Below are 103539 nucleotides of genomic sequence, written 5' to 3'. Positions count from 1 at the left end.
TGTGCAGTTTTGGTCATCGAATTACAGGAAGGATATTAATAAGGTTGAAAGAGTGCAGAGAAGGTTTACAAGGACGTTGCGGGGACTTGAGAAACTGAATTACAGAGAAAGGTTGAAAAGGTTAGGAATTTATTCCCTGGAGCGTAGAAGAATGAGGGGAGATTTGATAGAAGTATATAAAATTATGATGGGTATAGATAGAGTGAATGAAAGCAGACTTTTTCCACTGAGGTTAGGGGAGAAAAAAAACCCAGAAGACATGGGTTAAGGGTGAAGGGGGAAATGTTTAAAGGGAACATTGGGCGGGGGCTTCTTCACACAAAGAGTGATGGGGGTGTGGAATGAGCTGCCAGATGAAGTGGTTAATGCGGGCTAACTTTTAACATTTAAGAAAAACTTGGACAGGTACATGGAGGACAGGTGTATGGAGGGATATGGGCCAGATGCAGGTCAGTGGGACTAGGCAGAAAAATGGTTCGGCACAGCCAAGAAGGGCCAGAAGGCCTGTTTTTGTGCTGTAATGTTCTATGGTTCTATGACTTCTTAACCACACAGACAACCTGCGCAGCAGCTTTGACTGTCCTATGGACACAGACACCAAGATCCCTCTGATCCTCCACACTACCAAGAGTCTTAACATTAATATTATATTCTGCTATTATATTTGACCTACCAAAATTAATCACCTCATACTTAGCAAACACGAGGAAATCTGCAAATGCTGGAAATTCAAACAACACACACAAAATGCTGATGGAACACAGCAGGCCAGGCAGCACCTACAAGGAGAAGCACTGTCTGTCGACGTTTCGGGCTGAGACCCTTCATCAGGACTAACTGAAAAGAAAGATACTAAAAGATTTGAAAGTAGTGGGGGGAGGGGGAAATGCGAAATGATAGGAGAAGACTGGAGTGGGTGGGATGAACCTAAGAGCTGGAAAGGTGATTGGCGAAAGTGGTACAGAGCTGGAGAAGGGAAAGGATCATGGGACGGGAGGCCTTGGGAGAAAGAAAGGGGGAGGGGGGAAGCACAAGATGGAGATGGAGAACAGGCAGAGTTATGGGCAGAGAGACAGAAAAAAAAACAACTAAATATGTCAGGGATGGGGTAAGAAGGGGAGGAGGGGCATTAACAGAAGTTAGAGAAGTCAGTGTTCAAGCCATCAGGTTGGAGGCTACCCAGCCGGTACATAAGGAATTGTTCCTCCAACCTGAGTGTGGATTCATCCCTCATACTCATACTCACCTCATACTTATCTGGGTTGAATGCCATCTGCAACTTCTCAGCCCAGTTTTGCATCCTATCACTGTCCCGCTGTAACCTCCGACAGCCCTCCACACTATCCACAACACCCCAACCTTTGTGTCATCAGCAAATTCACTAACCTATCCCTCCACTTCCTCATACAGGTCATTGATAAACATCATGAAGAAAAGCGACTCCAGAACAGATCCCTGAGGCACACCACTGGTGACCTACCTCCATGCAGAATATGACCTGTCTACAACTACTCTTTGTCTTCTGTGGGAAAGCCAATTTTGGATCTACAAAGCAAGGGCCCCTTGGATCCCATGTCTCCTTACTTTCTTAATAAGCCTTGAACAGGGTACTTTATCAAATACCTTGCTGAAATTCATATACACTATATCTACTGCTCTACCATCATCAATGTGTTTAGTTACATCCTCAAAAAATTCAATCAGGCTCATAAGGCATGACCTACCTTTGATAATGCCATGCTGACTATTCCTAATCATATCATACCTCTCCAAATAATCATAAATACTGCCTCTCAGAATCTTTTCCATCAACTTACCAACCACTGAATAAGACTCACTGGTATAATTTCCTGCTCACTGGTATAATTTCCTGGGCTACCTCTACTCCCTTTCTTGAAAAAAGGAACAACATCTGCAACCCTCCAATCCACTGGAATCCCTCCCACCCCATTAATTTTGGAAACATCATTGCCAGAGGCTCAGCAATTTCATCCCTCATCTCCCACAGTAGCCTGGGCTTTATCTCGTCCAGTCCTAGTGACTTATCCAACTTGATGCTTTCCAAAAGCTCTAGTGCATCCACTTTCTTAATGTCTACATGCTCAAGCTTTTCAGTCTGCTGTAAGTCAACCCAACAATAGCCAAGGTCCTGAAGCAAAGTATTCATTAAGTACCTCTGCTATCTCCTCTGGTTCCATGCACACTTTTCCACTGTTACGCTTGATTGGTCCTAGTCTCTCATGTCTTATCCTCTTGCTCTTCACATACTTGTAGAATGCCTTGCAGTTTTCCTTAATCCTGTTTGCCAAGGTCTTCTCATGGCTCCTTCTAGCTCTCCTAATTTCATTCTTGACCTCCTTCTTGAGAGCCTTATAATTTTCTAGATCTCTATCATTACCTAGTTTTTTGAACCTTTCATAAGCTTTTCTTTTCTTCTTGACTAGATTATCAACCACGGTTCCTGTACCCTATCATCCTTTCCATGTCTCATTGGAATGTAACTATGCAGAACACCACACAAATATCCCCTGAACATTTGCCACATTTCTGCCGTACATTACCCTGAGAACATCTGTTCCCAATTTATGCTTCCAAGTTCCTGCCCGATAGCTTCATATTTCCCCTTACTCCAATTATACACTTTCCTAACTTGTCTGTTCCTATCCCTCTCCAATACTATGGTAAAGTGAGAGAATTATGATCACTATCTACAAAATGCTCTCCCACTGAGAGACCTGATACCTGAACAGGTTCATTTCGCAATACCAGATCAAGTATAGCTTCTCCTCTTTTGGGCTTATCTACATATTGTGTCAGGAATCCTTCCTGAACACACCTAACAAACTCCACCCATTTAAACTCCTCACTCTAGGGAGATGCCATCAATATTTGGGAAATTAAAATCTCCCACCACAACAACCCTGTTATTAGTACACCTTTCCAGAATCTGTCTCCCCATCTGCTCTTCGATGTCCATTACTATTGGGTGGTCTATAAAAAACACCCAGTAGAGTTATTGACCACTTCCTGTTTCTAACTTCCACGCACTCAGTACATAATCCCTCCATGACTTCTTCTTTTTCTGCAGCCGTGACACTATCTCTGATCAGTAGTGCCTCACCCCACCTCTTTTGCTTCCCTCTCTCTCCTTTCTGAAATATCTAAGGCCTGGCACTCTTATCCCTCTCAACCACATTCTCCCCATAACTTTTGACATCCTGACTAATCAAGAACCTGTCAAACTCTGCTTTAAATTTGTTACTACATGGCACTTTGAAAAATAGAGGGCTATGTGCTACGGAAATTCTAGGAAGTTTCTAGAGTAGGTTACATTGTGGGCCAAAGAGCCTATAGTGTGCTGCATTTTTTTAAGTTCTATGTTAAATATAACCGTTGACAGCCTCAACAGCCATTTGTGGCAATACATTCCACAGATTCTCCAACCTCCGGCTAAGGAAATTCCTCCTCCTTGTCTCTGTTCTAAAGGGACATCCTGGTAGTCGAAGGCTGTGGTCTCCAGTTTTCAACTCTCCCAGTATAGGAAACATCCTGTCCACATGCAATCTGTCTAGGCCTTTCAATATTCGATAGGTTTCAATGAGATCCCCTCTCATTTTCCTACACTCCAGTGAGTACAGACCCAGAGCCATTAAATGCTCCTCATGCATGAACTCTTTCATTCCCAGAGTCATTTTTGTGAGCTCTCTCTGAACTCCAGCAATGGCCTCTCTTCAATGCCAGTCCATCTTTTCTTAAATAAGGGGCCCAAAACTGCACACAATATGTCAAAAGTAGGCTGAGCAATGACTTATGAAGTCTCAGCATCACATCCTTGCTCTTATATTCCAGTCCTCTCAAAACGAGTGCTAGGTTTGCACTTGCTTCATTACCACCAACTCACTTGCAAGGTAACCTTTATGGCAGGGGTTCCCAACCTGGGATCCATGGACCCCTCGGTTAATGGTAGGGGTTCAAGGCATAAAAACCATTGGGAATCCCACAAAAGGACTCCCAAGTCCCATTGTACCTCTGATTTCTGAATTTCCTCCCATTTTAGAAAATAGTCTAAGCCTTTATTCCTTCTACCAATGTGTAATACCATGAATTTACCAACACTATATTCCATCTGTTACTTCTTTGGCCTTTCTCCTAATCTGTCTAAGTCTTTTGTAGACTCCCTGCTTAACATTCACTTATCTTCATATCATACGCTAACTTGGCCACAAAGACATCAATTCTATCATCCAAATCATTGACATATACTGTAACGTGAAAAGAAACGGACCCAACTCCGACCCCTGCGGAACACCACCAGTCACCAACAACCAGCCAGAAATGACTCCCTTTATTTGCATTCTTTGCCTCCTGTCAGTTAGCCAAACTTCTACCAGCTTCTGCTCAAGTTAGCCAGCTCATCCTCTACTGTAATGTGAACCGTTACCAAGACCTCCACATGACATCTCCTTCATTTTGATGTCTTGAAGTCCTCCATGGTAAAATCAAAATATTAATGGAGGACCTCCCCCATTTTCTGCAGCCCCATATATAAAATGTCCACATTGGTCATTGATGGACCCTCTACTCTCTCTAGTTACTATTTTTCCCTTAATATCATATCTCTTTGGATCCTCCTTAATGGTCACTGCCAAAGCTATCTCAGGTCCCTCTTTACCCTCCTGACTCTACTTGAGTACACTTTTGCATTCCCTCTCCCCCTCCCCCCCCCCCCCCCCCACTCAAGGGATTCATTTGATCCCAGCTGTCTGTACTGGACTCATGTTGCCTCCTCCTTGTTAGACTCATAAAAAGTACAGAAACAGGCCCCGTGGCCTATCTTGTTTATGTGGAACCATTTACAGTGTCTACTCCCATCAACCTGCACCGGACCATAGCCCTCCATACTCCCACCATCCACGTACTTATCCAAACTTCTCTAAAACATTGGAATCGAGTTTGCATACATCAATTGCGCTGGCACTCTCATGGCCCTCTGAGTAAAGGAGTTTCCTCTCATGTTCCCCTTAAACTTTTCACCTTTCACCTTTAACCCATGATCTCTAGTTGTAGTTCCCCCCCCCCCCGCCCCCAACCTCAGGAAAAAGAAACCTGTTTGCATTTACTCTATCTATATCCCTCATCATTTTGTATACCTCTATCAAATCTCCACTCAATCTTCTATGTTCCAAGAAATAAAGTCCTAACCTATTCAATGGGCGGTGGGGGGGGGGGGCTATATGGTAGGGAAATTCTAGGGAGTTTCTAGAGTAGGCCATATGGTCAGCACAACATTGTGAGCCGAAATATGCTGCAGATTTCTATGTATCAACCTTATAACTCAGGTCCTCCAGTCCCTGCAACATCCTTGTAAATTTTCTATGTACTCTATCAACCTTATTTACATCTTTTCTGTAGGTAGGTGACCAAAACTGCACATGATACTCTTAATTAGACCCCTCCAACATTTCATACAGCGTCAACACAACATCCCATCTCCTATACTCAGCACTTTGATTTATGAAGGCCAATGTGCCAAAAGCTTTCTTGATGACCCTCTCTACCTGTACCAATTATAGATGTGTATTCCCAGATCCCTTTGCTCTACCACACTCCTCAGTGTCCTACTGTTCACTGTGTAGGACCTACCGAAACGCAACACATCACACTTGCCTGCATTAAATTCCATTTGTCATATTTCCAGCTGGTCCAGACCCTGCTGCAAGCTTTAATAGTCTTCCTCTCCGTCTATTGCACCCCAATCTTGGTGTTATCTGCAAATTTGCTGATCCAGTTAAGCACATTATTATCCAGATCTTTGGCAAACAACAATGGACCCAGCATGGATCTCTGCGCACTCCACTAATCACAGGCCTGCAGTCAGAAAGGCAACTATCTTCTATCACTCTGGCTTCTGCCACTAAGCCAATGTCTAAGTTCAAAGTACATTATCAAATAGTGTATAAATTATACAACCTTGAGATTCATCTTCTTACAGGCAGCCATAAAACAAGAAACCCAAAAGAACCCATTACAAAAGACTATCAAATACCCAGTGTGCAGAGCAAAGAAGAAAGCACAAATCGTATAAACAATAAAAGCAAGCAACAACATTCGGAACGAAAGTGAGTTTGTAGGCACAAAGCCCAGAGGAGCCAGAGCAGGCCAGAGTTTCAGCCTCAGAGTCACACAGAGTGGAGTAATTGTCACGGAGGAGTAAGCACCAGCACAACTCTTGCCTTCAGTTCCAACACCTGCTGTGTTCAGTGCATCCAGCCCAGTGCTTAAATTGTCCAAACAATGGGTCATTCTTCGCACTAGGACCTGATTTATTATCTTGTCTTGAAAGCCAAGTGATTGAACCTTCCTGACCAATCTCCCATTTGAAACCCTGTCAAATGCCTTAAGACCATAAGACATAGGGGCAAAATTAGGCCATTCAGCCCATCAAGCATACTCTGCCATTCCATCATGGCTGATCCCGGATCCCACTTAACCATATACACCTGCCTTCTTGCCATATACTTTGATGCCCTTACCAATTTGATGACCTATTGTTGAGCCTCTAGCGATGATCTTTGCATCATCAATGAGGACCAATGGTTCTAGAGGATTAGAGGTTTGCAGATATTTCCCTTATTCAAGAAAGGGAGAAGAGATAGCTCAGTAGATTATAGACCAGTGAGTCTTACTTCAGGGGTTGGTAAGTTGATGAAGAAGATCCTGTGAAGCAAGATTTATGAACATTTGGAATGGCATAATATAATTAGGAATAGTCAACATGACTTTGTTAAAGGCAGGCCGTGCTTTATGAGCCTGATTGAATATTTTGAGGATGTGACGAAACACATTGATGATGGTAGAGCAGTAGGTATAGTGTATATGGATTTCAGCAAGGCATTTGACATGATAACCCTTGCAATGCATGTATGGGGTAAGCAGGCATGCAGTCCAAAGGGAAATTGCTTTGTGGATCCAGAACTGGCTTGCCCAAAGAAGGCAAAGAGTGGTTGTAGATGGGTCATATTCCGCAGGGAGGTCAGTCACCAGTGGTGTGCTTCAGGGATCTGTTCTGGGTGGGTCTCCTACTCCATGATTTTTATAAATGACTTAGGTAGTTCTAAGGTAAGGATATGTTGGGCACAGCTTTGTGGGCCGAAGGGCCTGTATTGTGCTGTAGGTTTTCTATGTTTCTATTATTCAAGAAAGGGAGTAGAGATAGCCCAGGAAATTATAGACCAGTGAGTCTTACTTCAGTGGTTGGTAAATTGATGGAGAAGATCCTGAGAGGCAGGATTAATGAACATTTGGAGAGGCATACAGTAATATGATTAGGAATAGTCAGCATGGCTTTGTGAAAGGCAGGTCACCCTGACTGAATTTTTTGAGGATCTGACTAAACATATCGAAGACGGTAGAGCAGTAGGTGTAGTATCTATGAATTTCAGCAAGGCATTTGACAAGATACCGCATGCAATGCTTATGGAGAAAGTAAGGAGGCATGGGGTCCAAGGGGAAATTACTTTGTGAATCCAGAACTGGCTTGCCCAAAGAAGGCAATGAGTGTTTGTAGATGGTTCATATTCTGCAGGGAGGTCGGTCACCAATGGTGTGCCTAAGGGATCTGTTCTAGGACTCCTATTCTGTGATTTTTATAAATGACCTGGATGAGGAAATGGAGGGATGGGTTAGTAAATTCGCTGACGACACAAAGGTTGGAGGTGTTGTGGATAGTATGGAGGGGTGTCAGAGGTTACAACAGGACATTGATAGGATGCAAAGCTGGGCTGAGAAGAGACAGATGGAGTTCAACCCAGATAAGTGTGAGGTGGTTCATTTTTTTTTTAGGTCAAATGTGATGGCAGAATATAGTATTAATGGTAAGACTCTTGTCAGTGTGGAGGATCAGAGGGATCTTGGGGTCTGAGTCCATAGGACACTCAAAGCTACTGCGCAGGTTGACACTGTGATTAAGAAGGCATATGGTGCATTGGCCTTCATCAATTGTGGGATTGGGTTTAGGAGCCAAGAGATAATGTTGCAGCTATGTAGGACCCTGGTCAGACCCCACTTGGAGTACTGTGCTCAGTTCTGGTCGCCTCACTACAGAAAGGATGTGGAAGCCACAGAAAGAGTGCAGAGGAGATTTACAAGGATGCTGCCTGGATTGCGGAGTATGCCTTATGAGAATAGGTTGAATGAACTCGAACTTTTTTCCTTGGAGCGACGGAGGATAAGAGGTGACCTGATAGAGGTGTACAAGATATGAGAGGCATCGATTGTGTGGATAGTCAGCTTTCTCCCAGGCAGGAAATGGCTAGCATGAGTGGGCACAGTTTTAAGGTGATTTGAAGTAGGTACAGAGGAGATATCGGGGGGAAGTCTTTTACGCAGAGAGTGGTGAGTGCATTGAATGAGCTGCCAGCAATGGTGGTGGAGGCAAATATGGCAGGGTCATTTGAGAAATTCCTGGACAGGTATATGGAGCTCAGAAAAATAGAGGGCTATGGATAAGCCTAGGTAATTTCTCATGTAAGGACATGTTCGGCACAGCTTTGTGGGCTGAAGGGCCTGTATTGTGCTGTAGGTTTTCTATGATTCTATCATTACTAATGCCTCCACAATCTCTTCAGCCACCTCTTTCAGAACCCTGGGCATACACCATTGTCCAGGTGACTTATCTACCTTCAGACATTTCAGTTTCACAAGAATCTACTCCCTAGTAATGGTAATTTCACACAATTCATGACCGCTGACACCTGGAACTTCCACTATACTGCTAGTGTCTTTCACAGTGAAGTCTGATGCAAAATACTTATTGAATTCATCTGCCATTTCGCTGTCCCCCCATTATTACCTCTCCAGCATTGTTTTCCAGTGGTCAAATATACAATCTCACAATTGCTGCTTTGTCATCATCCTAGCCAGTGATCTTTTCCAAACACTTTTGGCCATTTCCTCACTCATGCCTCTGTAATTCCCTTTACTCCACTGTAATACTGATACAGCTGACTTTAGCTTCTCCTTCTTGGAGTTTGCAGTGAATTGGATCATATTAGTTTGCTTTCTCCTTGAGGTTCTTTGACCTTAAGCTCTCTAATCAATTCCATTTCACATTTCATTGCACAACACCCAATGCAGAACAGCTGATCCCCTAGTGGTCTAAAAAGTCATCTTGTAGGCACTTTGGAAATTTCCCCTCCTGGAACCCAACACCAACTTGATTTTCACAATGTACCTGCATATTGAAATCCCGCATAACTATTGCAATATTGCCCTTTTGCCCTGCATTTTCCATCTCCCATTGTAAATTAACCATATAACAATTACAGCACGGAAACAGGCCATCTCAGCCCTTCTAGTCCATGCTGAGTGCTTACTCTCACCTACCTGCACTCATCCCATAACTGTCCACTCCTTTCCTGTCCATATACCTATCCAATTTTACTTTAAATGACAATATTGAACCTGCCACTTCTACTGGAAGCTCATTCCACACAGCTACCACTCTCTGAGTTAAGAAGTTCCCCTCATGTTACCCTTAAACTTTTGCCCCCTAACTCTCAACTCATGTCCTCTTGTTTGAATCTCCCCCACTCTCAATGGAAAAAGCCTATCCACGTCAACTCTATCTATCCTCCTCAAAATTTTAAGTACCTCTATCAAGTCCCCCCTCAACCTTCTACACTCCAAAGAATAAGGACCTAACTTGTTCAATCTTTCCCTGTAACTTAGGTGCTGAAACTCAGGTAACATTCTAGTAAATCTTCTCTGTACTCTCTCTATTTTGTTGACATCTTTCCTATAATTCGGTGACCAGAACTGTACATGATACTCCAAATTCAGCCTTACCAATGCCTTGTACAATTTTAACATTACATCCCAACTCCTATACTCAATGCTCTGATAGATAAAGGCCAACATACCAAAAGCTTTCTTCACCACCCTATCCACATGAGATTCCACCTTCAGGGAACTATGCACCATTATTCCTAGATCAATCTGTTCTACTGCATTCTTCAATGCCCTACCATTTACCACTTATGTCCTATTTTGATTAGGCCTATCAAAATGTAGCACCTCACACTTATAAGCATTGAACTTCATTTGCCATCTTTCAGCCCATTCTTCTAACTGGCCTAAATCTCTCTGCAAGCTTTGAAAACCTACTTCATTATCCACAACACCACCTATATTAGTATCATCTGCAACTTGTGGGCCACATACTTACTATGGTTTGGGGGTCTGTATATAACTCCCATTAGGACCTGTCTACCCTTACAAATTATTAGCTCTATCCATGACTCAACACCTTCCAACCCTATGTCATCTCTTTCTAATGATTTTTTTTACCAACAGAACCATGCCACCGCCCCCCCCCACCTTCCTTCTGTCCTTTCGATACAATTTGTATCCTTTGACGTTAAGATCCCAGCTATAACCTTCCTTCAGCCATGATTCAGTGATGCCTGCAACATCATACATGCCAATCTGTAACTGTGTTACAAGTTCATCAACTGTGTTCTGTACACGGTGCATATTTAAATTTAACACCTTTAGTCCTGCATTCACCCTTTCTGTTTTTGTCCACCTTTTACATTGCAACTCATCCTGTTGACTGCAAGTCTGTAAACTAACTACTTCATCTTCTGCACTCTCACTCCAGTTCCCACTCCCCTACCAAGTTACTTGAAACCCACATGAACAACTCTAGCCAAACTGCCCACAAGGATATTAGACCTCTCAGGCTCAGGTGTAATCCTTCCCTTTTGTACAGGTCATACCTTCCCCAGAAAGGATCCCAATGATCCATAAATCTGAACCCCTGGTCCTTGCAACAGTTCCTCAGCCACACATTTGCCTGCTAAATCTTCTTATTGTTACCCTCACTGGCATGTGGCAAAGGCAACAATCCAGAGATGACTTCCATGGAGGTCCTGTTTCTCAGTTTTCTACCTAGCTCCCTATTTATTATCATTGGTGCTAATACGTACGAAGACTTCTGGCTTCTCATTCTCACCCTTGAGAATGTCATGAACACAGTCCAAGATATCTTGGATCCTGGCACCAGGGAGCCAACATACCATCCAGGTGTCTCTATCGCGCCCACAGAGCCTTGACTCTGTTCCTTTGACTATGGAATCTTGTATCATCTCTCTGCTCTTCTGAATCACAACACCAGACTTAGTGCCAGAGACCTGGTTGGAAGTTGATGTTCATGCCATTATGTTGGAGTCAAATAAGGTAGAGTATGATGTGTTGCTTCTCCAACTTGTGCCTGGCCTCATCATGGCAGTAGATGCATTGGTAATCATTTTCCAATGTTCCTTAGATTCAGGATCAGTTCCTGAAGATTGGAGAGTGGCTAATGTTATCCCACTTTTCAGGAAGGGAGGGAAGGAGAAAACGGAGAACTATCGCCCTGTTAGCCTAACGTTAGTCGTAGGGAAGATGCTTGATTCCATTATTAAGGACGAAATAGTGGCACATCTTGATGGCAGAAATAGGATTAGGCCGAGCCAGCATGGATTTACCAAGGGCAAATCATGCTTGACTAATCTGTTGGAGTTTTTTGAGGGTGTAACAAGGATGTTAGACGAGGGTAAGCCAGTGGATGTTGTGTACCTAGATTTTCAGAAGGCATTCGATAACGTGCCACATAGGTGATTGGTGAGTAAAATCAGAGCTCATGGCATTGGGGGCAGGGTTTCAACATGGATAGAAAACTGGTTGGCAGATAGAAAGCAAAGGGTAGCAGTGAATGGGTGTTTCTTGGACTGGCTGGAGGTGACTAGTGGGGTACCACAGGGCTCTGTATTGGGACCACAGCTCTTTACGATTTATGTCAACGATTTAGATGAGGGCATTGAAAACTATATCAGCAAGTTTGCTGATGATACTAAACTGGGTGGCAGTGTGACATGTGAAGAGGACGTTAGGAGAATACAGGGAGACTTGGATAGGCTGGGTGAGTGGGCAGATACTTGGCAGATGTCATTCAATGTGAATAAACGTGAAGTTATCCACTTTGGAAGCAGGAACAAGAGGGCAGAGTATTGTCTGAACGGTGTAGAGTTAGGTAAGGGAGAAATGCAAAGAGACCTAGGAGTCCTAGTTCACCAGTCAATGAAGGTGAATGAGCAAGTGCAACAGGCAGTGAAGAGGGCAAATGGAATGTTGGCCTTTGTTACAAGGGGAATTGAGTACAAGAGCAAGGATGTCCTTTTGCATTTGTACAGGGCCCTGGTGAGACCACACCTGGAATATTGTGTACAGTTTTGGTCTCCAGGTTTAAGGAAGGACATTCTGCCAATTGAGGAAGTGCAGCATAGATTCACTAGGTTGATTCCTGGGATGGCAGGGCTGTCTTACGCAGAGAGATTGGAGAGATTGGGCTTGTACACGCTGGAATTGAGGAGATTGAGAGGGGATCTGATTGAAACGTTTAAGATAATTAAAGGATTTGATAGGATTGAGGCAGGAAATATGTTCCAGATGTTGGGAGAGTCCAGTACCAGAGGGCATGGATTGAGAATAAGAGGTCAGTTATTTAAAACAGAGTTGAGGAAGAGCTTCTTCTCTCAGAGAGTTGTGGAGGTGTGGAATGCACTGCCTCGGAAGACGGTGGAGGCCAATTCTCTGGATGCTTTCAAGAAGGAGCTAGATAGATATCTGATGGATAGGGGAATCAAGGGATATGGGGACAGGGCAGGGACTGGGTATTGATAGTGAATGATCAGCCATGATCTCAGAATGGCGGTGCAGACTCGAGGGGCCGAATGGTCTACTTCTGCACCTATTGTCTATTGTCTATTGCCATAGATGGATATGTCAGGATGAGAATAGGAAGTTAAATTGGAATGGGTTACTGTCAAGAGATCCTGGCTGTTGCAGCAGACGGAGCAAAGGTATTTGATGGTGATGCTCCCCCGTCTGCACCAGGTCTCAGCAATGTAGAGGAGGTTGCGCTGGGAGCCCCAGATACGATAAATGACACTGACAAACTTTCAGATGAAGAATTGCTTCACCTGGAAGCACTGTTTAGTTTCCCTCCATAGATGCTGCCTGACCTGCTAAGTTCCTCCAGTATTTTGTGTGTCTTACTGTTTCCAGCACTTGCTAACTCTCATTTGCAAATCAAACACCAGGACACCTAAATTCCTCTCCCTCTCCAAGGTACACAAATTACGGGGAGTTCAGATAGGGTGAATGCAAGTAGACTTTTTCCACTGAGGTTGGATGGGACAAGAACTAGAGGCCATGGGTGAAAGATGAAATGCTTAATAGAACATAGAATAGTACAGCACATTACAGGCCCTTCGGCCACAATCTTGTGCCGACCCTCAAACGCTGCCTCCCATATAACCCCCCACCTTAAATTCTTCCATATACCTGTCTAGTAGTCTCTTAAACTTCACTAGTGTATTTGCCTCCACCACAGACGCAGGCAGTGCATTCCACACACCAACCACTCTCTGAGTGAAAAACCTTCCTCTAGTATCCCCCTTGAACTTCCCTCCCCTTACCTTAATGCCATGTCCTCTTGTACTGAGCAGTGGTGCCCTGGGGAAGAGGCACTGGCTGTCCACTCTGTCTATTCCTCTTAATATCTTGTTCACCTCTATCATGTCTCCTCTCATCCTCCTTCTCTCCAAAGAGTAAAGCCCTAGCACCCTTAATCTCTGATCATAATCCATACTCTCTAAACCAGGCAGCATCCTGGTAAATCTCTTCTGTACCCTTTCCAATGCTTCCACATCCTTCCTATAGTGAGGCGACCAGAACTGGATACAGTACTCCAAGTGTGGCCTAACTAGAGTTTTATAGAGCTGCATCATTACATCGCGACTCTTAAACTCTATCCCTAGACTTATGAAAGCTAACACTCCACAAGCTTTTTTAACTACCCTATCTACCTGTGAGGCAACTTTCAGGGATCTGTGGACACGTACCTCCAGATCCCTGTGCTCCTCCACACTACCAAGTATCCTGCCATTTATTTTGTACTCTGCCTTGGAGTTTGTCCTTCCAAAGTGTACCACCTCACACTTCTCTGGGTTGAACTCCATCTGCCACTTCTCAGCCCACTTCTGCATCCTATCAGTGTCTCTCTGCAATCTCCGACAATCCTCTACACTATCTACAACACCACAAACCTTTGTGTTGTCTGCAAACTTGCCAACCCACCCTTCTACCCCAACATCCAGGTTGTTAATAAAAATCACAAAAAGTAGAGGTCCCAGAACAGATCCTTGTGGGACACCACTAGTCACAACCCTCCAATCTGAATGTACTCCCTCCACCACGACCCTCTGCCTTCTGCAGGCAAGCCAATTCTGAATCCACCTGGCCAAACTTCCCTGGATCCCATGTCTTCTGACTTTCTGAATAAGCCTACCATGTGGAACCTTGTCAAATGCCTTACTAAAATCCATGTAATCACATCCAAAGCACTACCCTCATCTATGTGCCTGGTCACCTCCTCAAAGACCTCTATCAGGCTTGTTAGGCATGATCTGCCCTTCACAAAGCCATGCTGACTGTCCCTGATCCTCTAAATGCCCATAGATGCTATCTCTAAGAATCTTTTCCAACAGCTTTCCCACCACAGACGTAAGGCTCACTGGTCTATAATTACCCAGACTATCCCTACTACCTTTTTTGAACAAGGGGACAACACTCACCTCTCTCCAATCCTCTGGTATCATTCCTGTGAACAACGAGGACATCAAAGATCCTAGCCAGAGGCTCAGCAATCTCTTCCCTCGCCTCGTGGAGCAGCCTGGGGAATATTCCATCAGGCCCCGGGGACTTATCTGTCCTAATGTATTTTAACAACTCCAACACCTCCTCTCCCTTAATATCAACATGCTCCAGAACATCAACCTCACTCATATTGTCCACACCATCATCAAGTTCCTTCTAATTGGTGAATACCGAAGAGAAGTATTCATTGAGGACCTCGCTCACTTCCAAAGCCTCCAGGCACATCTTCCCACTTTCATCTCTAATCAGTCCTACCTTCACTCCTGTCATCCTTTTGTTCTTACATAATTGAAGAATGTCGGGGTTTTCCTTTACCCTACTCGCCAAGGCCTTCTCATGCCTTCTTGCTCTTCTCAGCCCCTTCTTAAGCTCCTTTCTTGCTACCTATATTCCTCAATAGACCCGTCTGATCCTTGCTTCCTAAACCTCATGTATGCTGCCTTCTTCAACCTGACCAGATTTTCCACCTCACTTGTCACCCATGGTTCCTTCACCCTACCATTCTTTATATTCCTCACCGGGACAAATTTATCCCTAACATCCTGCAAGAAATCCTTAAATTTTGACCACATGTCCATGGAACCTGAGAAGGCACCTCTTCACAAAGAGGGTGGTGCAAATGTAGGGAATTAGTGGAGATTGGTTCGATTTCAACATTTAAGAGCAATTTGGATAAGTACATGGATGGAAAGGGTATGGAGGGTTATTGTTTGGGTTTAGGACTAAGCAGAATAGCAGTTTGGACCAGACTCGATGGGCCAAAAAGCCTGTTTCTGTGCTGCAGTGTTTATGACTCTCACAGCTGTGCACTGTCTCCATAAATACACTATTATATACACTTCCCACCTTGGTTGGCCAACTTTACACTTTGCTAATTACACTCCACGTGCCAGGTATCTTTCCACTCATTTAACCAATCTCCATCTCTTTGTAGCCTCCCTGTGCCTTCTTCACCTACTTCGTGTCTTCAGAAAATTCCGCCAGCACATCTTCGGCCAAACGGAGTCAAGGCTTCAGCACAAATCTCTGTGCACAAGACTCCAATTTTGAGCTTGTTTCCCGCATCACTCCACACATCATGCACTTTTATTTCTCTTTCAGCTTCAGCTTTATCTTTCTGCCTGATCACCTCAACCTACGATCCATTCTGGTCTTTCATCCATGATTGTATTGAATGATTCGACATTTATAACTTTCAGTTCAGAAAACTCCATAACTTGAAGGCAGAGCAGGGTTAGGGCAGTTAAGAAGGCATATAGTGTTGGCCTTCATTATTCGATAGACTGAACTCAAGAGCTGCGAGGTAATGTTGCAGCTCTATATAGCCCTGGTTAGACCTCATTGAACATCAATGATCAGAGATTAAGGGAGCTAGGGCTTTGCTCTCTGGAGAGAAGGATGAAAGGAGACATGATAGAGGTATACAAGATATTAAGAGGAATAGAAAGAGTGGACAGCCAGCGTCTCTTACCCAGGGCACCACTGCTCAATACAAGAGGACATGGCTTTAATGTAAGGGATAGAAAGTTCAAGGGGGATATTAGAGGAAGGTTTTTTTACGCAGAGAGTGGTTGATGCGTGGAATGCACTGCCTGAGTCAGTGGTGGAGGCAGATACACTAGTGAAATTTAAGAGACTACTAGACAGGTATATGGAGGAATTTAAGGTGGAGCATTATATGGAAGGCAGTGTTTAAGGGTTGGCGCAACATTGTGGGCTGAAGGGCCTGTACTGTGTTGTAGTGTTCTATGTTCTAAGATCAAGTTCAAGTCTAATTATCATTCAACCATATATCATGTTCAATTCTGGTCACCTCATCATAGGTAGGATGTAGAAGCCTGAGAGAGGGCACTGTGGAGATTTACCACAGTACTACCTGGATTAGTAAGCATGTCTTAGGAGGATAGGTTAAGTGAGCTCTTCAGGGAGGGGGGGGGGGTGAGAGGTGTCACAAGATGGTGAGACATAGATCAAATTGTACAAGGCATTGGTAAGGCCAAATTTGGGGTATTGTGTACAGTTCTGGTCACTGAATTATAGAAAAGATGTCAACAAAATAGAGAGAGTACAGAGGAGATTTACTAGAATGTTACCTGAGTTTCTGAGTTACTGTTAAGTTACAGAGAAAGGTTAAACAAGTTACATCTTTATTCCTTGGAGCATAGAAGATTGAGGGGGGACTTGATAGAGATATTTAAAATTATGAGGGGGATAGATAGAGTTGACGTGGATAGGCTTTTTCCATTGAGAGTAGGGGAGATTCAAACAAGAGGACATGAGTTGAGAGTTAGGGAGCAAAAGTTTAGGGGTAACACAAGGGGAAACTTCTTTACTCAGAGAGTGGTAGCTGTGTGGAACGAGCTTCCAGTAGAAGTGGTAGAGGCAGTTTCATTTAAAGTAAATTTAAATGTTCATTTAAAGTAAAATTGGATAGGTATATGGACAGGAAAGGAATGGACAGTTATGATCTGAGTGCAGGTCAGTGGGACTAGGTGAGAGTAAGCGTTCGGCACAGACTAGAAGGGCCGAGATGGTCTGTTTCTGTGCTGTCATTGTTATATGGTTAGATGGACAGCCAGAGACACTTCCCTAGAATGGAAATGGCCGATACAAGGGAAAATAGCTTTAAAGTGTTGGGAAGAAAGTATGTGGGGGATTCAGGGGTAGCTTTTTTTTTTACACAGTGGTGGGTGTTGTGGAATATCCTGCCAGGGGTGGTGTAGAGGCAGATGCATTAGGGACACTTGAATCTCAAAGATGTAAGAAAAATGGAGAGCTACAGGGGAAGAAAGGGCTAGATTGATTCTGAAGTAAGTTAAAGTGTTGGCAGAACATTGTTGGCCTGTACTGGTCTATGTCCTGAAATCTACAACCCTCTAGGGAACTCCTGATGTCAGTCTTACTGTTAATCCCTTATCTCTAGTCTAACTGATCTGCAGCTCCCTCAAAAGAGGAAATGTGTGCTCTGATTTCCTCCAAACCCTCTAGGAGTAATTGGCCACTGAAAATGACCTTAGTGTAGTTTTAATGTGAGAAAAAATATGCTAGAGAAGATAAATAATGGACTTATCCTGAGAGCTGAATTTAATAAACCAACTTGCTTCCTTCTACTTTGTAAGGAAATAAACAGTGCTTCTAAGATATGTGGGAAGTCTCTGAAGACCAAGCAATGTCTCTAGAAGATGCTGTGAATAGAACCTTTCTACCAGTGAATCCAGCTGAGGTCTCCATACAATCGAACACCCCACCACTCACTCCGGTCTTACTGGGCTGAAGCTCATTGGGTCCCACTGGGCTGAAACTAATGGCATGCAGCTGAGCAGAGGCTCACTGGTCCCACTGGTCTGACGCTCATTGGGACACACTGGGCTGAAGCTCATTGGATCCAATGGGGCTGAAGATAATGGGGTCCCAATGGGCTGACGCTCACTGGGTCAGAAAACATAGAAAACCTACAGCACAATACAGGCCCTTTGACCCACAAAGCTGTGCTAAACATATCCTTGTGCTAAACTTGAGAAACTACCTCTATTTTTCTGAGCTCCATATACGTGTCCAGGAGTCTCTTAAAAGACCCTATCGTATCCGAATAGGAATAGAATGAGGTGGACGATAAATGTGTGGCTGAGGGATTGGAGCAGGGAGCAGGGATTCAGATTTCTGGATCATTGGGACCTCTTTTGGGGCAGATGTGACCTGTGCAAAAAGGATGGGCTGCACTTGAATCCCAGGGGGACCAATATCCTGGCAGGGAGGTTTCCTAAGGGTACTGGGGAGAGTTTAAACTAGAATTGTTAAGGGGTGGGAACCGAACTGAAGAGAGTGGGGAAGAGGAGGTTGGCTCACAAATAGAGAAAGCTTGGAGACAGTACGAGAGGGAGGATAGGCAGGTGATAGAGAAGGGACGTGCTCAGACCGAAGGTTTGAGATGCGTCTATTGAAACTCAAGGAGTGTTGTGAACAAAGCGGATGAGCTTAAAGCATGGATCAGTGCTTGGAGATATGGCCATTACAGAGACTTGGATGGCTCAGGGTCAGGAATGGTTACTTCAAGTGCCGGATTTTAGATGTTTCAGAAAGGATAGGGAGGGAGGCAAAAGAGGTGGGGGCATGACACTTGATCAGAGATAGTGTCACGGCTGCAGAAAAGGTGGACGTCATGTAGGGATTGTCTACGGAATCTCTGTGGGTGGAGGTTAGGAACAGGAAGGGGTCAATAACTTTAATGGGTGTTTTTAATAGGCCGCCCAATAGTAAAAGGGATGTTGAGGAGCAAATAGGGAAACAGATCCTGGAAAGGTGTAATAATAAGAGTTGTCGTGATGGGAGATTTTAATTTCCCAAATATCGATTGGCATCTCCCTAGAGCAAGAGGTTTAGATAGGGTGGCGTTTGTTAGGTGTGTGCAAGAAGGTTTCTTGACACAGTATGTAGATTAGCCTACAAGAGGAGAAGCTGTATTTGATTTGGTATTGGGAAATGAACCTGGTCGGATGTCAGATCTCTCAGTGGGAGAGCATTTTGGAGATAGTGTCATAATTCTGTCTCCTTCACAATAGCATTGGATAGAGATAGGAACAGACAAGTTAGAAAAGTGTTTAATTGGAGTAAGGGGAATTATGAGGCTATCACGCAGGAAAATTGAAGTTTAAATTGAAAACAGACGTTCACAGGGAAAAGTACGGAAGAAATGTGGCAAATGTTCACGGAATATCTGTGTGGAGTTCTGCATAGGTATCTTCTAATGAGACAGGGAAGTTATGGTAGGGTACAGGAACTATAGTGTACAAAGGCTGTAATAAATCTAGTCAAGAAGAAAAGCTTACAAAAGGTTCAGAGAGCTAGGTCATGTTAAGAGATCTAGAAGATTATAAGGCTAATAGGAAGGAGCTTAAGAAGGAAATTAGGAGAGCCAGAAGGGACCATGAGAAGGCCTTGGCAGGCAGGATTAAGGAAAACTCCAAGGCATTCTTCAAGTATGTGAAGAGCAAGAGGATAAGACGTGAAAGAATAGAACCTATCATGTGTGACAATGGGATAGTGTGTATGGAACTGGAGGAAATAGCAGAGGTACTTAGTGAATACTTTACTTCAATATTCACTATGGAAAAGGATCTTGGTGATTGTAGTGATGATTTGCAACAGACTGAAAAGATTGAGCATGTAGATATTAAGAAAGAGGATGTGCTGGAGCATTTGGAAAGAATCAAGTTGGATAAGTCGCTGGGACCAGATGAGATATACCCCAGGCTACTGTGGGAGGCAAGGGAGGAGATTGCTGAGCCTCTGGTGATGATCTTTCAATCATCAATGGGGACGGGAGAGGTTCTGGAGGATTGGAGGGTTGCGAATGTAGTTCCTTTATTCAAGAAAGGAAGAAGAGATTCCACAGGAAATTATAGACCAGTGAGTCTTACTTCAGTAGTTGGTAAGTTAATGGAGAAGATCCTGAGAGGCAGGAGTTATGAACATTTGGAGAGGTGTAATGTGATTAGAAGTAGTCAGCATGGCTTTGTCAAGGGCCTTATGGGCCTGAAAACATAGAAAACCTACAGCACAACACAGACGAAGTTGAGCCAAACATGTCCCTACCTTAAAAATTACTAGGCTTACCTATAGCACTCTATTTTTCTAAGCTCCATGTACCTATCCAAAAGTTTCTTAAAAGACCCTGTTGTATCCGCCTCCACCACCGTTGCCGGCAGCCCATTCCACACACTCACCACTGTCTGCATAAAAACTTTACCCCTGACATGTCCTCTGTACCTTCTTCCAAGCACCTTAAAACTATTTCCTCTCATGATAAGCCCTGGGAAAAAGCCTCTGACTATCCATGTGGTCAATGCCTCTCATCATCTTATGCACCTCTATCAGGTCACCTCTCATCCTCCGTCACTCCAAGGAATAAAGTCCGAGTTCACACAACCTGTTCTCATAAGGCATGCTCTCAATCCAGGCAACATCCTTGTAAATCTCCTCTGCATCCTTTCTATGCCTTCCACATCCTTCCTGCAGTGAGGCAACCAGAACTGAGCACAGTATTCCAAGTGGGGTCTGACCAGGGTCCTATGTGGTTGCAACATTACCTCTCAGCACCTAAATTCAATTCCATGATTGATGAAGGCCAATACACCATACGCTTTCTTAACCACAGAGTAAACTTGCGCAGCTGTTTTGAGTGTCCTAAGGACTCAGACCCCAAGATCCCTCTGATCCTCCACACTGCCAACAGTCTTACCATTAATACTATATTCCACCATCATATTTGACCTACCAAAATGAACCACCTCACACCTATCTGGGTTTAACTCCATCTGACAATTCTCAGCCCATTTTTGCATCATATCAATATCCCACTGTATCCTCTGACAGCCCTCCACACTATCTACAACACTTCCAACCTTTGTGTCATCAGCAAACTTATTTAACCCATCCCTGCACTTCCTCATCAAGGTCATTTATAAAAATCACTAAGAGTAAGAGTCCCAGAACAGATCCCTGAGGCACTCCACGTGTGACAGACCTCCATGCAGAATATGACCCATCTACAACCACTCTTTGTCTTCTGTGGGCAAGCCAGTTCTGGATCCACAAAGCGATGTCCCCTTGAATCCCATGCCTCCTATTTTGTCAATAAGGCTTGCATGGGATACCTTGTCAAATACTTTGCTGAAATCCATATACACTACTTCTACTGCTCTACCTTCATCAATGTGTTTAGTCGCATCCTCAAAAATTCAATCAGGCTCGTAAGGCACAACCTGCCCTTGACAAAGCTACTCAAAGCTTACTTTCTCAATAAGCCTTGCATGGGGTACCTTAGCAAATTCCTTGCTGAAATCCATATACACATCATCTACTACTCTACTTTCATCACTGTATTTAGTCACGCTCACTTGGCTGAAGCTCATTGGGTCTCACTGCCTGAAGCTGATGGGTGTCCTAATGAGCTGTAACTAATGGGGTCCCACTGAGTTGAGGTTCACTGGGCTGAAGCTCATTGGGTCTCACTGGCAGCATTTCAATAGGTCCCACCAGACTGAAGCTCATTGGGTTTGTGCTGAAGTTCACTGGGTTTCTTCAGGACCCACTGGGCTGAAGCAAATGGGGTTCCACTGAGCTGAGGCTCATTGGGTCGCATTGGGCTGCATCTCACTAGGTCCCACTGTTACGAAACTCATTGGGATCCACTGGATTTCACTGGGCTAAAGTTCATTGGGTCCCATTGGATTGTAGATAATTAGGTCACACTGGGCTGAAGCCCACTGGTTCTGCTGGGTCTCACTGGGCTCATTGGGTTCTACTGGGTTTCACCGGACTGAAACTCATTGGGTCCCACTGGGCTGAAGATCATTGGGTCCCACTCGGATTAAGCTCATTGGGTCCTACTGGACTGAAGCTCACTGGATCCTGCTGGACTGACACTCATTGGTTCCGCTGGACTGAATTAATTGGGTTCCGCAAGGCTGAAGCTCACTGAGTCCCACTGGCTAAAGTTCATTAGGTCCCACTGCACTGAAGCTCATTGGGTTCCCTTGTGTTTCACTGGGCTGAAGGTCTCTGGGTCATCTCATTGGGTCCCACTGTGCCGAATCTCTCAGGGTCTCATTGGCTCTCACTGGGCTGAAGCTCATTCATTTCCACAGGACTTAAAGACATTGGGTCCCAAATGGTACCACTGGACTGGAGCTTATTGGGTTCCACTGAGTCTCACTGTGAAGTCCAATTGGTCCCACTGGGCTGAAACTCACTGGGTCCCACAGGAGCTCTGGACTGAAGCTCACTGGGTTCCAGAGTCCCACTGTGAAGTTCAATGGGCTGAAGCTCATTGGGTCCCACAGGACTGAAGCTCACTGAGTTCCATTATGTCACGCAGGACTGACACTCATTGGGTCCTGCTGGACTGACATTTATTGGGTCCTGCTTGATTTAAACTAATTGTCCCAATGGGTTGAAGCTCATTGGGTTCCATTGGGTCCCACTGGACTGAAGATCATTGGGCCTCGCTGGGCCAAAGCTCATTGAGTCCCACTGTATGTCACTGTGCCAAAGCTCATTGGGTCCCACTGTATCTCACTGTACCGAAGCTCATTGAGTCCCACTGTATGTCACTGTGCCAAAGTACACTGGGTCCCACTGTATGTCACTGGGCTGAAGCTCATTGGGTTACATTGTGTCTCACTGGATTGAAGCTCACTGGGTACCACTCGGCTGAAGGTCATTAAGTGTCACTAAGCCAAGGCTCATTGGGTCCCATAGTATTTTTTTTGGAATGGCAAGTGTAATTTAATTCAGATAACTGCAAAGTGTTATATTTTGAAATGACAAAAAAAAGTTGGCATTCAAAATTGAATGGAATGGCAGTGGGTGCTCTTGTGGAAGAGGGGCCTTGGAGTACAGGTGTATAGTTCCTTTAAAATGGAGCCATGGGAAAACAGGGCAGTGAAGAAGTTTTTTTGACTTGCTGGCCTTCACCAGTCAGGCCTTGAATATAGAAGGTTGTAAGGTTATACTGCGATTGTACACGATTGTAAACTAACAAACATGTCTGTGACCCAATGAGCTGCAGGCTTTCGCTGTACATCCTGCACACTTGTATTATTTTGTTCAGTTTCGGTCCCACTGTTACAGAAGGAATGTGATTAAACTGAAAATGGAAGTACAAGGGTGTTGTTTGTCCTCCAAGGGACTGAACTATAGGGAAAGGTTGGGAAAGCTGAGCATTTGTACCTCGGCATGGTGGAGACTGAGGAGAGATCTCATGGAGGTACATAAAATCAGGAGGGGTATAGTATAGATCCTCGAGGGAGCCTTGATCATAAGCAGGCTGAAACTCCTGAAGACAGGTGGCAGATCAACTGATGATCCCACTGACGATAGCACAGGACAGTTAACATCTTAGTCCACGTGTATTTTCAATTCTTAGCATGAGCAGTTTTGGGGAATTTAAAACTACAGGGAGAGGGTTTGAAGGAAAGAGGTGAAAGATTTAATACGAACCTGAAGGGAATTGATTTATTTTTTTAAAAATACACACACAGAGCGAGTGTTAGATGTATGGAACCAGCTGCTAGAAGAAGTGGCAGGCACATTAGATGCAGTTACAAAGTACGTGGCCAGATCTATGGATGGCAAGAATTGAGAGCAAGGTAGACCAAGGAGACATGCCGCTACTTACCAAGTTAAGAGCTCATGGTATTACAGGAAAGTTACTAACATGGTTAGAGCATTGGCTGATTGACAGAAGCAGCAAGTAGGAATAAAAGGATCCTTTTCTGCTTGGCTGCCAGTGACTAGTGGTGTTCTGCAGGGGACCACTTCTTTTTATGCTGTACATAAATGATTTAGATGATGGAATAGATGGTTTAGCTGCCAAAATTGCAGATGATGAGAAGATTGGTGGAGTGGCAAGTAATGCTGAAGAAATGGGTAGGATGCAGGTTTGGAAAATGGTCAAGAAAGTGGCAAATGAAATACAATGAAGTACGCGTGCAGCAGCCACTCCAGGATGAATATCTGTGATCTGTCAAGTAGGATGCCGTGTACAATCCTGATTTGATGGAGACGGATGTGAGAAGCATGGAGGAACATCTGGTGAAACCTCTGAAATGCCTGTTTCGCTGCCGCTGCTACTGTGCAATTGGAAAATTTCCGGAGGGAAGGCCCCGAGTCCTTGGCTTTGCCTGTTGCTTGGCAGCCAGGGTCGAGGCACACAGCGGAGATGGTGCTCGGTGTCAGAGGGCTGGTCGGAGGCTCGAAATCTTCGGACAGACTCAGAGTTGGCTGTGGTCAGGTGCTTCCAGGGTGCTGCATCGGCAAGTTTGCGGCGCTGGAGGTTCAGGGCAGGAAGAGGTTTTCTTCCTTGTACTGTCTGCATGAGATGATGGGCTATCGGGGACTTTGAGACTTTTTTTTACCGTGCCCATGGTCTGCTCTTTATCAAATTACGGTATTGCTTTGCACTGTTGTAACTATATGTTATAATTATGTGGTTTTTGTCAGTTAGTCTTGGTCTGTCTTATGTTTCTGTGGTATCATACTGGAGGAACATTGTATCATTTCTTAATGCATGACAATAAATGAGGACTGAGTGTCCTCATAATCTAATCTAATCTAAACAATGTTGGAAAATGCATGGTCATATATTTTGGTGGTAGAAATAAATATATAGACTATTTTCCAAACAGGGAGAAAATCCAAGAATCTAGGATGCAAAGGGATTTGGGAGTCCTTGTGCAGAACAGCCTAAAGGTTAACTTGCAGGTAGAGTTGGTAGTGAGGAAGGCAAATGCTATGTTAGCATTCATTTCAAGAGGTCAAGAATACAAGAGTAGGGATGTGATGGTGAGGCTTTATAAGGCATTGGTGAGGTCTCACCTTGACTACTGTGAACAGTTTTGGGCTACTTATCTAAGAAAAGAAATGCTGGCATTAGAGAGGGTCTAGAGGAGGTTCACAAGGATGATTACAGGAATGAAAGGCTTACAAATGAGGGACACTTGATAGCTCTGGGTCTGTACTCATTGGAATTTAGAAGGATGGGGGGGATCTCTTTGAAAGCTTTCGAATGATGAGGGGTGGGGGAGTCTTGGACAAGAGGGCACAGCATCAGGATAGAGGTGTATACATTTAAAACAGAGATGTGGAAAAATTTCTTTAGCCAGTGAATGGTGAATTTGTGGAATTTATTACCACAGGCAGCTGTGGAGACTAGGTCGTTAGGTGTATTTAAGGCAGAGCTTCATAGGTCGTTAATTTGACACAGCATCAAAGGTTATGGGGAGAAGGCCAGGAAGTGGGCCTGAGGAGGGGGAGAAAAAGGATCAGCCATGATTGAATGGCAGAGCAGACTCAATGGGTCAAATGGCCTATATCTGCTCCTATGTCTTATGGTCTTAAGTTCTAAAAAATGAGATTACCTTGAATATACTTATTGGGTGGCATGGACACATATGGGCTGAAGGGCCGTTTCCATTTTGTACAGCTGTATGAAATCTGTAACTGATTTTAACAGGTTTTTCAGATTTTCAGGCCACTTGCAGTTTCAGTGCATATCAATGTTTACATAAAATGACAGCCCCTTTTGCACATTTGAAAGAGCTGCTCCTGTTTGGAATTTGCCTCAGAGCCACCCTGTTGATCTTTGGACAGCCAGGTTTGTGAAGGGACGTTCTGGTCAGTTTGCTCCTGGACCTGAACAAAATGTCCAGTCATCCCAATCTTGCCCCTCATTCAAGGTTACTTCCTTGCCTAGGTGCCACTGGAGAAAGTTATTAACTCCATAACTTGTGGTTGTCACGTGGTGCTGAAGAGGAATTCAGACAGAGAAGAAATAGCTTTTTAAGTTTTAACTTTGTTGCATTTGTTAAAGTTATTTAAAGGAGGAATTCCAGCTCCTCATACTTTTTGCCATTAGTAGGTTACATACTGGGGGACGTAGAATGGACAGGGTAAAGGGGACAGAAGGTGGGTGTAAGTGAATACAGTCTGTTCTGTGAACACTGCAATTCCACCTATATTAGAGTCAGATCAGTGGCTGCTGATGATCCAATACAACTCAGGACTTGCATGGAATTTCTCAACTTATTTGCAGATTTATGTGTCAGAATTCTAATGGCTCTATCAATGAATCCAAAATCTAGGACTGATTTAATGAGATTGAGAGAAATATACAGAAATGATTAGGGAGGGATTAACTGATGGACAGATGCACAAAATCAGAGGAAATGTAGTTACTGGTATCTGGAATTCACTGCCTGAGGAGCTATTGTGAATAGAAGGTCCTTGTGCATAGTGTGAAACATATCCCTGCACAATCTCACAAACATTTCATTTTACACAAGGAGTGTTGACAAGCCCACAACATGGCTGTTCATTTCAGTCCAGTTCTACTAGGATCATGTTAACTGAAGCAGCATCTTCGTGAGGGAGAAGATTACAAAAGTCCAGGAAACAGGTGCTGCAAAAGGACAATTGTGAGCACAATGATCAGTCCGCACAGCAGCATCACCACCCAGACAGGGAACAGTTCTGTAAAACAAATCATTATTGTTATCGGCCATCATTACAGTACATTGCAATAAACTCCCCACAACCATCACTCCTGAGCCCCACTACAGGAATGCGGAGCCAACATGGGGCAGAGTGTGAGATGGCTGTCGGGCTGAGACAATAAGACTCAGCATCATGCTTTAACTGATGTGGTGTTGTTAGGTAAACCATTACATGCTGGGAAGTATGCACATCTGAGACAGAAGAACAGCCTGGTCTTCCTCAGTGTCTAATTCTGACTAAACCAGCTTTCTACATTAACATATGAGTTATAAACTTGGAGAAGAAAGCAGTAATCAAACAGCTTGTGCTGAGCACAGATTAGAGAAATCCATAAATCTGGGACTTACGCCTGCTGGGAACCAGATGCAATTTACATCGGCTGTCTACAGCCACACTCAACAATGCAGCCTCACTCTCTCCAGTCATCTCCCTGGCTTGACGGACATCAGGTAGGAAGGCCAAGTCAGTCACCACAATCCCATGTGTTTCTCTCATGTAGTAAACTTGCTGTGTTCAGCAAAACAAAAAGGAACAGAGTAATTCCAATTTAATTTTCTCTTTACTTCATCAAAACACCATCAGTCTCTCCCATCTCCTCTCCACCAGTTCAAAATTTCCCAGGTAGCTCATCTCTCCTGCTTGATATTACTTTTTCCAGCATCCTCCCGAACTTCACAATCTTTCTAATGCACTTTGTCTAATTTTAAAACCTCCTTCAGCCGAAGCCAACTGATCACCACAATGCTACCTAGACTAGAGGATGTAAGACATGGGCAGAATTCGGCCATTCAGCCCATCAAGTCTGCTCTGCTATTTCATTTTGGCTGATTTATTATCCCTCTCAACCCCATTTTCTTGCATTCTCCCCATAACCCTTGAATCCCTCACCATTGTGTGCAGTTTTGGGCTCCTTATTTTAGAAAGGATGAGCAGGAATGAATCATACCATATGATTACCATATGGTTACCATATGAGGAACGTCTGGCAGTTCTTGGGCTGTATTTCCTGGAGTTTAGGAAAATGAAACATTCAGGAAATATTCTGAACATTAAAAGGCCTGAACAGATTAGATATGGGAAAGTTGTTTCCCATGCTAGGGGATTCTAGAACAAAAGGGCATGACTTCAGGATTGAAGGACGTCCATTTAGAAAAGAGATGCGGAGAAATTACTTTAGTCAGACAGGTAAATCTGTGGAATTTGTTGTCATGAGCAGCTATGGAGGCCAAGTCATTGGGTGTATTTAAGGCAGAGATAGATAGGTTCTTGATTAGCCAGGGCATCAAAGGGTATGGGGAGAAGGCAGGGGAGTGGGATTGACTGGAAGAATTGGATCAACCCATGATTCAATGGCGGAGCAGACTTGATGGGCTGAATTGCCTACTTCTGCTCCTATATCTTGTGGTCAATCAAGAACCTATCAACCTCCGCTTTGAGGTATAATGAGGGGTGGACAAACTCAAGTTATTTTCTCTGGAGCAGTGGAGACTGAGAGGAGATCTGAAGAGTTTACAAGATTATGATAAGTATAGACAGCGAAGACAAACTGTATCTTTTTCCTGGGGTAGAATTATCAAGTACTGTAGAGCACACATTTAAAGTGAAATGGAGTAGTTTAAAGGAGATGTGTTAGGCAAGTTTTGTTGTTTACACAGAGTGTGGTAGGTGCCTGGAAGGTGCTGCGGGGGAGTGGTGTGGGAAGGTACAATAGTGGTGTTTAAGAAGCTGTTCAATAGACACATGAATATACAGGGCATAGAGGAAGATGGATCATGTGTAGTTTCATTTGAACTTGTTCTGGCACAAATGACATTGAGGGTAACCTTACAGCTGTATATAAAGTAAATTGTGACATGAGAGTGGTGCGGACAGCCCAATGCAACTGTAGTTGTGAACTTCCCATGATTCAGGACACTTACAAGGACAGGTTGTAGGACCTGAGTCACCCCAACCACTATCTATTCCAGCTGCTACCATCTGGGAAATGATCCCACAGCATAAAAACCAGGACCAACAGCCTCCAGGACAGTTTCTTCCACCAGGCCATCAGACTGATTAACTCACACTGATTTGAGTGTACTCTATATTAGATTGACTATTCTATTTATTATAAATTACTATGTTTGCTCATTTAGATGGAGACATAACGTAAAGATCCTCATGTATGTGAGGATGTAAGCAGTAGTCACTTCAATTCAATTCAATGTGGGCTGAAGGACCTCTTCCTGTTCTGTATTGTTCTATGTTCTATGAGGTGGTGGAGAAGGGGCTTTTCCCTTTCTGATGAGTGAGGATATAACAGCAGTGCTTAGAGAGGATTTTTTGGGGGGTTGTTCAGTGAGGACATATGGACAGAAGAAAGAGTTAATCACTGATGGGTCTGTACTACAATAATCAGTGGGAATTAAAGGAACAGTGATGGAGGGAGACTGTAGAGAGCTGGAAGCAGAATAAGGTAGTGAGTGGAAGATTTTAACTTAACTTCCCTAATATGGATTGCGCATCATGCAAAGGGTTTGGATGGGGTGGAACTTGTTAAATGTACCCAAAAAGTCATCCTTAATCAGGAAGATGGGCTGAAAACCACAACACCTGGCACAGATATTGTGTACAGCTTTAGTTATAGGAAAGATGTGATCAAACTGGAATGAGTGCAAAGAAGATTTACGAGAACGTTGCCGGGACTCGAGAACATGAGCTATAAGGAGAGGTTAGGTAAGCAAATAATTTATTCTTTGGAAAGATGACCTTATAGAGGCGTATAAAATCATGAAGGGCGGAGAAGGGCAGCTTCAGAAAACAAAGGCATCCCTTGAAGACCATGTTAGGGATCTAGAGCAGCAGCTGGATGATCTTTATGGCATTGTAGCCATTAGTGAAACTTGGCTACAGGAGGGGCAGGACTGGCAGCTTAATGTTCCAGGTTTCCAGTGTTTCAGACGTGATAGAGGCAGAGGGATGAAGGGTGGGGTGGGGTGGTGGTAGCATTGCTAGTCAAGGAAAATGTTACAGCAGTGCTCAGGCAGGACAGATTAGAGGGCTTGTCTACAGAGGCCATATGGGTGGAGCTGAGAAACAGGAAAGGTATTACCACATTAATGGGGTTGCATTATAGACCACCCAATAGTCAGCGAGAATTGGAGGAGCAAATCTGCAGAGAGATAGCAGACAACTTCAGGAAACATAAAGTTGTGATAGTAGGGGATTTTAATTTTCCACATATTGATTGGGACTCCCATACTGTTAAAGGTCTAGTTGGGTTAGAGTTTGTAAAATGTGTCCAGGAAAGTTTTCTAAATCAATATATAGAGGTACTGACGAGAGAGGATGCAATATTAGATCTCTTATTAGGAAATGAGTTGGGACAGGTGACAGAAGTATGTGTAGGGGAACACTTTGGTTCCAGTGATCACAACAACATTAGTTTCAACTTGATCATGGTTAAAGATAGATCTGGTCTTCGGGTTGAGGTTCTAAACTGGAAAAAGGCCAAATTTGAAGAAATGAGAAAGGATCTAAAAACCATGGATTGGGACAGGTTGTTCTCTGGCAAGGATGGCTTTGGTAAGTGGGAGGCCTTCAAAGGAGAAATTTTGAGAGTGCAGAATTTGTATATACGTTCCTGTCAGAATTAAAGGCAAAGTGAATAAGGATAAGGAACCTTGGTTCTCTAGGGATATTGGAACTCTGATAAAGAAGAAGAGAGAGATGTATGTCATGTATAGGAAACAGGGAGCAAAAAAGGTACTTGAGGAGTATAAAAAATGCAAAAAAATACTTAAGAAAGAAATCAGGAGGGCTAAAAGAAGACATGAGGTAGCTTTGGCAATCAAGGTGAAGGATAATCCAAAGAGCTTCTACAGGTATATTAAGAGCAAAAGGATAGTAAAGGATAAAATTGGTCCTCTTGAAGATCAGAGTGGTCGGCTATGTATGGAATCAAAAGAAATGGGGCAGATCTTAAATTTTTTTTTTGCATCTGTATTTACTAAGAAAACTGGCATGGAGTCAATGGAAATAAGGCAAACAAGTAGTGAGGTCATGGAACCTATACAGATTGAAGAGGAGGAGGTGCTTGCTATCTTGAGGAAAATCAGAGTAGATAAATCACCCAGGACCTACAGGGTATTCCCTCAGACCTTGAAGGAGACTAGTTTTGAAATTGCAGGGGCCCTGGCAGATATATTTAAAATGTCGGTATCTATGGGTGAGGTGCCAGAGGATTGGAGGATAGTTCATGTTGTTCCGTTGTTTAAAAAAGGCTCTAAAAGTAATCCCAAAAATTACAGGCCAAAAAGTTTGACGTTGGTAGTAGGTAAATTATTGGAAGGAGTACTAAAGGATAGGATCTACAAGAATTTAGATAGACAGGGACTTATTAGGGAGAGTCAACATGGCTTTGTGCATGGTAGGTCATGTTTAACAAATCTATTAGAGTTTTTCGAGGAAGTTACAAGGAAAGTGGATGAAGGGAAGGCAGTGGATGTTGTCTACATGGACTTCAGTAAGGCGTTTGACAAGGTCTCACATGTGAGGTTAGTTCGGAAGATTCAGTCGCTAGGTATACGTGGTGAGGTAGTAAACTGGATTAGACTTTGGCTCAATGGGAGAAGTCAGAGAGTGGCAGTGGAGGATTGCTTCTCTGAGTGGAGGCCTGTGACTAGTGGTGTGCCACAGGGATCAGCGCTGGGTCCATTGTTATTTGTCATCTATATCAGTGATAATGTGGTAAATTGTTGATTTGCAGATGATACAAAGATTGGAGGTGTAGTGGACAGTGCGGAAGGTTTTCAAAGCTTGCAGAAGGATTTGGACTAGCTGGAAAAATGGGCTCAGAAGTGGCAGATGGAGTTTAATACAGACAAGTGTGAGGTATTGCACTTTGGAAGGAAAAACCAAGGTAGAACATACAAGGTAAATGGTAGGGCACTGAGGAGTGCAGTAGAACAGAGGGATCTAGGAATACAGATACAAAACTCCCTAAAAGTGGCGTCACAGGTAGATAGGGTAGTAAAGAGAGCTTTTGGTACATTGGCCTTTATAAATCAAAGTACTGAGTATAAGAGTTAGAATGTTATGGTGAGGTTGTATACGGCATTGGTGAGGCCGAATTTGGAGTACTGTGTTCAGTTTTGGTCACCAAATTACAGGAAGGATATTAATAAGGTTGAAAGAGTGCAGAGTTGCTTTAGCAAGGAGAGCAATCTTGCTTAAATGGAAGGCGTCAACTCCTCCTAAACATCTTCAATGGCTACATGATATTATGTCTTATTTAAATTTAGAGAAGATCTGCTGCTCAGTCTTAAATTCGAAACAATCTTTTTATGATATCTGGGGACCTTTCCTAAATTACTTTTCCAATTTATAAAGTTTAACAGTGCACAGACTTTTATGTATATTTCTATCTTCTCTTTATAAGCGAATATGTTTTTTTCTGGTTATCCATGATCACCCATCAGCTTTTTTCTTTGGTAGTTGGTAGGGGGGTTGACTTTTTTTTTACATAAAAAATTTCTTTTAACCTTCTTATAACCTACCTTTAAATTTTTGGTTACAGATTGGTATACCTTTATGTGATATGCTATAACATTTTGATCAATTTTATTACAATATATGAATGTACACAATTTATTTTGAGATGTATCTTTGTGTTGCACTCTGTAAATCTTGTTTTTTCTTCTGAATAAAAATACTGTAAAAAGAAAGAAAGAGTGCAGAGAAGGTTTACAAGGATGTTGGACTTGGGAAACTGAGTTACCGAGAAAGGTTGAACAGGTTAGGACTTTATTCCCTGGAGCGTAGAAGAATGAGGGGAGACTTGATAGAGGTATATAAAATTATGATGGGTATAGATAGAGTGAATGCAAGCAGACTTTTTCCACTGAGGCTAGGGAAGAAAAAAACCAGAGGACATGGGTTAAGGGTGAAGGGGGAAAAGTTTAAAGGGAAAACTGGGGCGGGGGCTTCTTCACACAGAGAGTGGTGGGAGTGTTGAATGAGCTGCCAGATGAAGTGGTAAATGTAGGTTCACTTCTAACATTTAAGAAAAACTTGGACAGGTACATGGATGGGAGGTGTATGGAGGGATATGGGCCAGGTGCAGGTCAGTGGGACTAGGCAGAAAAATGGCTCAGCACAGCCAAGAAGGGCCAGAAGGCCTGTTTTTGTGCTGTAATGTTCTATGGTTCTACTTGTATGGGAGAGTGAGGAGTTAATTGGTCAGTTACAGGGAAGTAGTCACACCAAAGTTGCAGGAGGTGAGTAGCTGGGTGACTGTCGAGAGAAATGGAAATGTGAATTGGCCATTAGCGCAAGGCACCCCTGTGGCCATTCCCCTCAATAGGAAATCTCTAGATCTTACTAAAGTCTCTGGTCATGCATCCATATAAAAAAACACTGAACAAGAATGGTGTTCATGGAAAGACACCACTGAGGAAACTACAGTAATGCTTTCCAAAAAAACACTGCTGCACATCTCAAGTTTGCAGAAGACAACCAGGATGTTCTAAATCACTTCTAGGACAATGTTCCATGGCCTGATGAAGCAAACCTTCATCCCAACTGTGAAGCATAGTGGAAGGAACATCATGGTTTGGGGCTGCTTTGCTGCCTCAGGGCCTGGAAAGCTTGTAATTATTGAGGGAACAATTAATTCAAAATTGTATCAATGCATTTTACAAGAGGATATTAGGGTAGCAGTCCATTACCTGGAGCTTAATAGAAGATGGATAATGCATTAAGATAATTATCTCAAAAACAACAGTAAATCTACAACAGAATGGTTTAAAAAGAAGAAAATTCATGGTTTGGAGTGGCTGAGTCAAAGTCCTGATTATAATCGTATAGAAATGTTGTGGAAGGACCTGAAGCAAGCAGTTCATGCAAGGAAGCCCAACAATTCCCAGAGTTAAAGCAGTTTTGTAAGGAGGAACGGCCTAAAATTCCTTCAAGCCAATGGGCAGGACTGATCAACAGTTACCAGAAACATTTGGTTGAAGTTATTTCTGTACAAGAGGGTCACGCCAGTTACTGAAAGCAGAGGTTCACATAACCTTTCCAACAAATACATGTAGTAGAAAACCTACAGCACGATACAGGCCCTTTGGCCCACAAAGTTGTGCTGAATATTAGATCATTTTTCTAAATAAATAAATGAACAAGTATAATGTTTTTTGTGTTATTTATTTAACTGGGTTCCCTTTATCTAGTTTTAGGACATGTGAAGATCTGATCACCTTTTTGGTTATATTTATGCAGAAAATGAGAAAATTCTACAGGGTTCATAGACTTTCTAGCACCACTGTATGCTGTAGATCAATGATTTAGATGATAGATATATGGCTTTGTTGCCAAGTTTGAAGATGATACAAAGATTGATGGAGGGGAAAGTAACATTGAAGAAACAGTAGGACGCAGAAGGACTTAGGACGGATTAGAAGAATGGGCAAGAAAGTGGCAAATGAAATACAATGTTGGAAAATGCATGGTCATGCACTTTGGTAGTAGAAGTAAATGTGCAAACTATTTTCCAAACGGAGAAAATCCAAAAATCAAAAAATTTGCGATGCAAAGCAACTTGGGAGTCCTTGCACAGAACACCTGAAGGTTAACTTGCAGGTAGAGTCGGTGGTGAGGAAGGCAGACACAATGTTAGCATTCATTTCAAAAGGTCGAGAATACAAGAGCAGGGATGTGATGCTGAGACTTTATAAAACACTGGTGATGCCTCACCTTGAGTACTGTGAACAGTTTTGGGCTCCCCATCTTAGAAGAGTCGTGCTGGCATTGGGGGGTGTCCAGAGGAGGTTCACAAGGACGTTTCCAGGAATGAAAGGATTTCATATGAGGAACATTTGATGGCTCTGGGGCTGTATTTGCTGGAATTTAGGATGGCGGGGCGGGATTTCATTGAAACCTTCTAAATGTTGGCCTAGTGGAATTTGTTGCCACGTGCAGCTGTGGAGGCCAGATCCTTGGGTGTATTTAAGACAGAGATTGATAGGTTCCTGATTGGACATGGCATCAAAGGTTACAGGGAGAAGGCCGTGAAATAGGATTGAGGAAGAAAACAAAAGGATCAGCCATGATTGAATGACAGAGCAGACTTATTAGGCTAAATGGCTTAATTCTGCTCCTATGTCTTATGGAAACCTTCCTGAACATACCTAACAAATTCCACCCCATAAGGGGCCCAAACTTGCTCACAATAGGGGGAGCAATATCCTTGCTGGTAGGTGATTTTGCAGGAAAATGTACTATGGAATAAAAACACAAAATGCTGGCAGAACTCAGCAGGCCAGACAGCATCTATGGGAGGAAGTAGTGAAGACGTTTCGGGCTGAAAACCTTCATCAGGAGGGTATTATGGACAATGTACTATGGACATGTGGTCGATGTTTAGGGATATCTTGCAGGATGTTAGGGATAAATTTGTACCGGTGAGGAAGATAAAGAATGGTAGGGTGAGGGAACCATGGGTGACAAGTGAAGTGGAAAATCTAGTCAGGTGGAAGAAGGCAGAGTACACGAGGTTTAGAAAGCAAGGATCAGATTAGTCTATTGAGGAATATAGGGTAGCAAGAAAGGAGCTTAAGAAGGGGCTGAGAAGATTAAGAAGGGGGCATGAAAAGGCCTTGGCGAGTAGGGTAAAGGAAAACCCCAAGGCATTCTTCAATTATGTGAAGAACAAAAGGATGACAGGAGTGAAGGTAGGACTGATTAGAGATAAAAGTGGGAAGATGTGCCTGGAGGCTGTGGAAGTGAGCAAGGTCTTCAATGAATACTTCTCTTCGGTATTCACCACTAAGAGGGAACTTGATGATGGTGTGGACAATATGAGTGAGGCTGATGTTCTGGAGCATGTTAATATTAAGGGAGAAGAGGTGTTGGAGTTGTTAAAATACATTAGGACAGATAAGTCCCTGGGGCCTGACGGAATATTCCCCAGGCTGCTCCACGAGGTGAAGGAAGAGATTGCTGAGCCTCTGGCTAGGATCTTTATGTCCTTGTTGTCCACAGGAATGGTACCGGAGGATTGGAGGGAGGCGAATGTTGTCCCCTTGTTCAAAAAAGGTAGTAGGGATAGTCCGGGTAATTATAGACCAGTGAGCCTTACGTCTGTGGTGGGAAAGCTGTTGGAAAAGATTCTTAGAGATAGGATCGATGAGCGTTTAGGGAATCATGGTCTGATCAGGGACAGTCAGCATGGCTTTGTGAAGGGCAGATCGTGCCTAACAAGCCTGATAGAGGTCTTTGAGGAGCTGACCAGGCACATAGATGAGGGTAGTGCAGTGGATGTGATCTACTTGGATTTTAGTAAGGCATTTGACAAGGTTCCACATGGTAGGCTTATTCAGAAAGTCAGAAGGCATGGGATCCAGGGAAGTTTGGCCAGGTGGATTCAGAATTGGCTTGCCTGCAGAAGGCAGAGGGTCGTGGTGTCCCACAAGGATCTGTTCTGGAACCTGTACTTTTTGTGATTTTTATTAACAACCTGGATGTGGGGGTAGAAGGGTGGGTTGGCAAGTTTGCAGACAACACAAAGGTTGGTGGTGTTGTAGATAGTGTAGAGGATTGTCGAAGATTGCAGAGTGACATTGATAGGATGCAGAAGTGGGCTGAGAAGTGGCAGATGGAGTTCAACCCGGAGAAGTGTGAGGTGGTACACTTTGGAAAGACATACTCCAAGGCAGAGTACAAAGTAAATGGCAGGATACTTGGGAGTGTGGAGGAGCAGAGATCTGGAGGTACATGTCCACAGATCCCTGAAAGTTGCCTCACTGGTAGATAGGGTAGTTAAAAAAGCTTGTGGGGTGTTAGCTTTCATAAGTCGAGGGATAGAGTTTAAGAGTCGCGATGTAATGACGCAGCTGTATAAAACTCTAGTTAGGCCACACTTGGAGTACTGTGTCCAGTTCTGGTCGCCTCAGTATAGGAAGGATGTGGAAGCATTGGGAAGGGTACAGAGATTTACCAGGATGCTGCCTGGTTTAGAGAGTATGGATTATGATCAGAGATTAAGGGAGCTAGGGCTTTACTCTCTGGAGAGAAGGAGGATGAAAGGAGACATGATAGAGGTGTACAAGATATTAAGAGGAATAGACAGAGTAGACAACCAATGCCTCTTCCCCAGGGCACCATTGCTCAGTACAAGAGGACATGGCTTTAAGGTAAGGGGAGGGAAGTTCAAGGGGGATATTAGAGGAAGGTTTTTCACCCAGAGAGTGGTTGATGCGTGGAATGCACTGCCTGAGTCTGTGGTGGAGGCAGATACACTAGTGAAGTTTAAGAGTCTACTTGACAGGTATATGGAGGAATTTAAGGAGGGGGGTTATATGGGAGGCGGGGTTTGAGGGTCAGCACAACTTTGTGGGCCGAAGGGCCTGTAATATGCTGTACTATTCTATGTTCTATAATACTTCAAGTGAGGCTTCAGCAGTGTCTCAATGTTATACTCTGCTTTTATATTCTAGTCCTCTTGAAATGAATGCTAATAATGCATTTGCCTACCTTACCACAGTATTTTCTCCCCATTTAGAAAATAATCAACCCTTTCATTTCTTCTGCCAAAGTGCATGACCAAACACTCCCCCACACTGTATTCCTTCTGCCTCTTCTTTGCCCATTCTCCTCATCTGTCTAATTCCTTCTGGAGTATCTATGTGTCCTCAAGACTACAAGCTCTTCTACCTATCTTCATATTGCCTGCAAACTTTGCAACAAAGTAATATCATCAAAATCATTGACATATAACCTAAAAGTGGTTCCTTAAAGTGGCTATAGCCAGGGATGGTAATGGTGACAAGCTCCCTTTACCAATGTTCCCAAATGTATGTGCCTCAAATAGCCTCTGACAACCAAGTTCAGCTCCTGGTCTTCATGTGTGACTTAGCTACTAAGCCTGGTGGAACCGTTTCTACAGACCCTTGTGAAGCACCACTAATCACCAGCAACCAACCAGAAGAGGCTCCATTTCTTCCCACTCTTTTCCCCCAGCCAATCAGTCACTGCTTTATCCATGCTACAATCTTTCCCTAATACTATGGGCTTGTAGCTTGTTAAGCAGTCTCATGTGTGGCACCTTGTCAAAAGCCTTCTAAAAATCCAAGTACACATATCAACCAATTCTCCTTTGTCTATCCTGCTTGTTATTTCTTCAGGGAATTACAACAGATTTGTCAGCCACAATTTTCCCTTGAGAAACCATGATGCTTATCGCCTATTTTATCATGAATCTTGAAACTACGTCCTTAGCAATCAACTCCAACCACTTAACAACCATTGAGGTCAGACTAACTGGTCTATAGTTTTTTTTTTCTGCCTCGTTCTCTTCTTGGAGAGTGGAGTGACGTTTGCAATTTCCAGTCTTCAGGAGCCATTTCAGAATCTAGTGATCATTGAAAGTCATTATTAAATGCCTCCACGTTTTCTTCAGCCACCTCTTTCAGAACTCTGTGGTGTACACCATCTGGTCCAGATGATTTATCTATCTTCAGACCTTTCAGTTTCCCAATAACCTTCTCTCTAGTTATGGTAACTTCTACACTTTATGACCCCTGACACCTGGAGCTTCCACTGTTAGTGTTAGTGTCTAAGATACTGTTAATGTTTTCCACCATGAAGACTGATGCAAACTTCTTATTCAATATGTCTGCCATTTCCTTGCCCCACGTACAACCTCTGCAGCATCATTATTTTTCAGTGGTTCAATATCCATTCTCACCTCTCTTTTACACTTTATGTAGCTGAAGAAACTTTTGGTATCCAATATTATTGGCTAGCTTACTTTCATATTCCGCATTTACCTTCTTAGTGACTTCTTAGTTGCCTTCTGTTGGTTTTTAAAAGCTCCCCAATCCCCTAACTCCCCTCTAATTTTGCTTTATTACACGCCTTCTCTTTGACTTTTACGTTGGCTTTGACTTTCATTGTTAGCCATGGTTGTGTCATCTTGCCTTTAGAATATGTCTTCATGTTTGGGATTTGTGTATCCTATGCATTCCAAAGTAATTGCAAAGCCATTGCTGCTCTGTTGTCATCCTTGCCAGTATTCTTTCCAACCAATTCTGCCAACTCCTCTCTCATGTCACTCTAATTTCCTTTTCTCCACCGTAATACAGGTACATCTGACTTTAGTTTCTCCAGAAAGGAAGTATATGTGAGAGGCCGGTGTTCTATGCTCAGTGTCAGATGTGGGAAGCCCTGGAGTCTCCCAGCCACCCATACCTGCACCCGGTGTGTTGAGCTACAGCTCGACATTAGGGAACTGCAGCTGAAGCTTGATGACCTTTGTCTGGTCAGGGAGAGCGAGGAGGTGATAGAAAGGAGTTATAGGCAGGTGGTCACACCGGGGCCACGGGAGACAGACAAATGGGTAACAGTCAGGAGAGGGAAGGGCTCGAGTCAGGTACTAGAGAGTACCCCTGTGGCTGTCCCCCAGTACAATAAGTACTCCAGTTTTAGAGTACTGGGCAGCCTACTTGGGGAAAGCAGCCGTTCCTCTGGCACAGAGTCCGGCCCTGTGGCTCAGAAGGGTAGGGAAAGGAATAGAAAGGCAGTAGTGATAGGGGGCTCAATGGTTAGGGGTTCAGACAGGTGATTCTGTGGACGCAGAAAAGAATCTCGGATGGTAGTTTGCCTCCCAGGTGTCAGGGTCCGGGATGTTTCAGATCGCGTCCAAGATATCCTGCAGTGGGAGGAAGAACAGCCAGAGGTCATGGTACATATTGGTACCAATGACATAGGTAGGAAAAGAGAAGAGGTCCTGAAAACAGATGACAGGGAGTTAAGGAAGTTGAGAAGTAGTACTGCAAAGGTAGTAATCTCGGGATTACTGCCTGTGCCATGTGACAGTGAGTATAGGAATAGAATGAGGTAGAGGAATAGAATGAGATGGAGGATAAATGCATGGCTGAGGGATTGGAGCAGGGAGCAGGGATTCAGATTTCTGGATCATTGGGACCACTTTTGGGGCAGATGTGACCTGTGCAAAAAGGATGGGTTGCACTTGAATCCCGGGGAGACCAATGTCCTGGTGGGGAGGTTTGCTAAGGCTACTGGGGAGAGTTTAAACTAGAATTGTTAAGGGGTGGGAACTGAGCTGAAGAGAGTGGGGAAGAGTAGGTTGGCTCACAAATAGAGAAAGCTTGGAGAGAGTGCGAGAGGGAGGATAGCAGGTGATAGAGAAGAGACGCGCTCAGACCGAAGGTTTGAGATGCATCTATTGAGATGCAGGGAGCGTTGTGAACAAAGCGGATGAGCTTAAAGCTGGATCAGAGCTTGGAGATATGATGTGGTGGCCATTACAGAGACTTGGATGGCTCACGGACAGGAATAGTTACTTCAACTGCCAAGTTTTAAATGTTTCAGGAAGGACAGGGAGGGAGGACTAGCCAGCACGGACTAGAAGGGCCGAGATGGCCTGTTTCCGTGCTGTAATTGTTATATGGTTATATGGAGGCAAAAGAGGTGGGGGCATGGCATAGGACCTATCAAGTGTGACAGTCAGAAAGTATTATGGAACCGGAGGAAATAGTAGAGGTACTTAATGAATACTTTACTTCAGTATTCATTTACTAGGATGTTACCTGGGTTTCAGCAATTAAGTTACAGAGAAAGGTTGAACAAGTTAGGTCTCTATTCATTGGAGCGTAGAAGGTTGAGGGGGGATTTGATCGAGGTATTTAAAATTTTGAGAGGGATAGATAGAGTTGACGTGAACAGGCTGTTTCCATTGAGAGTAGGGGAGATTCAAACTAGAGGACATGATTTGAGAGTTAGGGGGCAGAAGTTTAAGGGAAACACGAGGGGGTATTTCTTTACTCAAAGAGTGATAGCTGTGTGGAATGAGCTTCCTGTAGAAGTAGTAGAGGCCAGTTCAGTTGTGTCATTTAAGGTAAAATTGGATAGGTATATGGACAGGAAAGGAGTGGAGGGTTATGGGCTGAATGCGGGTAGGTGGGACTAGGTGAGATTAAGGGTTCGGCATGGACTAGGAGGGCCAAGATGGCCTGTTTCCGTGCTGTGATTGTTATATGGTTATATGGTTATTCACAATGGAAAAGGATCTTGGTGATTGTAGTGATGACTTCCAGCGGACTGAAAAGCTTGAGCATGTAGATATTATGAAAGAGGATGTGCTGGAGCTTTTGGAAAGCATCGTTGGATAAGTCACCGGGACCAGACGATATGTACCCAGGCTACTGTGGGAGGAGACTGCTGAGCCTCTGGCGATGATCTTTGCATCATCAGTGGGGACAGGAGAGGTCCAGGAGGACTGGAGGGTTGCGGATGTTGTTCTCTTATTCAACAAAGGGAACAGAGATAGCCCCAGAAATTATAGACCAGTGAGTCTTACTTCAGTGGTTGGTAAGTTGATGAGGAAAATCCTGACAGGCAGGACTTATGAGCACTTAGAGAGGTATAATATGATTAGGAACAGTCAGCATGGCTTTGTCTAGGGCAGGTCATGCCTTACGAGCCTGATTGAATTTTTTGAGGATGTGACTCAACATTTTGATGATGGAAGAGCAGTAGATATAGTATATATGGATTTCAGCAAGGCACTTGATGCTTACTGACAAAGTAAGGAGGCATGGGATCCAAGGGGAACATTGCTTTGCAGATCCAGAACCAGCTTGCCTACAGAAGGCAAAGAGTGGTTGTAGATGGGTCATAGTCAGTCACCAGTGAAGTGCATCAGGGATCAGTTCTGGGACCCTTACTCTTCATGATTTTTATAAATGACCTGGATGAGGAAGTGGAGGGATGGGTTAGTAAATTCGCTGATGACACAAAGGTTGGAGGTGTTGTGGATAGTGTGGAGGGCTGTCAGAGGTTACAGCGGGACATTGATAGGATGCAAAACTGGGCTGAGAAGTGGCAGATGGAGTTCAACCCAGATAAGTGTGAGGTGGTTCATTTTGGTACTTAAATATGATGGCAGATTATAGTATTACTGGTAAGACTGTTGGCAGTGTGAAGGATCAGAGGGACCTTGGGGTCCAAGTCCATAGGGCGCTCAAAGCAGCTGCGCAGATTGACTGTGTTTATAAAGGTGTATGGTGTATTGGCCTTCATCAATCGTGGAATTGAATTTAGGAGCCGAGAGGTAATGTTGCAGCTAAATAGGATACTGGTCAGACCCCACTTGGAGTACTGTGCTCAGTTCTGGTTACCTCACTACAGGATGTGGAAGCCATAGAAGGGGTGCAGAGGAGATTTACAAGGATGTTGCCTGGATTGGGGAGTGAACTCGGCCTTTTCTTCCTGGAGTGACAGAGGATGGGAGATGACCTGATAGAGGTGTATAAGATGATGAGAGGCATTGATCTTGTGGATAGTCAGAGGTTTTTTCCCAGGGCTGAAATAGTTGCCACAAGAGCACACAGGTTTAAGGTGCTGGGGAGTATGTACAGAGGAGATGTCAGGGTAAGTTTTTTTTATGCAGAGTGGTGAGTGTGTGGAATGGGCTGCCGGCAGCAGTGGTGGAGGTGGATACAATAGGGTCTTTTAAGTGGCTTTTAGATAGGTACATGGAACTTAGTAAATTAGAGAGCTATAGGTAAGTCTAGTAATTTCTAAGGTAGGGGCATGTTTGGCACAACTGTGAGCCGAAGGGCCTGTTTTGTGCTGTAGGTTTTCTATGTTTCTAACACCCGATCTAGAATAGCTGATTCCCTAGTGGGTTCAACCATAGGCATCTCATAGGTATTCTAGAAATTCGCTCTCTTGGAATCCAGCACCAACCTGATCTTCCCAATCTACCTGCATATTGAGATTCCCACAACTATTTTAACATTGCCCTTCAATTTCTTGTGGAAGCATTTATCCTTATTCTTTCCACCGTTCCTGGTGGAAGCAAGTCCCACAGCATTCTGTCAGAAGGACAGTAACAAAACAAAGTCTAAAACAAAAGTGACAAGTATAGGCAAAAAAAAGAAGGCTGTTTGATTACCTGGAGAGAGAAGGCAATGTAGATAGCTACAGAGCCAGTCACAGTCCCAAGTCCTATAAATGTTCCCAAATCACTGGAAAAAAAAGAGAGCATCTTACAAACAGCATGAGAGAGAGAGCATTAAACACAAAGTACACTGCAGATGCTGTGGTCAAAGCAACACATACAACACACTGGAGGAACTTAGCAGGTCGGGCAGCATCCGTGGAAATGAGCAGTCAATGTTTCGGGCCGAGACCCTTCGTCAGGACTGAAGAGGGAGGGGGCAGGAGCCCTATAAAGAAGGTGGAGGGGAAGGTGGGAAGGAGAAGGGTGGTAGGTGCCAGGTGAAAAACCAGTAAGAGCAAAGATGAAGGGGTGGGGGAGCGGAAGCAGGGAGGGGATAGGCAGGAAAGGTGAAGAAGGAATGTAAGGGGAAAGCACTATGGGTAGTAGAAGAAGGCAGAATCATGAGAGAGGTAATAGGCAGCTGGAGGAGGAGGCAGAGTGAAACTAGGATGGGGGAAGGGAGGGGAAGGGAATTACCAGAAGTTGGAGAATTCAATGTTTATGCCAAGGGGCTGGAGACTACCCAGAGGGTATATGAGGTGTTGCCCCTCCAACCTGAGTTGGCCTCATCATGGCAGTACAGGAGGTCATGTATGGACATATTCAAATGGGAATGTGAAGGAGAGTTGAAATGGGTGGCAACCGAGAGATCCTGTCTGTTGTGGCGGATGAAGCGGTCCCCCAATCTGTGTTAGGTCTCACCGATGTAGATATATCTCCCACCTGGCACTTATCCCTGCAAGCGTAGGTACTACACCTCCTCTCTTACCACCATTCAGGGCCCCAAACAGTCCTTCCAGGTGAGGCAACACTTCACTTGTGAGTCTGTTGGGGTCATCTATTGCATCCAGTGCTCCCGGTGTGGCCTCCTCTATGTCGTTAACACCCGTTTTTCACCTGGCACCTACCACCCTTCTCCTTCCCACCCTCCCTCCACCTTCTTTATAGGGCCCCTGCACCTCCCTCTTCAGTCCTACCGAAGGGTCTCAGCCTGAAACGTTGACTGCTCGTTTCCACAGATGCTGCCCAACCTGCTGAGTTCCTCCAGCGTGTTGTACATGTTGATGAGAGAGAGTATGACCAGAATGCTGTCACATTGAACAATGAATGGAAAATAACCTGTCCAACCTTTTTCTTCACAAATGCATTGACTTCCTCTGGGTCAATATACATTGCGATACAGGCTCCACAGATTTGGAATTTCATTGTAGAATGTGCCCCGTGCACTTTTCTCCGAACAGGGCAAAGGCAACAAAAATATTAACTAAGCAACACATACAAAATGCCAGAGGAACTCAGCAGGCCAGGCAGCATCTATGGTAAAAAGTACAGTCGATGTTTCAGGCCCTTTTCCATAAAGGCTGCCTGGCCTGCTGAATTCCACCAGCATTTTGTTTGTGTTGCTTGGATTTCCAACATTTTCTCTTGTTTTTAAGATTATTACCTACTACTGAGGTGCAAGTCCTACAAACACACTCACTGGGGTGTGGATTCCCCAGACACCGATCTTTATTGAGGAATTGGTTTTAGACATACAGTACTGTGCAAAAGTCTTAGGCACATATACAGTGGCGTGAAAAAGTTTGGGCACCACTAGTAAAAATTTCTGTTACTGTGAATAGTTAAGTGAGTAAAAGATAACCTGATTTCTAAAAGGCATAAAGTTAAAGATGACACATTTCTTTAATATTTTAAGCAAGATTACTTTTTTTATTTCCATCTTTTATAGTTTCAAAATAACAAAAAAAAGGCAAAGGGCCCGAGGCAAAAGTTTGGGCACCCTGCATAGTCAGTACTTAGTAACAGCTCCTTTGGCAAGTATCACAGCTTGTAAACGCTTTCTGTAGCCAGCTAAGTCTTTCAATTCTTGTTGGGGGATTTTTGCCTATTCTTCCTTGCAAAAGGCTTCTAGTTCTGTGAGATTCTTGGGCCGTCCTATATGCACTGCTCTTCTGAGGTCTATCCACAGATTTTTGATGATGCTTAGGTCAGGGGACTGTGAAGGCCATGCCAAAACCTTCAGCTTGCGCCTCTTGAGGTAGTCCATTGTGGATTTTGAGGTGTGTTTAGGATCATTATCCTGTTGTAGAAGCCATCCTCTTTTCATCTTCAGCTCTTTTACAGATGGTGTGATGTTTGCTTCCAGAATTTGCTGGTATTTAATTGAATTCATTCTTCCCTCTACCAATGAACTGTCCTCTGTGCCACTGGCTGCAACACAAGCCTAAAGCATGATCGGTCCACCCCCCTGCTTAACAGTTGGAGAGATGTTCTTCTCATGAAATTCTGCACCCTTTTTTCTCCAAACATACCTTTGCTCATTGCAGCCAAAAAGTTCTATTTTAACTTCATCAGTACACAGGACTTGCTTCCAAAATGCATCAGGCTTGTTTAGATGTTCTTTGCAAACCTCTGACACTGAATTTTGTGGTGAGGACGCAGGAAAGGTTTTCTTCTAATGACTCTTCAGCAAAGGTCATATTTGTGCAGGTGTTGCTGCACAGTAGATAAGGAGAAAGTAATGTCTGATGTGGCAGTATTTCAGTGGAGTGAGGGAAATTACAGTGGTGTGAGAGAGGAGTAATCCAAAGTAAATTGGAAGGAGCTGCTGGCAGGGATGTCAGCAGAGCTGCAATGGTGTGTGTTTCTGGGAAAAAATAAGGAAACTGCAGGACATATGTATTCCAAAAATGAAGAAATACTCAAAAGGTAAAATAGTACTACCATGGCTGACAAGGGAAGTCAAAGCTATTGTAAAAGCAAAAGAATGGGCATACAACAAAGCAAAAATTTGTGGGAAGATAGAGGATTGAGAAGTTTTTAAAAACCTACAGAGATCAACAAAAACAACCATTAAAAGGGAAAAGATGAAATATAAAAGCAAGCTAGCAAATAATATCAAAGTGGATTGTAAAAGCTTTTTCAAGTATGTAAAATATAAAAGACAGATGAGAGTGGATATAGGACCTCTAGAAAATGAGACAGAAGAAATAATAATGGGGGACAAGGAGATCGCAAATTAACTAAATGAGTATTTTGCATCAGTCTTCACTGCGGAAGATACTAACACATTATTGATATGGTATTGTCGTGTGTGAAGGAAAAGAAGTGGGTGCAGTTAATGCTACAAGACAGAAGGTGCCCAAAGAGCTAAAAGACCTAAAGGTACATAAGTCACCTGGACTAGATGAACAGCACCCTAGGGTTCTGAAAGATGTAGCATTGGAGATCGTGGTGGCATTAGAAATGATCTTTCAAAATTCTTTGGACTCTGGCACTGTGCTTGAGGACTGGAAAATTGCAAATGTCACTCCACTCTTTAATAAAGGAGGAAGGCAGCAGAAAGGAAATTATAGACCAGTTAGCCTGACCTCAGTGGTTGGGAAGATGTTAGAGTCAATTGTTAAAGATGAGGTGATGGAGTCCTTGGTGACACAAGACAAGATAGTACAAAGTCAGCATGATTTCCTTCAGGGAAAATCCTGCCTGATGAACCTGTTGGAATTCTTTGAGGAGATTACAAGTAGGATAGATAAAGGGAATACAGTGGGTATTGTATACTTGGACTTCCAGAAGGCCATTGACAAGGTGTCACAAGGCTGCTTACTAAGTTAAGAGCCCATTGTATTACAGGAAAGTTACTAACATGGTTAGAACATTGGCTGATTGGTAGGAGGCAGCAAGTGGGAATAAAAGGATCCTCTTCTGATTGGCTGCCAGTGACTAGTGGTGTTCCACAGGGACCACTTCTTTTCATTCTGTATATAAATGATTTAGCTGATGGCTTTGTTGCCAAGTTTGCAGATGTTACGAAGATTGGTGGTAGGGCAGGTGGTGTTGAGGAAAAAGGTAAGCTGCAGAAGGACATGGACAGATTTAGAGAATGGGCAAGAAAGTGGCAAATGAGATATACTGTTGGAAAATGCATGGTCATGCACTTTGGTAGTAGAAATAAATGTACGGACTATTTTCCAAACAGGAAGAAAAATCAAAAAAAATCAGAGTTGCAAAGGGACTTGAGAGTCCTTGTGCAGAACACCTTAAAGGTTAATGAACTCAGCAGGTCGGGCAGCATCCGTTGACTGCTCATTTCAACAGATGCTGCCTGATCTGCTGAGTTCATCCAGTTTGTTTGTACTTGTTGATTTAACCACAGCATCTGCAATGTACTTTGTGTTTATCTTAAAGGTTAACTTGCAGATTGAGTAGGTGGTGAGGAAGGCAAGTGCCATGTTAGCATTCATTTCAAGAGGTCTAGAATACAAGAGCAAGGATGTGATGCTAAGGCTTTATAAGGCACTGGTGAGGCCTCACCTTGAGTATTGTGAACAGTTTTGGGCCCCTCATTTAGAAAAGATATGCTGGCATTGTAGAGGGTCCAGAGGAGGTTCACAAGGATGATTCCAGGAATGAAAAGGTTATCATATGAGGAACGTTGAATGACTCTGGCTCTGTACTCACTGGAATTCTGAAAGATGAGGTGGGATCTCATTGAAACCTTTTGAATGTTGAAAGGCCTAGACAGAGTAGATGTGGAAAGGATGTTTTCCATGGTGGGAGAGTCTAGGACAAGAGGGCACAGCCTCAGGATAGAGGTGTGCCCTTTCAAAACAGAGATGCAGAGAAATTTCTTTAGCCAAAGGGTAGTGAATTTTGTGGAATTTGTTGCCACATGCAGCTGTGGAGGCCAAGTCACTGGGTGTATTTAAGGCAGAGATTGATAGGTTCTTGATTGGACGTGGCATCAAAGGTTACGGGGAGAAGGGTGCGAACTGGGGTTGAGGAGGAGAAGCAAAAACGATCAACTATGATTGATGGCGGAGCAGTCTCGATGGGCCTAAGTCTTGCTCCCATGTCTTATGGTTTATTGGTATTATGACAAGAAGAGTGACATCAGCTCTGACCTCAGGCACACCGTTAGTCACAAGCCTCCAGTTCAAGAAGCAACGTTCCCCCATTACCCTCTGCTTCCTAGCATGAAGCCAATTGTGTAATCAATTACAAACACGAGGAAATCTGCAGATGCTGGAAATTCAAGCAACACACACAAAATCCTGGTGGAACACAGCAGGCCAGGCAGCATCTATAAGGAGAAGCACTGTTGACGTTTCGGGCCAAAACCCTTCATCAGGACTAACTGAAAGGAAAGATAGTAAGAGATTTGAAAGTAGCAGGGGGAGGGAAAAATGCAAAATGATAGAGACCGGAGGGGGTGGGGTGAAGCTGAGAGCTGGAAAGGTGATTGGCAAAAGGGATGCAGAGCTGGAGAAGGGAAAGGATAATTGGATGGGAGGCCTAGGGAGAAAGAAAGGGGTAGGGGAGCACCAGAGGGAGATGGAGAACAGGCAAGGGCAGAAAGAGAGAAAAAAAAGTAGGGGGAAAAAAAACTAAATATATCAGGGATGGGGTAAGAAGGGGAGGAGGGGCATTAACGGAAGTTAAAGAAGTCAATGTTCATGCCATCAGGTTGGAGGCTACCCAGCCGATATATAAGGTGTTGTTCCTCCAACCTGAGTGTGGCTTCATCTTGACAGTAGAGGAAACCATGGATAGACATATCAGAATGGGAATGGGACATGGAATTGAAATGTGTGGCCACTGGGAGATCCTGTTTTCTCTGGCGGACAGGGCGTAGGTGTTCAGTGAAATGGTCTCCTTGTCTGCGTCGGGTCTCACCAATACATAAAAGGCCACACCGGGAGCACCAGACGCAGTATACCACACCAGCCGACTCACAGGTGAAGTGTCGCCTCACCTGGAAGGACTGTCTGGGGCCCTGAATGGTGGTGAGGGACGAAGTGTAAGGGCAGGTGTAGCACTTGTTCGGCTTACAAGGATAAGTGCCAGGAGGGAGATCGGTGGGAAGGGATGGGGGGATGAATGGACAAGGGAGTCGTGTAGGGAGCGATCCCTGTAGAAAGCAGAAAGGGAGGGGGGAGGGAAAGATGTGCTTGGTAGTGGGATCCCGTTGGAGGTGGCTTTTTTTTGGGGAGATCCCCAGAGTTGATAAGGTTGGTGATGGTATAGAAGACAGTGGCCTGGTGCTCCTTAGTGGGGTCATGATCAAGGGTTAAATAAGAGGAGGTATCTGAGAGTTGTCGCTGTGCCTCGGCTAGGTAGAGGTCAGTACGCCAGACTATAACAGCTCCCCCCTTATCTTCCTTTCTTTCTTTCTTTTTTTTGGGAGATCCCCGGAGTTGATAAGGTTGGTGATGGTATAGGAGACAGTGGTCTGGTACTCCTTAGTGGGGTAAGGAATTACTGTGTATTCAATTAGCCAGCTTTCCCTGGATCCCATGCAACCTAACCATCCAGAGCAGCCTAACACATGGATTATGTTTACCAACCTGCCCTCATCGGCTTTCTTTGTCACTTCATCAAGGAACTCAATTAAGATTGAAAATCATGATTTCCCACACACAAAGCCATGCTGACTATCCCGAAGAAACCTGTCTTTTCAGATGTATTGTATGTCTACGGTTGCATGCAAAAGTTTGGGCACCCCTGCTCAAAATTTCTGTTACTGTGAATAGCTAAGCGAGTAAAAGATGACCTGATTTCCAAAAGGCATAAAGTTAAAGACACATTTCTTTAATATTTTAAGCAAGATTACTTTTTTCCCATCTTTTACAGTTTCAAAATAACAAAAAAGGAAAAGGGCCCAAAGCAAAAGTTTGGGCACCCTGCATGGTCAGTACTTAGTATGATGAGCAAACCAGGCTGAGATGGGGTCCAGAGTTGACCCCCCTGTGAACTATCCTGCTAATGAGAGAGAGAAGAAAAGCAGGGAGGCATCCTGCTGCAGATGAGAGAGACAGAGAGACATGATTTAATATTATGTCTTTGGCTGATTGTTTACCTTTGCTCCAAGACACTCTCAAGGCCTGCTTATAAGATTCTTGCAGAGTCACCAAGGCGGAGCCAGCTGGACGGACGGTCTGATGGACAGCCGGTGCCCCGAAAGGAGAGAGAAAAGGCAGGTCTGCGAAGAGACAAGCAGACACACTGCGGGACACTGAAAGAGCGTTGTGCACCCACGTGAAGGTGAGGGTTTGGAGGATTAATTCGGGGGAATCAATAAGAGGCTCAGAGTGTATGAAGGTGCAAGTGGTGGAGGCTTGTTTGTGTGTCCACTCTGGCCTGGGTGATAGGGCTACCACTGAAGAACGGTCGAGCCTGGCATGGTCACAGTTGGTGACTGCAACAGGAAGACAATGGGAAGATCGACGGCAACAGCATCACCTCTCTCTCTGTCTCTCTCCAACGGTACACCAGCAACTACCTCGACCTGAAGTGAACTGAAAATGAACTCTTCACCATCGTAAGACTATCCATTTACCCCTAGACTTTGAAAGAGCTTGGTTTTGATTCCTATTTCCGCACTTCTGTATATATCATTGCTAACCTGTTTCATATAGATTTGCAGTTTATAGTACTGTATTGCTTAGCTTACTAATAAACACTATTAGTTACAGTAATACCAGATTTCAACGTGTATTCCATTTCTGCTGGTTCGGTAACCCGGTCACGGGGTACGTGACCCCCCCTTTGGCAAGTATCACAGCTTGTAAATGCTTCCTGCAGCCAGTTAAGAGTCTTTCAGTTCTTGTTTGGGGGAGCTTTACCTATTCTTCCTTGCAAAAGGCTTCTAGTTCTGTGAGATTCTTGGGCCGTCCTGCGTGAACTGCTCTTTCGAGGTCTATCCACAGATTTTCGATGATGGTTAGGTCAGGGGACTGTGACAATAGACAATTGGTGCAGAAGTAGACCATTCGGCCCTTCGAGCCTGCACTGCCATTCTTAGATCGTGGCTGATCATCTACTATCAATACCTGGTTCCTGCCTTGTCCCCATATCCCTTGATTCCCCATCCATAAGATACCTATCTAGCTCCTTCTTGAAAGCATCCAGAGAATTGGCCTCCACTGCCTTCCGAGGCAGTGCATTCTAGACCCCCACAACTCTCTGGGAGAAGAAGTTTTTCCTTAACTCTTTCCTAAATGACCTACCCCTTATTCTCAAACCATGCCCTCTGGTACTGGACTCTCCCAGCATCTGGAACATATTTCCTGCCTCTATTTTGTCCAATCCCTTAATAATCTTATATGTTGCAATCAGATCCCCTCTCAATCTCCTTAATTCCAGAGTGTACAAGCCCAGTCTCTCTAACCTCTCTGCGTAAAACAGTCCAGACATCCCAGGAATTAACCTTGTGAATCTACACTGCACTTCCCCTACAGCCAGGATGTCCTTCCTTAACCCTGGAGACCAAAACTGTACACAATACTCCAGGTGTGGTCTCACCAGGGCCCTGTACAAATGCAAAAGGATTTCCTTGCTCTTGTTCTCAATTCCCTTTGTAATAAAGGCCAACATTCCATTAGCCTTCTTCACTGCCTGTTGCACTTGCTCATTCACCTTCAGTGACTGATGAACAAAGACTCCTAGATCTCTTTGTATTTCTCCCTTACCTAACTCAACACCGCTCAGATAATAATCTGTCTTCCTGTTCTTACTCCCAAAGTGGATAACCTCACACTTATTCACATTAAACATCACCTGCCAAGTATCTGCCCACTCACCCAGCCTATCCAAGTCACCCTGAATTCTCCTAACATCCTCATTACGTCACACTGCCACCCAGTTTAGTATCATCAGCAAACTTACTGATGTTATTCTCAATGCCTTCATCTAAATCGTTGATGTAAATCGTAAACAGCTGTGGTCCCAATACCAAACCCTGTGGCACCCCACTAGTCACCACCTGCCATTCCAAGAAACATGTGAGGGCCATGGCAAAACCTTCAGCTTGCGCCTCTTGAGGTTGTCCATTCTGGATTGTGAGGTGTGTTTAGGATCATTATCCTGTTGTAGAAGCCATCCTCTTTTCATCTTCAGCTTTTTTACAGATGGTGTGATGTTTGCTGGTATTTAATTGAATTCATTCTTCCCTCTACCAGTGAAATGTTCACTGTGCCACTGGCTGCAACACAAGCCCAAAGCATGATCAATCCACTCCTATGCTTAACAGTTGGAGAGGTGTTCTTTTCATGAAATTCTGCACCCTTTTTCCTCCAAACATACCTTTGATCATTGCGGCCAAGAAGTTCTATTTTAACTTCATCAGTCCACAGGACTTGTTTCCAAAATGCATTAGGCTTGTTTAGAGGTTCCTTTGCAAACATCTGATGCTGAATTTTGTGGTGAGGACACAGGAAAGAGTGATGGGAGATTTTAATTTCTCCAGTATTGTGATCACTAGTTCCTAAAGGTTCTTTCCTTTTTTTCACTCTACAATTGTACAAAAAAAATACACTAATCTTGCTTAAAATGTTGAAAAGAGTGTTTCATCTTTAATTTTATGACTTTTGGAGATCAGTTCATCTTCTACTCATGTAACTATTCACAGTAATTTTGACCAGAGCTGCCCAAACATTTGCATGCCACTATATATATAGCTAGGGTGCCCAAGACTTTTGCACAATACTACAGTAATTGTATGTATTGCACTGTACAGCAACAAAAAACACATTTCATGACATGTGAGTGATGATAAACCTGATTCTGATATAGGTCTCTATTGTAGAATGAGTGTGGAAAGGGGGCAGGGAGAGGGGAATCATAGCTGGGAAAAGGGGAAGGGGGAGAGACATTTTATAATAATCAATAAACCAATAGTTTAGAATCAAATTATCTTAACTAGTATCTCAGAGCAACATGTGTCTGCACCCTCACCAATCCCCGCCCCAGGCACTCCAACCTTTGCATCACCATTCCAAGCATATTCTGCTCCTGCCAGATTTGTGTATATATATATATACACATACATACACACACACACATATATATATATATATATATACACACACACACACACACACACACTCTCTAACTATACAGTATAAATGTATCTAAGAGGTCTGCACAGTACTGTAGGTTCACACCACCACTTGCTGAGCCCAATGCCATTGATAGCAACATTCACTGGGGCAGATGCCAACTGTTACTGGGATATTGTTCTAAACACAGACTATAGGAGGTGAAAGATTCTAACACTGCCTCTCACTGAAATACAAAGGGTGACATGGGAGTGTAGTGGTTAGCGCAAAGCTTTACAGTGCCTGTGACCCAGGTTCAATTCCTATCTCTGTCTGTAAGGAGTTTGTACGTTCTCCCCGAGACCACCCAGATGGGTTTCCTCTGGGTGCTCCAGTTTCCTCCGACTTTGCAAAGATGTACAGGTTAGTATGTTAATAGGTCATGAGTATATTTGGGCTCATTGGGTCAGAAGGGCCTGCTATTGTGCTATATCTCAAAATAATATAAATAAATAAACACAAATGACCAAGAAAACCATTTCTCAGTGACATCCAGGTCCACGCATACTGGGGAGTCTGTTTTTAATCACAGAGGAAGTGAATTCCTCAGACACAGACTCTCATAGGCGCCAATCCTGCTGGGGTATGGAGTTTAGTAGGCACAAACACATAGTAATTTGGTGGGAATTTTTATTCATTTTTTGGACTGTTGTATATCATTGACAAAGCTTCACACTAAACATCATTAAAAGGACACTGAAAGCCAATGTCAAAGACTTACATCAGAATACAGGGTTACAGATGCCAGCCCTCACTGAGAATACTTCCTCAATGATTCACACTGGGGTACCATTCCAGGCACCAGTAATCAGCTGGGTGCAGTTCTGAAGACAATGACATTCATAGAATCATAGAAACATATGGCAGTGAAATGGGTTCACACCTTGGCCAATCACCAGTTGTGATGCTTACCTACTCTAAACCTACCCACTTCCTGTCAGAGCTGCTTTCAGTTGGTGTCTTATATAACTACTAAGGTTCCTTAAGGTAATTATAGCTGGGGGTGGATGGTAATGGGGACAAGCTCCCACTACCTATTAATGCTCCCAATGGCATGCACTTCAAATAGCGATTGACAACTAAGTCCAGCTCCTGGCCCTCACGTGTGGCTTAGCTACAAAGCCCAGCGGAAACATTTTTATTGACAGGAGAATGGTCAAAGGTGGGTTCCTGGTGCCTTAAAACCAGCTGCTTCGGGCAGATGGGGCTTGTCAGCCATGGTTGGCAGCTCATCTCGGAGAAGGAAAACTGATCTCAAGCCTCTACTACCTTGTGGTCATATCCACCTGTGGGGAAGACGTCAGGAGTAAACCCCAAGCTGGAATCCCTAGACAGTCCTACATTGAATTCAATGACAATTCCTAAAATGCTGCTGGTACCAAACTGTACTTGTCTCTGCCATTCCTTTAGGTCAGGGGTGTCAAACTCAAATACTCAGTGGGCCAAAATTAAAAAATCGGTACAAGTCGAGGGCCGGACTGGTTCAGCGTTTATTGCAAAGCTTATTGAAATGAATTTATTACACATATTAACCTGGAACTAACAAAGCTTAGGTTATTGCCTACAAAAACAACATTGACCATTAAATAAATAGAAAATCAGTTGCATTTATTTCTTATGGCTTTATCTGCAGCTTTTCCGGAGTAATTTCTAATGAAAACATTTTTCCACAGGCCAACACTCTGTGATTCACACTAGTCTAAGCCAGATACTTGGCATCTCATCTTGGATGCAAGTTCATCAATGTTTGGAGTCAGGCTCTGAGCTGAGGAAATCCTCAGAATTGAGTGAAGGTGTTCATCAGAAAGACGACTCCTGTGTGATGTTTTGTTTATCTTCATCAAAGAGAACAGTTGTTCACACAGATATGTGCTGCCAAACATACAGAGCATTTGAGCAGCTTGGGTACACAGCTGGGGCATTGCGTTGGGAATGAAACGTAGAAACTGTGCAGCACCCACCGAGTCATACTTTGCCTTGAGTGTGTCACTACATTGGAGTTCAATCAGCTCCATTTGTATGTTGGTTGGTGCGCTTTCCACGTTAGCTGCAAATGGATTACTGAGCAGTTCAAACCTGCTTTTTTGGGCTTCAAAGTCGGCAAATCGCCGTGTGAAGTCGGCACCAAGTATGCTAGTTTTTCAGCAAACTTTGCACGTGGGAACACTGCAGTAGAAACCTGCTCTTTCATAGTTTGGCAACACGGAAAATGGCTCAAGTTTTCTTGCTGCATCTGCGTCTCCCACAAGCGTAGCTTGGTTTTAAAAGCCCTCACTGCAGCGTACATGTCTGTGATCACACGACACCGCCCCTGAAGCTGCAGGTTGAGCGCATTGAGATGGCTCGTGATGTCACACAGAAACGCCATTTCACAAAGCAACTTTTTATCCCGGAGCTCTGTTGTGTCTTTCCCTTTGCTTTCCATGAACTGACAGATCTCCTCACGCAACTCGAAACATCTTTTCAGCACTTTTCCTTGGCTTAACCATCGCACCTCTGTGTGATAGGGCAAACCATTATATTCTGAACCCAACTCCTCCAGAAACGACTTGAACTTGCGGTGATTTAAACCTTTGGCTCTTATGAAGTTATGAAGCTCGTGTTATGGTGCTCATTATATGTTCCATTTTCAAGGCTTTGCCACACAACGATTCCTGGTGTATGATGCAGTGATAAGCTGTCAGCTCACCTGCGCCGTTTTCCTCCCGCATCTTCTCCCGGATCCTGCCAACCAATCCACTCTTTTGACCTCACATCACAGGCTTCTGTTTCTTGTCCAGATGCTTGTATTTGTCATGGTGTTTCGTTTCATAGTGTTGTTTTACGTTATATTCTTTAATTATAGCTGCACCGTCTCCGCACACAAGACAAACAGGTTTGCCCTTTATATCTGCGAACATATACTCTGCCTCCCACCTGCCTTGAAAACCCGTTTTCAAAGTCCACCTTTCGTTCAGCCGTTTTTGGGGTGAGGGAGCTGAAAGTTGACCACACGTGACTAGTACCATAAGGATGCTGATGAGAGAGTAAGGCAAGCGCGAGCAATGCACTGGCAGTGCATTGTGGGATTTGTAGTATTAGTGGTGCATGCAATATACCGGCGAGCCAGCTCTAATAGAAAAAAAATTTATTCATTAATGATATTCAGGAAATAAACCAGGGAAACCGAATAAACACTAAAAACCCTGAAAACCTGGTACCTGAATAAACTCAGCATTAGCCATATCATACACCATAGGCGCTTCGATTACTGGGGCCAGCTTTAATAGTAATTAGATATTAACTCGCGGGCCAAAGATAATTCCACTGCGGGCCAGATTTGGCCCATGGGCCTTGAGTTTGACATATATGCTTTAGGTTCATCAGATGCGTGGAGATGGGGAGCTTGCTACATGGGCAACAGCTTGCTCTCCATATCTTACTGCCCAGGCTTGCATATCTGGATAGCAGTGATGCAATATTCATTGGTCAACTCTGACCGACAGAAGCCTTCACTATGGAATTGCTGAAAATCAAGGCCAGCTACTGAACTCAAAATAAACCACCATTCCCGAAGAAAGGTATACCTGACTGTCATTGCAGAGATCACCTCATTGCCACAGGGCCGAGTGAGAAGCGGCAGGAAATTATTCCCATCCCACTTGCTGATGTAGCACTGAAGGGGTTTCCGCTCTCGCTTATGTGGGATCTGCACAGTGTAGAGACGGAGAGCTTCCTGATTATCCTCAACCTTCCCAAACCTGCAAAACAATGACCCAGTGAGTAGCAATAAAGATGTGAGAGAGACATAGAAAAACAGCAAGAGAAAAGGGAATATATCAAAGAGCTACTAATGTTCTGCTATTCAGTCTTGTGCGTCATTCCAGTCAGATTCTCTTGGAGCTGGAGCTCGAGTGAAGAGCATGGAAACAGGCCCGTCAGCCCACTCATCAGTGCTTTCCTCAGTCAGCCACATGTGTCTGCATTTAGCCTATATCTCTCTAAACCCTTGGCAGAACTGTGGAGTGGAAGACTTGAAGACAGCTCTTTCCATATACCCAGCACCACCACACGCCCCCTCCCCCCAACTCTGGGTGAAAGAGTTGGCCTTGGCAGCTCTTTCCATGTAACCCACCCTCTACACTGGATGAGAGTTGCCCTTCACCTTGCCACTTCTCCACAGAACTCTGCATCCTATCTGTCTCCCGTTGTAACCATATAACCATGTATAACCATATAACAATCACAGCACGGAAACAGGCCATCTTGGCCCTCCTAGTCCATGCCGAACCCTTAATCTCACCTAGTCCCACCTACCCGCACTCAGCCCATAACCCTCCACTCCTTTCCTGTCCATATACCTATCCAATTTTACTTTAAATGACACAACTGAACTGGCCTCTACTACTTCTACAGGAAGCTCATTCCACACAGCTATCACTCTTTGAGTAAAGAAATACCCCCTCGTGTTTCCCTTAAACTTCTGCCCCCTTACTCTCAAATCATGTCCTCTAGTTTGAATCTCCCCTACTCTCAATGGAAACAGCCTGTTCACATCAACTCTATCTATCCCTCTCAAAATTTTAAATACCTCGATCAAATCCCCCCTCAACCTTCTACGCTCCAATGAATAGAGACCTAACTTGTTCAACCTTTCTCTGTAACTTAATTGCTGAAACCCAGGTAACATCCTAGTAAATCGTCTCTGCACTCTCTCTAATTTATTGATATCTTTCCTATAATTCGGTGACCAGAACTGCACACAATATTCCAAATTTGGCCTTACCAATGCCTTGTATAACTTTAGCATTACATCCCAACTTCTGTACTCAATGCTTTGATTTATAAAGGCCAGCGTTCCAAAAGCCCTCTTCACCACCCTATCTACATGAGACTCCACTTTCAGGGAACTATGCAGTTATTCCTAGATCTCTCTGTTACTCTGCATTCCTCAATGCCCTACCATTTACTCTGTATGTTCTATTTGGATTATTCCTGCCAAAATGTAGAACCTCACACTTCTCAGCATTAAACTCCATCTGCCAACGTTCAGCCCATTCTGCTAAACGGCATAAATCTCCCTGCAAGCTTTGAAAATCCACCTCATTATCCACTACACCTCCTACCTTAGTATCATCAGCATACTTACTAATCCAATTTACCACCCCATCATCCAGATCATTTATGTATATTACAAACAACATTAGGCCCAAAACAGATTAAAAAATTCAATAAGGTTTGTCAAACGTGACCTTCCACGCACAAATCCATGCTGGCTACTTCTAATCAGATCCCGTCTATCCAGATAATTATAAATACTATCTCTAAGAATACTTTCCATTAATTTACCCACCACTGATGTCAAACTGACAGGTCTATAATTGCTAGGCTTCCTTCTAGAACCCTTTTTAAACAATGGAACCACATGAGCAATACGCCAATCCTCCGGCACAATCCCCGTTTCTAATGACATCTGAAAGATCTCCATCAGAGCTCCTGCTATTTCTACACAAACTTCCCTCAAGGTCCTGGGGAATATCCTGTCAGGACCCGGAGATTTATCCACTTTTAAATTTCTTAAAAGCGCCAGTACCTCCACCTCTTTAATTGTCATAGGTTCCATAACTTCCTTACTTGTTTCCCACACCTTAGACAATTCAATATCCTTCTCCTTAGTGAATACCGAAGTGAAGAAATCATTCAAAATCTCTCCCATCTCCTTCGGTTCCACACATAGCTGACCACCACTCTGATTCTCTAAGGGGCCAATTTTATCCCTCACTATCCTCTTGCTTTTAATATAACTGTAGAAACCTTTCGGATTTACTTTCACCTTATTTGCCAAACCAACCTCGTATCTTCTTTTAGCTTTTCTAATCTCTTTCTTAAGATTCCTTTTACATTCTTTATATTCCTCGAGCAATTCCTTTACTCCATGCTGCCTATATCTATTGTAGACATCCCTCTTTTTCTGAACCAAATTTCTAATATCCCTTGAAAACCATGGTGCTCTCAAATCTTTAACCTTTCCTTTCATCCTAACAGGAACATAAAGATTCTGTACCCTCATAATTTCACCCTTAAATGACCTCCATTTCTCTATTACATCCTTCCCATAAAACAACTTGACCCAATCCACTCTCTCTAAATCCCTTCGCATCCCCTCAAAGTTAGCCTTTCTCCAATCAAAAATCTCAACTCTAGGTCCAGTCCTGTCCTTCTCCATAATTATATTGAAGCTAATGCTATTGTGATCACTGGATCTGTCAGCTGACCTATCGCATTCCCTAACAGGAGATCCAACACTGCCCCATCTCTAGTCGGTACTTCTATGTATTGTTGCAAAAAACTATCCTGCACACATTTCACAAACTCTAAACCATCCAGCCCTTTTACAGAATGAGCTTCCCAGTCTACGTGTGGAAAATTAAAATCTCCCAGAATCACCACCTTGTGTTTACTACAAATATCTGCTATCTCCTTACACATTTGCTCTTCCAACTCACGCGCCCCATTAGGTGGCCTATAATACACTCCTATCAGTGTTACTGCACCTTTCCCATTCTTCAATTCCACCCAAATGGCCTCCCTAGAGGAGCCCTCTAATCTATACTTCCAAAGCACCGCCATAAGATTTTCTCGGACAAGCAATGCAACACCTCCTCCTCTGGCCCCTCCTACTCTATCACACCTGAAGCAACTAAATCCAGGAATATTTAGTTGCCAATCACACCCTTCCTGCAACCATGTTTCACTAATAGCTACAACATCATAATTCCAGGTATCAATCTACGCTTTAAGCTCATCCACCTTTCTTACAATGCTCCTAGCATTAAAATAGATACATTTAAGATACTCTCCATCTCCTCCTCTCTTTCCATCCCTAACAATGCATTCAAATTTATTATCTTTTTCTTTCTTCTCCCCTACATCTTCGGGCTGAGCGCATCCCTTCTCCATCACCTGCCTTTCCTCCCTCACACACTGTCTATTTACTTGCTCCACTGGTGAACTAACCTCCTCTCCCATAGTCTCCTCAAATAGTCTCCCGCCCCCCAATCTTACTAGTGTAAATTCCGCCCTGTAGCCCTAGCAAACCTCCCTGCTAGGATATTGGTCCCCCCACGATTCAAGTGTAACCCGTCCTTCTTGAACAGGTCACTCCTGCCCCAGAAGAGGTCCCAATGATCCAGAAACTTGAATCCCTGCCCCCTGCTCCAATCCCACAGCCACACATTCATCCTCCACCTAATTCTATTCCTACTCTCACTGTCGCGTGGCACAGGCAGTAATCCCGAGATTACTACCTTTGCGGTCCTTCTTCTTAACTGCCTTCCTAACTCCCTATACTCACGTTTCAGGACCTCTTCCCCTTTCCTTCCTATGTCATTGGTACCTACATGTACCACGACCTCTGGCTCTTCACCCTCCCACTTCAGGATATCTTGGACGCGATCAGAAACGTCCCAAACCCTGGCACCAGGGAGGCAAATTACCATCCGGGACTCCCAGTCACCTCCACAGAAACGCCTGTCTGAGCCCCTGACTATTGAGTCCCCTATTACTATGGACCTCTTTCTTCTAACCCTACCCTTCTGAGCTACAGGGCCATCCTCTGTGCCGGAGGCTCGGCCACTGTCACTCCCACCAGGTAGGCTGTCCCCCCCAACAGTACTCAAGCATGAGTACTTATTGTCAAGGGGTACAGCCACTGGGGTACTCTCTAGTACCTGCCTCTTCCCCTTCCTGACTGTAACCCACCTATCTGCCTCCCTTGGTCCCGGAGTGACCACCTGCCTGTAACTCCTCTCTATCACCTCCTCACTCTCCCTGACCAGGCGAAGGTCATCGAGCTGCAGCTCCAGTTCCCTAACTCGGTCCCTCAGGAGCTGCAGTTCGGCGCACCTGGCGCAGATGTGGACGTCCGGGAGGCTCAGAGACCCCAGGATCTCCCACATCCGACACCGAGAACAACAAGCTGCCCTCACACTCATACCTCCCAAATAACTGAAAATACAAGAACTAAAAGATAAGCCTACTGTGCCCTCTTCCGCCTAAGCCCTCTGAGCCCAAGCCCTACACTCTGCGCCCGGCTCACTCCGCTGCCCGCAAACAAAGCTGCCCGCTTCTTACGGCGGCATTCTTTATATATCTTCCCTCCTTCCCGGGCCTCCTTCACGTGCCTGCGCAGTCCCACCTCTCAGAACTCCGATCTGAGAAGCAATTGGACAATTTGAAAATGGCCGCCGCCGCACTTCCTCTCAAGCCTCGCTGTCCTCTTCCAAAAGAGAAAATTTACTAGAATGAATGCAACTGTAAGGGCTGGATATCTACAGAGGATGCAAAGGAGTAGAGAAAGTCCTGAAATTATCAATGATATGTTGTGGTCTTAAGATCCAGAGAAACTTGGCTATATGAATTCAGAATTGGTTTGCTCACAATAGGCAGAAGGTGGTAGTAGATGGAGCGCATTTTGCATGGAGGTCGGTGACCTCCAGAGATTTCTTCTGGGACCATATAACCATATAACAATCACAGCATGGAAACAGGCCATCTCAGCCCTCCTAGTCCATGCCGAACTCTTAATCTCACCTAGTCCCACCTACCGCACTCAGCCCATAACCCTCCACTCCTTTCCTGTCCATATACCTATCCAATTTTACCTTAAATGACACAACTGAACTGGCCTCTACTACTTCTACAGGAAGCTCATTCCACACAGCTATCACTCTCTGAGTAAAGAAATACCCCCTCGTGTTTCCCTTAAACTTCTGCCCCCTAATTCTCAAATCATGTCCTCTCGTTTGAATCTCCCCTACTCTCAATGGAAACAGCCTATTCACGTCAACTCTATCTATCCCTCTCAAAATTTTAAATACCTCGATCAAATCCCCCCTCAACCTTCTACGCTCCAATGACTAGAGACCTAACTTGTTCAACCTTTCTCTGTAACTTAAGTGCTGAAACCCAGGTAACATCCTAGTAAATCGTCTCTGCACTCTCTCTAATTTATTGATATCTTTCCTATAATTCGGTGACCAGAACTGTACACAATATTCCAAATTTGGCCTTACCAATGCCTTGTACAATTTTAACATTACATCCCAACTTCTGTACTCAATGCTCTGATTTATAAAGGCCAGCGTTTCAAAAGCCTTCTTCACCACCCTATCTACATGAGACTCCACTTTCAGGGAACTATGCACAGTTATTCCTAGATCTCTCTGTTCCACTGCATTCCTCAATGCCCTACCATTTACCCTGTATGTTCTATTTGGATTATTCCTGCCAAAATGTAGAACCTCACACTTCTCAGCATTAAACTCCATCTGCCAACGTTCAGCCCATTTTTCTAACCAGCATAAATCTCCCTGCAAGCTTTGAAAACCCACCTCATTATCCACAACACCTCCTACCTTAGTATCATCGACATACTCACTAATCCAATTTACCACCCCATCATCCAGATCATTTATGTATATTACAAACAACATTGGGCCTAAAACAGATCCCTGAGGTACCCCGCTAGTCACTGGCCTCCATCCTGATAAACAATCATCCACCACTACTCTCTGGCATCTCCCATCTAGCCACTGTTGAATCCATTTTATTACCCCAGCATTAATACCTAACGACTGAACCTTCTTAACTAACCTTCCATATGGAATTTTGTCAAAGGCCTTGCTGAAGTCCATATAGACATCCACTGCCTTACCCTCGTCAACATTCCTCGTAACTTCTTCAAAAAATTCAATAAGGTTTGTCAAACATGACCTTCCACGCACAAATCCATGCTGGCTACTCCTAATCAGATCCTGTCTATCCAGATAATTATAAATACTATCTCTAAGAATACTTTCCATTAATTTACCCACCACTGATGTCAAACTGACAGGTCTATAATTGCTAGGCTTACTTCTAGAACCCTTTTCAAACAATGGAACCACATGAGCAATACGCCAATCCTCCGGCACAATCCCCGTTTCTAATGACATCTGAAAGATCTCCGTCAGAGCTCCTGCTATCTCTACACAAACTTCCCTCAGGGTCCTGGGGAATATCCTGTCAGGACCCAGAGATTTATCCACTTTAAAATTTCTTAAAAGTGCCAGTACTTCCAACTCTTTAATTGTCATAGGTTCCATAACTTCCTTACTTGTTTCCCACACTTTACACAATTTAATATCCTTCTCCTTAGTGAATACCGAAGAGAAGAAATCATTCAAAATCTCTCCCATCTCCCTCAGCTCCACACATAGCTGACCACCCTGATTCTCTAAGGGACCAATTTTATCCCTCACTCTCCTCTTGCTTTTAATATAACTGTGCCTTTAATATAACCCTGCCTTTTGTGATTTTTTTGTAAATGACTTGGATGAGGAAATGAAAGGGTGGATTAATAAATTTGCAGATGATATAAAGATTAGTGGAGTTGGCATAGCGTAGAAGGTTGTCATAGGTTACAATGACACACTGACAGGGAGTGTGTAGAAGTGGCAAATGGAGTTAAATCAAGAAAAGTGTGAAGTGATAAACTTCAGAAAGTTGAATTCAAAGGCAGAGTCCAAGAGTTCAGGATCAATGGCAGGATTCTTAGTAGTTTGGAGGAACAGAAGGATCTTGGAAACCACATTCAAAGATTCCCTCAATGTTGCCAATCAAGAGGTGGGGTTGTGGCACTGCTGATCAGAGATATTGTCACAGTTGCATAAAAGGAGGACGTCATGGAGAGATTGTCTACTGAGTCTCTGTGGGTGGAAGTTAGAAACAGGAAGGGGTCAATAGCTCTACTGGGTGCTTTTTTTAAAGACCACACAGGGACATTGAGGAGCAGATAGGGAGATGGATTCTGGAATGGTGCAATAATAACAGGGTTGTCATGATGGGAGACTTTAATTTCCCCAATGTTGATTGGCATGTCCCTAGAGTGAGGGGTTTAGATGGGATGGAGTTTGTTAGGTGTGTTCAGGAAGATTTCTTGACACAATATGCAGATAAGCCTACAAGAGGAGAGGCTGTACTTGATCTGGTATTGGGAAATGAACCTGGTCAGGTGTCAGGTCTCTCAGTGGAGGAGAACTTTGGAGATAGTGATCACAATTCTATTTCCATTACCATAGCATTGGAGAGGGATAGGAGCAAAGAAGTCAAGAAAATGTTTAATTGGAGTAAGGGGAAATATGAAGCTATCAGGCAGGAACTTAGAAACATAAATTGGGAGCAGATGTTCTCAGGGAAATGTACGGCAGAAATGTGGCAAATGTGCAGGGGGTATTTACGTGGCGTTCTGCATAGGTACGTTCCAATGAGACAGGGAAAAGGGTGGTAGGGTACAGGAAACATGGTGTACAAAGGCTATAGATAATCTAGTGAAGAAGAAAAGCGTACGAAAGGTTCAAAAAACACACACAAAATGCTGGTAGAACGCAGCAGGCCAGGCAGCATCTACAGGAAGAAGTACAGTCGATGTTTCAGGCCGAGGCCCTTGTCAAGACTAACCGAAAGAAGAGATAGTAAAAGATTTGAAAGTGGGAGGGGGAGAGGGAGACCCAAAATGATAGAAGAAGACAGGAGGGGAAGGGATGAAGCTAAGAGCTGGCAAGTTGATTGGACAAAGGGATACACAGCTGGAGAAGGGAAAGGATCATAGGACGGGAGGCCTAGGGAGAAAGAAAGGGGGAGGGGAGCACCAGAGGAAGATTGATAGCAGGCAAGGAGTTATTGTGAGAGGGACAGAGAGAGAAAAAAAGTGAGAAAAGAGCAAAAAAGGGAAAATAAATAAATAGATAGATAAAAAGGGGGTGGGGTAAGAAGGGGAGGGGGGCATTAATGGTAGTTAGAGAAATCAATGTTCATGCCATCAGGTTGGAGGCTACCCAGATGGGTGTCCTCCAACCTGAGCGTGGCTTCATCTTGACAGTAGTGGAGGCCATGGATAGACAGATCAGAATGGGAATGGGACGTGGAATTAAAATGTGTGGCCATTGGGAGATCTTGCTTTCTCCGGCGGATAGAGTGTAGGTGTTCAGTGAAACGGTCTCCCAGTCTGCATCGGGTCTCACCAATATATAGAAGGCCGCAGCGGGAGCACCGGACACAGTACATCACACCAGCCGACTCACAGGTGGAGTGTCGCCTCACCTGGAAGGACTGTCTGGGGCCCTGAATGGTGGTGAGGGAGGAAGTGTAAGGGCAAGTGTAGCACTTGTTCGGCTTACAAGGATAAGTGCCGGGAGGGAGATCGGTGGAAAAGGATGGGGGGGACGAATGGACAAGGGAGTTGCGTAGGGAGCAATCCCAGCAGAAAGGGGGGTGGAGGGAAAGATGTGCTTGGTGGTGGGATCCCATTGGAGGTGGCGGAAGTTACAGAGAATTGTATGTTGGACCCAGAGGCTGGAGGGGTGGAAGGTGAGGACAAAGGGAACCCTATCCCTAGTGGGGTGGCGGGAGGATGGGGTGAGAGCAGATGCATGTGAAACTTCAAAAAACTAAGTATTGATAGAGAGCTAGAAAATTATAATACTAACAGGAAGGAGCTGAGGAATGAAATTAGGAGAGCCAGAAGAGGCCATGAGAAAGCCTTGGTAAGAAGGATTAAGGAAAACACCAAGGCATTCTACAAGTATGTGAAGAATAAGAGGATAAGACATGAGAGAATAGGATCAATCAAGTGTGACGTTGGAAAAGTGTGTATGGAACCAGAGGAGGTAGCAGAGGTACTTAATGAATACTTTGCTTCAGTATTCACTAAAGTAAAGGATCTTGGCGATTGTAGGGATGACGTACAGCGGACTGAAATGCTTGACCATATAGACATTAAGAAAGTGGATTTGCTGGAGCTTTTGGAAAGCATCAAGATGGATAAATCGCCAGGAACAGACGATATCTACCCCAGGCTACTGTGGGAGGCCAGGGAGGAGATTGCTGAGCCTCTGGCAATGATCTTTGCATCATCAATAGGGAAGGGAGAGGTTCTGGAGGATTGGAGGGTTGCAGATGTTGTTCCCTTATTCAACAAAGGGAGTAGAGATAGCCCAGGAAATTATAGACCAGTGAGTCTTACTTCAGTGGTTGGTAAGTTGATGGGGAAGATCCTGAGAGGCAGGATGTATGAACATTTGCAGAAGCATAATATGATTAGGAATAGTCAGCATGGCTTTTTCAAAGGTAAGTCGTGCCTTACGAGCCTGATTGAATTTTTTGAGGAAGTTAGAGCAGTAAATGTAGTGTAGTGAATGTGGATTTCAGCAAGACATTTGATAAGGTACCCCATGCAAGGCTTATTGAGAAAGTAAGAAGACACGGGATCCAAGGGAACCATGCTTTGTGGATCCAGAAATCATTTGTGTGCAACTCAGGACTAGGAAGGGTGCAATCACACTATTAGCCACCGGGACATTGAGGAATAGATATATAATCAGATTAAGGAAATGTGTAAAAATAATAGGGTTGTTGTCATGGGGGATTTCAGCATCCCTAATATAAACCGGGACCTTCTTAGTGTAAGGGGGAAGAGATGGGCACCGAGATTATTAATACATTACAGCATTTAGAGATCAAGGAGGAAGTGTTGGGTCTCCTAATGAGTATTAGGGTAGATATGTCCCCAGGGCCTAATGTGATTTACCCTAAGTTATTAAAGGAGACAAGAGATGGGATATCTGGGACATTCACCAGTATCTACATGTCTTCTCCAGACAGTGGCGATGTTCCAGAGGAATGGTAAGTGACTAACGTTGTATCTGTATTTAAGAAGGGAAATTGCTGGAGAAAATTCTTAGAGAAAGAATATATGAGCTTTGGAAACCCATGGCCTAACTAGGGAACGTTAGTCTGGCTTTCTGCATGGCAGGTTATGCCTTACCAAATTAGTTGAGTTTTTTGACAAGGTGACGAGAGAGATTGATGAGGGTCGGGCAATGAATGTTGTCTACATGGATTTTAGTAAGGCATTTGACAAAGTCCCTCATAGGAGGCTAATCCAGAAGATTGAGATGCATGGGGCCTGTGGTGAATTGGCTGTTTGGATTCAGAATTGGCTTGCACATAGGTGAGAGGGTAGTGGTTGAAGAGACTTATTCAAACTGGAGGACTCTAATTACCGGAATTCCTCAGGGATCTGTGCTGAGACCTCTGCTGTTTGTAATCTATATGAATGACCTGGATGAAAATGTAAGAGGGGTGAGTTAGTATATTACCGGATGACACCAAGATTGGTGGAGTTGTGGATAGTGCAGAACACTGGCTAAGAATACAGTACAATATAGATTCATGGAAACATAGAAAACCTTCAGCACAATACAGGCCCTTTGGCCCACAAAGTTGTGCCGAACATGTCCCTACCTTAGACTTCAATAGGCTTACCCATAGCTCTCTATTTTTCTAATATCCAAAAGTCTCTTAAAAGACCCTACCATATCTGCCTCCACCACCGTTGCCAACAGCCCATTCCATGCACTCACCACTCTCTGCATAAAAAACTTACCCTCTCATCTCCTCTGTACCTACTCTCCAGCACTTTAAACCTGTGTCCCCTTGTGATAACCATTTCAGCCCTGGGAAAAAGCCTCTGACTATCCACACGATCAATGCCCCTCATCATCTTATACACCTCTATCAGGTCACCTCTCATCCTCTGTTGCTCCAAGGAGAAAAGGCCGAGTTCACTCAACCTGTTTTCATAAGACATGCCTCCCAATCCAGACAACATCCTTGTAAATCTCCTCTGCATCCTTTCTATGGTTTCCACATCCTTCCTGTAGTGAGGCGACCAGAGCTGAGCACAGTAATCCAAGTGGGGTCCGACCAGGGTCCTAAGGAACTGAAACATTACCTCTCAGCTCCTAAATTCAATCCCACGGTTAGTGAAGGCCAATACACCATATGCCTTCTTAATCACAGAATCAACCTGCGCAGCCGCTTTGAGCGTCCTATGGACTTGGACCCCAAGCTCCCTCTGATCCTCCTTCATTGCACATATGGGCTGAGAAATGGCAAATAGAGTTAAACCTAGATGAATTTGAGATGTTGCACGCAGAAGGGCAAATGCAAAGGGACTGTATACTGTTAAGGGCAAGGTCCTTAACAGTGTTGTTGAGCAGAGAGATCTTGGGATCCAAGTTTGTAGCTTCTTGAGAGTGGCTATACAGGTCGATAAAGTGGTTCAGAAGGCTGATGGAATGCTCGCTTTTATTAGTCAAGACTTTGAGTTCAAAAGTCAGGATGTTATGATGCAAGTTTATAGAATTCTGGTGAGGCATACATGGAGTATTGCATACATTTCTGGTGGCTCCACTACAGGAAGGCCATTGAGGTTTCGAAGAGGGTGCAGGAGGGGTTCACCGAGACGCTGCCTGGTTTAGAGGGAATGTGCCATCACGAGAAGCTGGATACACTTGGGTTGTTTTCTCTGGACCGTAAGAGGCTAATAGAGGTTTACAAATTTATGAGAGGTACAGGCAGAGTGGACAGAGAGTAGCATAGGTAGAGTGGACAGAGAATATCTGTTTTTCAGATTTGAAATGTCCAATACCAGAGGGCATGCATTGGAGGTGAGGGGGATAGTTTCAAGGGGGATGTGAGGGGCAAACTTTTTTACTCAGAGTGATGGATGCCTGGAATGCACTGCCTGGCATGGTGGTAGAGGCAAATACATTAGAAGCTTTTAAAAGACATTTGGATGGGCATATGGAGGAAGATGGAGGGTTATGGGGACAGTGTAGGTAGGAGGGTTTTAGTGTTTGTGTGTTTTTGATTTGCTTTTTAGCTGGTTCAGCTCAATATTGTGGGTCAAATGGTCTGTTCCTTTGCTGTACTGTTCTATGTTCTATGATTCCCCAGAGGCCCAATCAGCAGCAGGAGCAGAGCACAGAGCACAACAATATGATAGGGGAGTGAATCGTCAAAGAGACAGGAGATTCTGTGGATAGGAACAGGACCCCTGGATGGTATATTGCTTCCATGTGCCAGAGTCAGGGACATCTCAGATCAAATCCACAGTATTTTAGAGAGGGAGGGAGAGTCGCCGCAAGTGTTGGTACATATTGGTACCAATAACATAGGAAAGAAAAGCAAAGAGAAGAAAGAATTTAGAGAGCAAGGCAGAAAGCTGAGAAGCAAGACCTTCAGACTAGTAATTTCTGGATTGCTACCTGTACATGCTAGTGAGGGTAGAAACAGGATGATTTGGCAGATAAATGTATGGCTGAGAAGCTGGAGCAGGGGGCAGGCCTTCAGGTTCTTGCATCACTGGGATCTCTGGGGACGTATGACCTGTACAAGAGGAACAGGTTGCACCTGAACCCCAGGAGAAACAATGTTTTTGTGGGCAGGTTTGTTAGAGCTGTTGGAGAGAATTTAAACTAATTTGGCAGGAGGGCTTGAAACCATAATGAAAGGACTCAGGATAGGATGGATGGTAAAAAAGCAAAATTGGCACACAGTCAAACTGCCAGGAAGGGCAGGAAAGGCAGGCAGATAATTGGATAAAATTGCAGCCAGCAGGGTGAGTATCAGTGCGTTAGGCATGCAGAATCCAAAAGGGTAGCAAATACAGTACTCAAAGTGTTATATCTCAATGCACAGAGATAAGAAATAAGGTGGATGATTTTGCTGCACTATTACAGATTGTCAGGTATCATGTTGTGACCGTCACAAAATCGTGGCTGAAGGATGGTTGTAGTTGGGATGTTACACATTGTATCAGAGGGATAGGAAAGTAAGCAGAAGGGGTGACATGGCTCTGCTGGTAAAGAGTGACATCAAATCAGTACAAAGATGTGACATAGGATCTGATTAAGAAACTGCAAGGGTAAAAGGACCCTAATGCAGTTATATACAGGCCTTCCAACAGTAGCTGGGATGTGTATCACAGATTACAACAGGAAATAGAAAAGTCGAGTCAAAAGGGCAATGTTATGATGATCATAGGAGATTTTAACATGCTGGTCGATTGGGAAAATCAGGATGGTTATGGATCTCAAGAGAGTTGAGTTTGTTGAATGCGTAGGAGATGGCTTTTTAGAGCCTACTAGGGGATCAGCTATACAGGATTGGGTGTTATACAATGAACCGGAGGTGATTAGGGAGCTTAAAGTAAAAGAGCCATGAGGAGCCAGTGATCACAATAAGATTGAGTTCAACTTGAAATTTGATAGGGAGAAAGTAAATTACAGTGGCATGAGAGAGGAGTTAGCCAAAGTAAATTGGAAGGAGCTGCTGGCAGGGATGTCAGCAGAGCAGCAATGGCACAAGTTTCTGGGGAAAATGAGGAAGGTGCAGAACATGTGTATTCCAAAAACAAAAAATACTCAAATGGCAAAATAGCACAACTATAGCTGACAAGGGAAGTGAAAGCTAATGTAAAAAAAAACGGGAGGACATTCAACAAAGTAAAAATTAGCAGGAAGATAGAGGATTCGGTAGCTAAAAGAATCATTAGAAGGGAAAAGATGAATTATGAAAGCAAGCTAGTAAATAATATCAAAGTGGATAGTAAAAGTTTTTTCCAGTATGTTAAGAATAAGGGAGAAATGTGAATGTATATAGGACTGCTAGAAAATGAGGCAGGAGAAATAATAACGAGGGACAAGGAGATGGCAGATGTACTAAATGAGTATTTTGCATCAGTCTTCACTGTGGAAGACACTAGCAATGTGCCTGATGTTGTAGTGTGTGAGGAAAGAGAAGTGGGTGCAGTTACTGTTACAAGGGAGAAGGTGCTCAGAAAGCTGTATGTCCTAAGGGTACCTAAATCACCTGGACCAGTTGAACTGCACCCTAGGGTTCTGAAAGAGGTAGGGTTAGAGATTGTAGAGGCCTTAGCAATGATATTTCAAAAATCATTGGATTCCAGCATGGTGCCAGAGGACTGGAAAATTGCAAATGTCACTCCACTCTTTAAGAAACGGTGAAACCATAAGATCTGAGTTGCAAAGGGATTTGGGAGTCCTTGTACAGAACAGCCTAAAGGTTAACTTACAGGTAGAGTCGATGGTGAGGAAGGCAAATGCAATGTTAGCATTCATTTCAAGAGGTCTAGATAATCAAGAGGCTTTATAAGACACTGATGAGGCCTCACCCTTGAGTATTGTGTACGGTTTTGGATTCCTCATCTTAGAAAAGATGTGCTGGCATTGGAGAGGGTCCAGACAAGTTTCATAGGATGAATCTGACAATGAAAGGGTTATCATGCGAGGAACATATGATGGCTCTGGGTCCGTACTCGCTGGAATTTAGAAGGATAAGGGGGATCTCATTGAAACCTTTCAAATGTTGAAAGGCCCAGATAGAGTAGATGTGGAAAGAATGTTTACCATGGTGAGGGAGTCATGGATAAGAGGGCACAGTCTCAGGACAGAGGGGCATTCATTTAAAACCAAGATGTGCAGAAATTTCTTTTGCAAGAGAGAAATGAATTTGTAGAATTCCTTACCACAGGCAGCTGTGGAGGCCAAGTTGGGTGTATTTAAGGTGAAATCGATAGGTTCTTGACTGGACATGGCATCAAAGTTATGTGGAGAAGGCCGGTAAATTGGGGTTGAGGAGGGGAGAAAAGGATCAGCCATGATTGAATGGCAGAGCAGATTCGATGGACCAAATGGTCTAATTCTGCTGTTATGTCTAATATCAGAAAAATTGAGGGTTATGGGCTGTGTAAGAGAGAATGGTTAGATTGATGGTTAGATTGATCAAGGCCGAAGGGCCGATACTGTTCAATGTTCTAGTTTATGCAAAGCCTTAACAATTCTGCTGTTATGTCTAATATCAGAAAAATTGAGGGTTATGGGCTGTGTAAGAGAGAATGGTTAGATTAATGGTTAGATTGATCAAGGCCGAAGGGCCGATACTGTTCAATGTTCTAGTTTATGCAAAGCCTTAACATTTCCTCTGAAATAAGCTCTCCACAGCTACAGACAGACATAGTCACAAAACACTGCAGCACAGAAACAGGCAATTCAACCGATCTAATCTATGCCAAACTATTATTCTGCTTGGTACCTTAGCCCTCCATACCCCTCCCATCAATGAACCTATCCAAACTTCTCTTAAATGTTGAAATCAAACCCGTATCTACCATTTCCACTGGCAGCTCATTACACATTCTCACCAACTGCCTTGTTCCCCTTAAACTATAAGGCCATAAAACATAGGAGTAGAATTAGGCCATTTGGTCCATCAAGTCCACTCCATCCTTTTTTCATGGCTGATCCATTTTTCCATAAGAACATAAGAAATATGAACAGGAGTAAAGCCTGCTCCACCATTCAATAAGATCATTGCTGAATTGGCCATAGTCTCATCGTCACCTACCTGCCTTTACTGAGGTCATTGCTTCATTGAGCACAGAATTCCACAGTTTCACCACACTCTGGGAAAAGTAGTTCCTCCTCATCTCCGTTCTAAATATACTCCCACTATTCTTGAAGCTACGTCCCCTAGTTCTAGTCTCACCTACCAATGGAACCAACTTCCCTGCCTCCATCTCATCTATTCTTGTCATAATTTTATATGTTTCTAAAAAATTTCCTTTCATTCTCGCACTTGTCTGCATTAAATTCCATTTGCCAGTGTTCAGCACATTTCACCAGCTAGTCCAGATCCTGCTGTAAGCTTTAATAATCTTCCTACACCCCCAGTCTTGTTGTCATCTGCAAACTTGCAGATCTGCTTTACTATATTATCATCCAGATCATTGACAGATGGCAAGCAACCACAGTCAGCAATGATCCCTACAGCACACAACTGATCCCAGGCCTCCAGTCAGAAGCAACCGTCTAGGACCACTGTTCGGCTTCTCCCACAAAGCCAGTGTCAAATCCAATTAACCACCTCATCTTAAATGTCAAGCGACTGATAATTCTTAACCAACCTCCAAGACATCACCACTAATGCTAGTATATATCTCAGTATCCACCAATAGCAGCATTTACCCCAATACCCACCAATGACAATATTTACCCCACCACTTACATTATTTACCCCAGTACCTACGAATGACAGTATCTACCCTAGTACCCACAGAAAACATTATTTACCCCAGTACCCACTGATGACAATATTTACCCCTGTACCCACTGATGATATTTAACCCAGTACCCCCAATGATAATATTTAACCCACCAATGACAGTATTTACCCCAGTATCGACCAGCGACAGTATTTATCCCAGTACTCATCAATGACAATATTTACCACAGTATCCACCAATGACAATTTTTAACCCACCAATGACAGTATTTACCCCAGTACTCAGCAATGGCAGTATTTACCCCACCAATGACATAATTTACCTGATCAACAACTGCATTTACCCCACCACTGCCAGTTTTTACTCTTTATGTAAAGGGATATGAAATGCAAAGTAGAAATACACACCTGCATGCTTGGTATCGATACATCTTGTCTGTAATCTGAGGCATGTTTTCATTCCAGCATAGTTCTGTCACTAACTGGTCATTTTTCCAAACACAACACTTGAAGTCTCGTCCCACAGTCACTATCTGTCCAGAGAAATATCATTACTATCATTAATTTTCACATATTAAAGTAGTTATCTGATACTGTCAGGTAAATGAATTGCACAATTCGGACTAAATGATGATGAAGAAGTGGTGATTATTTTTTACCCATCAGGACATGAAAGTGGAGTCCGGTATCTCCTGTGGACACCTTCCGGTTTAAGATGGTGCTATCGAACGCGATTGACAGCTCACTGGTAGTTCAAAAGGCAAGAAATCCAACTGAAAGCATGACTAATAACACTTTATTTGAAGTAAATTGTGGAAAATTATCACTGCAATGAAGAGGCGAGCAAAGGAGAAGCCAGTTCAAGGGTTGAGTTGTGCTGGAGTGTTGCAGAATCGATGCAGAGGGAGTGAGCCATTCAGAGAGGAGAAGCCGAGGCTGAGGAGTTCTGATGACTGTACAACTTGCATACATGTGAAGTTAGATCACTCTGTTTGCCAAGGTGATTTCAAGAGTTTCAGAGCAGCTCTAGTCTGGGTGGCCAAATCACTGGGAAGTGGTCTAGCCCCAGAGCTTTGCACTGCAGCAGTGCCCAGGTCCTAAAAAGAGAAAACCTACAGCACAATACAGGCCCTTCAGCCCACAAAGCTGTGCCAAACAAGTACTTACCTGATAAATTACCTAGGGTTACCCATAGCCCTCCATTTTTCTGAGCTCCATATACCTGTCCATGAGTCTCTTAAAAGACCCTATCGTTTCCACCTCCACCACCACTGCCAGCAGCCCATTCTATGTACTCACCACTGACTGTATAAAAAACTTACCCCTGATATCTCCTCTGTATCTATTTCCAAACACCTTAAAACTGTGCCCTCCTGTGCTAGCCATTTCAGCCCTGGGAAAAAAGCCTCAGACTATCCACATGATCAATGCCTCTCATTATCTTCTCACCTCTGTCACTCCAAGAGAAAAGGCCAAGTTCACTGAACCTGTTTTCATAAGGCATGCTCCCCAATCCAGGCCATATCCTTGTAAATCTCCTCTGCACCCTTTCTATGGTTTCCATATCCTTCCTATAGTGAGCTGACCAGAACTGAGCACAGTACTCCAAGTGGGGTCTCGGCTCCTAAACTCAGTTCCATGGTTGATGAAGGCCAATGCACCGTTTGCTTTCTTAACCACAGAGTCAATCTGCGCAGCAGCTTTCAGTGTCCTATGGACACGAACCCCAAGATCCCTCTGATTCTCCACACTGCAAGAGTTTTACCATTAATACTATATTCTGTAATCATAAGCTGGAACAATTTGATTCATAATTGGAAAAATGGTTTAACTACATAACGCCTTATAGGCCTAATTTTATTCTCACAAATCAATGAATATGTTGTAAAAAAAAAAGATCACTCCCTACTTGTACAGTTTTTTCCTTTTGCTTGTTTTTTCTTTCCACTCTTTTCTATAAGTGTACACCTCAGATAAATACTATGTGGAGATTCGTGACATATATGATTATATGATATATATGTACAATGTCTAAAATACATCTTATGGAAATATTTGTTTGATGATGAACTTCAATAAAAAAAATAAATTACAAAATAATACTATATTCCGTCATCATATTTGACCTACCAAAATGAACCACCTCACACTTATCCGGGTTGAACTCCATCTGCCACTTCTCAGCCCATTTTTGCATCCGATCAATGCCCTGCTGTAACCTCTGACAGTCCCCCACACTATCCACAACACCTCCAACCTTTGTGTCATCAACCAACTTACTAACCCATCCCTCCACTCCTTCATCCAGATCATTTATAACAATCACAAAGTGTAGGAGTCCCCGAACAGATCCCAGAGGCACACCACTGGTCACTGACCTCTATGCAGAATGTGATCCATCTACAACTACTCTTTGCCTTCTATGGGTAAGCAATTTTGGATCCACAAAGCAATTTCCCCTTGGATCCCATGCCTCCCTACTTTCTCAATAAGCCTTGCATTTGTACCTTATCAAATGCCTTGGTGAAATCTATATACAGTACACCTACTGCTCTACCTTCACCAATGTGTTTCATCGCATCCTCAAAAAATTCAATCAGGGTCGTAAGGCATGACCTGCCTTTCACAAAGCCGTGCTGACTATTCCTAATCATATTATGCCTCTCCAAATATTCATAAACCCTGCCTCTCAGGATCTTCATCATCTTACCAACCACTGAAGTAAGACTCACTGGTCTCGAATTTCCTGGGTTATCTCTACTCCCTTTCTTGAATAATGGAATAACATATGCAACCTTCCAATCCTCCAGAAAGTCTCCCGCCCCATTGATGATGCAAAGATCATCGCCAGAGACTCAGCAATCTCCTCCCTCGCCTCCCATGGTAGCCTGGGGTACACTTCATCCACTCCCAGTGACTTATCCAACTTGATGCTTTCCAAAAGCTCCAGCACATCCTCTTCCTTAATATCTACATACTCAAGCTTTTCAGTCTACTATAAGTCATTCCTACAATCACCAAGATCCTTTTCCACTGTGAATACTAAAGCAAAGTACTCATTAAGTACCTCTGCTATCTCCTCTTTTCCACTGTCACACTTGATTGGTCCTATTCTCTCACTCTTATCCTCTTGCTCTTCAGATACTTGTAGAATGCCTTGGGGTTTTCCTTAATCCTGTCTGCCAAGGCATTCTCATGGCCCCTTCTGGCTCTCCTAATTTCTTTCTTGAACTCCTTCCTGCTAGCCTTATAATCTTCTAGATCTCTATCATTACCTAGCTTTTTGAAACTTTTATAAGCTCTTCTTTTCTTCTTGACTAGATTTACAACAGCCTTTGTACACCACGGTTCCTGTACCCTACCATCCTTTCCCTATCTCACTGGAACATACCTATGCAGAACTCCACGCAAATATCTCCTGAACATTTGCCACATTTCTTCTGTATGTTTCCCTGAGCACATCTGTTTCCAATTTATGCTTCCAAATTCCTGCCTGATTGCTTCATATTTCCCCTTAGTCCAATTAAACGCTTTCCTAATTTGTCTGTTCCTATCCCTCTCCAACGCTATGGTAAAGGAGATAGAATTATTACCACCATCTCCAAAATGCTCTTCCACTGAGAGACCTGACACCTCGGGTACAATTGTTAGGACAATTTAAATGCTAGCCCACATAACCAGAAGACAGGATGTCAGGATTTCACCCACTCTCCATAATGATCACTCCTCTCTCCGTGCCGCTAAGGCTACGAAGACTACCCCGGCTGCTGTGCACCGTACCCACGAATATGGTGTGCTGATATTGAGTCTTTGGGCCTCCCCAGGCTGCTCTAAGGTTCGGATCTAAGTACTTAATTTGGTTTGAAATGGACGTTCGCTTCTGTTGTTGGTATGATTCGTTGTTTTCTTTCTCCCCCCCACCTTTCTCTTGCACTTTGGGTGTGATCTTGTTTTTTAATTGTGTTCTTTCTGGTTTCTTGTTTTGTGGCTACCTGTAAGCAAACAAATCTTCAGGTTGTATAATTTATACATTCTTTGATAATAGATGTACTTCAAAACTTTGAAATGAGAGAGCACAGGTTTAACACGAGAGGAAAGGATTTTAAAGAGGACTTGAGAGGGGAAATTTGTTTCTCAACACAGCTTCTAGTTGTATGTGGAACTTGCACCAGAGGAGGAAATGGAATAAATCTACATGAAAAGACACAGCAGAAAATCAAGAACAGAAAAGATCCTGCAGATGCTGGGAAGCCAGCACAACACACACAAAATGCTGGAGGAACTGGTGGTCAGACACCATCTATGGAAATGAAATATATAAAACCTACTGAATAAAGCATTTTTCGTGTGTTACGGCAGAAAATTGATCAGTTACAGAAATGGCAGAGAAATGGCAGAATTCTATCAAGTGTGCAGATCCAATATAAAGGAGTACAGTTAACAGTATAATGAGCAGAGGTAACCGGAGGTCCATGTACCTAGCTCCCTGAAAGTGGCGAAACAGGTTGATAGGGGGTAATGAAGCCATATAGCATGCTTACTTTTATTAACCGAGGCTAGTTTGAGTTGAAGAGTCAGGAAGTTATGTTGCAGATTTATAAAACTCTGGTTAGACTCCACTTGGAGTACTGTGTTCAGTTCTGGTCTCCTCATTACAGAACGTTGTGGGGGCTGGCACAGCACTAAGCAGGGCCACTAACTCGAATCTTGAGTATTACTGGGGAAGCACTTTGTAAACAAGTGACCACAATTCCATTAGTTTTAAAAAGGTAAAACAAAAGACAGGATTGTCCAATAAGATCTTAAATTGGGATGGCGCAATCTTGGAGATATTAGAAGGGTACTTGCAAAGGTTGTTTGGGCAAGCCTGCTTGCAAAGAAAGGGACATCTTATAAGTAGGAGGTTTTAAAAAGTGTGATAATTGGGAGTTATTAAGTGAAATTCCAGGATTGAATGGCTTGTCATATGAAGAGCTTTTGATGGGTCTGGGCCTGTATTCGCTGGATTCAAAAGAATGAAGTGACCCCTACTGAAGGTGAAAGGCCTTGACAGAGTGGATGTGGAAAGGAGGTTTTATATGATGGGAGAGTTTAAGACCAGAGGACACATCCTCAGAATGGAGGGGCTTCATTTTAGAACAGAGATGAAAAGGAATTTCTGTAGACAGAGATTGATGAATATGTGGAATTATTTGCCACAGGCAGCTGTGGAGACCAAGTCTTTGTGTATATTTAAGGTGGAGGTTGATCAATTCTTGGTTAATGAGGGCATGAAGGGATAAGGGAAAAAGGCAGGACATTGGGGCCGAGAGGAAAATGGAACCAGCTATGTGAAATGGCGGAGCAGGCTTGATGGGCCAAATGGCCTAATTTGTATATCTTATTGTCTAAAGGGAAATCAGGAAGATTTCCTGACTTTAAACTCAGAGAAGATGTGAATGGAGAGAGTTGGTAGACTGCCAGACCCAGTGGACTTGGAGCGAGGGTCCGAGGGGCAGTGACAATCGGAGGAGGTCGATGGTGGACGGCTGGCTTATCAGTGAGCTTCAACATTGCATGATAGGCTGTTTCATAAGAATGGGTCCTTTTTCTTCTTTTCCCATTTTCTTTACTAACCATATAGTCAAAGTACGAATTATAAAGCTTAATCGTTTAATCGCATATTGTATACTGTTTGTTATTTCGGGGTACTGATTTGTAACAGGGAAAACATCGTGCAGCATCCACCCAAACAAGATTTCTTAAGTTTGGCTAGGCCAGGGGCTATCACTTCCTATATTAAGCCGCTAGCCGAAGCGAGTGTTACATGGTGAACTGCACTGCTGTATGTCCTGACCCTTGGTCTCTTATTTCTAACTGTCAGAGCAGTAAACCACATTAGACTCTTCCATTATCACACTTCAGTAAATTAACAAAATAGTGGAATCTATGGGAAATCAAACCTTATTGTCAGGACTAATGTCCAAATCTTCAATCTCTCCTTCATGAGCTTGGAAGTCAAAACGTTTCTTCATACTTGGGAACTGGAAGTAGAAATATACATGGTTCACATTGAAATCCCCCTTAACTTGTGTTTTTTTTAAAGTCCTATCCCTTGTTTAGATGCTCCCTCAAAGCAAAACAATCATTGAGATCCACCCTGAAAGCCAGATGCATATCTGTAAGTATAATCTTCCACATGTGCAACACCTGCTCAGCTCATGCCACAGGTTTTCTATGTTTCTCTGTTTCTCACTGGCACCTTGGTAAATAGTCAGCATTCAAATGAAGCCACAGATTGTTGACCAGCAGCAGGGAATGAGGGATCCAGGAAATCAGTCAGAGAAACTTGGCTCACTGCTCTCTTGGTGGACAACCATCTTTCATGTGGAACCACAGAATGGTGACCAGGAGCAGGGAACCATTTTGATATGACTTGAGTCAGGATATAAACTTTGTCTAATTGGACAAATCCATATTTGCCCCATTTGGCATCAAACCAGGGTATCCCAACATTACTGAGATGTGGAGGCAAAGAAATGGGTTGAGACAGGACTCTGGCACAAAGGGACACCTGTTAGGAGTTGCTGTTAGGGCCCTTTGTGGCACTGAAACTTTAAGACCTTTTTCCATGGAGGGAGGAGGAAGGGGCCACTGCAGTGAAGCTCACCTGAGTTGGAAGAATGCAAAATGGAGCAAGTGAAACAGTAATGCCCTGATTTGAATCTGCCAGGAGATTTGATAACAGTCAGTGCTGTGTGTGGTTTGTAATTTTGAGTGGCACTGGACTCACTCTAGTTGTCACAGTCAGAGACAGCAGGCAGAGGGGCTGGGCTCTGACTCACGTTGCGCACAAGCTAGTTAGAACACTTGCATTTCATCTACTGAAGCAGACACAACAACCACAAATTAACACGCACAAAATCTTTGTACCTCCCACAGCCGAATACATCCATCCACACCACCGGTTACAAGAATGGAGTGCTCCTGGTTAAAACGAACACTTTTCTGAAGGGCATCTGAACTGAAGTCAGTGTGAACAACATGAAGTGGTTCCACCACAATCTCTGAGCTCTCATTCCGCATGTCCCCACTTGCATTAGACAACGTTTTAGTGGCTTGCCTTCGCTTCTTTGTTTCCATCTTCTTCACTGCCCAGAGAAAACCAAACAGGAACTGAGACTGGAGAGGAACAGACCAACCACAGTAGAAGGCGTGGAGCAGGGTGCTCGGGCTGAGGGGAAGGAGGGGTGGGTGGGGAAGGGGTCAGCAAGGGTTGATCAGGGTGGGTGGAGGTTCCAGCTGAAATTTGACTGTCATTGTTACCTGTTTCCTCTTTTTTGCTGTTTTTTTGCTCAACAGGTTTCTGTTTCTCTTCATGGATTCGGAGGATGTGACAAGTGGAGTCTTGTCCAATTGCCAGAATATCTCCAGCCACAGCCATGTTCATGGGGGCTCGGGTCTCCGTGTCATGGGAATGGAGAAGCATTGCCGACAAGCTGCCAGTGACACGCTCCAATCGCAGGAAATGCTGCAGGAACATCAAACAAGGGGAGAAGTAGTCAAATCAGTGAACATACTAAGCAAAGCAAGTGGATTTGCATGGAAGACTGTACAATCACATCATTCAGCACAGGAGGAAGCCCTTCAGTCCATTACATACATAGAACATAGCCATGTAGCGGTTAGTGTGGGTCATTGGAATATGGAGTTCAATCCCAGTGTCATCTTTGAGGACCCTGTAAGTCCTTTCTGTAGAGTGTGTGGGTTTCCTCTGGGTACTCCGGTTTCCTTCCACAGTCCAAAGATGTACCCTTCAATAGGTCATTGCAAATTGTGTAGTGGTTAGGCTAGGGTTAAATAGGGGGACGTTGTGCGGCATGGCTCGAAGTGCCACAAGTGCCTAATTGGTGCTGTATCTCAATAAATAAAAGTACAGCTCATTACAAGCCCTCAGCCTACAATGTTGTGCCAACCTTTTAACCTACTTCAAGATCAATGTAACCCTTCCCTCCTACACACCCTATTATCCTCAATGTTTCTTCCACCAATGTGCCTATCTATGAGTTTCTTAAATGTCCCTAATATATCTGCCTCTACCACCACCTCTGGCAGAGCATTCCAAGCACCCAACACTGTATTCTCTGACATCCTCTCTATACTTTCCTCCCATCACTGTAAAAGGATGTCCTCTAGAATTGGCTAGTGTCACCCTGAGAAAAAGGAGTTTGCTGTCCACTCTATCTACACCTCTCATAATCTTATACACTTCTATCATCACTTCTTATCCTCTTTGCTCCAGAAAGAAAAGCCCTAGCTCAGCTGGCATATCCTCATAAGACATGTTCTTCAATCCAGATGGGCATCCTGGCATATTTCCTCTACCTCTCTAAACCTCCCATATCCTTCCTATAATGAGGTGACCAGAACAGAATACAATACTTTGAGTGTGGCCTAACCAGGGTTTTGTAGAGTTATAGAGACATAGAATAGTTCACCATAGAAACAGACCCCTCAGCCCATCTAGTAGATGCCAAGACCATTTAAACTGCCTACTCCCATTGACCTACACCTACCCAAACATCACTTAAACACTGAAATCGAGTCACATGCACAACTTGTGCTGGCAGCTCATTCCATGCTCTCATGACCCTCTGACCAAAGAAGTTTCCCTCTCATGTTCCCAACTATTTAGCATACATTTAGCCGTAGAAAAGCAGCATCAATCATTAAGATCCTCACCAGCCAGGTCGTGCCCTTTTCTCCTGCTATCATAAAGCAGAAGGCACAGGTGCTTCATGGTTCACACCACCAGGTTCAGTTTCTACCATCAGGCTCTTGACAAAAGGGGACAGCTACACTCATTTAAGGACTATTTCATGCTAGTTATTTATTGCTGTGTATTTCCATCTGCATTTACACAGTTTGTTTACAGTTAACAGTTCCTAATGTTTACAGTTACTCTTCTATAGATTTGCTAAGTTTGGCCTGCAGGAAAAGAATATCGGGGTTGCATGTGGTAACTCTACGTACTCTGATAATAAAAGTAATTTTGAACTTTGTCCACTACACCCCCAATCTTGGTGTCATCTACAAATATGCTGATCCATTTAACCACATTATCATCCAGATCATTAATACAGATGACAAATAACAATGGACCCGTACTGGTCCCTGTGGCACTCCGCTAGTGGCAACCATCTACTACCACTCTCTGGCTTCTCCCACAAAGCCAATGTCTAATCCAATTTATGACCACAGCTTTAATGCCGAGCAACCGAACCTTCTTGACCAACCTCCCATGCAGGACCTTATCAAATCCTTACTAAAGTCCATGTAGACAACATACACTGCCTTGCCTTCACCCACTTTCCTGCTATCTTCCTCAAAAAACTTTAAAAGACTGGTTAGACATGACCTACCACACTCAAAGCCATGCTGACTATCCTTAATCAGTCCAAGTCTATCCAAATACTCATATATTTGGTCCCTTAGAATATCTTCCAATAACTTTCCCACTACTGATGTCAGACTCACTGGCCTATAATTCTTTTAAACAGTGGAAGAGCATTGGCTACCCTCCAGTCCTCTGGTACTTCTATTGCTAAGCATGATTTAAATGTCCCTGCCAGGGCCCCAGTAATTTCTGTACTTGCCTCCCATAGAGGCAGAGGGAACAACTTGTCAGTCCTTGGGGATTATTCACTCTGATTTGCCTCAGGATATCAAATACCTTCTCCTCTGTAATCTAGAGGGTCCATGAAAGTTGATGCCACTTACCTCATTTTGATAGACTCTGTCCATCTCCTCAGTAAATACAGATGCAAAAAAATGCATTTAAGATCTCTTTCATCTCCGATCATGGATTATCATTCTGATCTTCCAGAGTTGCAACATTATCTCGCAGCTCTTAAACTCAATTTCCTGACTAATGAAGGCCAACAAACCATATGTCTTCTTAACAATCCTATAACCTGCACAGAAACTTTGAAAAATCTATGGATCTGGACCCCAAGATCCTTCTGTTCCTCCACACTGCTAAGAGTCCTGAAATTGTCCCTATACTCTGCCTTTGGTTTGATCTTCCAAAGTGTAACTCCTTTTCCGGAATGAAGTCCATCTGGCATTTCTCTATTCTATCTGGAGCCTATCAATGTCCTTTTATAACCTGCAACAACCTTCTATGTGATCCACACCACCAACCATCTGCAAACCGAGACATCAAAGATATTTATCAGGAGTGCTGCATACACAGGGCCCTTAGCATTGTCAATGATCCCTCCCATCGGTCCAACAATCTCTGACTCCATACCATCATGCAGGAAGTACCGTAGCATTAGGAGGAATATTAGAATGGAAAACAGCTTCTTCCCCTAATACATATACTACTGAACTCCTTGCCACCACCCAGATCTCATAACACCATAAGACACAGGAGCAGAATTAGACCATTTGGCCCATCAAGTCTGCTCCAACATTCAATCATGGCTGATTGCTTTTCCCCTTCCTCAAACCAATTCCTCGGCCTTCTCCCTGTAACCTTTGATGCCGAGTCCAATCGAGGGGCGAGGGGGGGAGAGGTTGGGAGAGGGTGGGGGAGGAGGGGGCTCACACACATCAAGGAGAAGAGTTTAAAAAAGGAGCGTTTCACAAAGCTCAGTGTATTAGTGGTGGACCAATCAATTTGCAATTCATTAGCAGGAGCAAATACAAGTAAAGCAGGGTCAAAGCAAAGCGGCTACTGTGTGAGTGGTTGAATTAAAAACTCACTAAATCACAGCTAATTAAATAAAGTAGGGATGATGCAGTATCAAGTGATGTGCTGTAGCTGCATGTGGTTCCTGGTGGACCCCATTGTGGTTCCGGGTGATCACATCTGCAGCAAGTGTTTGCTGCTCGAGGAACTCAGGCTCAAAGTTGGTGTCCTGGAATCTGAGCTTCAAACACTGTGGCACATCAGGGAGGGGGAGAGTTACCTGGATTCTCTGTTTCATGAGGGAGTCACACACGTTAGATTAACGGCCTCAGATTTGGTCTGTTGTCAAGGACAAGAGGGTGAGACTGTGAGTGAGATGGGTAGCGGGATCCAACAGCTTGTCCAACAGGTCTGAGATTCTTAAACACGAAGTACACTGCAGATGCTGGGGTCAAAGCAACATGTACAACAAGCTGGAGGAACACAGCAGGTCGGGCAGCATCGTTTCAGCAATCAACGAGCAATCAACGTTTCAGTCCTGACCAAGGGTCTCAGCCCGAAACGTTGACTGTTTGTTTCCACAGATGCTGCCCTACCTGCTGAGTTCCTCCAGTGTGTTGTAGGTCTGAGATTCCTGCTCCCTGTGTGGCTGTAGGAAGGATGAACAACATAACTGTGGCACTGTAGTTCAGCGAACCATTCGGGGAGGGGGGAGCAGAAAGAAGAGAAATCTAGTGATAATTGGGGATACTGTAGTCAGGGGAACAGTCAGAGTTCTCCCAAATGCTGTGTTACCTGCCTGGTGCCTGGGTTCAGGACATTTATCTGACCAGCAGAGGAATCTGCAGTGGGAGGGGAAAGATCCAGTTGTCGTGGTCCATGTGGGTAGCAGTGATATGGGTAGAATGAGGAAAGAGGTTCTGCTGAGGGAATTTGAACAGCTTGGGACTAAATTAAAAAGTAGAACCAAAAAAGGTGGCAATCTGTAGATTACTACCTGAGCCACGTGCAAATTGGCATAGGGTCAAGAAGATCAGAGAGTCATATGTGTGGCTCAAGGATTGGTGCGGGAGAAATAGGTTTGAATTAATGGGAAACTGGCACCAGTATTGGGAGGGAGGGAGGGAGGGAGCTGTTCCAATGGGATGGACTCCAACTGAACTGTGATGGGACCTGGATCTTAGTGAATCACATTACTAGGGCTGTGGATAGGGCTTTAAACTAAATAGTAGAGGGGATTGGTTCAACAGATTGGAGAAATATGGATAAAATAAGAAAGAGAAGTGTGGATAAAGTCAAAGAAAAAGCAAAAGATAAAAAAAAAGTAAGAGTGGAGTGAAGAAAGGTCAAGTGCAAAAGAGTAAAAAAAATTACAAGATGTTAAAAGCACAATGAGTGTAAGGACACTTTATCTGAACGCCTGTAGTATTTGAAATAAGGTCAGTGAACTGGAGACACAAATCAGTATAAAGGTGTTTAATGATTTAGTGACAAGATCAGGGTGATAGAGACGATACAACATCTAAGGAGCAGAATGTTGAATCCAAATGAGTAGACATTAGGAATGGTAAAAGGAAAAAAATCACCGGAGTTGTCTATTGGCCATTGAATAATAACATTACAGTGGCACAGGAAATAAACAGAGAAATATCTGAGGCATGTAAGAATGGACTGCAGTTATTGTGGGGGAATTTAACTTGCACATAGATTGGGTGAATCAAGTTGGTCGAGGCAGTCTTGAGGAGGACTTCATAGAATGCATCCATGATGGCTTTTTTGAACAGCATATTACTGAACTTACAAGGGAATGTGTCATCTTAGATCTGGTGCTGTGCAATGAGACAGGTAAAATTAGCAATCTTGTAGTTAGGGATCCTCTTTGAAAGAGTGATTACAGCACGATGAGTTTCTCATACAAATAGGGGATGGAATAGTTTGATCGAAAACCAGTATATTGTGCCTAAACAATGGAGACTACAATGGGATGAGGGGGAATTTGGCTAGTGTAGACTGGGAACACAGGCTATATGGTGGGATGGTTGAAGAACAGTGGAAGACTTTCAAAGAGATTTTTCACAGTGTTCAACAAAAGTATATTCCAATTAAAAGCAAGGACAGTATTTCTCCCTACCCCAATTAATTTTTTTTTCCTAAATTGTTCACTCCTGTCCCTCTCCAGCGCGATGATAAAGGAGACAGAGGTGTGATCACTACCTCCAAAATGTTCTCCCACCGAGAGATCTGACACCTGACCAGATTCATTTCCCAATACCAGATCAAGTACAGCCTCTGCTCTAGTTGGCTTATCTACACATTACATCAGGAAACAGTGAATCCTTGAGGGTTGAGTTAAGAAACTGCAAGGGTAAAAGTTCCCTGATGGCAGTGGCTGGGAGGTGGGCCACAGATTACAACAGGAAATTGAAAAGGTGAGTCAAAAGGGCAATGTTATAGTAGTAATGGGAGATATTGCATCAGGAAACCTTCCTGAACACACCTAGCAAACTCACCCCATCAAAACCCCTTGCTCCAAGGAGATGCCAGTTAATATTAGGAAAGTTAAAATCATCTATCACAACAATAGTAGACAATCCCTCCATGACTTCCTCCTTTTCTACTGCCGTTAATACTATCCCTGATTAGCAATGCCATGCCCCCACCTCTTTTGCCTCTCTCCCTGTCCCTTTTGAAACATCTGAAGCCCAACACACTCAGCAGCCTTTCCTGCCCCTGGGACATTCAAGTTTCTATAATGGCCACAATGTCATAATTCCCTGTATTGATCCATGCCTTAATTTCATCCATTTTGCTTTTGATACTCTTTGCATTAAAATAGACACATCTCATGTAATCTGGCTGACTGCCTCTTTGCTCTACCATCTGCCTATCCTTCCTCACAAACTCCCTATGAACTGTCTCTACTTGTGTGCGAACTGCCCTATCCTCTGCCTCTTCAATTCGGTTCCCACCTCTGTAAATCTAGTTTAAACTTTCTGTGAACCTTTTCTCACCACGTATCTAGCCAAATATCTTTCAAGTGTGGTTTTTGCACTGTGTGAGCATGATGCCAATTTACACTAATCCCATCTGCCTCAGCATGACTCGTGTCTCTCCAATCCTTGCTTAGAACATAAGACCACAAGACACCAGAGCAGAATTAAGCCTTTGGCCCATTGAGTCTGCTCTGCTAGTTAATCATGGCTAATCATTTTTTCTTCTCATCCGCCCCACTCCCCAGCATTCTCCCTATAACCTTTGATGCCATGTCTAATTAAAAACCCATCAAGCTCAGCCTTAAATTCCCCCAGTGACCTGACCTCCACAAATGCCTGCGGTAATAAATTCACCACCCTCTGGCAAATGGAAGTTCTCTGCATCTCTGTATTAACCGAACACCTCTCTATCCTGAGGCTGTGCCCTCTTGACTTCCTCACCATGGGAAACACCTTTTCCACATCTACTCTGTCTAGGCCTTTCAACATTCAAAAGGTTTCAGTGAGATTCTCTGGCTCCACCTTTCTAAATTCCAGTAGGTACAAACCCAGGGCTATCGAATGTGCATGCGGAAATCTCCTGTGACTATCATAACATTGCTCTTTTGACACAACTTTTCTATTTCCTGTTGAAACTTGTGGTCCACATATGAAGGTTGCAGCCTGTATATAATTGCCTTTTACCCTTGCAGTTACTTAACTCAACCCATAAGGATTCAACATCTTTGGATTCCATTCACATATTTCTACTGATTTGATGCCATTCCCTCTACCAAACTTCCTCCCCCTCTGATACAACTGTAACCCTGGACATTCAGTTCCCAACTACAACCATCCTTCTGCCACGATTCAGTGATGGTCACAACATCATACCTGACAATCTGTAATAGTGCAACAAGATCATCCACTTCATTTCTGATTCTCTGAATCAGAAGCATATATTGAAGCATATTTGCTACCCTTTTTGATTTTACATCCTTAATGCACTGGTACTCGCCCTGCTGGCTGCAATTATTTCCTATCAGTCTGACTGCATGCTATCATTCCTCGGACATCCAGATAACAAAAGATACCTAAGACAGACTATTATTTATTGACTTGGGCTCTGACTTCAATACTATAATTCCAAACAAACTCATCTCCTTCATACTTTCTTTGCTGAACATTTAGTTGCCTTCTGTTCGTTTTTAAAAGCTTCCCAATCCTCCCACTATTTTTTGCCATATTGTATACTATCTCTTTTGATTTTAATGCTTTCGTGGACTCTCGTTTTCCCACCATTGCCGCATCCTCCCTTTGGAATGGCTTCTTCAGATAAACCGATCCTGCGCCTTCCGTATTACTCCGAGAAACTCCAGCATTGCTGCTTTGTTGTCATCCATGTTCGTGTCCCCTGCCAATCAACTTCGGCCAGCTCCTCTCTCTCTTGCCTCTGTAGTCACCTAAGCTATAAATATCCAAAAGTCCAGATATTCTCTGTTCGAGTGCGCCTGACAATGGAGATTGTTCGGCCCATTAAGTACATGACAGCTAGAGTCGCACCGCCGTTTGGGACAGAAGGACGTCCCTTGGCCTGGATTGTTCAGGGCTTGGAGCCGCGGAGCCTCGCTTCACTTACCACTCCATTGCTGATGCCGGTTTTAGAGGCACCTCCTCCGCCCGCGGTCACCACCAGGTCGGCCCGCGGGACACTGACCGTGTAGAGCGGGAAAGGCGCGCGATACAACTCCGCGGCACCTCGGCGGCCCATCACCGCCGGAAAAGTGTAGGCCCTGCCTCTGCCTCGCCGTCCTAGGCCTGTAGCTTCAACACCAGGGCTTCCTTCAAACCGGACAGCAGACACATCAGCACCGAGCGACAAAGGTGACAACCGGGAGGCGGAGTTCTTACCTGCTCCGCCTCAGAGGGACACAGGGGCGGCTGCCATGCTTGTGCGGGGCAATGGGGAAGCGGAAAGTCGGTGCCATGTCTAATCGGGGCACAGTTATGACTGCCGCCATAACTGTGCGGGGCAGTGAGGAACAGATGCCATGTCTGTGTGGGGTAGGGGCGGTGGGAGGATGTCAGCAGGTCAGACAGCATCTTTGGATAGGAATCATCAATCTACCTTTTGGGTCAGGACCCCATCAGGACTTTTAAAAATAAAGGGCAGAAACCAGCATCTGCGGAATCACAAACAAGAGACAATCTGCAGATGCTGGAAATCTGAGCAGCACACACAGCTCTGCCGAGGCATCGAACCGTCATCTGTTTGTACTTCTTTCCATAGATGCTACCTGGCCTGCTGAGTTCCTCCAGCATTTTGTGTGTGTTGCTTGGATTTTCTTTTGTTTGTAATCTGCAGGAATATCTGTGCGAGGCGGGTGGGGTGGAATTGGTGACTGACACAGGGTAAGAGGCTCGCCATGGACGCAATGATACTGCAAATAAGAAATTATTAGAAAACAACAAAAAAAACACGCAGGAGGAACTCATCTATTTCCTCACGGCACATGGAACTGATACCATTTTTGTAAGCGGAATAGCGGAAACCATCGCCATGTGTTTCCGGGGCACGGGGTCTGGGTGCAGCGGGAGAAATGGATGCCTGTCTGTGCAGAGCACCGGTACCACCATGTCTGATACGCAAACTGGTAAAACGATCTCAGCAGCTCAGGTAACACCAAAGTCGAGGTTTCGGGCCAAGACCTTCATCAGCAGACTGAAAACTTGTACCACCACGTTTAAAAACAGCTTTTTTTTTCTCCACGGTCAAGAAAGCTCACCAATGCCTCTATTTTCTAAGGAGGCTAAAGAGCTGGACTGTGCACACATCGATATCCAGATCATTCGACAGATACGCCGTTAAGAGCACCCTAAAGAGCTGTATCACTGCTTGGTGTGGAAACTGCTCTGGTGGACAGTAAGGTTCTGCATTGGGTAGTCAAAAATGCCCAAATCATCATCTGCACCTGCCTACCCACCATTAAGGACATATATACAGAAAGGTGCTGGAAAAAAGGCCAACACTATCATGGAGGATCCCACCCACCCACCCTGCTCATGGACTATTTGTCTCACTGTCATCTTTGAGGACACTACACACCAAGACCACTAGACTCCCTCAAGCTGTCAGATCAACACCTCAATCTATTAATTCACCCCAATGAAATCCCCCGCGACAAGCATAACATTGCCCTTTTTAACATGCCTTTTCTATCTGTCTTTATCATTTGTAGCCCACATCCTGACTACAGTCTTGCAGCCTCTATACAACTCCCATCAGGGTCTTTTTACTCTTGCAGTTTTTTAGCTCTACCCAAAAGAAATTGCAGATCTATCGACTATATTACCTCTTCCTTCTGACTTCATTTTTTAACGAACAGAGCCACAGTGCCCATTCTGCCTACTTGCCTGTCTTTTTGGTACAAAGTGTGTCATAGAAGCATAGAAAACCTGCAGCACTATACAGGCCCTTCGACCCACAAAGCTGTGCCTAACATGTCCCTACCTTAGAAATTACCTACGATTACCCATAGCCTATTTTTCTAAACTCCATGTAATTATCCACGAGTCTCTTAAAAGATCCCAGACATTCCACCTCTCCCAGAAGTTCCAGGAGTCTCCCGCATATTGATAGCAGCTCCCTGACGCCCACAGATTATATACAATATCCCGGAAACCGATTGTTGCTTACGGCACTGTTTGTAACTGACTTTTCTATTGCCCATGGTGGTTAAGTGACTGTAAAAGACATGTTGTGATGAGTTTAACAGGTGTCATTCGTTCATTAGCATAGTTAACATTATGAGGCCAAACTCCTTGTAGACTTGCTTAAAGTTGTAAGAGAATAAAAAAAAGACTCCATGATAATATAATTTAATATAAGTACATATTTTAATGTCACATTTTCTGCATAAGACAACATAATATGGATAAAACATACTTTTATTTCTTTAGGGACCCCAACATATTAGGAAGGCTAAGCGCAGGGAAGGCTGCTCAAGTATTGGTGCTCCCTCCCTGAAATGAGTTTTTGCAGGGTGGGATGTCTGAGACACTATCATGTCCACCTCCAGCACCATCGCTGGCAGCCTATTCCCTGCACTCACGACTCTCTGCATAAAAAACTTACTCCTGAAATCTCCTCTGTACCTACTTCCAAGCACCTTAAAACTGTGCCCTCTTGTGCTAGCCATTTCAGACCTGGGAAAAAGCCTCTGACTATCCACACGATCAATGCCTCTCGTCATCTTGTACACCTCTATGAGGTCACCTCTCATCGTTTGTTGCTCCAAGGTAAAAAGGCGTAGTTCACTCAACCTATTTTCATAAGGCATGCTCCCCAATCCAGGCAACATCCTTGTAAATCTCCTCTGCACCCTTTCTATGGTTTCCACATCCTTCCTGTAGAGAGGCGACCGAAACTGAGCACAGCACTCCAAGTGGGGTCTGACCAGGATCCTATATAGCTGCAAGATTACCCCTCTTTTACAGTCACTTAACCCACCATGGGCAATAGAAAAATCAGTTACAAACAGTGCAGCAGCTTTGAGTGTCCGATGGACTCAGACCCCAAGATCCCTCTGATCCTCCACACTGCTAAGAGTCTTAGCATTAATACTATATTCTGCCATCATATTTTACCTACCAAAATGAACCTCCTCACACTTATCTGGGTTGAACTCCTGCCACTTCTCAGCCCAGTTTTGCATCCTATCAATGTCTGCTGTAACCTCTGACAGCCCTTCACTTCCTCATCCAGGTCATTTATAAAAATCACAAAGAGTAAGGGTCCCAGAACAGATCCCTGAGGCACACCACTGGTCACTGACCTCCATGCAGAATATGGCCAGTCTACAACCACTGTTTGCCTTCTGTGGCCAAGCCAGTTCTGGATCCACAAAGCAATGTCCTCTCAGTTCCCTTGCCTCCCTACTTTCTCAATAAGCCTTGCATGGGGTACCTTGTCAAATGACTTGCTGAAATAAATATACACTACATCTACTACAATGCATTTAGTCACATCCTCAGAAAATTCAGTCAGGCTCATAAGGCACGACCTGCCTTTGACAAAGCCATGCTGATATTACCGATCATATAATGCCTCTCCAAATATTCATAAATCCTGCCTCTCAGGATCTTCTCCATCAATTTACTAACCACTGAAGTAAGACTCATCGGTCTATAATTCCCTAGGCTATCTGTACTCCCTTTCTTGAAAAATGGAACAACATCTGAAACCCTCCAGTCCTTTGGAACCTCTCCTGTCCTCATTGATGATGCAAAGATCATTGCCAGAGGCTCAGCAATCTCCTCCCTTGCTTCCCACAGTGGCCTGTGGTACATCTGGTCTGGTCCTGGTGACTTATCCAACTTAATGCTTTCCAAAAGCTCCAGCACATCCTCTTCCTTAACGTCTACATGCTCAAGCTTTTCAGTCCACTGCAAGTCATCCCTACAATCGCCAAGATCCTCTTCCATAGTGAATACTGAAGCAAAGTATTCACTAAGTACATCCGCTATCTCCTCTGGTTCCACACACACTTTTCCATTGTCACACTTGTTTGGTCCTATTCTCTCATATCTTATCCTCTGGCTCTTCACATATTTGTAGAATGCTGTCTCCCAAGCCCTTCTCATAACCCTTTTGGCTCTCCTAATTTCAGTTTTAAACTCCTTCCTGCTAGCCTTATAATCTTCTAGATCTCTATCATTACCTATTTTTTTTTAACCTTTCATAAGCTCTTCTCTTCTTGACCTGATTTATTACAGCCTTTGTACCCTACCATCCTTTCCCTGTCTCATTGGAATGCAACTATGCAGAACTCCATGCAAATATCCCCTGAACATCTGCCACATTTCTTCTGTACATTTCCCTGAGAACATCTGTTCCCAATTCCCAAATGTACTGGAAGTTCATCTACATTATTGCACAGACATCTTTGGTCTTGTATTCATCTCCCTTTTTAATTTTGCTGCATTTTACACTTCAAGAAAATGAATCTCAAGGTCGTAAGTGGTGACGTATATGTACTTTGATGTATTTATCCCAGTAACTGCAATTTTGCCCTTTCATCTGCCTGTCCTTCCTCAAAGTCAGTCACACTCTGTCAAATTGTGTACCAACTATCCTATTCTCAGCACTGACAATCTGGTTTCCATCCCACTACCAAATTAATTTCACCCCTCCCCAAATGTTCTCACAAATCTGCCCACAAGAATAATGGCCCCTCTTGGGTTCATACCTTCCCCAGAAAAGATCCCAATGTTCCAAAATCAAAAACTCTTCTCCTTGCACCAATTTCTCAGCCACATATTCACCTTCCAAATCATCCTATTCTTACCCTCAGTGGCATGTGACACAGGCAGCAATCCAGAGATTACCACCCTGGAGGTCCTGCTTTTCAGCTCCCTGACCCTGGCACCTGGAAAGCAAAATACTATCTGGGTGTCTTTTTCACATCCACAGAATCTCCTGTCACTCTTGCAGTCCTCTTCTCTTCCCATCCCTTCTGAATGATAGAGTCAGACTCAGTGCCAGAAACCTCCTCATTGCAGCTTCTGGCAGGTCACCCCATATTGTTGGGATAACTGAGACATGGCTGCAAGGGGATCAGGCCTGGGAATTGAGTGTACCAGGGCATACGTGCTATCGTAGAGACAGAAATATGGGAAGGGGGGTGGGGTGGCCCTGTTGGTGAGGAATGAGATTCAGTCCTTAGCAAGGGGTGACTTAGGAACAGGGGGAGTAGAGTCTGTGTGGATTGAGCTGAGGAACAGTAAGGGTAAAAAGACCCTAATGGGTGTTGTGTACAGGCCCCCAAACAGTAGCGTGGATATTGGGTACAAGTTGATTAGGGAGTTAACATTGGCATGTGCTAAAGGTAATGCAGTCGTTATGGGAGATTTCAACATGCAGATGAACTGAGAGAATCAGGTAGGTGCTGGACCCCAGGATAGGGAGTTTGTGGAGTGTCTAAGGCAGGGGTAGGCAACATTTACCACTGAAAGAGCCAATATGGATCCATTTCCCACCGAAAAGAAAACACTGGGAGCCACAAAACCCGTTTGACATTTAAAATGAAATAACACTGCATACAACGGTTTTTTTTGCCTTTATGCTATGTATAAACAAACTATAATGTGTTGCATTTATGAAATTGATGAACTCCTGCAGAGAAAACGAAATTACATTTCTGCATGCAACAAAAAACATTTTGAACTCCTTAAAAAAGACGTTGGGTTGAAGGTTACTCCATAGGTAGCCTACCTTGGATCGAAGAATTAAAAGAAAGCGCGCACTGGCGGGTGTCAGGCATTGGCAGTGGTGATGTATATTAATAGCGATAAAAAACACGTAGCGGTGTAGCGCTACACGCAGCGCTAAAATAAAGACACTGCAGTCAAAGGTAACTTTATTCGAACTAAACAGCCTTGATTTAAAGCCTCCCTCAACCCGTCCCCGTGGGCGCGGATGCTCCAAAAGACACGTACTCACAAACCCCCGTAGGCTATCTCACTTAGCCGGAACGGTGGCTAATTGTGAGCCGGTTCGGATGTGCCAGGAAATGGGGTCTCCACAACGTTTTTAGATTGTACAAGATCACCATAATCTTCAAATTTCGAATTACATTTCAAAAACTAACAAACTACGGGGAGCCGCAGCACAGAGATCAAAGAGCCGCATGCGGCTCCGGAGCCGCGGGTTGCCGACCCTTGGTCTAAGGGGTGTACTTTTGGAACAGCTTGTGCTTGAGCCAACCAGGAACGAGGCTATTTTGGACTTGGTGATGTGTAATGAACAGGAATTGATAAGTGATCTTGAAGTAAAGGAGCCATTAGGATCATAACATGATAAGTTTGTATCTACAATTTGAGAGGGATAAGGGCAGATCAGAGGTGTCAGTGTTGCAATTAAATAAAGGAGACTACGGAGCCATGAGGGAAGAGCTGGCCAAAGTTAAATGGGAGGATGCCCTGGCAGGAAAGACAGTGGATCAGCAGTGGCAGATATTCTTAGGGATAATACAAAAGGTGCAAAAGCAGTTCATTCCAATGAGAAGGAAGGATTCAAAGAGGGGGAAGGGGCCACAGTGGTTGACAAAGGAAGTCAGAGATTGTATAGCATTAAAGAAAAAGAAGTATGACAGGGCTAAGATGAGTGGGAATACAAATGATTGGGAAAGTTTTAAGGAACAGCAGATCTTAACTAAAAAAGCAATACGGAGAGAAAAAATCAGGTATGAGCTCAGTCTAGCCAGGAATATAAAAGGGGATAGCACAAGCTTTTTTAGCTATGTGAAGAGAAAGAAGATAGTTAAGAACAATGTTGGCCCTTTGAAGAATGAATTGGGAGAAATTGTTATGGAAAACAGGGAAATGGCAACAGAATTTAATGCGTACTTTAGATCTTTCTTCACCAGGGAGGACACAAGCAATCTCCCAGATGTATGGATGGGCCAGGGTAATAAGATATCAGAGGAATTGAAACAGATTGACATTAGGAAAGAAACTGTGATGAGTAGACTGATAGGACTGAAGGCTAATAAATCCCCGGGTCCAGATGGTCTGCATCCGAGGGTTCTAAAAGAGGTGGCTCAGGAAATTGCGGATGCACTGGTAATCATTTTCCAATGTTCCTTAGATTCAGGATCAGTTCCTGAAGATTGGAGAGTGGCTAATGTTATCACACTTTTCAAGAAGGGAGGGAAGGAGAAAACGGAGAACTATCACCCTGTTAGCCTAACGTCAGTCATGGGGAAGATGCTTGAGTCCATTATTAAGGATGAAATAGTGGCATATCTTGATGGCAGTAATAGGATTAGGCCAAGCCAGCATGGATTTACCAAGGGCAAATCATGCTTGACTAATCTGTTGGAGTTTTTTGAGGGTGTAACAAGGATGTTAGACAAGGGTAAGCCAGTGGATGTAGTGTACCTACATTTTCAGAAGGCATTCGATAAGGTGCCACATAGGAGATTGGTGAGTAAAATCAGAGCTCATGGCATTGGGGGCAGGGTTTCAACATAGAAAACTGGTTGTCAGATAGAAAGCAAAGGGTAGCAGTGAATGGGTGTTTCTCGGACTGGCTGGAGGTGACTAGTGGGGTACCACAGGGCTCTGTATTGGGACCACAGCTCTTTACGATTTATGTCAACGATTTAGATGAGGGCATTGAAAACTATATCAGCAAGTTTGCTGACAATACTAAACTGGGTGGCAGTGTGACATGCGAAGAGGACGTCAGGAGAATACAGGGAGACTTGGATAGGCTGGGTGAGTGGGCAGATACTTGGCAGATGTCATTCAATGTGAATAAATGTGAAGTTATCCACTTTGGAAGCAGGAACAAGAGGGCAGAGTATTGTCTGAACGGTGTAGAGTTAGGTAAGGGAGAAATGCAAAGAGACCTAGGAGTCCTAGTTCATCAGTCAATGAAGGTGAATGAGCAAGTGCAACAGGCAGTGAAGAGGGCAAATGGAATGTTGGCCTTTATTACAAGGGGAATTGAGTACAAGAGCAAGGATGTCCTTTTGCATTTGTACAGGTGTGAGACCACACCTGGAATATTGTGTACAGTTTTGGTCTCCAGGTTTAAGGAAGGACATTCTGGCAATTGAGGAAGTGCAGCGTAGATTCACTAGGTTGATTCCTGGGATGGCAGGGCTGTCGTACGCAGAGAGATTGGAGAGATTGGGCTTGTACACACTGGAGTTGAGGAGATTGAGAGGGGATCTGATTGAAACGTTTAAGATAATTAAAGGATTTGATAGGATTGAGGCAGGAAATATGTTCCAGATGTTGGGAGAGTCCAGTACCAGAGGGCATGGATTGAGAATAAGAGGTCAGTTATTTAAAACAGAGTTGAGGAAAAACTTCTTCTCCCAGAGAGTTGTGGAGGTGTGGAATGCACTGCCTCGGAAGACGGTGAAGGCCAATTCTCTGGATGCTTTCAAGAAGGAGCTAGATAGATATCTGATGGATAGGGGAATCAAGGGATATGGGGACAAGGCAGGGACTGGGTATTGATAGTGAATGATCAGCCATGATCTCAGAATGGCGGTGCAGACTCGAGGGGCCGAATGGTCTACTTCTGCACCTATTGTCTATTATCTATCTATTATCCCCCACCCACCAATAGTAACCAAATCGGTATTATTGAGGGGAATAGCCACAGGAGTGAGCTGCCTGCTTATTCCCCTTCCCTCACCTGTCAGTCGCCTGCGTACCTACCTCCTGCAACTTAGGGTGATGACCTCCCTGTAGCTCGTATCCATCAGCTCCTCATTATCCTATATGAGACGAACGTCATCAAGCTCCAGCTCATGTTCATTTGCACAATCTCAGAAGAGCTGCAGCTCAGAGTACATTGTGTGCAGATGTAGTTTTCAGGGAGACTGGAGCTCTCCCATAGTTCCAAAACCTCAGACAAGGAACATAGCACTACCGCTGGATCCATTCTTTCCACACTATGTACTAACAGAAGGAGAAACTGACCAGAAACCTACTTAGAGCGGTGCCTGTGCTTGCCCAGGCATGTTCTCGGCAAAGCCTATTGAGCCAAAGCTGAACTACTAACACTGATATATGCCTCCTCTTTTTTCTTTACCAGGGTCTCAATATCCTTTAACCATGGTTCCCTTCCCTGTTAGCCTTGCCTTTTATTTTATCCCTGTAGCTGTTCCCCTCAATAATAAATATACCACTTTAAATACCATTGATGGAAACAACCTACTGGGGTAGCCGCAGTGACTGGGTCTCTGGCACTGAGTCTGGTATTGTGGCTCTGAAGAGAAGAGGTGAAGAGGACTACAGTGATAGAAGATTCTATAATCTGAGGAACAGAGGTGAAATTCTTTAGGCACAATATGTTACCTCCCAGCTGCCAGGGCTAGAGATGTGTCCGCAGCATTCTAAAGGGGGAGGGGGAGCATCCAGAAATCTTGGTACATATTAGCACCAATGACAGAGGCAGGAAAGGTATGCAGATCCTGAAGAGAGAATTTAGGGAGCTGGGTTGAAAGCAGTAAAGTAGGAGCTCCAGGGTAGTAATCTCTGGATTGCTACCCTTGCCACACATCAGTGAGGGTAAGAGAAAATAGAATGATTTGGCTGATGATTGCTTGGCCAAGGATCTAGTGCAGGAGGGCAGGAGTTCAGATTTATGGCTCATTAGGATCTCTTCTTGATACAAAACAGACAGGCTGCACCTGAACCGAGAGGGACTGATAACCTCTTGTGGGTGTTTGCTCGAGCTGTTGGGGAGGGCTTAAATTAATTTGGCAGGGAGATGAGAACGGGATTCCTTGGGCTGAGGATGAGGTAGTTGGATGAGGCAGTGTGTAATGAGGCTGCTAGCAAGAAGAGGCTGATGATAGGGCAAAATTGCAGTCAACAATGAGTTGAAATGTTGAGGATGAGTTGAAATGTAAAAGGTGGACAACATCGAAGAGTGAATACAGGACATAGTGTTATATTTGAACGCGCGCAATATATGGAATAAGGTAGATGAACTTGTAGCAGAGTTACAGATTGGCACGTATGACATAGTGGGGATCACTGAATCAAGGCTGAAAGGAGATTATGGCTGGGAGCTAAACCACAAGACATAGGAACAGAATTAGGCCATTTAGCCCATTGAGTCTAATCCATCATTTCATCATGGCTGATCTATTTTTCTTCTCAGCCCCAATCTCCTCCCCTAACTGCTTCAAGCCCTGACCAATCAAGGATCTATCAACATCTGCTTTAAATACAGGCCATAAGATATAGGAGCAGAATGAGGTCATTCAGCCCAGAGTCTGCTCCGACATTCACTCATGGCTGATCCCGGATCCCACTCAATCCCATACATAGAACAAAAACATAGAACATAGAATAGTACAGTACAGTACAGGGCCTTCAGCCCACACTGTTGTGCCAACCCTTAAACCCTGCCTCCCATATATCCCCCCCCCCACCTTAAATTCCATCATATACCTGTCCAGTAGTCTCTTAAATTTCACTAGTGTATCTGCCTCCACCACAAACTCAGTGTACTCTACACACCAACCACTCTCTGAGTTAAAAAACCTTCCTCTAATATCCCCCTTTATCTTCCCACCCCTTACCTACCTTCTTGCCATAACCTTTTATTTCTTCAACGGTTTGATCGGGGCACAACTGTGTAAGTGCATGGAAGTCAGCCAGGTAGAACAGCACGAAGAGTTTAAAAGGAGACGGCTTTATAGTTCCTGCCTGATAACCTCACATTTCCCCTTACTCCAATTAAACATTTCCCTAAGTTGTCTGTTCCTATCCCCCTCCAATGCTATGGAAATGGAGATAGAATTGTGATCGCTATCTCCAAAATGCTCTCCCACTGAGAGACCTGACACCTGACCAGGTTCATTTCCCAATACCAGATCAAGTACAGCCTCTCCTCTTGTAGGCTTATCTACATATTCTCTCAAGAAACCTTCCTGAACACACCGAACAAACTCCACCCCATCTAAACCCCTCACTCTAGGGAGATGCCAATCAATATTTGGGAAATTAAAATCTCCCACAACAACCCTATTATTATTACTCCTTTCCAGAATCTGACTCCTTATCTGCTCCTCGATGTCCCTGTTACTATCGGGTGATCTATAAAAACACACAGCAGAGTTATTGACCCCTTCCTGTTTCTAACTTCCACCCACAGAGACTCCCTAGACAAACCCTCCATGCCCTTCTCCTTTTCTGCAGCTGTGACACTATCTCTGATCAACAGTGTCCCCACCTCTTTTTCCTCCTTCCCTGTCCTTTCTGAAACATCTAAAGCCTGGCACTTGAAGTAGCATTCCTGCCCCTGCACCATCCAAGTCTCTGTAATGGCCACAACATCATAGCTCCAAGTGCTGATCCATGCTCTAAGCTCATCCATTTTGTTCATAATACTCCTCACATTGAAATAGACACATCTCAGACCATCGGTCTGAGCGCATCCCTTCTCTATCACCTGCCTATCCTCCCTTTCACACAGTCTCCAAGCTTTCTCTATTTGTGAGCCCTTTACAATGTCACTTCAGTTCGGCTCCCACCCCACAGCAATTCTACTTTTAAACTCTCCCCAATAGCCTCAGCAAACATCCTTTGAAAAGAAGAGCTTACAAAATTTTCAAAAAATCTATGTAATGGTAGAGATCTAGAAGATTAGAAGGCTAGCAGGAAAGAGTTTAAGAATGAAATTAGGAGAGCCAGAAGGGGGCATGAGAAGGCCTTGGTGAACAGGATTAAAGAAAACCCCAAGACATTCTACAAGTATGTGGAGAGCAAGAGGATAAGATGTGAGAGAATAAGACTGATCAAGTGTGACAGTGGAAAAGTGTGTATGGAACTGGAGGAGATAGCAGAGATACTTAATGAATACTTTGCTTCAGTATTCACCACAGAAAAGGACCTTGGTGATTGCAGGGATGACTTTCAGTGGACTGAAAAGCTTGAGCATGTAGACATTAAGGAAAGGTTGTGCTGGAACACGTCAAATTGGATAAATCACCAGAACCAGACAAGATGTACCCCAGGCTACAGTGGGAGGCATGGGAGGAGATTGCTGAGCCTCTGCAGATGATCTTTGCATTTGTGGTGAACTACATGTACCTGTTTGGACACGCCCCTCTGCTAACTGTTCCTGTGGCTCCTCCCACAGACCCCTGTATAAAGGCGGTTGGAGGCACTGCTCCCCCCTCAGTCTCCAGGATGTTGTGTGGTGGATTCTTGCTGCTAATCATGGTCTCTTGCCGCTAATAAAAGCCTATCATTTGCCTCCCGTCTCCGAGAGTTATTGATGGCGCATCAGCATTATCAATGGGGACGGGAGAGGTTCCGGAGGATTGGAGGGTTGCGGATGTTGTTCCCTTATTCAAGAAAGGGAGTGGAGATAGCCCAGGAAATTATAGACCAGTGAGTCTTACTTCAGAGATTGGTAAGCTGATGGAGAAAATCCTGAGAGGCAGGATTTATGAATATTTGGAGGGGCATTATATGATTGGGAATAGTCAACATGGCTTTGTCAAAGGCAGGTCATGCCTTACAAGCCCGATTGAATTTTTTGAGGATGTGACTAAACACATTGATAAAGGTAGAGTAGTAGATGTAGTGTAAATGGATTTCAGCAAGGCATTTGATAAGGTACCCCATGCAAGGCTTATTGAAAAAGTAGGGAGGCATGGGATCCAAAAGGAAATTGTGGATCCAGAACTGGCTTGCCCACAGAAGGCAAACAGTGGTTGCTGACGGGTCATATTCTGCATGGAGGTCGGTGACCTGTAGTGTGCCTCAGTTTGTTCTGGGACCCTACTGTTTGTGATTTTTATAAATGACCTGGAGGAGGAAGTGGAGGGATGGGTTAGTAAATCTGCTAATGACACAAAGGTTGGGGGTGTTGTGGATGGTGTGGAGGACTGTCAGAGGTTACAGCAGGACATCAATAGGATGCAAAACTGGGCTGAGAACTGGCAGATGGAGTTCAACCCAGTTAAGTGTGAGGTGGTTAATTTTGGTAGGTCAAATATGATGGCAGAATAGCACTAATGGTAAGACTCTTGGGAGTGTGGAGGATCAGAGGGATCTTGGGATCCGAGTCTATAGGACACTCAAAGCTGCTGCACAGGTTGACTGTGTGGTTAAGAAGGCATTCAGTGCATCATGGGATTGAGTTTAGGAGCCGAGAGATAATGTTACAGCTATATAGGACCCTGGTCAGACCCCACTTGGAGTACTGTGCTCAGTTTTGGTCGCCTCACTATAAGAAGGATGTGGAAACAATAGAAAGGGTGCAGAGGAGATTTACAAGGATGTTGCCTGGATTGGGGAATGTGCCTTATGAGAATAGGTTGAGTGAACTTGGCCTTTTCTCCTTGGAGCGACGGAGGGTGAGAGGTGACCAGATAGAGGTGTACAAGATGATGAGAGGCATTAATCATGTGGATAGTCAGAGGCTTTTTGCCAGGGCTGAGAGCATCCTGAGCAGCTGCATCACTGCCTGGTTCGGAAATTGCACTATCTCGGATCACAAGACCCTGCAGCAAATAGTGAGGTCAGCTAAGATTATTGGGGTCCCTCTTCCCACCATCACAGACACTTACACTACATGCTGCATCTGCAAAGCAAACAGCATTGTGACGGACCCCATGCACCCCTCATACAATCTCTTCTCCCTCTTGCCTTCTGGGAAAAGGCACCAAAGCATTCGGGCTCTCACAACCAGACTATGTAACAGTTTCTTGCCCCAGGCTATCAGACTCCTCAATACCCAGAGCCTGGACTGACACCTTGCCCTATTGTCCTGTTTCTTATTTATTGTAATCCCTGCACTGTTTTGTGCACTTTATGCAGTCCTGGGTAGGTCTGCGGTCTTGTATAGTTGTCTTTTTTTTTCTCTTGTTTTTTTTTGTGTAGTTCAGTCTAGTTTTTGTACTGTGTCATGCAATACCATGGTCCTGAAAAACACTGATTCCTTTTTACTATGTACTGTACCAGCAGTTATGGTGGAAATGACAATAAAAGTGACTTGACTTGATTTGACTTGAAATGGCTAGCACGAGAGGGCACAGTTTTAAAGTGCTTGGAAGCAGGTACAGAGAAGGTATCAGGGGTAAGTTTTCTTACACAGAGTGGTGAGTGTGTGGAATGGGCTGCTGGTGATGGTGATGGAGGCAGAAACGATAGGGTCTTTTAAGAGATGCCTAGATAGGTATATGGAGCTTAGAAAAATAGAGGGCTATGGGTAACCCTAGGTAATTTGTAAGTTAAGGACATGTTCGACACAGCTTTGTGAGCCGAAGGGTCTGTATTGTGCTGTTGGTTGTATTGTGCTAGGTTTGTTATGTTCTATGTTTCTATGCCCTGACAGGTCAGGGAACTATCAACTTCCACCTTAAATATACGCACAGACTTGGCCTCCACCACAGATGGGAGGAGATGAGATATACAGCTCTCGTTGCATGTATGTGCAGTTCAACTCTGAGTAAGGATGCAGAAAGTTTGAAGTTAATAACTCATCTCCTTCTACCTTAGGCCACAAACTTATCAATCACCCCTGCTGTGGACCACTTTCTGGAGGTCCAAGACTCCAACTTCTACAAAGAAGGGATCCGTATGCTCCACGACTGCTGGACTAAGTGTGTAAATGTAGGAGGGGACTATGTTGAAAAAAACCATATAACCACATAACAATTACAGCATGGAAACTGGCCATCTCGGCCCTTCTAGTCCATGCCGAACACTTACCCTCACCTAGTCCCACCGACGTGCACTCAGCCCATAACCCTCCATTCTTTTCCTGTCCATATACCGATCCGATTTTAATTTAAATGACAATATCGAACCTGCCTCTACCACTTCTTCTGGAAGCTCATTCCACACAGCTACCACGGTCTAAGTAAAGAAATTCCCCCTCGTGTTACCTCTAAACTTTTGCCCCCAACTCTCAATTCATGACCTCTTGTTTGAATCTCCCCTACTCTCAATGGAAAAAGCCTACCCATGTCAACTGTATCTATCCCCCTCATAATTTTAAATACATCTATCAAGTCCCCCCTCAACCTTCTATGCTCCAAAGAATAAAGACTTAACTTGTTCAACCTTTCTCTGTAACTTAGGTGCTGAAACCCAGGTAACATTCTAGTAAATCTCCTCTGTACTCTGTCTATTTTGTTGACATCTTTCCTATAATTCGGTGACCAAAACTGTACACAATACTCCAAATTTGGCCTCACCAATACCTTGTACAATTTTAACATTACATCACAATTCTTATACTTAATGCTCTGATTTATAAAGGCCAGCATACCAAAAGCTTTCTTCACCACCCTATCCACATGAGATTACACCTTCAGGGAACTGTACACCATTATTCCTAGATCACTCTGTTCTACTGCATTCTTCAATGTCCTACCATTTATCATGTATGTTCTATTTTGATTATTCCTACCAAAATGTAGCACCTCACACTTATTAGCATTAAACTCCATCTGCCATCTTTCAGCCCATTCTTCTAACTGGCCTAAATCTCTCTGCAAGCTTTGAAAACCTACTTCATTATCGACGCCACCTATCTTAGTATTGTTACGTACCTGTGGGTGTCTTGTACCTGTCACGTGATCATGATGTAATTGAAGCTATGCTGGAGATGAGGTAATGGTCTTGTGATGGGAGAGTGACATCATTTTCCCGCCAGTGAGAGGTCATGTGATAGTTTTTTTCAACGGGGTAAAAAAGGAG

The 103539-nt window shown here is 44.0% G+C and overlaps 1 protein-coding gene across 1 annotated transcript; it reads right to left on the bottom strand.

The window, feature by feature from the left end:
- Window positions 1-26390: 26390 nt before the first annotated feature.
- Window positions 26391-88189, bottom strand: preb (prolactin regulatory element binding). The gene is made up of 9 exons (XM_059985397.1): window positions 87929-88189; window positions 79948-80152; window positions 79555-79772; window positions 78585-78665; window positions 73051-73175; window positions 56262-56435; window positions 42770-42842; window positions 27162-27321; window positions 26391-26790 (listed from the first exon to the last, which is right to left on the bottom strand). The coding sequence occupies exons 1-9, from the start codon at window positions 88058-88060 to the stop codon at window positions 26696-26698; spliced, it is 1263 nt and encodes a 420-aa protein (XP_059841380.1). The 5' UTR covers window positions 88061-88189; the 3' UTR covers window positions 26391-26695.
- Window positions 88190-103539: the final 15350 nt, after the last annotated feature.

The sequence above is a fragment of the Hypanus sabinus genome, chromosome 12 (genome assembly GCF_030144855.1).
Source record: "Hypanus sabinus isolate sHypSab1 chromosome 12, sHypSab1.hap1, whole genome shotgun sequence".
Classification (NCBI taxonomy): Eukaryota; Metazoa; Chordata; class Chondrichthyes; order Myliobatiformes; family Dasyatidae; genus Hypanus; species Hypanus sabinus.
Note: the sequence above shows the minus strand (reverse complement) of the source record. Positions and strands in the feature narration are given on the sequence as shown.

Coding starts and splice junctions, on each gene's coding strand:
- preb (XM_059985397.1), bottom strand. CDS start 88,060: ATGGGCCGCCGAGGTGCCGCGGAGTTGTATCGCGCGCCTTTCCCGCTC. Junction 78,666..79,554: donor GATGTATTCGGCTGTGGGAG/GTACAAAGATTT, acceptor TTCTACTTCCAG/TTCCCAAGTATGAAGAAACG. Junction 73,176..78,584: donor ACATTAGTCCTGACAATAAG/GTTTGATTTCCC, acceptor TTCTCTGGACAG/ATAGTGACTGTGGGACGAGA.